The 144,179-nt window shown below is 38.6% G+C and overlaps 1 protein-coding gene across 1 annotated transcript; it reads right to left on the bottom strand.

Annotated features, from left to right (window-relative positions):
- Nucleotides 1-30,871: 30,871 nt before the first annotated feature.
- Nucleotides 30,872-133,484, bottom strand: hs2st1b (heparan sulfate 2-O-sulfotransferase 1b). Its single transcript, XM_079840790.1, has 7 exons — nt 133,051-133,484; nt 44,696-44,934; nt 39,532-39,617; nt 37,256-37,394; nt 37,040-37,137; nt 36,734-36,891; nt 30,872-32,548 (listed from the first exon to the last, which is right to left on the bottom strand). Exons 1-7 carry the CDS (start codon nt 133,172-133,174, stop codon nt 32,322-32,324), a joined length of 1,071 nt encoding a protein of 356 aa, XP_079696916.1. The 5' UTR covers nt 133,175-133,484; the 3' UTR covers nt 30,872-32,321.
- Between the last annotated feature and the right edge of the window lie 10,695 nt (nt 133,485-144,179).

The following is a 144,179-nucleotide window of genomic DNA, read 5'->3' as shown; positions in this document are numbered from 1 at the left end:
CTGACGCCTTTCTATTAGAACCAGCATTAACTTCTTGAGCAATTTGAGCTACAGTAGCTTGTCTGTTTGATCGGACCACACGGGCCAGCCTTTGCTCCCCACGTGCATCAATTAGCCTTGGCCATCCATGAAACTGTTGCCGGTTCACCACTATTCCTTCCTTGGACCACTTTTGATAGATATCGTCCACGGCAGACCAGGAACACCCCACAAGAGCTGCAGTTTTGGAGATGCTCTGACCCAGTCATCTAGCCATCACAATTAGGCCCTTGTCAAACTCGCTCAAATCCTTATGCTTGCCCATTTTTCCTGCTTCTAACACATCAATTTTGAGGACAAAATTTTCACTTGCTGCCTAATACGTCCCACCCACTAACAGGTGCTGTGATGAAGAGATGATCAGTGTTATTCACTTCACCTGTCAGTGGTCATAATGTTATGCCTGATCGGTGTATGTAAAGGTACATTTTTGAGAAGAAAAAAAGAAAAAAAGTAGAGGCATGTTATTCCTGTTTGAAATTTCTTTCCCTCCATTGAAAGCCAAAACCGTGGCATTTAAAAAAAAATCTGAAAGAGAACAAACTGGTTCTAAAGGAAGCTCAAAAGTGCTTGTGTGACATGCGAGAACAAACCTCATTGGTTCTTGCACATCAAGTACAGTTGAGCTTCCATTTGACATATTTGATGTGCTCTATGTATGTGGTTTGATCAATGTTTATATGTGAATAGAAGCCAACATTAAATCTGTCCATCATATAAAGCTAACATATCTCTTCAGAAGACATTGTGTAATCTACTCTATTCAAATGGATTGCTTTTACTATCTCTTTATTAACTTTTTGAAGCATCACATTTTGGGGTTCAATGGAATTTCAATGGAAGAAAAGATAACATTCTCAGGTTTCATTCTTTTAAAGATGTCCACAAATGCATGGGAAGAGGAGAGATTTCTCATAACATTTGCATTCTCTGTGAAGTATTTGGCAATGTCGCATGATTTAAATCAAGCTTACACCAAGGGAAAAGGACACATTATATTATAATGCTGCTATTTTTAAATAGTCCTTTTGCTAAGCATTAGCTGAATTAAAGTTGATTAAGGGTATTGTATTTCTTGTGTAAAAGAGCCAGGGTCATCTTCATTCATTTGATCTTTTCTTAGCCAATATTTAAAATATATATATAATTTATTTATTTTTTTTACAATTTTTGATAAAACACACTATCCCACATTTGACCAGTGAACATTGTTGAAGGTTGAAAAAATGACTTGTCACACAAATGTCAGATATGAAAGGCATACAATTTAGACAAGCCCCCGTACTTGCCATGGCTACCTGATTTTAAAAGAACTGAACTGGCTTGATTAGACATTGAAGTAATAGATCTGAAGTATCGGCTGGACTCATGATTAATAAAAGCGTATTGTACAAGGCAGTGACCCTCATGGCTAAAATCCTTTCTATGTTCTTCCAGGCAGAAAAGGGTTTAGACCTCGTAATAGTTTTTTTAAAGGGCATGTAATTAACGAGGTCTAATGCCATTGTCATACTGTTAAGGCTCAAAAGTTTGCACAGCAAGGAAGTTGGGTTTTAAAATAGACCGCTCAGTGAACATGGGCTCTGATTACAATTACGCGCTACACTTTGCTGATTTGAAATCAATGAGGCCAAATTTCACAGGGGCCCTGTCAAATGGTAGCAACGAGCATCCCAGATCCATTCCCCAATCAAAAGTTTTTGCTCTGTATAATTTCACGCAATCAGATTTCTCCACAGTCATCCAGTGCAATCAGGTAATCAGTGGGGCCCATTAACAAGACAAATGGGGTTTAAAAAGTGGGTGCACTCTGTTTGCAGGAACTTCCTGTGGAGAAGGCCCCCCTGCCTCTGCCATCTTTGATACGCTGCAGAATGGCTCCGTACTCGCTGCAATTTGGGTTTTGAAAAGGAACTCACGATTTCACGAGATTTCGATCATTTAACATGGTATCAGCTAATGAAGTGATAGTTAACTGGTAAAGGAATGTTTAAAATGGCTGGATACCAGATAAAGGTCTTTTCTTTATACAGTTTGAATTGTTTCATTAATGCAATGCATGTTCTCCATCACACACATTAGGAAAAGGTTCTCTCCCTAGGATATTTCCTTTAATTGCTTTCATCATGAATCTAAAAAAAAAAGGAAACTAAGAGAAGGTGTCTTTCATTTGCCCTTTTTAAACTAAGAGGATGATATTTTGGCCTAAACTGCCGTTACTCTCGGTGGACACAAACTGTCATTACCACAAATTTAAATGCCTCTGGAAATAATGAACCAAGACAATGTGCACATAACAAAGACAACAACAAAAAAATGAAAAGGAATAGGCTCTAATTTTGTCCCTTAGGGAAATGTGGAGCGATTCTAATTAAGCTCATCCTGAAATGAAACGCTCAGGTCATGCCGGTCTCTCATTTTTGTCCCTTAAGTGGTCGCTTTTGTTTGAGACGTACAGTTAATAACAATGTCCAACCTCAGAGAGCGGAAGTCATGCTCACAAAAACCCAGAGGCCATTAGGAACCTCACATGCCGTATAGATATTTGATTAGATGCGGCTTTAACTGCCAGACAGCATTCAAAGATGGCTGAATTGCACAAGTTGTCCCTCAAGTAGTCCTGATTAAACACGTGAATCAGCGAGGAGCTGTGCTGATTCTACCCAAGGTGATTTGAAGTGCTTAATTAAACATAGACTATACAGAGATAGCTCAATCTAAGAGCTGTCAAGCCTTAAACCAGGATGAATATCGCACACCTCATGCATCATATTTGCAGATAGATCTATCTCGACTGGTAATATCTGATGCGCTTACTCTTATCTACACTTTACCAGACCTCAGATTGTTGAGCTATCTTTCATTTGGTTCATTGTGTGAGGGATGGTAATTGACCGCAGATAAGCGCTCGCCCTCCCTCCTAGGCCAATCCTGAGCATTCCGAAAGCAATCTTCTTGGACATGGGTTCTATCCTGGGTCATTTGGCTGACCAGGGACGTCTAAAGCTTTTGGATGCCTGGCTTCAGATGAGTCCACTCAGCTCTGGCCTGCCACTCCCAGCCAGATGCCCCAATCTTTCAATCAACCAACCCATTTAGTGCTGCAAAGCACCACTGCCCAGCATCGCTTACTGACAGCAATGGCGCGACTATCATCTATTGCTGAAAATATCCTGTGCATTGGGCCTAATAACTCACGTTGTTCTGGACAGCCAAAAGGAGGACATAGTTCACCCAAAAATTCTGTCATCATTTACTCACCCTTATTTTTCCAAAACTGTACTAGCAATTAAAAAATACTGTTATTGCAAAAAGCCTTCAAAATGATGTATGGTTTGTTGGAATCAGGCAAAAAATGACTGAGCTACACCTGTTTTAAGTCGATAAGTCAGCAAGGTCAATTTTGAGAAAAATTTAGTAAAAGTTTTTTGAAGGTTCCAAAACAAAATCAATAGCAACCATACCTTAATATCACTGGTAATATCACCAAGTTTGGCACACACCAGGTCAAAACAAAATATCTATAGGTAAAATTAAACTTTTTTTCCATGATTTTGATTAAAAATTAATGAAACAGACAGCCTATATATTAAAACCTACTGTACCGCGCAGATCTAATAAAATGTTACACATCAAATATTTTCCCCCAACATTTAACCAAACGTTCACTTATGACATACCAGATAATGTTTGCCTGAATACTCGCCAAGACAGATATTTTGTATGTGTATATGTGTAAACCAGGATCACAGTCTGATGCTGCGTTCACACCAAATGCGAATAGAACGTCTGGAGCGAGTGATGTCAATGTTAAGTCAATGGAAAGGCGTGTTGACGTGCGTCTGGAGGTCCTGTGGCGCGATAGACGCGTTTCGCCGGGCGAAATCTTGCGTTTTTGGAGTTGTGAGATCCAGGCGATCACCGGGCACTCAGCACTCATTAACCCCGGCGAGAGCAGTTTTTCCTCGACCAGTCCTTCTGGCGTTTGCTGCTGGCTCTGATGTCCTGTAGTGGTTCGTCTTGTGTGGATCTAACGGTCGATCTTTGGTGTCATGAATCTATAATTTGTTGTCTGCCAAATCATTTTGACTGAGGGCAAAGAGAAGTTTCAAAACTTTATTTTTGAAGGATATTCAAATATACATGCAGTGAAGATAATGTAGGAGTTGCCTGGACCACATTTGTGTGGCTATTAATGTTTAATATATTTTTTCAATGAAAATGAAAAGAGGCAGAGTGGTGTTTTATGACATATTTCTCTTGGAGTGCCTTGAATGTGCATCTATTTCACTTCAAACGCTCAATTTATACGCGCAAATGTATTCAAAATGTTCAAGCGATTTTGACGCTCTATTCGCGTTTGGTGTGAACGCAGCATGAGAGGTGTCTTCGTGCGCGGGCTTCGGACCTGTCAGTTGTTTACATAACCATGAGTTTGAAAATCACATTTTCTAGGTTCAGACTGATGTCATCAAGAATTTGCTATGAATATTCACAAAGTTGGAATGCTGCGCTTTAAAACAACACTAAACGTCTGCTGCGGAATCACCATCGAGAAGCTAGCAGAGAAAAATGGCAACTTTCATGGACAAGGTAAAGGTACTCCTCTCAGAAAACGTACAAATAAAGATACTTTTAGATGTTTAATTGCTATTTGGAGCATTGGGATCACTAGACAAGGGCTTAATGAACAAATTTTTGTGAAAACCTTAAATTCGACCAAAATAGACATATGCCTGTAGCTCGTACATATTTTGAAGAATGTTGGTAACCAGACAGTTGACGGTAGCCACTGACTTCCATAATATATTTTTTTTCTACAATGAAAGTAGTGGCTACTGTCTACTACTGTCTGGTTACCAAAATTCTTCTTTTTAGCTTTTAGTTTTTAGTTAGAATTTCTTTTAGAAATTCAGGTTTGGAACAACATATGTGTGAGTAAACAATTACAGAATTTTCATTTTTAGATGAACTATTCCTTTCAGCAGGTCGATGTAAATATTCAGTTAGAAAGGATTGGGGTTATGGATGTAGGCTGAATCCAATCCATTAAACAGTCAACTGAAAATCAAATATTTTAGCTTTTTTTTCTCTGGTCGTTATATCAATGTAGTTAACCAATCAGAGCAAGATAATCAAGGTTTCCATGGCAACACTAGTTAGGAATAAAAGTGGGGAATAATTGTCAATCATTTGTCACCACCAGTCTAAATTGTTTTGATATTAGGTTGATATCTAATTTGCATTTTTAATTTCTCTGCAGATGATACGCTCCCTGGTTAATGAACAATTAATTGGTGACAAATTCAAATTAATATCAAATATGGAAAATGCCATGGCTTGACAGCGAACAAACAACACATTTTCTGGTTCTTTCCTTCACAGAATATAAAAGCTAAAACTCAATTTCAGAGGTCGACACAGAGCAGTTGCACTGACATACTGTAAGGTTTTACTTTTCCAAAACAAAGGCAGTAAGTGCAAACATCATTGTGTTGCATCATTGGACTACTTGACGTTGAGTCACTCAAAGGTGAAAAATCTGGTGAAGCATTTTGTAAGACTTACATACAGCAAATGGGCAGTTCCTGTGGCTTATAGCACCTTTAGAACACCTAATTTCAGTTGCATAATCACACGGCACAATGAACAGACTAAAATTGTAACAATTACATTTCAATCATGTGCCATGCATTTGAACTTTTTAAAAGCCTCTCAGTCATACAGTTCTTTCCTTTTGTCCCCTTTTAAAATGTCTCCTAATTTCCATGAGTTCCTTTTCCTGAGTCCAATTGGATAATGGATGTAAATAGGCCTTATACATCTAATATGACTAGGGACTGAAAAACAGAGTAAGTGCCTTTTTATAAAGGCTTATATTGAGGGAGAGCTTTTGATTGCAGGAAATGGAGATCTTATCTCTCGTTTGCCTGGCAAACGCCTGCACACTGTAATCTGGATTATTTAACTAAAAAGCCTATATGTTCCCTTTTAGACTAAATGGATTAATCTTTGCGTGTATGTGAAGTATTTCCATTTTACACTTTCAGACTCTCACATACATGTTTTGATTTGATACTGCTAGAGACTGTTCACAGTTTGCCATTGGCATTGTTTTATGTAGATAATGTAATAAAGTCACTCATTCATATCTATCTATCTATCTATCTATCTATCTATCTATCTATCTATCTATCTATCTATCTATCTATCTATCTATCTATCTATCTATCTATCTATCTATCTATCTATCTATCTATCTATCTATCTATCTATCTATCTATCCATCCATCCATCCATCCATCCATCCATCCATCCATCCATCCATCCATCCATCCATCCATCCATCCATCCATCCATCCATCCATCCATCCAAAATGTGTTTACAGTCCTCTAAGCTTTATAATCCATTACTATTCAAACAGACAGTTTTATCGCAGTGCTAGATTGCTAATGAACTCTTTCACTCTAATAAAAACACATTGGCAAAACCTGGACCTGTGAAGTCACAAAAACGCTGCACAAACATGGTCCTCCAAAATTCTCCTTCTTACTTGACCTCTCAGGTTAATGGCTACATGGAATACACCCATGTGACGTGCTGTTTAGAATTCTTGGTGTGTTACAATTGTTGGAACAGTACCCTGAACACTTTCATTCACAGGCAGTTTTATTTTTTGTTTCTGACCGTAGTGAGAAGAGAGGCCTTAGAGCAAGTCAACAGTTGATTGGGATGGTCATACGGTTGAAAATGTCATAAATGCTTTGCATTTTTTACGCTATACGTCATGGTTTTAGCAATGCAAAACTAAAAGAAATGGCCTTTAATGCTATCTGCTATCCCCCGTCTCTTGCTTCTGCTTCAGGGCACGTTTCCCCCTCACAGAGTCATCCTCTGATCACTCCTCTTTTGTCGACTTTTGGCTGTTTAGGACACAAAGAAGTCTTGTGCTGCATTTCGTGCTGACATCCTCGCTTACTTCATTTTGAATCGGCTTTGAATTCAGTGACCTTTTCATTTTGGGCTGTTTTTTGTGCGCATCCATCTCTTGGGATTATCTCTATACAGATTGTTTGTGTGCGTGTGTTTGTATGCACGTGTCGGGAGGGAGGTGGAATAGGAGAATTATTTTAGGCTGTTATCATTCTAATGGTATTGGGGGGAAGTGCCTTAGTTCAAAACAAGATCAATGTGAATTAAAGTCCCCTTGGAGATCTGAGGACAACAACAGCACGGAAATCATTTTGTCCTTTTCACATGTTTTCACTCAGAGGGAATGAAAAATGTTCTCCTTTCGTACATGGAAATGAAACACGAGACAGTAGATAATCTCATAAATATGTGTTGCATTTCATGCCCAATTCTCAGGCTCATAGAGAGCGAGTGAGAGAGGAGGAGCAGAAAAGGAGTTTGAGAGAAAAGGTCTTTGTTTCAGGCTTGGCTTGACAGGAAGTGGTGGCAGAGGGACAGTCAGGGACACTCATCCCCGGGAATAAGGAATGCTGGAAGACACGGTATCCCTTTTTGATCAGACCTCGCTGATGGATCGGTTGGAGAAAGGCAAATAGGGATAAGACAGACCCTTGATGACAGCAGACCAATTTTGATGTCCTTTTAACTCTCATTGCGGTGCGTCTTGTTTGAGCTGACGTTTTTGAGCAGCATGGGAAAATGGCCTTTAACCTGAGTGCAGAATCAGAGAAACCATGAAATAGAGAACAGGGTGGGCCGCTTTTCACTATGTAGAATATTCACACAAGTTCTCCAAGGCATTACAGCTTTCAGGGGCAAAGAGGTCCTGATCGACTCTCAGAGGCTGGTTTTTACTGGTGGTTTAACAAGATAAAGCTTTCATTAAGACCGCAGTACAGGGCAGAGGCGACTGTGTTGTTGCTGTGGTCGAAGACTGAGTTTCCTTGTTTGTCTGCAGTCGTGGCTGTGATTAATGCTCCTGCTGTCCACTTTAAGCAGGACCTTCAAGAAAAAACACAGAGAGAAACGGAGTAGGCAAAAGAGAGAGAAAAGGAAGAATTTATGTTCCTGTCAAATTTCCTTTCTACTCCTGTTTCCGAAAACACCAAAGTTCTGAAATGAGACGACAGCACGCTCTCTGTTTAGCGCAAAAAAGGACAGCGGGATTTCAGTGGAAAATGATTAATTCTAAAATGCAGAACCATGTGCAAAGTGTTACATTAGTGAAGCATCCGGTTCCATATTGAATGTAACCCTAAACTCAAAGGCCCTGAGCCGTCCTCTATGTTTATAATGCATTAGTGGAACAAACTCTTCACTGTACTCTATTTACAAATCCCAGCAGGTCATGGATTAGTTGCAGATGTGGCTATGAAATGGCCCCGACCAAATTCATACCACAGTAATAAATGTTATGTTGGTGTATGGTCTTTTTTTTCATCTTTTTGTTTGAACTAATTTCGATGGGGTGGAGGGAATGAGAGAATACAGCTCACTGTTTGGAACACGAGGTGTGGTACAACATTTACATTCCTCAGATTAGTTCTGCACTCCTCTAAATGTAAAACAAAGGTTATTAACTTACTAGGCTAAAAGCTTTAACCAACATTTATTTATCTTGGGTGAGCAGATTCAGTAATTTGTCTTTGAACGCGGCAATTATTGCTTTTTACTTTGGCTCACACCATCACGCGCTCACAGTCTCTCTTCATTTAACTGATTTGGATGAGCACTCAAGAACTCTTAGACTGAGCAACCTGAATTGATTTTCTCACCTAACACCTTGTAGTGAGGGAGACGTTGCAACAAACAAATGTACTGCTCTTGTCAGAGTCGCATCCTTGCAAACGCATCTTCATTTGCAATGATGTAAGAACAACAGCCCTGCTTACAAATGTGTAAGAATAACGGAAGTGGAATACCTAAACAAGAGCAAAGTCTGGTGGTCTATATACATGACTGGACACTGGTGTGCGTTTTAATGTCACTCTGTCCCCTCCAGCCTCTTACACATGATCAGAAAGACAAGTGGCCTGCCGTTGGCAGGTTAATGGACAAAGGAGACTGTGTCTGGGGTGCAGGAAGACCTTCTGCCGGAGCTATCAGCCGGCCCATTGTTGGGCTCTCAGGTGCATTAGGATCATCGTAGCCCTCACTTTGTGTGAGAGGAGAGAACAGTAAATGCATTTAACTTCCAACAGAACACTGGACATGTCAGTCAAGCCCCCCCACTCCACACAAACACCACTTACTTCTTGCTCCCTTTTCCAGACAAATAAATAAACTATGGCTATGCCTGAAACATGAAAAATACTGCCTTCTCAGGTGGTATAAGGAGGCACTAAGGCACATCCATTTACAACATTCAAGTTGAATCCTGTCTGCTAAGGTGCTTATATCTGGGTTTTAAAAGTACTAGATACGTATTATTCACTCCCTACAACAGGGGTTTCACACTTTTTGATACCATAGAGACCCAAATTTTAAGGCATATAATACAAATCCAGCTATATACAAAAAAACTAAATATTTATTTATTATTTGATACTATGTTTTTGTATTTTATCTGGCAAAATGTTTATATAATAATAATGATAATAAATACACACTATTTTTCATAACTCTTTACACAATTGGCAGAAGCTGACAAACGAGACAGATCACCATTTACACCTGGTAGTAACAAGTGTCACAAATACTATCTATTGTGACCTCTTAAAGGGGTACTTCAGTGCTGGGAAGATGAATGTGTATTTAAACTGGGTCATTTATGCAGTAGAAATGTGAATTCATTTTTGAATTTGGTGCCTTCTAGACTGAGAAAAGACAGAAAATTTATTTTTGTCTCATGTGGATGAAAGACAACAACTCCCAGAATGCATTTGCTTCGCTGCCCTACGAGGCCACTCCCCCACCGTCGTTTTGATCTTCATAATAATACAATAATTTCGTTCAGTTAGAGAATAAACACTACAATTAAAAACTGAACGTGTCTTTTCAATAAAGTGTGAGTCGAAAAGTCACGGGACAAACGCAGCAGGAGTCAGATTTCATTCATCACGAGAGCAAAGTACGAGCTGAGCAGAGCTGAGGTAAGCGCGGCATTCATTCTCATTGCGTGTCCAGTCTGGCGCGTTTTCAGATCGCATATGGAAGCTAAACTTTCATAGGAATTCATTGAAAAAGTTGAAACACTCACATTCCAGAAATAAAATGCATGATTCTCTCGTCTCAGGGGGATATGAGGGGGGAAAGTACCATAATTTGAATATACTACCGGGTTTCTACTGATACAAAGCTTAATGCTAAATCATGCATGTTGATAATGCACAAAGTAAAACCGTGTTCACACTGTTTTTGAACACTATTTGGCTGTCTGGGAACATTTTTGTGAATTCTAAAAGATTCCTCGGATCTTAGGCCAAAATCTAAAGTCTTTGTCCTTTAGTTTGACATGTTCTCCGACAGTCTATTAACGACCATTGTGATAAAAAATTCTGGCAGTAACAGAAGGTTTGCAAACCACCACTTTTTCCACACTTGTTGTCTTCAGGGTTCAGTTTTCTTTTCAAGAGAAGCCATGATCAAAATGAACGGTAGAGATTGATTTTGTTTGCTAGCACCATTTCTATCCTGCATGTAAATGCAGCTCATGTCACCGAACATGTCACGGATTGATGATGTAAACTCCGGACAAGTGTTCTTGTGTGTGTGTCCGTTTTTAACGCGTCTTGACTGCCATACCGTCTGACATTAATTACAACTGAGATCCTACAGTGTGACATGGCTTACAGCGGGATCATGTTCGTACAGTCTTGCAAGCAACAGTCGTAAAGGACTATTATAAATCGTACAGTGTGCACCTGCTAGTGCCAGCTAGTGAGAGCTGTGCAGGTAAACTTCCTTGAAAAATATCAAAAGGCGCACTAGCTTCCGACACTAGAGACTGCAGTATTTAGCGTTCTTGTTAGCGCGCCCATGCCAGAGATGCCGGTTCGAGTCCTGCTCAGAGTGGGGGCAAGTAGGACCAGAAGGGTTACATTGGTGCCGTGACCCGGATGGGAGCGAGGTTTAGGGGGGTGAGTGTTATGGAGGCCAACTAGTGAGAGCTGTAAACCTCACTCCACTGATTACAAAAGGCACACTAGCGTCGGATGCTAGAAACTGCAGTATTTAACATTCTCGTTAGCACACCTGCCTCCCATGCCAGAAACGCCAGTTCTAGTCCAGCTCGGAGCAGGGGTGAGTAGGACCGGAGGGGTTACATTGGTGCCATGACCAGGATGGGGGTGCAGGTAAACCTCACTCCCCTGATCTGAAGAGGTGTACTAACAACTGATGCTAGACACTGCAGTTTTTGGCTTTCTTGTTAGTGTGCCCACTTCCCATGGTCGAGACACTGCTTCGAGTCCCGCTCAGAGCAGGGCGAGTAGGACCGGAGGGGTTACATAAAATATAATATCTTATTTTAAGATATGTCAGTGCAAGTTGCTTTCAGTTAAAACAGCTCAAACTTGCATTTTAGTCTGGGAATAGCTTAAGCCTTGTGAAACTGGGGGCTTGTCACAAAGAATTTGACTACCTTCAAATGTGGTTTTAGTGATCGTAATACAAATTAGTATTAATATTTGGTACTGTTACACCTGTGATCGAATCACCCAAGTCGGATCTTATGACTTGGGGCCTATACCATGATGGTAGTTGAACAAACTCTGGGTTAATGGATTAGTTTCAAGTTGACAAAACCGAACCAATTCAATCAGGCTTTGTTTGTAACATTATCAACTTTCTCTGTCATCTCAGGCATTGATCCTGAGTTAATAGAACCCATGCACATGGATATGTGACATCAGTAGAGAACAGCTAATCACATGCCTTGAAACATAGATAAACTGCGATTCATTTCTTGCGAGAGAATCAGCAAGATTCGTGTGTCACTTTGCTCACAGCTGATTGGTTCACTTTCGGTTTTGACATATCTTACACGGAACATAACCACACTTGGATTGCATGTTACCACCAAGCAACTTTCATGGTGCCTAAAACCCAGGGTTGGGGCAAACTGAACTGAAACATACCTGGCTAGCCACCTAAACCTCCTTAATGTTATGGGCCCCAGGTGTAAACAGGGTCTGTGCATGATATTTAGGACCTTTTGACCCAAGTATTGGTGTATTACATCAACAAAGCTATATTGTTCTAAGATGAGAGTTTTCTAGTATTTATGCAACAGCCTGACTGAGTATTTCAAAATTGCAATAGTAGAAAGCCAAGACTCAAGCAAACCTGAGAGGGAAGTTTGGCTGGAAGTGCGTTGCGCCCCTAATCCCACCCTGACCCAACCTCTACCTCCTCATCCCCGTTCCTCCAGGGACCCAAACCCAGACTTGCATTCCTCTCTCTAATGCTCTACTTAATCAGTCAGTGTGCAAAATATGAAACGTACGGTATACTGGATTCAACCCAACACTGATGAGAATGTAACTCATGTTCTGTCTGACCCACACTTGAGGCAGAGGTTTACACGTATGTGTGATTTACAATGACTTCACTGTCCCGTTTCAGATAGTAGGCAAGTATGATCCTCAGACAGAGCTCGGGGGGAAATGTCAGCCCACGCTGCTAAAAACAAAGTCACATTTGAGTGTGGCTGGTTGAAGGCCCCTTGTGGTTTGTATCCACATCCTGAAGTGGAGACAGTGATTTACACAGTATGTCTATCAGTCGTTTGGGACTGGTGGTTAGTCGGCGGTGTGCTGATGACAGGCATGCTGTGTGCAACATTACGTTATAAATAGATCTTTAAAACGAAGTGGCCATGGTAGAGCTTGTATGTATCTGCCGTTTGTTACGGCCACAAAATGACCTGCCACCAAAATGAAAATACGCTCCACTTCACAAAACGGTAAGGTCAGCTTATAACCTTGTTTTCCGAAATCTGTAAGTGATTTTGAGGTCTGCTACAGATTGCCAGCTACTCTCTTCTAGCCATAATGCATTATGTACCTTACATTTGTAGGTGATTTATCTTTACGGATTTGGCCATTTGCCTCTGCATCAAATTCCTGCTGTCAAAGAGAGCAGGAGAATGCTGGGAAATAAAATGCTGTGGCATAAATAAGCCTCCAAATTTATATCGTCTGCTTCTAAGGAGCAGTCTAAGATCAAGACACAAGTGCAAAAGTCCCCTTCAACTCTCATCTTCACATTTCTTTACTCCGTTTGGAAGAAAAATCACCCAACTGGTTGGTCAGATTTCACAGCGCTTTTCAAAAGGCTCTGAAGCTGCTCTGAGCATGAACTCCTAAGAAAGAAAGCAGCTTTGATTTGAGACACCTGTCTATGCTCCGAGCTGCTCTGATTTGGTCGCTTTTCAGGTTCCAGTGAATGATACGCACAGGTTTTGATGTCTCCACCCCACCTTAATTGTTCCTGCTGCTAACATCAGTTATATTATCTTACCGGTCAAGGCGGTTTGCAGTTACAGAATACAGGGGTTGGTCCACAGACTGAACCTGACACCCAGAAGCATTGTCACTCAGGGTAAAGTCACACCTCTTTATTGTACGGGAAAGATGGGAAAAGGCTGAAAGCCTCTTAGCTTTCTCCAGCTGGACGATCGCTGCAGGCTCTTGAGAGGCACAATGACACCAGAGATGTGACTCATTGACTCGTAATGCAGTTGTTCTGACTGAGTGTGAGTGAGTGATCACCTGAGTGTTTACATCTGTTTGAGAGCAAAGGGTCATATCGATATCACTGTTGATCACAACCAAAAGCATCAAGCATCCAATTGTATTATTATTATTTTTTGCACCATTGATAATTGAGCAACACAATTATTGTTATTAAAAATAAAAGTTGGTCTAAAACACTGGCAGAAATCATCAGTTCACATGTATAAATCTGGTCACTACACATGCAGATTACTTGCACATCATTTACTTATCCTCATGTTAATCAAAATGTACAAGGCCTCTGATTTTCCTGTGGAACAAAATGTTTGTCCAAACGAAAATGCATGATGATTACTGGCTGTCAAGTTGAGTTGCTTTTTTTCTCAGATTATTTAAAAAACGAACACATTAAATATGTAATTAAAGCCATGGCAAGGGGTTTTAGACTGAGGAAATTTTAAAAGAAAAGAATGTCAATGTCAAATTTAATATCTTATAATTAGTAAATATTCTTAACACATTTTTTTCACATTGCTTTAAAATGAAAATGTTTCTTTTTCAACATCTAACATCTATATATATATGTATATATAGTGGCATTGTTTTGTCTCAAGATGCACACTAGGCACATTTGAAAAAGCAACTTAAATGTCCTAAAAATGAACTAAGGCCTAAAGATCCGTTCACACCAAGGACTATAAAGATAATGATAAAGATATAGTTCTAAGAATCATTCTCAATATTAAGGAATGGCAGAGTTCACACCACAACTATAACGATATCGTTGGAATCCCTTTCAGAACGATTTTTCAGCCAATCAGAATCCATCCTGCTGTAACAAGCTTAAGCTTTTAAAGCGGTAGACAAGCACACGCCAATAAACAGAACGATATGGTGTGGACGCTAATATAATTATCTTTATAGTTATCGTTCTAGGTGTGAATGGGCCTTAATCCTGGCTTAATCTAAGCCCAGTCTGTGAAACCAGACCATAATATTATTAATTTAAAGATTTATACTGTGCAAATTTTTTTTACCCCTTTTTGGGGAACCTTGGCATTAAAAAAACCTTAAATAGGGCTCTGTGAGCCAGGACTGTCAAAATAAATAAGTAAACAACCTACGCGCCTCTAGTGACAGCCTCAGTTTTTTAGTTCCTCTCAGTGCTATTTCATATTTTGGAGTATTTTAATGAGCAACTAGTATGGAAAAGATGGCAAGCATCTGGATATTCCAAGCTAAACTTTCATTGCGAGGCTCTTTTATGCTCAGCTGTCCTGTTTTACATATTTGACTTCTCTGACATAGGTCAAGACTTTGAAAAGAGAGAAACTAAAGTGGGTTAATTTAACTTGGCAACAGGTTAAATCAAGCTATTCAATAACAGCCAACTTCACGTTGGTGAGCAGGGCCAGCCAGCAGTGTCATGGAATGTTTTTAAGTGGCCAGCTTTGATGTCTGGTGTGCGGGAGAGACTGCGCCCTCTATGTGCCCTAACATTTGTGCTTCTAACTCCTTTCGCTCCGAGGCCTCTGTGATAGTCATCGTATGAAAGGGAGAGCGATAAATACAAAGAGAAAGGAATAGAGAGTGAGCAAGAAGGAAAGAGAAAGGACTGTAGAGCATTGTAATTAGTTGCACCTGTTTCCTTTAACGCGGCTCCGGTTTCTCTGTACAAACGCATGTAGATTAGGCATCAAAGTGCCTCTCTTCAATGCCCTCTTTGTTGGCAGTTGTCAGGGAAGCAGCCTCCAGAAATGTGTGACCCGAGCAAAGCTCTGGAACTCAAGCACAGAGAACCCGCAGCCATGTGTCCTCTCCACAGCAGGAGAGCGGGCTTCTGCTGGGTCACCGTTAGACTTCGCTCAGTTCTGTAATGACATGTGGATACAGTCCTGCTTTGTTGTGGATCTGAGTGAGCGAAATCTTAATAAGTTGTCCTGCAGGGCCCTACCTTACTAGCAAAAGTCACTTACTGGTTAATGAAGTTTATCTCGGTGTGATTTTTTATGTATTCATCACTATTTGCCTCACATTGCATATTTATACCACACAAGGCATATTGCAGCATTTGCACGATTTATAAATCTATACAGTATATGTGTGTTCATATATTTTTCTCTTTAATTGCTCTATTTACGTCTGAGTTCTAATTTATTCGGGACTTGCAGAAAGAATATTTCATTGCCAGCAATTACTGTTGTGTACTGTATTGCTGTGCATTTGATAAATAAACTTTGGATGCGTCCCAATTCATATACAGTACTATCCATCTTCTATTATTCAAGATTATAATTAGTGGGTCTCCAATTATAGTAAGTTGAAAATAGTAAGCTAAAGGTGTCCATATGGTATACTACTGGTATTTTCATTGCATCATACTTTTTAGACTAGAAGAGCAGTTTATGATGCTTTATATAGCCTATATATATATATATAAAGCCTTATTCCGGGATATCACCCGGGATATATTCTTCACCATCCACTGTTAGAGCTTTAGAGCCCTGAAAAGTGTAGGGCTCCAAACTAATTGTCATTTGGAAGGCATTTATAGAGTTATTTATGTATTTATTTAAATATGTTGATAATGATTAGACTATAAACACTTCAGTGCCCTATTAAGGCATCATTTTAGGTACTTTGGCATGCAGGGATTGTGTGTGCGAGAGGGAGAGTCTGGCGCTAAGTCATATAAGTCATATAAATGATTTCATAAATAATGCATATGTAGATTTTTATTCTACTCTTCAATCCTATAACTCAATTTTTTTTAAAAATTTGAAAAATTTGGAAACCATTGTGCAAAGTTAGCAGCAGGAGCACACCCATCACCCCCCTTCAATTTTTTTTTACAGTTCGACCTCTTACTGTACCTTCAACAAACAAGTGTAATGTTTTGCTGTAGAAATATTACACATTCAACAAGGAAGCAGTGACACCTAGCGGCTGCTAAACGTAAGTAGAGCAGCCAGTTTTTAATTTCCCAATACTTTAATCTTTCAAGCGAAAGTAGTATGAGGAATTAGAGATCCAGACCTTTGCCTTAATGTATACAGTCTACAGTTTATGTGGTAAAAACATCATACTTGGCTTATGCATGTGATGTGGTTCATGCAAGTTTCATCCCCAGCAAGCAATTTTGCATTTAAAAGACGTCTAATGGCGTCCAAACACAGTCCTGACGTCTAGGCTAAAGCAAGGTAAAATTTGGGCTGTCAGTGAAAATGTAATAGATGTCTAACCAAAGAAATTAAACCAAACACCTTGACTTTGCTTACATGATGAAATATCATACATCTCGAAAGTTATTTTGGAAATTACATGTAACCAAATTCAAGGTTATGTTGGCTAGAACTAGGTTACTTATAACCGGACTACATCGGGTCTATATAGTTAACCGAGACGTGAAATGACGGCTATTGCTTGCTGGGTGGTCTACTTTCTCATAATTTGTGTGGGTCTTAGTTTAGTTGAATGCTGATAATAAGCACACACTCTTAATTTAGTAATTGCCTTCACATAATGAATTCCATTAGATAAATTTGAATTAATTATCTGTTCTCAATGATAAATCAATATTATTTTTAATTGTGAAGGTCATCATCTAATTAGTGTGAAGTTGCAAAAGCAGAAAAATATTTAGAGGCAGGCAGGCAGCTGATATTTCCCCTCGGTCAGCATGAGGTTTTTGTGGAACTGAATAGTAGCAAAGAGGAATAATGTGAGTTATTCAAAGCAGCTAAATAAAGTGATGCAAAAGAGGGGCTCAGGGCTACTGAAACCAATTTGCATGGAGGTTATTTACCTCTAACCGAGGCAGACTGGGAAAAAATGCACTGTGTCAAGCAGAGATTGTAATGGCCGATGGCGAGTAAAATAGTGAGTGTTTGTCTGTGTTCTAAGTTCCTGTTTTCCCCCTACTACACTGGTCTGTAAATAGCTACACAGGTCAGCGATTCAATTCACTCTTTACCAAGCCATACACACAGTGAAATATGTAGGGGAGATCATCGGGTCTTTCAATAGCCTACTTTAAATAAAGTGGTTTGTGCGGCTTACCATTTCAAACCTATCCCCCAGTTTTACTGACAAGGCCTAAGCCTAGGCTATTCCCAGACTAAAATGCATGTTTGCCTTAACTGAAAGCAACTTGCACTGACATACACTATATTGCCAAAAATTTTGGGACACCTGCCTTTACATGCACATGAACTTGACATGACTTCATTCTTAATATGGATTTGACCCACCCTTTGCAGCTATAACAGCTTCAACTTTTTTTGGGAAGGCTTTCCACAAGGTTTAGGAGTGTGTTTATGGGAATATTTGACCATTCTTCTAGAAGTGCATTTGTAAGTCAGGCACTGATCGAATGTATCGAATGTAAAGAGTTTTATCTCTAAAAACAGATAGAATAGAATAAGTAAAATTAAATCGCTAGTTAATACCACTAACAAGGCTCAAAATAGCCTCACACTAACACGGTAGCATAATGAGGGTCCCTACATGCAAACCGAAGCATTGAGAACTTTGTAAGTTTACAAACAATTTAATAAGAATATACTTTATAAAGACAGTAAATTACGCGTATACAGACAGGAGCCATCTTGGAAAACAGTCTTGACAAGTCGAGCCACGGTTGAATAATCCGCCATCTTTTTAGTGAGTATCCTTTGGAAGCACTAGTCTCTGTTGGGTTCAGTTTTTTTTTTAAATTATTTTTATTTATTTATTTTCTCTGTTGCGCTCAGTGCTTTCTTCCGGAAACAACGGACCATATGAGATTCCAAGTCACAGTTCATCACTTAGCACAGCGTTCGTGGCTCAACTTGTCGAGACTGTTTTCCAAGATGGCTCCTGTCTGTATACGCGTAATGTACTGTCTTTATAAAGTATCTTCTTATTAAACTGTTTGTACACTTACAAAGTTCTCAATGCTTCGGTTTGCATGTAGGGACCCTCATTATGCTACTGTATTAGTGTGAGGCTATTTTGAGCCTTGTTAGTGGTATTAACTAGCGATTTAATTTTACTTATTCTATGCCCCATATTCTAGAGTTATAAAATAATCTGTTTTTAGAGATAAAACTGTTTACATTCGATTTTCATGAAAACGCATCCCAGAGAACGATCTGCTCTGTAACCATGTGTTAATCCCGAGGTTTACTGCAGTCAGCCGGATCCGGGCCGTATCCAGATCAGAGGGTGGACCTGCGCCCAGAGAAGACCAACACATGACCCTGAAGTGTCTGCAGAGACCGTGTCAATTAGACTCCCCTGAAATTGCATCGTCGACACGGCATCCTCAACAAACCCGTCTCCGGCGTGATATATACGTCGAATATAACAATTCAATAATTCTTAAATCGATATGTCATCCTTAATAAACCCGTCTCCAGCGTGTTTTGCGTCCGATCTTTCAAATATTGCACTTTAATAATTATTTAATCAACATATCAGCCTCAATAAACCCGTCTCTGGCGTGTTGCCTCCGATCCTTTGAATATTCCGATCTATTATGACCTCTGACCTGTAAAGTTTCCAGAATAATAATCATACACTGCTTGTTAATTAGCCAGAGGAGAACTGGCACCCCGACTGAGCCTGGTTTCTCCCAAGGTTTAATTTTCTCCATTAGGTCACCTGATGGGGTTTTGGTTTCCTTGCCACTGTTGCCTCTGGCTTGGCATACTCAGTTGGGGACACTAAATTTTTCAACTAAATATCCAAATAAATCTAATTATTAAACTAAACATATAAACTAAATTACTGATCTAATTACTGATCTAAAGCCCACACTGTCACTGTATGATAATTGAAATGAACTGATGACATAACCGTTTTCTCCAGAATGGCTAGACGGCTGAATAAAATTATCCTGCATAATTTTCCTGTTTAACACTGTAAAGCTGCTTTGAAACAATTGTTAAAAAGTTTTTGTTAAAAAATTTGTTGTTAAAATTGTTAAAAGCGCTAAATAAATCAAGTTGACTTGACTTGACTTAATTACCCCTAGGTTCATTTTTCACCAGAGTTGTCCTTTAAGAGTTCCTTTCACTGGAACTAAGGGGCCAAGCCCAACCCCTGAAAAACAACCCCAGACCATATTGCCCCCTCCACCAATATTTACACTTGGCACAATGCAGTCAGGCAAGTACCGTTCTCGTGGCAAACACCAAACCTAGACTCGTCTATCGGATTGCCAGACAGAGAAGTGTGATTTGTCACTCCAGAGAACACGTCTCCACTGCTCTAGAGTCCAGTGGTGCTTTACACCACTGCATCCAATGCTTTGCATTGCACTTAGTGATGTAAGGCTTGGATGCAGCTGCTTGGCCATGGAAATCCATTCCATGAAGCTCTCTAACCACTGTTCTTGAGCAAATCTGAAGGCCACACAAGGTTTGGAGGTCTGTAGCTATTGACTCTGCAGAAATTTGGTGACTTCTACACACTGTGCGCCTCAGCATGCGCTGACCCCACGCTGAGATTTTACGTGGCCTACCACTTTGTTATAATACCACTAACAGTTGACCGTGGAATACTTAGTAGTGAGGAAATTTCATTGCACAGACTTATTGCACAGGTGGAAACCTATCCCGGTACCACAATTGAGTTCACTGAGCTCCTGACACCCAGCCTAACACAGGTTCCACCATGCATACGAGTGTTGGCCTGGCGTCAGACGCTCTGCCATGTCTGCCCACCTGGGGTTGACGGATGAACTCAACAGGGTTAGCCATTTCTGGGGAACTCTACTGGAGCATAAGACTCACGTATCCGGCCCAGCGGGTGGGACTGGCATTGCAAGCCAACACTTTGAACGGGTCCCTCACACTACTGGCCACTCGGGGCAAGTAGATGGGAGGAGGCCTGCCTGACAGATAGGGGTTTTGAGGAACCAAACTTTGTTGTGCTCATGCATATCCGCCAGGTTCAGCCAAAGATGCCACTCCTAGACCACTAGTGTGGACGTCGCTCGACACAGGGAACGTGCAATGACTTCCGTTTCTGTACTCAGTTCCTGCATAACCTGGGTTGGAACTATCCTTGTGCAATTCCTTGAGCGCCTTGGCATGGTAGACCTACAGGAGCGCCGTGGCATGCAGGGCAGACGCGGCTTCTCTGCAAGCTGTGTAGGCCTTGCCTGCCAGAGAGGATGAGAACTTACAAGCTTGGGAGGGGACACGTCAGGAGGTAGTGATCTTGGGACACAATTGCATCGCCACCGACAGCTCCACTGGGGGGAGCTCCCCATACCCCTTAGCCATGCCACAAAAATAAAAATAAAACCTTGAAAAAAACCTTTTGTGGAACTCTTGGTTAGTAACGGGAATCAGAAGGGAAGTCAATGAGTATATATAGTAAGTTATTCTTTAAGGATTCTTGGGCCAAAAATATGTTCTGCAGGTCAGATATGGAATTCTGTACAGCCATTACATGTATAAAAAAATAAAAAAATAAACTTTCAAAAACCTTTTGTGGAACGTTTGGCATGTAATGGGAATCAGAAGGGAAGTCAATGAGTATGTATAGTAAGTTAGTGTTTAAGGACTCTAGGGCCAAAACTATGTCCAGTAGGTCAAATATGGACTTCTGTAAAGCCATAATAAAAAATATATATATAAAGCTATTGTTTATTCATTCATATTTTGTTTACTTGTCTTTTTTGTAAATGTACTTCAACAATCAAAAAAACAATACAACAAAATGACTCCAAAAAAAAAAAAAAAGCTTACTGCAGTGTGCAACAAGTGTCTTGTAGCCGCCGAGCAAACGAACAGAGTAGCATTATAACATAACTTTCAACACAAAATGTATGCAAATTTGTTACACGTCTACATAGTTTCAAGCAGTAAGTAAAACAGCTATATTACACACTGCATGAAAGGCAATATCTAAATAATAATAATAGGGGCACTTTAATATACTGTCATTTTATGAGTTTACTACTGCAGCAAGGGGAAGTCAGAAGGTGAAGAAAATGACAAATAATGACAAACAAAAAAGTAAATAAATAAATATATTTATTTTATATTTAATATTGGAGTTTAAAAATGTTTAAATTAACAGCATATATTCATTGTTAAACTCATTACACATGTATACACGGGGTCCAAATGGGATCTGTTTCGTAGAATGGCCCTTAAGAACAGAAAAGGAGATAAGAAGATACCTTTTCTAAAAAATACAATTTGAAACAGACTTTTTGAGCAAGATCTGATACAGGCCTTTAACTGGTAACCATACAGCTCTGCACAAGCTCACTGACAGCACTGACAACAATAAGGAGTCACAAAAGAAAAGAGAGCAGAGAGGTAAATAATTTACTCCATTATCTGCACTGCAAAGCTCATCAGTAAGCCTGAACAATAGGCAAGATTGAAATGCTGATTGCATCTCTCTTTGCCTGCTAGGTTCTTTACCTCCCTGGATTCTGCATTAAAGAGAAAGAGCACAGAGAAATACCGTGGAATATTGTTCAATGTCAAACGTCCATAATATACAGTATCAATCTAATTAATAGTCAAAGGTCACATCCAGTGTCAGAACTCAGGCTGTTTCTACAGTAATGGAAGGAGATGGTTATGGATAGTTTTTCTAAAGGACTATATGATTGTCTTTTCTGTGCTTGTGTAGAAATGACCTAAACTCTAAAGAGCAATTGGATAAAAACAAATGGGTTAGACCGAAGCCTTAATCATAGACGTCAAACAAATTACCCATCATGATGTTTATTGAAATTTCTCTGTGGTTTATTCCGATTTCTTTCCTAGTGAGCAATCATATTTTTCCAGTACCTGTGTCATTCGCCTTGTATAGTAAAGTCAAGACCACGTCCTACATTTTTAGCTTTTCCTAATTATCTTTCCACATCATGGGAACAACTCCCTTAATTACTATTTTTAGCTTGCATAGTCAAGGAAGCCTAAACGCCCCCAGATCGGAAATAATGTGCTAGTTTCCTTGGCTCTCCGTTGACTTTGAACTTTGTTTTATCCCCCCCCCCCACCCCACACACACCCCCACACCTTCCGATTTAGATCACCATGTTTCCATCATAGGAAGGCGTTTTCATAGCAAGCATAATAATTCCCTTTAGCCAAGTGCTCAGAGGTCCTGCCTTCTGTCCTGAAGAGTAGGGGGTCAGTGTCTCTCCTCTTCTCTGCTCTGTTTGTTTTATGGAGCACCAGTTTTACTCCACAGCTCAGCAATCTCCTCTGATCTACCTAGGAAAAAAAGAAAAGAAAAACATCCATTTTGACAAAGGTCCAGAGGGTTATGGTTGTCAAACCAAGCCAGCCTTCATTAGTTGAATGAGGTCATTATTTTGACTCCGATTTAGAGGTTATTTCAGCACAGAGACTCACAGTAGGCCTACTAGTCTAATGGTGGTGAGCTTTACTTTTCAACCTTAAGTAGGCCTGATCATATCCTTCAAACATAAAGACACATTCAACCTATTATTAAAAATACGGCCAATCATGTCACAATCATCTTTCTGTAATTTTACAAACAGGGAAGTTAAATATGCCAGTCTTTTTGGACCTGTAAATCGCTCATTTTGGTAAAAGCTTCTTCAAGACATTATGACCTAAAAGTCTTTTCAGAAATGCTAAACTTATTCTCTGGAAAGGCACATCACCAGCCCACCATCTGCACACAGTGACTTAAACCGTAGTGTGTCATTTATGCAAGTGAACAGAGAGAGAGGGGCGCAAATTGCCGGGACTAAAGTGAAGAGCTTTTTAGCTGCCACCAAAGCTGAAAGCCGGTGCTGCTCTAATAGTGCAATCTGTATTCTTAATGGTAATACCCTGTTCGTTTGGTCCATTTGGCTCAGTACAGGTGCATTAATGGGGCTTGTTGAACAGTTCCAGCTGAGCTGATTCAAGGAGAAGGATGGATCAGTGAGCACATAACTCCCTCTTGTGGAGGAAGGAAGAATTGGTAATATGTAAAAGAAAGAAAGAAAGACAGAAAGAAAGAAAGAAAGAAAGAAAGAAAGAAAGAAAGAAAGAAAGAAAGAAAGAAAGAAAGAAAGAAAGAAAGAAAGAAAGAAAGAAAGAAAGAAAGAAAGAAAGAAAGAAAGAAAGAAAGAAAGAAAGAAAGAAAGAAAGAAAGATACATATCTGGGTCATTATATAAAATGTCTTCTCCAGTTTGATATTGGCAAATATGGTGATTTCTGTAATTATGGTAAAATTGTACATATTCAATCAAACAAAAAAAGGTTGAAGTGTTAACAAAATTGCATTGTGCCATTTCAAGCTAAATGTGTATATTTGAATGTGTGCTATGCCCTCAGAAGTGTGGTAACAGGTAAAACTGCAAAGTGCTTGTTAGGAAGAACATTCCATGTTGATTTATTTTCAGTTGTTTGCTAGCCTATATAAAGTCATGAGAATAGAGTTGATATTTTTCAAGATTGTCCCCTTATGATGATGAACAATATATAACATCAATATAACAACATATAAAATGATTAGTGACAAAGACCTGTGCTTAATTACTTGATACTTTACTACTATGCTGATGAAGGATAATGTTATGACAACAATTGATTATTTAATTTTATAATTATAATAAATAAGCAAAAATATGTTGATAACATGGGTAATTTTTTGTGGTCGAGCTCTAAAAATGAATATAAAAAATAAAGACAAACTGCTAGCATTTATTTTAATAGAATCTTTTTCTTTTATTGTGTCTGGTTTTAAATTTTACTTGCAAACCCAGCAAAAGTCTGGAAACTAAAAATCCTCATGAAGTAAGAGAAATGTTAAAGCGATTTAAATAATACCATGCTATCACTAACAATAAAGCTATTCAAGTTAAAATATATAAATATATATACAAAAATGTTAAAAGTAACTGGGATTGCATTTTTATCACTATTTATATAAGTGATACAAATGCAATCAGTTACTTTGAATGACCCAGCTAGTCACATCCAAACAATACTTTTAGTTTGCCAGAATGTTACAGCCCTGTGTTTCATTATTTACCCAAACACAATCCTTCAAAAGATATATATTCTAAACAAACAATAACTCAGATAAAAATCATGTTTCATGCTATAGGAAACTCAATGACATGGAAACAAACAAATGATTGCACTACATCAACAGAACACTAATTAACCTTCTTCCTTGCAAATCAATACTTGGTACAGGCTCTTTTTAATTGAGGAGTAATTATCAGCCTGTATTCATCTGCCTAATGAAACAATGCTTTGTTTCGCCTGCAGCAAAAGAAAAAAAAAAGTTAATTGAGTTTTCTTTTGTGAAGCAGACGTTCTCTCCTTGTCGTTGTCTGTCTGTCTGTGTGGAGATGAAAGCTGTTGTTCATTGAGCACTGATTGGACACGCTCACTCTCATGACAGCCTGTCCTTGTTTAATGGTAAAACTGTAAAACTGAGCTTGAGCAACCGATAATAAGAAATGCCCCTACTTTTTATTTACTATACTACAGCTATACTATTACACTACTATTACACAATAACATCAGTTAGCCAACTGTCACAAAACTGTCATCAGTAAAGTCAATGTGCAAAGTCAAGGTGTTTATAACCCATTGTCTGTCATTTCTGATTGAAATATATTATTCTACAAGAAAATAAAATGTAGGATGGGACTTATAATTGTATAAACGATAACACTTTACAATAAGGTTTCATTAGTTAACATTTAACTACAGTTCGTGTTAACTAAATAAGTTAACATGAACCTAGAATGAACAACACTTTTACAGCATTTATAAATCTTAGTTAATGTTCATTTCAGCATTTACTAATACATAAAAAAATAAAAAGTTGTCTATGTTAACATTAGCTAATGAACTAAACAAACAATGAACTGTATTTTTTATTAACTAACATTAACAAAGATGAATAAATACTGTAAAAATGTATTGCTCATTGTTAGTTCATGTTAGTTAATACATTAATGTTAACGAATGAGACCTTATTGTTAAGTTATATCATATATACTACTACTACTATAACTAATAATAATAATAATAATAATAACTAGAATGTACATTTCCTGAAGAAAATGTGAGTGGTGCTTGCCGTGGCAAAACTCGCCACCCGGATAATGCAAAAAAGCCAAGCAACATGTCTGTAGGATGTTCTGGGGCTGAGATATAGGTCTTGGTAAACGGTTGCTAGGGTACTCTGTTTGGTTGCTATGGAGTGTTTTGGCAACATTCAATGATGATACTGCTTGTCAGTATGAATGATATAAACCAACCCCCATGTCTCTATGATGTTCTGAGGCAGAGATATAGGTCTTGTTATACGGTTGCTAGGGTACTCTGTTTGGTTGCTATGGAGTGGCTTGGCAGCATCCACTGATGATACTGCTTGTCAGTATGAATGATATAAACCAACCCCCATGTCTCTATGATGTTCTGAGGCAGAGATATAGGTCTTGGTAAACGATTGCTAAGGTATTCTGGGTGGTTGCTAGGGTGTTGCTAGGCGGTTCCGGGTGGTTGTTAGGGCGTTGCTAGGCGGTTGCTATTGTGTTCTGGGTGATTGCTATGTGTTTGGTAAGGTATTCTTGGTGGTTGCTAGGGCGTTGCTAGGCGGTTGCTAAGGTGTTCTGGGTGGTTGTTAGGGTGTTGCTAGGCTGTTGTTAAGGTATTTGGAGTGGTTGCTAGGGTGTTGCTAGGTGGTTAATAAGGTATTCTGGGTGGTTGCTATGGTGTTGCTAGGCGGTTACTAGGGTGTTCTGGGTGGTTGCTAGGGTGTTGCTAGGCGGTTGCTAGGGTGTTATGGGTGGTTGTTAGGGTGTTAATAGGCAGTTGCTAAGGTATTCAGAGTGGTTGCTAGGGTGTTGCTAGGTGGTTGCTAAGGTATTCTGGGTGGTTGCTAGGCGGTTGCTAGGGTGTTCTGGGTGGTTGCTAGGGCGTTGCTAGGCGGTTGCTAAGGTATTCGGAGTGGTTGCTAGGGTGTTGCTAGGTTGTTGCTAAGGTATTCTGGGTGGTTGCTATGGTGTTGCTAGGCGGTTGCTAAGGTATTCTGGGTGGTTGCTATGTTGTTGCTAGGCGGTTGCTAAGGTGTTCTGGGCGGTTGCTAGGCGGTTGCTAAGGTATTCTGGGTGGTTGCTAGGGCGTTGCTAGGCGATTGCTCAGGTATTCTGGGTGGTTGCTAGGGTGTTCTGGGTGGTTGCTAGGGCGTTGCTAGGCGGTTGCTAAGGTATTCGGAGTGGTTGCTAGGTGGTTGCTAAGGTATTCTGGGTGGTTGCTATGGTGTTGCTAGGCGGTTGCTAAGGTATTCTGGGTGGTTGCTAGGGCGTTGTTAGGCGATTGCTAAGGTATTCTGGGTGGTTGCTAGGGTGTTCTGGGTGGTTGCTAGGGCGTTGCTAGGCGGTTGCTAAGGTATTCGGAGTGGTTGCTAGGGTGTTGCTAAGGTATTCTGGGTGGTTGCTATGGTGTTGCTAGGCGGTTGCTAAGGTATTCTGGGTGGTTGCTAGGGTGTTGCTAGGCGGTTGCTAAGGTGTTCTGGGCGGTTGCTAGGCGGTTGCTAAGGTATTCTGGGTGGTTGCTAGGGCGTTGCTAGGCGGTTGCTGAGGTGTTCTTGGCGGTTGTTAGGCATTGCTAAGATATTGTGGGTGGTTGCTATGTTGTTGTTAGGCAGTTGTCAATTGTCACAAATGGTTACTATGGAGTTTTTATAGAGGTGTTAGCATGTTCTCAGCCTGATTTAGCTGTTAGCTAATCATTATTAGCATGTAGCTATTCACTGCTAGCATGTGTAGCATGTTGAAAGTCCAGTTTGCTAGCATGAGCCAAAAAACCCAACCCCCATGTCTCTATGATGTTCTGATGCAGAGATATAGGTATTGGTAAACGGTTGCTAGGGTACTCTGTTTGGTTGCTATGGAGTGGCTTGGCAGCATCCACTGATGATACTGCTTGTCAGTATGAATGATATAAACCAACCCCCATGTCTCTATGATGTTCTGAGGCAGAGATATAGGTCTTGCTAAACGGTTGCTAGGGTACTCTGTTTGGTTGCTATGGAGTGGCTTTTGCAGCCTCCAATGACAATAATCCAAAGGCTGCTTGTCAGTATGAACGATATAAACCAACCCCCGTGCCTCTATGACATTCAGATGTGAAGATATCCCTCTGTGGATTTGGGTTGCTAGGGTGCTTGATAATAGTTGCTAGGGCGTGGCTAGGAAGTGTTGAAGGTGATTTGGGATTGGCTGTTGATGGCCTGAGTCAAACAAACCCACCCTCATGTTTGTAGGACACTTCTATCCAAAGATATCCCTTTGATCTCTTTCAATGGAAGTCTATGGGATCAGTTGCTAGGGAGCTCTAAATGGTTGCTAGGGCGTGGCTTCATAGGTTGACAATCATCCTGAGATAGTGATTGGCTGTCTGAGTAAATTGAGCCCACCCCCTTGTCTCTGAGACACTGTGAGCCAGAGCTATGGTCAATACAAAATCCCTATGCAATTTCCCATAGTAAGAGAAACGCATGAGTTTTATGGGACGTCCCTCCCCATTATAAGTCAATGGGAAAATTTGAGGAATTTTGGGGAGCTCTAGCGCCCCAGGGGTACAACTCACACCCCATTGCGATGTGTCATCCTACAGGGCCTGCCAGCCTCTTCAAATGTGGTGACACAAGAGTTTCTACGAAATCCTCGCTTGGAGCTATGAGGGGTCAAATTTCGTCCCAATGGAAAACGCATGGGCTGCGTCCCAATTCGCCTACTTATACTACGTCCTAAAAGTATGTACTCTTTTTGTGAAGAAAAAGTACATACTTTTGAGTGTGTAGCAGAAGAGTATGCAAGCTTTGGGACATACTTCGTCATCTTTAACGGACTCTGTTACGTGCGCCCGTCACCGTTTAAACTGCCCTGTCAATCATCGTCACAGTTCAAATCCCCCACTTTCAATTTAATTTCCTACCGTATCGGAGAGAAATGTAGTCGCTCTTTGATCTGCCTTTCGTGGGTCTTTAATGCAGAGACTCCTCTCATGTGTTTGCAAAGTTAATGGCCAAACATATCATTACAAAAGTTCTCATGCTGCTGAAGGAGAAATATAATGTGGATAATATTGAATAAATATCTTTTCGTCAGGTTAAATACTGATAATTGCTCACTCAAACCACTTTATCTAATCCTCTCCACTTAACCGTCAGACTCGCGTAACCGTCATGTTTGTAGTTTTTTAACACTTTTTATCCGCGTTTGTAGTTCTAATCGAATCCTCGTCCATCTCGCAATGGGTTGTGGGCAATATCAGCCGTTAGAGTGCGCATCGATCTACACTTCGGATTCTGCCCGGAAATAGTAAACCATCCGGGAATCTTTGGAATACTTTTTTCAACATACTAAGATTTGGGACATACTAATTCTTTTTTCGAATACTATTTAGTACGGATAGTATGCGAATTGGGACGCAGCCATGGGATTTTTTGGGCTACTTTTTGGCCCCTGGGGCGAACACCGTACCCCCGATCCCTTATAAAAGTCATAGCACACCATTCCCGAATAAGCCGGTCGATTTGACACCTCATTCATGGGTGTGTGACAAACGGTGCGGGAGGAGTAGCGTGCCGATATTTCTACGGAAGAATAAGTTACTATATAAATCTATAATAAGCCCACAAAATAGTAATAGTGTGCTTCGCCTTTACAGGCAAGCACCACTAATTATTGACCAAATCAGTTTTCTAATTCATAAATAAACATACTACCATTCAAAATTCTGGGCTCAGCGTGATTTTTCCCTTCTTTTTTGAAAAGAAATTATTACTTTTGTTAAGCAGTAATACATTAATTTAATCACAAGTGAGAGGCAGGACGTTTAAACTGTTACAAAATGTTTATATTTCAAATAAATGCTTTTCTTTTGAATTTTCTATTTATCAAATAATCCTAAAAAAGTTTTCACAAAATCTTATTAAGCAACCCTTAACACACACTATATTATAAAAGTTTTGGGACGCCTGCCTTTACATGCACATTAACTCTAATGACATTTCATTCTTAATCCATAGGGTTTAATATGGAGTTGACCCACCCTTTGCAGCTATAACAGCTTCGACTGTTTGGAGTTTGGAGGTCTGTAGCTATCGACTCAGCAGAAATTTGGCGACTTCTGAGCACTGTGCGACTCAGCATGCGCTGACCCTGCTCTGTGATTTTACGTGGCCTACCACTTTGTGGCGGAGTAGAGGCCTGTTCACACCAGGACGATTTTCGCACGCGTTTATCGCCGACGTTTAACGCCTCGGGACTAAACAATGGGCGCCAATGTGAGTGTTCACACCGACGCGCAAAACGCCAGGCGTAAAAGCGTCATTTTTAAAAAAACGCCTCGGGTTCGTTTTTTTATTTTGACGCGCCGCGTAAAAAACTGTCCGACCAATGAGATCGCCGCTTTTGTTCACGTGCCTGGAGCTGCTGAAGTGACAGTAAAACACGACTTGGTGGCGCTCAAGCACAAAACGGTTTTGCCGAGCACACATTGATACGACGAAGAGGTAGTAAGAAGACAAAGAAGAAGATGAACTGCTAATGCTGCTTGCCAGTTAGCAAAAAGTGTGTGAATAGTTTTGTCCATATACATAATATGTCTATGGTTTTGGCAAGCACGTAAACATTGTCTCTCTTCTCCTTCTGTGTGACAAGCGAGTGTCAGAGGCTTAAAGTGCCGCAGCACCATCTTGTGTACCGGGAGCGCATCGACTGAATGTGCACGTTCACTCGGCGCAGCGCCAGTGAAAATCGCTTGGGTGTGAACACTCAAGAAGGCGCCGAAAAACGTCACGAAAAACGCTGGCGATAAGCGCGCGCGATATTCGTCCCGGTGTGTACAGGCCTTAACTGGTGTTCCCAATTGCTTTCACTTTGTTATAATACCAGTTGACCGTGGAATACTTAGTAGTGAGGAAATTTCACGAATGGACTTATTGCACAGGTGGCAACCTGTGGCATCACAGTGCCACGCTTGAAGAGAGCGACCTATTATTTCACAAATGTTTGTAGAAGCAGTCTGCATGCCTATGTGCTTGATTTTTTACATCTTTGGCCATGGAAGTGATTGGAACACCTGAATTCAACGATGTGGAGGGGTGTCCCAATACTTTTGGCAATATAGTGTGTATGATTAATTAATAGGATCAATATATTTGATAAATCCAGTAAAACTTGAATGATTAATATTTAATTGGCGTCTAAATTTAACACATTAACTTCGACAGTCCTAGAACAGACATTTTATATACATTTGTTTTCCTCCCAAATTTTCCACCATCCCCAGGGCATGTTTTAAAACCTCTGGAATGAATTATTAGTGTTTGTAAGAGAAACTAGCATCCTGAAAACAACATGGTCTCACAGACAGTAAAGTTTATTTGAAATGCTTTGAGACAATTTATACAAAACAAAAAAAAAGGGTAAAGGAACCAAAATATAAGGGTAGGACAAATATAAAAGGAAAGCTGGCAGCTTTGAAAGTGTAAAATACAGACATTGTTTAAATGATCCGAACAACTGCTGAAACCAGGGTGGGATAAATGATTCATGAAGGCACTATTGAGTGTAAAACTAATGATGGTTTAAACCTTTCTTTCTTTCATACCTTCTGGTAGAACACACTATAATAATTGGGACTTCTGAGAGGGTAGTGGTCTGTTGAGACCACGTTACCTTAAGCCAACACTGTGCTACAAGATGATACCAGTAGTTACGACACAAGGAACTGGTTCTGGAATAATCAGGCCTCATACAGTAGCAGGTAGAAACAGGATCATGGAGGTCATGGTCTTCAATTCAAAACAGTCTCTGTACTTGAAAGTCTTAGCGGTCAGTGTAACTTCAATTTCATTATTTTAGATTCTTCAAGAATTGTGATTGGGGGAAAAAATGAGCAATAGAAAAGAAAGCAAGCACCAATGGAATTCTCAAAAAGAAGTCTATTTCCTAAATAACTATTTTTAAACTCTACAGCTTTGAATTTCTTACAACCATTTGGTCCAATTACATAAAATATACATGTAAATACAATTTGTACAGATATGAAATCTGTTTTACGACTTTCTAACCTCTGGCTACAATACCTTTACTAAAGTCTGTAAACACTGTTCATGGCATTCTATTAAAAATCAATATACACAATGCAATAAAGTGTTAAGAATTCACAAAACCACAGTTAGTAGTAAAATAAGGAGGTGCTCCTACTGTACCAAATGTCTGGTACAAAAAGTACCCCTTTGACCCTGTTCAAAATTCATATTTCACAACAATGACTGATGGCCAAAAAGCTTCTGTCATTTTCTTTTGGAAGGCATGATGAATTATGTGAACATTTCATGTTTATGTCACAAGTGTTTTCACTGCTGTTAAAGTCCATAAAAAGATACTGGGCTCAAAGTGGCTTGATACCGAGTGTCATGGTCTCTCTCTCAAAAACAAACAAACAAACAAACAAACAAAAACAAACACACACGATCTAAAACTCTCAACCCGTCTAGTCTAGGACCTCCAGGCATTTGTGTCCACATTCTAGATGTCCTCTTCTTCTTTTCCCAGTGAAAGTGACAGAACAGTACATGAACAGGCCAAACGACACTTGGACCATGCTAATGTATACTCTAGTTTACTTTTGGATAGATTTTCTCGTAAAAGAAGTTCTGAGCCAGCAGGTAAAGCTCTCCATCTTTTTCCCTGACGCTGTGAGCACGCACAAACTGAAACTGTTCCAGCGCAAACTCGTAGAACTCGTTCTCCATCTTCCATATATTGGACTGCTGCAGCTTTGAGATGGACTCTTTAGTGGGAGGTTTCTTCTCGCTCGTTTTCCTCAAATGAGACTTCTTACCTGCAGTTGAAGTCAAAGACATAATAAAATGCAGATCACTCAGGTGCTTTAACTGGTTAGTATCATTAAAAAAAAACATTCAATGCTGAAACACATGAGGGCCCTTTTAATAGCTAATATATTGAATTTTAACTTTATATGTTAAAGGCACAATAAATAATTTTTCGCCGTTTATTTAAAATAAAGGCATGGCTTGATGACGACTTGATTTCGCAGAGCTTTTATTAAGCTACAGACAACCGATTTCTCTTCTTCCGGTCATGCGTTTGTGGGGTAACGCAGCAGTGTTTTATCATATTATATACATTTGAGTGTGTTGAAAGTTATGTTATAATGCTACTCTGTAATGCTCCTCTCGACGGCTACTATGAGACACTTGTTGCACAATGCAGTAAGCTAGATCCATCAAAAAATGCTGAAAAAATATTAAGCAGAACAACTGTTTTCAATATTAATAAATAAGAGATGTTTCTTGAGCACCAAAATCAGCATAATGATTCAGAATAAACCAAATCAGAAGAATCATTTGACACTGGAGACTGGAGTAATGATGCTGAAATTTCTGCTTTGCCATCACAGGAATAAATTACATTGGACCCACTTTATACTAGGTGGCCTTAACTACTATGTACTAACATTTAAATTAATAATTTGATACATGCACTTATTTTGTAAATCAATGTTTTTAAATTGTACTTACATTAAAATTACCTGCATGTAATTACATCTGTAATTAATTTCTGTATTTACATTTATAATTACACAGTTGACACTTCCCTTACACCTAACCCTACCCTTAAACTTACCCAGACCACCACACTTGTCCCTAACTTTACACGTATCCCACCTCAATATCAGCAAAAGTGTTTTGTAATACAATATGAACACAATAAGTGCATTGTATTATCTTTTTATGTTTTTATTTATATCTTAATATAAAGTGAGACCATTACATTTTAAAAAACAAACAGTTATTTTAAATTGCGATAATATTTCACAATATTACTATTTTTTATTAAAATAAATGCAGCCTTGGTGCACATAAGAGACTTACACCATTAAACAATATTAAATGACTTTTGAACAGTAGTGTATTTATATAATTCTTGTGCTGCTACAGAAAATAATTAGCCTGGATGCCAGCCGAACTTAGCCCCGCCCACAACATTTGAGCTCGGGCAGTTCACATTTGGGGGGTAAAATGCGTGTTATTTTGGCAGGGCTGCCTGCTAAAATTCGCATTCCTGGGTCTGTATATCACATAATTGGGGTCGCTTCAACCCGCGGACTTGGAAAACAACCCGCGGACTTGGCAACACAGTGCAGTTGAGTTCTGTTGACATTTGACAACTAACGTTATGCGTCGCTCCGTTGCTCTGATTGGTTGTAGGTCTATCCAATTGAGGTCTTTCCTAGTTCGGTTGAAACACGCCCCCATAATCACAGCCCAACGGAGCAGTATCAGACTCATATTCTGACTCGAATTGAGTATGATGACGTCAGGCTAGAAAATAATGGTGAATGTAGATGTTGCACAAGTCTGTTGCCTCATAAACCAGCAGAATGAGCTGTATTTTCTCAAAAACGTTATCACTATTCTTCAGCAATGCAAAATGTATACAACAATTATAACTTTTGAATAGAGTTGGGAATCGTGAGAAATTTTCCGGTTCCGGTTCTGGTTCCACCTAACGATTCCGGTTCCATTAAAATTATTAAACAAATAGTGGTAAAGGAAAAAGGCACAATACGCAACTCAAACAATCTATTTTGTGTTTATTACTTGCTCTAAAATTAATTTACAGGTTGGCAATGTCAAAAAAGTCCTGTACTGTACATATATTACAGTATTAATTAAGCCATTCTTGCAACAAATTTTTTTTCAAATGAACACCTCTGAAATTCTTATTACATGTTATCTCTCTGTCTCTGAATAAAACCAAGTTATAAATTATATTTATTAGTTATATTTATGAATTAGTTGTATATTAATTTAATAGTAATTAAGTTATTCAGTGAACTTGTAAATAATAAATTGCAATTCAGCATTACAAAGGTAATTGTGCCTAAACGCTTACCTAAACCATGGTGACTCAACGGTTGACAAATATATATATATATTCACTATAAATCTTGTATAAGCCCTGTGGCACTCTGTGCTGTAGCAAATGTTTTGTCAAATTGCTAGTGCAGCCTCCTTTGCATGTTATTAACTTTTCACATGTTACATTTTGCTTCATTATCATTCATTCTTTGGAAATGAATCCATACTTTCTCTTCGCCATGCTGGTGGTAAACGAGAAAATATCTGACGCAAAACCGTAAATGTGTAACGCGAGGGCTTTCAGTGCTGAACTGCGTTGCACTCCTGGAAGCGGCAGGCAACGTAATTAATATTCATGATGAGATGAGCCAGGGTTGCCAGGTTTTCACAACAAAACCCGCACAATTGCTCCTCAAACCTAGTCCAAAACAAGCCCAATCGCGTTTCAGGGGGGCTTCTCCGGTAAAATTCGCATTTCCGGGGCTTATCACATAATTGGGGTCGCTTCAACCCGCGGACATGAAACACAGCCCGCGGCAACCGTGTTTAAGTAGCCCAATTCCGCGGGAAAACCACGGACTTGGCAACACTGGCTGTCACTCGCTATTAAAGGATACGCTTCAAGCGCTTCGCACACACATTGCACCAGAACCGTTTTCAGAACCGAAAATTTCGCGCGGTTCTGGTATTTTTCAAAAATCAGTTTCGGTTCTGCATAAGAACCGGTTCTCGGTTCCCAACCCTACTTTTGAATAACACCAATTAGCTTCCAATGATTCTGTAATTGAAATGGCCTCGTAGTTTGCTTGGTTCTTTTGGTCTGGACCCAAAAAAAACCCCAAAACATTTAGTCCTGGTCCACTTAACGTTCACATTGGCATTTTAACACAGAAGATACCGAACCTAAAGGCATAGGGATATGTTCATAACCTGATTGGTCGGCTTTTATTAAGTATATTTTACAACGGAACATCCAAAAAAAATTCTGTGTACTGGGCTAAATGCACTTGTTGAATGTGCATAGACAGGGCCGGCCCATACCTTTATGGGGTCCTAAGCAGAATTTTATTTGGGGGCCCCTCTGTGCTGCCAATTCGATTGATTATTGTCAATGCTTGATTATTTGCACACTATAAATCTAACACACCCATTATAAAGTGTAGCTTACATCATACCAATGTCTGCCTGCCCTTCTACGGTTTTTAATTGTAACATTAGCAAACCCACAAGAGTGGTCAGGTGTGTATTTGCACTTTAAATGCTTAGTTCACCCAAAAATGAAAATTAGCACATGATTTACACACTCCTAAGTCATCCTAGGTGTATATGTCATTCTTCTTTCAGACGAATACAATCAGAGTTATATTAAAAAAGTCCTGGCTCTTCCAAGATTTATAATGGCAGTGAATTGTTCGTTTTTGAAGTCCATAAAAGTGCATATATCCATCATATAACTGCTCCACACGGCTCCAGGGGGTTTAATAAAGGCATTCTGAAGCTAAGAGACGTATTTGTGTAAGAAAAATATCCATATTTAAAACTGTTTAAAGTAAAATATCTAGCTTCCATCAGATTGCCTTCCGTACAGAATAAGTGTATGCCTCTCGCAGTTCAAAATGCTTGAGCTACGCCTGACGACATTGCACACCAGTTACCCTTTTATCCGATCTGGCGGAAGCTAGATATTGAATTTTCTGTCCTTTTTAGGGTCTTTTTAGATGTCTTTGGACATCATGTCCCATATTTGTTTTGTTTAAATGTCTTTGACCCATCTTGCGTACATATTTCATTCAAACATGTAGGCAGCAATACTTACAGTGTAGGCCCCTCATTCATTTCATTTTTTCACGGAACACAAAAGGAGAAATTTTAATAACATTATTTTCCAAAAGATCTGACACAGAAGAATCATTCATCCATTGTTAAGGTACTTCTCTCATGGACTTAATGTCATAAATGTGTCATGAATCTGAACTTCTGGCAGTTCTTCTCACAAAGCTATTGTATTCGCCTTTTGTGTTACACAGAAGAAAGAAAGTCAAGTTTGGAATGAAAACGTTGAGTAGATGTAGTAGAGAAGAGAGCAGAATTGTTATTTTTGGTTGACCTATTCCTGTAATCCTTAGATGAGGACCAAGTACCTGTGCGGTAGAGCTCAGATGCTCCTCTGAAAAAACGTGGCAGTGCTGCCTCGAGCATCATGATGAAATCCTCCAGCTCCTCAGTCACTCCCACGAGCAGATACTCATTTACCAAATTATACTTGGCCTGCTCGAGAGCCCACCTACTGCCAACATTCCTGCACACACAGACACACAAGATCATTTCCAGCTCCTACATAGTTTCGAGAACAAATCGGTTAAGGGTGACTTAATCAATTTATCTAATGAGAAAGAGCATTAAATGAAAAGCAGAGTAACAAGCTGCAGACTGCTCATATTACCCACCAGCACTCAGAGTAATGGCCACAGAAGAACGGGATCTGTAACCAAAGCTTCTCAGGAGTGCAATCAGAACCTCCTGACGACACACACTCATCAAACGTCTGAAACGCAGTCACATACATTGCATCTCAGCATTCATATGGTAAGAACATGAAATGTTACTTTTCATAATGGAGGCATTATCAAATATTGAAAGACAAAAGTCTTCAAATACAATACCTTTTTGTCACCTTGCTTTCTCCGTCTGAGACCTGGCCGATAATCATCTCCAAATCGGAGAAAATAATAGTAAGACACCAATCTCTCGATGGGGTCCCGTACAATGTTGATGTAAACCGGCTTCCCTTTGATACCAAACCTATTTTGGGGAAGAAAAAAAAAATTATAATTATAATTTTTTGTCTCACTTCATATTAAGTGGCTTAAACTACTATGCATGTACAAACATTTAAAGTAATAATTTGATACAATTCACTTAATGTGTACATATACATGTTTTTACATTGTACAAAATACCTGCATGTAAATACAGCTGTAATTAATTTATGTAATTGTATCTATAATTACACCGCTGACTCTTCCCTTACCCCTTAAACGACCCTTAAACCCCAAACCCACCACTAACTTTACCTGTATAACACCTCAATAGCAGAAAGTGTTTTGCAATACAATATGAACACAATAGGTACGATGTACCTATTTTAGATGTAAGTATAAGTGATAATTAAAGCCACTTAAAAGGCACAAGATTTTTAAATTAAAATATCCATTAAAATATCCAAAAACCACTAGACTTGTGTACTTACAGGGATAGTTCACCCAAAAATGAAAATTAAATGAAAAAGCCCATAATTTACTTACCCTCAAGTCATCCTAGGTGTATATGACATTCTTCTTTCAGACGAATAAAATCGGAGTTATATTACAAAAGTCCAGGCTAATCCAAGCATTATAATTGGATTAATAGTTGCTCTGTTTTTGAAGCCCATAAAAAGTGCATCTGCCCATCAAATAACTGCTCCACGCGGCTCTGGGGTGTTAATAAAGGCCTTCTGAAGCAAATCGATGCGTTTGTGTAAGAAAAATATCCATATTTAAAACTTTTTTAAACAAACTTTTGGCCGACCGCCTTCCCTGTTCAATATATGAAAAAATTGTTGAAAGTTCCCCTGCCGATCGAAAGACTAACGCGACCAGGTAGGCTCGTCATGACGTCACGTAAGCATTTTGAGTTTCACTTTCAACATTCAATACTTTTCCACGGAAGGCGGTCGTCCGAAAGTTTACTTGATAAAGTTTTAAATATGGATATTTTTCTTACACAAACGCATCGATTCGCTTCAGAAGGCCTTTATTAACACCCCGGAGCCGCGTGGAGCATGTTATTTGATGGGCAGATGCACTTTTTATGGACTTCAAAAACAGAGCCACTATAAATCCAATTCTAATGCTTGGATTAGCCTGGACTTTTGTAATATAACTCTGATTTTATTTGTGTGAAAGAAGAATGTCAAATACACCTAGGATGACTTGAGGGTGAGAAAATTTTTGGGTGAACTATCCCTTTGAATTATCCCAAATGTTTCCAAGAATGTTTAAATCCAGAAAAATAAGCAATTTTAACCAGTGTGTCCCCTATCAATGACACAGATAAACCATGGAAACACCAAATACACTTTAATTATGTGTTTTATTAGACAGTTGAGCAACTGTTTGGATACATTCATCATTATTTTATCAATAAAATAAAATATAAGAAATAATAATAAAATAAAATAATTAAATGTGGTTTCAGCAAATAAACTCCACAAATATTTGCAAAATAAAATAAAAATAATTTGAAACATGTAATGTGGGTTCAGACGTCAAATCCATAAAGATAGATCAAACTCATGTTAAAACCAGTTCCACCAGCAGAACTACTTGATACGTATTCCTTTTCCTTTCATGACAGCAGCACATAAACGCCACACATTTGTGTGAAAAATAAATATAAAATAAAGGTCACACTTTAGATTCCAATTCTCATCGATATTAACTATGAACCACAACTTCTGCTTCAATAAACTCCTAATAACTGCTTATTAATAGTTAGTAAGGTAGTTGTTAAGTTTAGGTATTGGATAGGATTATGTAGAATATGGTCATGCAGAATAAGTCATTAATGTGTGCTTATAAGTATTAATTAACAGCCATTATCCTAGAATATGCATTATAATAAGAAATTAGTTAATAGTGAGAATTGGACCGCACAAAATCAAATATTCAGTGCGGTTTGAGACTTCAAATCCGTAGAAAAGCATGTTCCAAAGTAACGGCTTGTTCCATTTTTAACCACTAGAGTGCAGACGCACCTAAATGTATCAGTCAATTATGTAGCAGGTCTGAAGGACGTCTCTTTTTCAGGAACAGACAACAATGAATTTACTATTTGATGAGGCAATTGCTCTCAGTGATTGTTGTGATGGTTTTATATTAATACAGCAAAAACTCACTTTGTGAAGTCCAAGTAGGCCACATGGCCGTGGTAGAAACCTGGTTTCATTTCTCGCCAGGACGTCACGTTCCTTACAAACCTCATCTGTAAGCACAAGATAACACATTCAATCTGTCCCTGTGCACAGTTTATAAACCTCTACATTTATTTTAATGCATGTGTGATATGCCTCCATCATTCAAGCATCAACGATATCCAAATCTCAAATAACAATCTCGCACTGACGCACTGCATCTGTCACAGGCTGCTAAACAAACCAGCCAAGTGACTACTTAATACAAACCCGACACAAACACATTTCAGCAATGTTTTCTCCAAACATCCTTCCCATAGTCCCACAGCTGAACTCTCCTGGGAGGGGAAAGGTTATACCCCCTGCACCGTCGACAGGCTTTGCTGAAAGCTAGACTGGATATTACCTTGGCAGAATTGCCCACAAATAACACCTTCCCTCCCTATGCTCCAAGGCATTTTATTTTGCGGATGGCAATGACGTGAATACAAATGCAAACGTATGCTCATGATCGCAGTCCGACACAGCCACACGCTGAGTTGAATAATGTTGACACGTGTGAGGTCAAAATGATGCGGGAATGCTTTTTGTTGAAGGCGACACCTTCAACCCTGCAAATAAAACAGCTGTATTTGTCAAAACTCGAGATTGATTTCCGTGAGCTGACAACACGTTCCTCTGTGTAACAATACAAATGATGAATAGAGAATTGTATTTCTTTGCTGCTGTCAACAAAATCTGCACTTCGTTCTCCCCCCCCCCCCTCCCCCCTTGTTCTTCTTTTTATCTCTCGGTTCAGCTTGTTCAACGCTGTTTGTCACACAAAGGCACAGCAGCAGTGTGGATATTGACAGTAGGCTATGAATAATGGAGGTGGAGCCAGAGATGAGACCGCTTGTTAGAGGCAGTGTGCGACAGAAACGCAGGGCCGCTGCGCTGACATCACCTGGCCTGTCAGAGTGAGAATTAAGCAAAAGACCATCACAATCTCATCATTACACTCGGTCCAAACTGCACAATAGGTTTCTTGTGAGTGTCAGTAAAATGTGTCTAACAGTTGGCATATTCACAGACGTTGTCTGGCTATTTAATTATTATCTTGTGTAAGCATATTTAAAAATGAATGGCATTTTTTTACAACTCTGATCACATGCGAGTATACTTAAAATATATTACAATTTTTTTTTAAATAACTAATTTTTTGTTACCTGACACAATTTAAACCTATATCTACAGTAAATGTAGGTTATAATCACTACTTCAAATGTCTTAAAGAAATTAATACTTTTATTCAGCAAGGATGCATTAAATTGATCAAAAGTCTTTTTCATTGTTTCAAAAAAAGAGAGAAGCAAATAACGCTGTTCTTTTGAACATTCTATTCATCAAAAAAAAAAAAAAAAAAAAATCAATTCACAATTTCCACACAAACTTTTTTCATGAGTTCACACTTACATCCAATTAAACAGAGTAAAGATTATGCGTATTTGGCTTGCTGTCTGGGGGAGGGCTCCAGACTCGGAATTTTGGCCCGAACCCAGAGTGTTCCCCCCTGTGATAGAGAAAGTCTAGAACTAGACTGTATTGTATTATGGATTGTGTTGACGTCCAATAAGAGTTTATTAAAATCAAAGTGAGGAGATGGAGTGGTGGAGGGATGCTAAAATAAAAACGGTCAACGAAAGAAGGTAAATCTGATGGATATATACACCTCTTATCGTTGATTAAATTGATTAGCTTAATGTGCTCCACTCGTGTTTAATCAGGTTTAATTATCTGAACATGCTCCTCCCGAAATTTGTTAATAAAACAAGAAATGTTTCTTGAGCACAAATTCAACATAGAAAGAATTCTGAAGGATCATGTGACACTATTTACACTAATGCATTTTCGTTACAGTTACGCCTGGCATCTACACTACTCCTGAGTTTTCGACCCTTGAAAACGTAGACTTTTATAAATGCTGTAGACCCTGTTTTAGTTTGAAAACTCAGGGGTTGCGTTTCACTGTAAACGAACCAAAACGGAGACTTTTGAAAATGACGGCATGGCTGTCCACATTATGCTACCGGAACACGATAATAACGGCTCTGTACAGACCAGCCTTGACGACCGTGTAAAACAATAACATGGAGATGGAGCTGCAAGTTTTGTTGTTCTTTTTAGCAGCCATTTTACAGTTAAACTCAGCATTTTATAATACTGCAGCCGCCTACATGTGCAAGAAGTAAGCTATTTTCAAAGCAATAGGAAACTGTTTACACTTGTACGCACATGCCCAGTATGCATGAATGGTCATGAGACATGGGTTTTCGGTCGTGTAGTGTGGATGGAGATAGTTTCTGAAACATAATGGAAATGCCAGTATGGGATCGTTTGCATTTTAAAACGCTATGTTAAAACGAAAACACACTAGTGTAAACAGGGCAAGAAGACTGGAATAATGGCTGCTGAAAATTCAGCTTTGACATCACAGGAATAAATAACTTATAAAAATATATTATAATAAAATGTTATTAAAGTTAATATAAAAAGTTATTATCACTGTATCCCACAAGGCAAAGCCCTGACTAGAGCTTCCATTTCCATTGTGATAAATAAACTGCAATATCTCAATGACATTTAGGGTGGTCTGGTCTCACATATAGTACATTTTAAAGGTCCCATGGCATGAAAATTTCATTTTTATGAGGTTTTTTAACATTAATATGAGTTCCCCTAGCCTGTATATGGTCCCCAAATGGCTAGAAATGTTGATGGGTGTCAACCGAGTTCTGGCTGTCTTTCTCTGCCTTTGAGAAAATGAGAGCTCAGATGAGCTGATCTGGAATTTTCCTGTTATGACGTCATACCAGGAAAGGTTACCTCCCCTTCCTCTGCAACATAATCTAACACTCATTTCAAATGCAAAGATGTCAGCCAATCACAACAGTGGGCGTTTTCACTGTCTCACGTTTCAAGTCTCACAGCAGACACGCCCCTTGAAACAGGGCATTCAGCCAGAGGGGTAATAACAGTATAGAAAAAATGCCTTTTATTTCTAAATTATGACATTTTTTTATGTAAAAATCATACTAACAATATAAGTACACCTCAGGAAACATTATAAAATAATAGAAAAATGCCATGCCATGGGACCTTTAAGTGAACTAAACCCAGTTATGGACTTAAAAAATGTGACTCAACTGAAACACAAAAGGACACTGGTTCCTTTTAGAGGGGTCCGAGTTTATTTGTGGTGTTCACGTACAGTTACATACTATATGGACAAAAAAGTATTGAGACACACCTCTTAATTATTGAATTCAGGCGTTTCAATCAGACCCATTACCACAGGTGTATACAATCAAGCACTTAGCCATGCAGGCCCGTCCACACGGAAACGCACTTAGCTGTATATGTAAAAATGTTTGTATCGTATCAGCATTTCGTCCAGACGGATCCGGCATTTTAGGAGCCTGAAACCAGTATTTTTGGAAACCGGGTCCCAGAGTGGATAAATCTGAAACCGACACCCTTGCATTTCAGTGTGTACAGTCAGCCAAACACCGTTTGTGAAATGGTGATGTCATTACACCACATCCCATGGTAAAGACTAGAAGGGATACAGCTACGGCCACTGGGAATGCACACATCAATATTGAGTCATTTAATTACTGTATTTGCATTATTGTAAGGGTAGGTTTAGGGTTGGGGTAGGTGTCGGTGTAGGCGTTCTTGAAACGTGCAATATCTGTTAGCATATATATATATATATATATATTTTTTTTTTATGTAGAGTTTTAGTTTATTTTAGATTCTTCTGTTTTTATCTTAGTGTTTGTAATACTATTTTACTACCATTAATACTACCATTGTACCCCTGCTGTTGCTAAATGCAATTTCCCCACTGCGGGACAAATAAAGGCTTACTTACTTAATAAAACACAATTTGGTAAGTAGCCAATTTATTTATTATTATTTTATCGTCGGATAAAGCCTCACTTCCGACCGTTGCTGTACCCCTTCTAGCCACAACTCTTCTTCTCTGTTTTTAGTGTATTTCTGTGGTAGAATTACAGCGCCACATACTGGTCTGGCATGTATACTACGTCATTTTGAGCCGGTGTCAGTGGTTTTGTGTGTACGCCGATATTTCTTGAGACGAGGGGGAAAAAAATTGGATAGGCAAAGCTCTGGCTTCGTGTGGATGTGGTCGCAGTCTGCATTACAAACATTTGTAGGAAAAAATGGGTTGCTCTAAAGAGCTCAGCAATTTCAAGTATGATACTATGAATGCCACATTTGCAATAAGTGAGTTTATCAAATTTCATCCCTGCTAGATATTTCACAGTCAACTTTAAATGGTATTATTGAAAAGTGGAAGCATTTAGGAACAGCAGCAACTCAGTGGAAGACCATGTAAAGTCACAGAGAGGGGAGTGCTGAGCCGCATGGTGCATAAAAGATAATGGTATGTGGCTGTTTTTCAGGGGTTGGGCTTGGCCCTTTACTTCCAGTGATGGTGAAATCTTAATGCTTCAGCATACCAAGACATTTTTGACAATGCTATGCTTCCAAATTTATGGGAAAAGTTTGGGAAAGGCCCTTTACTATTCCATCTTGACTCTGCCCCAGTGCACAAAGCAAGGTCCATAAAGACATGGTTGAATGAGTGTGGTGTGGGAGAACTTGACCGGCTCGCACAGAGCCCTAACCTCAACCCCATCAAACAGCTTTGGGATAAGAAGGCCTGGCTCACAATCTTAGTTCCAGTTCATCCAACATCAGTGCCTGACCTCACAAATGCTCTACTACATTAATGGGTAAACATTTCCACACAAACACTCCAAAATCTTGTGGTAAGCCTTCCCAGAAGAGTAGAAGCTGTTATAACTGCAAAGAGGGGACCAACTCCATAGACAATATGTTTTGCATGTGATATCATTACAGTCCCTGTTGGTTTAATGGTCGGGTGCCCCAATACATTTGACCATGGAGCATGGAGTGCTCAAACAAAATAGGTGGGAAAATATTCTTAATCTCTATGTTGACTCGTATGACTGGATTTGCAGAAAACAAGAATTTTGCACACATAATTGGATTAAAATCAAATAACCTCATAGTATTTACAGAAATGGCAATCATTTTGATGCAATGGACATGTTACCTGGTCCTGCAGGGACATGACCGGATTGTTCTTGGTGGTGTTGATGTGGAGAACATGGAAGCGGTTCTTTCCACACAGGTCATAAGCGATGTTGGTGAAGGAAGTGCTGGCAGTCTTGGGCACACGGTTATAGATGATGACCAGATCCTCAATCTCAGGCAATGCTGGAGAGTCCCGCAGGATGTCCCGCGTGTGTCTCTGCTCCACCTCTCGCACCTCGTGTCTGGCCATGGTGCGCTCTGCAGGAGAAAGAAGGATTTTATCTTTATTTTTATATCAAACAGCACCTAAACATATGAATATACTTCATTAGGGTAGACAAAACCAAAGCATTGTTCAAGTCATCCTTTTACACATTTTAAACAAGCATCTCAAATATCTCATTATGCCATGTTATGCTTGACATTTAGAAACAGATTGAGTTCATCTGACCTTAGATTGTAATGAACATGGCATTAAAGATACAGTGTGTGTTTTTTCCATTTTAAAATACTCCTATAAGCAAGATGATCTAAATTTTATTTTATGGAGAACTGACTACAATTCCAATAGTTCTGGTAATTTTAAAAGGACAACAAGCATATGCAAGAGTATGCAAATCCATTAAATACAGGTAGTTTGAAAACTTGGTAAGAGTTTTCAGAGAGAGAGAGAGAGAGAGAGAGAGAGAGAGAGAGAGAGAGAGAGAGAGAGAGAGAGAGAGAGAGAGAGAGAGAGAGAGAGAGAGAGAGAGAGAGAGAGAGAGAGAGAGAGAGAGAGAGAGAGAGAGAGAGAGAGAGAGAGAGAGAGAGAGAGAGAGAGAGAGAGAGAGAGAGAGAGAGAGAGAGAGAGAGAGAAAGAAAGAGATACAACAGCCTATAAATCTGGGGCAGCTAAAGATCTGTAAAGGTTCCCAACAGGCCCTTCAGCCACCTGTTGATTTAGGTGACAGAAAACAGCAGCAGGATGAAAAGCCTGAATAATAGAGCGAGAAGAGAAAACAAAGCAAGCAGTTTCAGAGGCAGAATGTGTTTTTCTTTATGTACACACACACTCAAGTACAATAACTTTACTGCTGGTATTAAGATGTCAGGATAATTCTGCACCATAGTCCCTCAGTTTTCAGTTACAATGTACTTTACTGGCATGACAAATAATTGTACATTTATATTGCCAAATAATTTGCAGCTCAGCTGCTTAACAAAAATGGTGTAAAGTAACATACACAAGACAAAGGTAATAAATGTTGCAATTACCCTGTATATTTTGAATAATATCAGAGCAAATCACTAATTGAGAACCACTTGTCTACACCTTCAGCTGAAAACATATAGTTTTAATAAGAAAAAAAAGTGGAATGTATAAGCTATAATGTACTTTTTCATATTTCATAGGTTTTCAGTTACATTCTGGGAGCTGCATCAATTGACGTTGAAGACGTGACGGCAGAGAATACAAAGATGATCCAAATGACATTTATAAAACCCATGATGAAGACTTTACATAGAATCTGTTTCAAAATCAGCTTCACACATAAATAAAAACATAAATAGTAATAAAAAATTAAAAAATTAATTAAAATTAAACAATATAGTTGGTTTAACTTAAAGTAAGTTACCTGGTTGCCTTAAGAGTTAATTGGAATAAAACATTTGAGTTAATACAACAAAGGAGATTGGTTTAATAAACAGATAATAGTTATCTGAATCACATTAATTATCTAAGTTGATATGACAATAGATAAAATGGTGTGATAAATCATGAAAATACATTTTTACAGTTTAATAATAAATTATGCATATTTTCTTTAGACATAAGTGCAATGTTTTTTCTTAAATAAATACATTCACACAACTATTAGACATCTGAGTTTAGCAGATGTTTTTCTAAACGTCAAAACCTGCCACAAAAGGAAGGTAAATTAAGTCCTGAAGCTCAATGCGTGTCCCGAGTGAAGGACAGTGGGTCAAGGAGATTCAAGGTTAGCCTATCAATCTGTTGCTCTCTGACCAAACTGTTAAAGGCTGTGCAGTCTGAGCTAGACACCCTCTATTGTATAAAGTGAGCACTGCTCACAATTCTTCAGTGCCCTGGAGGTACTTTCAAAAGACTCTTAAAAATAAAGGTTCCAAATAGGGGGTTTTCACAACGATGCATAATTTTTTGGTTCCAAAAAGAACCTTTCAGTGAACAGTTTTCAAAAGAACCATTTTTTTATTAGAGTGAAGAACATTTTACAAATGTAAAGAACCTTTTTCCACCATAAAGAACTTTTTGTGGAATGGAACGGTTCGAACGGTTCTTCATGGAACCAATGCCAATATAGGACCTTTTTCTTTAAGAGTGTCTCTCATGAGGGACCAACATTCAACAACAAAACAAGAATTCTCTTGTGGTTCACATGGAGCCAAGAGGGTTCAGGAGGGAAACACCAAACAGTACAGTGCCAGTGTCATTTACAATACCATTTCCTAAATAAATAAACAAATGTAAAGTAAAAATGTATTACCATCCGATGCAACACTGTACCAAGAGAACAAAGAATTTGTGGGCATTCCAGTGATTTTGTGCGTTGTAGTAGATATTCAATTAAAGTAATTCATTACATAGTGTCAAAATAGTTAAAGGGATAATGAAAATTCTGTCAACATTTACTAATGTTTTTCTCAAACCTTATTTTTCTTCTTCTGTGGAACACAGAAGACTAAAATTGTATTTTTTGTCCATAGCCAATCAGAACCAAAACTGATCATCAACATTCTTCAAAATGTCGTCTTTTACGTTCCACAGCAGGAAGTAAAAGATGACAGAATTTTCCTTTTTGGGTGGACTATCTTTTAAAATATTGAAGTATGTAGATATAGATTAAAATAGCAGATCTTCTGAAGTGTAAATAAACTAAATAACAGAGTGGAATTTTATGCTCCATGTGATGATAATGGAAATGCACAGCAATCCTGCAAAACAAAAGCCAAGCTAAAAAATAATTAAATCTTTCCCCAGTCATCGCACTGTATCAAACGCTCATTTTCCACACAGCAATTATGCAAAGCTCAGTTTGCTAATAGACTCATCAGTCTTCAACAGAGCACACCTACCAGTGCATAAAATAAGCCACTTAAAATATTGATCAAGCTCTTAACAAGCCTCTATGCATCAGCTGTACTGCTCTAAAGCATCCTCCACCGCTGCGGACCCTAACCGCACTCTAACTGACATCCCATCTACACAGCCAAACTAGGACACTCCCTTCAATCAACAGAAAATAAAGTGTTACCTGAAAAACTTTTTTTTTTTAATATATTTTGTTGTCCTTGACCATGCAATAGCATCTACCACACGAGAGAAAAGCTTATAATCATTATAATAGGATTATAAATGGCAGCACTTAGTTTTGTCATGCTGTTTGTTCTCAGCATCGAGCTCAGCTGTACAGCAGTGAAAAAGGCATCATAGATAGAAGGTTGCGGGTGTAATAGGCAAGGAGTGATGAAGCCTGAAACTTGAGCTGTGTGTTTGTCCTCTGCAGCACTAACAGAAGGCTGAATCTGCTCATAATGGAGAGGGATGGAGATGGCTCAGTCGTGTCATTGCGCATAGCGTCCATTACAGCTCCACAGCAATCCAACTCCCTTCAGCTTCTTTACATAATCACAGCAGGAATGCATTTCTCTCACTCATGCATCTTACAGTTTTCATCAATCGGATGGAGGGGGAAAGCTCAGCACTTCTCCCAGCAGAGGTACAGAGGGAGAAGGCACGGTTGCATTGCTCATCTTAATTAGTAAAACAACCTGCTCTTTCCTGACACACTTTCCAGGTGATTAAGCCTTTGATGGTGTTAACAGGACGATGCATGATTACAAGTGAAGCTGTTTGAGGTGTTTTTGCTTTTGTAATGCAACCAAGGTCTGATGGGAACTCATTAAAGTCTACGATCCCCTCTCGCTCTTTCTGGTTTCCGTTCTGCACAGTAGAGGGCAGCATCCTGCTACCTGTGTAATTGGCAGGGGTTCTGGGAGGGCTTTCTCTCATTGGGAGGCTCAGCAGGTTTCCTGAAGGTGTTTCATCCACTAATGACTGAAATAACTGTTGTCCACATCTCTATATCAGTAAAATTATCTGATGGGGAGACTGGACTTTTTATATAAAACTATGACGTACTGATCCTGCTATTAGAGTAAATTAAAATGATAGAGTACTGCAGTGATCACATTTTTTCCCCTCGACAAAAACATGATTGCTTTTTTTTTTTTTTCATTGGCTTTTGGATTATTGCAGAAAATAAGCTGTGAGAAAAAAAAGAAAAAAAGGTTTGTGCATGTTTTGTTCATCACGATAATCATCACAAAAGAACACTTTTACGACAACTTTTATGAATTGTGATTTCTAAATTCAATCGGCAGAAGTAAAAAGCTAAAAATGTAGGCTATAAAGAATTACACCTTGGCCACATGACTTCAACGTCACCATCACTAAGCTTTCGACAACTCTTAGTATTTATTTAAACATTTTTACATTAACTTTTGAATTAGAATTGTTTGCAAGAGTTATTATAAACAAAATGTTTTCAATAGTGTAACGATGTATCAAGCACTGCTCACACTTCAAACCAAGTGTTTTTCTTTGGTCAACATGATGAATATGTGCGACCAACCGGAACCTAGTGTCGCGTAGCCAGACTGAATACAGAAGGTCTGGACTTTCATAAGCCAAGGCCCGCCTACGACAATTGACTGACATGTAATGCAACCAATCACAGTTTGTTTTGTTCCACGTCATGTTTAGGTGCGTCCGTGGAAATGTAACAATGTCCCTGCAATAACAGACCGCCGTGCTTCTAATAAATTATTAATTCAAGAACGTTTTGTAAGTTTACTGCAACAATGGAGCCACAAACTTCACATACTTTTGAAAATCCAGTGTTCAGTTGATCGCCATTCTCCTTCCATGAGGGAGTTGGGCGTCACGGCATTTGTTTCCAGGCGGACCATTAAAGAACACGACACGTCAGTGTTGTAGTCAAGACCAGCTCGTTCAAGTCCGAGTCAAGGTATGTTGAGTCCGGGTCGAGACAGAGACCAGAGAAAATCCTCAAACAACTTTAGAACTCAATTTGATTAACTTTTTAGTTATGGAGTCGGAGGGCGTGCACAAAAGTGACTCCTGAAAAATTGCTGCCTTTTGAATGCAAAAGTGTGAATGTGTTGGAGGAAGAGAAGGCGGGCAGCCTTCTGTCAGACATTTTTTGGGGGAAATACTAAGTGTTGAGACTGTCATCAGTCATTGTATCTGTATTCATTTTATTATTTAATTAAACAAGATTTGGTTTTCTCTGTGACACTTTTGTCCTACTTTGTAAATATATTAAAATAACAGCTGAGACAAATAATGTAGCAATGTGACTTTCTGGAAAGCGGGATCACTACAGGTGGATGGCAGGTGGATGTAAAAAGGAAGCGAGAGCGGGCGGGCGGGTCACAGGTGTGGGAGAGAGCCTGGCAGGAGACAGCGTTAGTCTCAAGTCATGCACAGTTGCGCACAATCATCACCAATCATTGGACTTGTCAATCAAACATCAATTTAAAGAAATATTAACATACAGTCATAATCATGAAATAGTTTGAATGGGACTCGAGTGGACTTGGGAATAAGTCCAATTCCTAATATGTTCGAGTACGAGTCAATACCAAGTCCCTATGCACACGAGTCCATGACAAGACCAAGACCATTAAAATATGGTCTCGAGACCGAGTTCAAGACCGAGTCCCAGTCTCGAGTACTACAACACTGCCTCTCCTGGACATCCTGTAGAATTCAACCAACCAGACGGAAAAAAATCCTGAAGTGTTTCCATACAAGCGTGCCATCACTAACCGGAACCTGTTGCAAAATCTGCATGGGGAAACCTTTCACCCTCATTAGAAACCATTCCTATTGAAATTATTGGATTTCACCCTCGGAAATTTGCCAAACAACGGTAAATATGACCACACCTTTACACCGTATGTAATGTGTGCATACAGAATTATAGGAAGTAGTGTGTCCTAGTGGTTATGGACCTACGTTGTAGGTTCCAACCCTGCAAGCTTCAAAATACTTGAACAATTACAATGTGCTTAAAACATTTTTGGGATAGTTCACCCAAAAATAAAAATCCATCATCATTTATTCACCCTTGTGGAATTACAAACTTGTATGATTTACAAAAAGAAGATATTTTGTAGAACATTGGGAACCAAACAACATTGAAGTCCATAGAGTTGTTGTAGGCCAAAACCGGGGAACGAGTTAGCATTTTAGCACTTCCGTTTCCATTGAACTGAAGTCAGTGGGTTTTTTTTTTCCAGTGTTGTTATGCTATTATGGTTAAATGCTTGAAATAATCTGTTGTGAAAAGATCTGTTGTGAATAATTTATTCTATGATATAAAATACATCAGTAATACCCTCGTGATTTTTTTTAAAGCTTTTACATGTCTTCTAAAAGGCGGTTGTCAAAAAGTGGCTAAATGTGATTAAAGAGGTAGCATTATTTAGCAATTTAGCTTTTGACTTCTGCCGATTGTATTTACGCTTCGAAATTCATAAAAGTGATGCTCATTTATGAAGATTGTCATGATGAACAAAATGTGTAATCATAAGCTTTTGTTAGTGACAGGCCTTATTTTCTGCAATAATCCAAAACACAATGGAAAAATCCTATTGGGATTTTGTCGAGGGAACCAGGGTAATGCTAACTTCCGGGTTGGCCTACCAAAATACGTCATCACTGCAGCGCTCTATTGACCCATTGTATGGACTCTCGTTCTTGGGTGAACTATCCCTTAAAGCTCTTAAGTAGAAAGATAATCAATTTAACCTTCTATGTTGAAGACAAAAAAATAAAAAACACCACAATTTACTCAACGTTTGCATTTGGTAGAATATTCAGGCTACACCTTATCATATAATTATCTATGCCAAGTTTGAATGTGGAGATATGGCAAATTTTTCAGTAAAAATGGCTAAGACTTTAGTTTGTTTTGCCGCACAAAACTCACATACAAGTCATATTACTTTCATGGCACTTTCTTTGTCCTGCAAACAACATGCTTTTATTTTTTGGAAAAGAGCAGCTTAAACATCTTCAAAATGTCTTTGTTAGTGCTCAACAAACAAGAATCAATTGTTTTTGACAGGGGGTGAGTAAATAACAGAAAATAATGTCCACCAACCCAGCCTGAACACATCCATAAAGCTCATATTGTGTCAAGTTCATGATGACCAGCAGGTGGTGCTTATCTGGAATTAACTGGCAGTCAGAGCATACATGTGTGGGTATTCTATAGGTAAACCTAAGAATGTTCAAATAAAGCAGATTAATCCCTCCAGCAACTAAACTTCAAAAAATCGTTGCACCTAATCTTCAAGGTATGAACATGTTACGAGTTAAGAAAGGGGTCAGAACAGTCATGCTTTGTGGAGGACAGAAAGAGAGATCTGTCAACTTAATATTTTGATATCTACACTTTCTCCAATAAGTGTACACCCTTTAACTTTAATAGTGACTGAATTTATTTCCCATCTCCCCACCAGCTATACCCTATTCCTTGCCTTTATTATTATCCTAATCCAGTGCCTCTCCTCAGAAGAAAAAGCTCCAGAGGAGTTATTGGTTTATACGTCGCTAAGCTTGAAAAGCTGTCGCTATCAGGCGTTTATCTGCTGGAATTCTAGCCGTTGTTGTTATTCTCATGAGGCAGAACTGAACTACAGCATTGAAGTTCATCTCAATTGCAGGAGAAGCAGGAAGAACAGTCATGTGTGCTTGGAATAAGAGGTATGTGATCAGTAGAGCAGATCTCTCATCTCTGAGCGATGACAGCGGTCTTTAAATGTGTGCACGTCTGCACATGTGAGGATAGTTTCTGTCGGGTTTGAAGCTCATTCAAAATGACAAAAGACAGTTTCCTACTTGAAACTGGAAAACTAACCTACCATAACTTATTTTACTGTGACTAAATCAGCTCTTTTTTAATCGCCTCAATATACAATGTTATAGTTGGAGTGTGACTTAAAAATAAAGGAATCAATTCATTTATTAATAAAATCATGCAAATAAGCATGGACACATTTTAAACAGTACATTTATAGCTAACAATAAATTGTAAGATGACGTTACTACATGTACTTACTATAGTAATAACAGTAACCTAGGCATAATTACAAGTAGCTAACTAACCCTAAACTAAACCTTAACCCTAACCGTTAAGTAGTAATTAATTAACTATTAAACTAACTAATTAATAATACTCAGTACTTATTTGAGTAAGTACAATGTAACTACATCACCTTAAAATAAAGTGGTATACCGTTAAAAAGTGTAAAGGTTAATTGGCTGTTCTATTTTTTTTTAAAGCAAATGGCAAATAGATGAAAAAAGGAATTGGTAATTAGTAAATACATTTGTGAATGATTATAAAAATGAAGTCAATATTATAAATTACCAATTTAAGGTTACATTTAAGAACATAAAGAAAAAAAACCTCTGGTCCTCTTTGTTTAGGGGTCACACTTGGCTCCTTCGTGGTCAAAAGGGTTGAATATGCCTAAATATCAATTAGAAAAGTGAATTATTATAATTTTATTTTTTTAACTTTTGAATTAATAAACTGATAATTGCTTCCTTCATTTTATTTTCAGGTGCCACTCCTTAACCTCCATAATGAGAAAATACATGAAAAGTATGTTTATACAGTGTGCTCAATAAAGACATTAAAAATATAATTGTTATTTAAGAATTAATTGGATTTGCCTACTATTGTTGATTAAAGTTCATTATAAAATTTGACCAAATTATGCAGAAGTGTCGTGCATATTTTTTGTTCAAAAGCCCCATAGGCAGAAACCATACTGTTCAAAGAAAGAAAAGTCAACTGCATGATGCTAAAGTTTTATAGGAAACATGTCGCAGGTCAAACTTTCACAGGCTCATTTTTTAACCTTTTAAACAAATAACAGAGTGCCAGATGGTAACATCTCAGCCGCAATCAAGTTGATGCAATTCAAAGGCAGGCAGGAGTGTCGACATTATCGGAACATAAAACAAAGCTGAGATTAATGGCTGATAGGACTATAGGAGTGGGCAGGTGGGGAGGGGCAGGTGAGATGGATTGATCCCAATAACCTCTGCTGATTTAATTAGATACAAGCATATTTATCACCCATCTGTCATAGAGGAAGAGCATGGAGGACAGTAGCTGGGAGGCAGTACATTATCTCAGCGCACCTGGCTCTGTAAACACCCGCCTGTCTCACGGGGCAATATCATTGACAGGCGGCTCACCCTCTCCTGATTAAACCTCGGAATTTATTGTACGACACTTCACCGTCTCAGCTCCAACACACAGTCCTAATTTCTCTCTCGCTTTCTTTGTGTTCCCGGTCCACCTTCAACAGCTTTTTAGCGCATAAAAAAAAAATATGGACAAATATGGCAATTAGAGGGTTGTTATTTAAGCAGTCAGCATTCCACAGCAGGACTGAAAAAAGAAACGAATTGACGAAAAACGAAAGCGAACGCGTGCAACTGATCTCCAATTTAAAAACAGCTGTCTGCTATGGTAGTCTTGTCATAATGAAAGCAATTTTTTTTAGTTCTCTTGAAAGGAATTGTTTTATAAAGTTACAGTTAAAAACAGTTACAGACCAAATAGAAGATATATTGTGTGTGCGCAACACAGAGTATTAGATCTGTCCAAGTTTACTGAGCCTTTTTCATCATTCCAGTTATTGTAAATTAGTTTTATTCAGTTCTCCCTGCAGTGCTCTCATCCAATAGAGAGTACCAAACCATTCAGAAAAACTACAGCAAAGTAGTCATTTTAAACAAGAGCCCAGACCTTTATGTTCAGATAATGGGAACATTGGAACATCTTGGAGAAAGTTTTACCGTACTAACTGTCGTAATTGAACACGACACACTGTTTGAATGGAGACATTTGACAGCTGCTGTGGAGGGAAGGGTTTCTGTGAATTATACCGTCTATAGTAAAATAGTAAAATATTAAATTCAACTCAATGAGTTTATCATTTATGATGGTGATAAGTAAATGACTTGTATAAACATTTGAAGGCTACATAGAAGGCCTAATATATTGCTGTCAATTTCTTCAAGTTCACCCAAACTTTTATTTTGACGGGTTACCTTTGAGTTTCTGTGGGTGTATGATGTATGATATGACAATAGATTGTTCTCAAATTAAACTGTAAAATGCTCATGAAGGGACTCTCAGAGCGATTATGGAGATTAAGTTCATACATTCATGTCATCATACAGTGCACTGCAAGAGTCACACGTCCTGTGTGTGTGTGGTCAATAAAAGCACCCGTACCAGACACGTACAACATGCAGGATTCATTTTTAAATAGTCTTTTTGCGGTTAGTTAGTCTGGAGCCCTGTACTTACATAAACATGGAAGCGACTGAAAGCAGCTGCCTTTTAGTACCAAGTGTGCCACACGAGTCCTGAATAGTGAAGCCAAAGCGTCTTGATTGCCCCCAGGTGGCTGGATGCAGTATAGGTCATAAACCCCGCCCTCTCCGTGAAATGTAATGGGACGTAGACATACTAAACAATCAAATTACACTTCAAAAACATTTTTTCCAAAGTTGGTTTCTGTCAATTTAGGCTGCTTTTATCCGTTAGTTATTGGATGCTATAAAAACACGGGGGGGGGGGGGGACATTTTCAAGAACTTTGGGAGGAGATTTAACCCTCTGAACCCGATTTTTTTGCTTGATTTTTCCTAATGACAGTGTAAAACAACTTAAAATACTCCGTCATTTTTGGCCTCACAGACATGAAAGATATGTCTTTACAAAGCTTAAAGTGTCTACTTTAACACCGCATTCACACAGGGCGTCGGCGTTAACGCTTCTTATTTACTTTGAATGGGTGATGTCATGCATTGCCGAACTGAATTGTGGGTTCCGTCGCGTCGCTTCACTCGCGTTGCAAGCGGCAGAAGTTGAAGATTTCTCAACTTTTCAAGTGCCAACACAGGTCACCATATGCAAATACCCTAGAGCAGATGCTAGCCAATTGCGTTCATGCAACCCTAGAGCAGACGCGGCAAGTAATGTGATGGGCTGTTGTCGCATCAACGGCAAGCTTCAGCCACTCCCTCTGTCAAGCATTAATGCTGACACCCCGTGTGAATGCGCTGTTAGTTGTGTACACTCAAAATAAAAACTAAATGTTGTGCTTTTCGCTAAATAAAGAAAACAAACAAACCACTATTGTCCCTTATTTTTGCCTCACTTTTTGTCCTTTGTGGTGTATGTATGGATTATGTTGTGTTATAAATAAATGCAAACAATTCAAAAAGCCATTATTTTAATCTCTTCACATTATTTGTTCTAGTTCCCTCACAGTCATTCAGCTGATATAGGGCTATTAGGGGAGTGGTCTTTGTCTTTCTCAGGTGTGAAACACATCAATATTCATGACATTCATGACAAACATGTCTTACAAAATTTAAACCAGTATATTGTTTTATGTGAAAGAGTGGCCAGAGTGATTTTTACATCGTCTTGAAGCAAAAAATTCTAGCCCGTTTGTGATCCAGTTATCAAGTCTTGAGAACAAATATTCAGTATGGGTTTTATAGCCTTATAACAGTTTAAAACAGTGTACTCAGACTTTAGCCATGAAAATGTTACAAGTAACAGAAATAAGCTCAAATATCAGGACATGTCAAAACACCTCCAGGGCCCAGAAAAGAGCTCAGTGCTCAGAGGGATAAGCTTTAACTTTAATTTCTACATAACTGTTTATTTCACAAAACGTTGTTGATTAGGCAGGAGTGTGGGCGGGACCTTGATATCGCGGCTCCACTTCGCGCTCACCACTGCACAGACTCGGGCTCCAAGTTGCTGCCGCACAGACTCGAGACCCAAGATGTCAGCGCCATATTTGGACACTGACGGCTTCACTTCTTTCAAACCTTCAGAAGAAAGTGAAGGTGCGTCGTCCAACTTTTTTTACAGTCTATGGTAGGTACTGAATGTACTTGGTACTACAGAAATGCTGGTATCGTCACATTTTCAAAATTTCAGTACCGACTTGGTACCGAAGTACCAGTACTTTTGACATCCCTGACTTAGCATATTACGCATTAAACGTTCTGTGCTGCTTTTTTGGTCCTTTTCTTTTTGAGCTTGACAGTAACATCCATGGGGTAACGCACAGTATCTCGTCTTACTAATACTAAAATCCTACAAAAAAAGTCCATATTGTACCAGCATATCCCTATGCAAAACCCTACAGTGAACAGTGGAGTTATTATTGGCTCTGCATGGCAGTTTCATTTCCAACACATTCAATCAGTGTAATGACCTGAAACAATAGTTTGGCTCAAACAAATGTCCTTGTCCTCCAAGTTTCTGCCTATAATCTTGATTACGCCACACTCCCTTTCTCTTGTCCAAGGTGAGCTTTAACTTCTGTCTTTCATGGTCCTACCTGCAACTGTTACTACAGCAGAGTTTGATAGCATCATTTAATCCTGGGTCTCACTACCAGTCAAGATGTGATTGAAAACCATGACAAAATTCTTTAAAATGCCCATTACACAATAAACTGCTGTTCACGAGCACTCGCCAATCCCTCACTTTCATTAGAGCCCAATGCCTTTTAAACGATTCTCTAAGTACAGACAATAAACATTGCAGATGACACCCATAATGACAGCCACTGCCCGCACAGGACACTTTACGTCCACTGCAGATGACATAAAGAGAGAAACAAGGTAGTTATCAGAGGGAAGAGAGAGTCTGTGAAGGTCAGAGTCAGCTGAATGGTGTTAAACTGACTGGAGACCAGTTCTGACATCATGACAGCTCAGCTTAGCTGGAAAAAAACACGGTGCTTGTGGACCCTTAACCATACAACCTTTGATTCCTTGTGGCACACAAGGGCAAAATGTAGCATATTTTTGGCACAGACTCATAGCAATTAAAATATAACTTTGACCTTAAGCTTCACACAAGAACCGGGAGCTGCAGTGATCTCAAGATATGTATTTGCTATTAGGCAATTAGGGCTGCAACAACTAGGCCTATATGATCATATGGGGAAAAAAATAAATAAAACAACAAATTGTATTGATTAAATCGCATCTGCGCCCTTTGCATAGAAAATATCAGTCATGTCACTTTACTGTAGTGAATAACACATACAAAATACATCTAAAATAATTTATAAAACAAATTTAATTTTAATTTTACAAACCTTAGGTAGGTGAATTCAGTTTGATTGGGACACTTGTTCAGTCATCTCAATGGCAAAAAGTGTCCAAATCAACCTTCATTTATCCCCTACATTTTAATTTTGAAACAGAAAAATTTTGATTCAGACTGATTCAGCAAGCTCATTCAGTGAAGGCTTTGTCAGACTGAGTTTTTCTGTCTTTTTTTAAATTATTCATTAAAAGAACTAGCTCATAAAAGCATTTGTTCATGAATCAGAGTACACTGATCGTGCCGTTTATACACTCTGAAAGGAAAACTCGATAGAAATACGTGTTTACTTGCCATTGGCATGCTCACAATTTTCAGCAGCACTGAGTGGCAGGAAACACAGTCCCTTATTAATGAAACAGAACAAAACACTTACTGTAGCAAATGCGCAAGCAACAACATAGAACACCCTAGCATTTGGCAGTGAGTTTGCATGGACAAGCACACAATCATATTTTCTAAAATCGAGTTTAAGATTAGATTTAGTGTAGATTTAGTGCTTCCCTTTAAAACCATATATGACTAAGTAAAAATAGGCAAAGCTTTGTTTGAGGAGTGGGAGGTATAATGAGGTTGCATCCTCATTTCATCATTCAGTTAACAGAAGAGGATTTAACAAAGAAAAAAACAGGACATGGCGAGAAGACAGATGCCTCAAGACACCAGAAAAAGGAAACTGCTGTTGAACCCATTTAAGGTTAATGCAATTATGTATGCACGATATTATCAGCACGACATCGGAATCGGACGATAAAGGCCTCAAAATATGTCCGCTATGAAAAATGATGATAAAGTGTCGAAATGCGCCTGCAATAAATATCTCACGTGTACAAGGAGTGCTAGTGATAAGATCATGTCAGCAGTGTGGTCATTCTTACAGAGAACTTTTGCATATGGTTATTATTATACAGTATTTGGTTTTCGATTGCTGCCTTGAATTTGTGAATGCGAGTACAGAAGGATGCGTCGGTAGTGCGATACCCAATGGCCAGTCAAAAGAAGCCCAAAAATAGCCCAATGCAATTTTCTCCATTGGGCGGCCGAATTCTCCACTGAATTTGTACGCCTGAGGGGGAATGTGACTGACTTTATTTTTGTTATTTTAAGCTTATAATGTACTCTTATTATAAAAAGAACGTTAACCCTATTTATATATCTTTAACAAGTAACCTTTTGGTAAGGAGACCATAGAACTCTGAAACCAAATTGAAAAAAATTATAATTGCTCAATACTAACTGAAATGAAAAAATAAATATTCATATATAATTCATTTATCATGCATAATTCTTTATAATTCTTCATTTATAAAAAAAAGTATATTGGGATGGACATCGGCTATAGACCAAAATTTGTAATTAATATTATTATTATTAATAGCATATTGGATATTGGCAAAAATCCAATATTGTGCATCCCTAAATGCTTTACTGTCTTTATGCCAGCAGTTTATTTATTCAAGGTCGACTACTATAAAGTTATCCACAAACAGAAAAGCTTTTTTTTTCATTTCTGAGTGTTTCCCTGGCGTTTAGCAGACAAACAAATGGCAAACATCACAAAAGCAGAACTCAATCTCTGCTACCGTATGATGTGAATTTAAAGCTTCTGTCTTTCATTTTGCCTCTGGAAACAGAGTGAAGCAAAAACACACAACACTAAGAGCAGTGACTATTCACATGATGCACGTGAAATAAAAAAAAAGATAATTCATCATCTTTGACAAAAACAACATACTTTAGTAGGTTTTTCAAATAAAATGTTTCAATACCACTAACCCCTTTTAAAAATGCGTTCAAATCAAAATATATATTTTATGTTAGGTATGAGGAGTGAGGTTTTGGACCAATGAGATTGTATTATGGACAGAAATAGAAACTAAGGGATATGTAAAATGTCCCACCAAAGTGGTCAGGAAATAGTTTCTACGGGGTAGAGCTGCACAATTATGGATAAACCGTTACTTTCAAAAGGTGATTTACTCTATTTCGATCGCTCCGTAGACAATAGTGTTTATATCCGAACTATAAAGTTTTATTAAAAGTTCTTCTATGATAATATGACTATTTGTAACACAGAAATAATGAGACAACGATACATCGTTGCCATGTAAACATACCCTAAAAACATTTAGTTTTCCCATTTAGAGCAGCATTTTACCATAATGTGCCAAAAATAACTGACAAAATCTGTGATTGGCCCACAGGCATGCCTTAAAGCTGTTGTTAGCAATCTCTTCCATTATCCGACTCATCTTGCTAGAAGCTGGCTTCAGTAAATCCTCTTGTCCCAATTAAAACACACTCAGTGCTTTGATGCCACTTGATCCCACTGCCTTCTTAACCCCAGGGATTTTCAGCACTAGGGGGCGATCACTGTCTCTCCCCTTTCAAATTGGCAGACGAGACAAGCTTTGGCTAATGCTTGTTCCCAATTAGCAAGTGTTACATTTCCCAATGTATGGTGAGGGCTCACAGCTTAATGAAATTACAGCAGTCAGACGACACTATGCGGGGAGCAGAGTGAGACAGTGAAGCAGAGTGGACAAATCCTCAGCCCATTGTGCAGTGGCCTAGATTTAGATACATCCCTCAAACCATCTTTCAAAACCCCAACCATGAAACCATTCAGATTCCTGCAAATGAATTGCACCATGCATTAATGTTATCTGCCACTAACCATACTGCTTATGCAGCAAGCAAATCTCTGCAGTAAAACAACACAGAAGTAGTCTGGCAGAAAGAGACTGTCTGATCGACATTTAAAGTGACCAACTGCAGTTTTTATGTGCAGGTCTGAATAAAATATCTTAGATTATGTACAAGATAATGTACAGTCAGTCATAATTGCAACATGAACCCTGATCCTGAAGCAAAATACATTTATTTTGTATTATCCCAATTATTACACAGCAACTTAATAAACAAATTTTATTAAAAAGAAAGAAAGAAAAGTATAGCATTTATTATTATTATATTATTAGTAATAGAATGGCAAACTCTATAATACTTTAGTTTGAACCGTTGGCATTCAGCAAATATGCAATTCATATATAATATATATGGTTTGAATAGATAAATATTTAATTTCACGAACCTCACAAACTTTAGTGAATTCAGCGATTAGATTCGCGAACGGGAAAGTTATGTTGTCACTGAAAATGTACGACAAACTTTCAATCCTTGATTTTAAACTAATATTTTTCATATAGATTCATTTTCTAATTATTTTTTATTTTAAACTACTTAAATTAATATAAACCTATATCGGTCTACCATATACTGGCCGATATTGCACAGTCATTTCCGATATTTTACTTGTATTTCACCTTTGCTGAGAAAACACAAATACTTCAGCAATATCAATCTTTGATACTGTACATTATAATGTTGTTGCCAAACTTCACTTAAATAAATAGAATTTAATTTTATTTTAGAGTTTTATTTAGATAAAAATTCATATAAAAAGCACTTGTATCAACCATATAGCAACCAACCAGATTAAAGCTTGCCAGATCAAGAAAATACTGTCCAGTTTTGTGTGCAATAGGCATCAGATGGTCAGTGAATGGACTGTAGGTGTCCGCCTGAGGCTGAGACAACCAAAATATCAACTTGACCTTAACTAAGCAACAGTATTGCAGCTCTAGTAGCTTCTTTCCTTTGAGCTCACATCAGGATTGCTGCAGGGCTTCGTGCTCGGCCCGGTTTGCTTCACTGTGTCACCTTCTGCTGTCAGCGCTGGCTGTGGGCGTGTGGCTAACTCAGGAGAGGACAAAAAGTGCAGTGCCTCCATCAGCTGCCCGTTCAGTGACACTCGGTTGCTGACAGCTACTTCAGCCATGCGGACGAGCGAGCAGGAAGGGCGTATTGCTCAATCTCATTGAGCAGAGAGATGGCTGGAGCTTCAGAGGAAAAAAGAAAGTCGATACAAAAGGAGAGAAAGAGATGGTGGTAGAAGTGGAAGATAAAAGTTTTAAAAGCACAATCCAAAGTCAAAATGTGATTGCTTCGAAGTAAAAATATACACTTCAAATCCATTTCTAACTGTTTGTGTTGTTTATTATTTTCAAAAATAAAACAAAACTTTAAACGATCCATAAAAAAAAGAAGAATGAACTAGCTATGTTTGTCATGTATATTTTCTATAGCTTTTGTAAGGTGGTGATAAGGCTATACTCAAATGGTGTGTGGTTGAAAGTTAACATTGTAATCTTCAAATACCATACACTATTTTTATACATGCACTCCACTATTATTAAGTCCAATCATTCAGCTTCATTAGCATCAAGCTAATTAACAGACAAGACAAATCAGCTCTAATGGCTGAAATGGTCAGAGAACAAAGCCATTATACAGCAGACAAGATCTAAATTGTTTTGACATTTAAAAAATCATGGATGGCTTTGATTCACAGAAAATAAATGGTGACTGTTCTCTCCAATCACAGAGTAAATACAACATTATACGGACAGCTGGGGCTTTGACTGTTCTCAGTATTCAAATAGTTACAGTCAATATCTCCCAAAATACAGCATCACTGAGAAGTCAGTCAGCTTCGTTTGGGTTTAACTGCTTGTTTTATGAAATTAAAAATGTAGATAAATCAAATGTACATTTTAGAATATATATTTATTGCACAGATACAGGCTTCCCTCTCAAAAAAAAAAGGTACAGTGGAGGTACAATTTTGTTCCTTGGGGAACAAAACATTTAAAAAAGGTACACAATTGGTCCTTGGGGTACAATTATACCATAGTTTCCCTCTACTTAGGAAGTACAAAAATGTACCCTAAAAAGGAACAATTGTGAACTCTTTTTTTACAGTGTTGCTGTCAGTCACCATAGATTCTACATCTTAGAAGTATGACCAAAATAAGAACTTTCCCTGCAAAATGTAATCTGAACAAGTAACTAAAATGTCTGCCACTTTTGTTCTGACCAACTGAGAAAAAAAGCATTACAATAAATCACGCTACCAACGGTGATTGAATCTAACGATCGCTTCGCTCTTATCACATCAAACCGTGCAAATTATTATTACTGTTATACTTTGTTCTCAAATTGTTAATGTTAACAACATCAGCATTGCGTGACTACATGTATTTATTTAGTGTGTATTTGCGTTACCTGTAGATTTCAGTTTCTGTACAGTCTAATCTTTTGACTATGGGTGAATCTCCAGTTGTCAATGATGATTGTCGTTTGGACCTTTCTGGATTACAATCCGCCATCAAAATGATATATGTTTAATTATTACAGCTGCTGCGAGAAAAGGCTATAAATGATCCGCCACCTGCAGCATCCTCACATGCGATAGCCTGCTAGCCGAACTCCTCCTTTATGTATACAAATGTGATAATTTCCCGCGGAAATCCACCAGTACCACTCAAATTATAACACATTATTACAAGCTTACCGTTGTGAATCAGGCTAAGGTAAGGAGATTTTTTTAACACTGGCTGGTTACGTACTTGCTCAAAAATGTATTATTTTTTAAATGAGATACAAGTCTATACAAGTTGTCTATAATATAAACATGCCGCTACAAATGCTGTTAATAGAGATGAACTGGTATTGAACACAGAACATTTCCTGGACTCTCCAGTGTAAAGACACCTAAGCTGACAACACAAAAGAAATGACTATTAAATGTTTTCTGCATAGCAGTCAGCTCTAAGTTTTCAGGCTACGATGGAGTGGCTGCACCCCTGGCCTGCCTTACACTGCTGACTTAGGGAACCAGGGTGTCTCTATGGGCCTCCAAACTGCTGACAGCACACTGGCCTAATTCTCTGTCTCACAGTATCAGTGTGTGTGAGGGCATGAAGTATTACCCTCTTCAGAGATTATTAATTCCTTTCAAGAGCATGAGGTGGGTGAAGATTATACCGCAGCTTTTGTAGCAACACACAACAACACTTAAATAATTGAAGCTGAGGTTTTCATTACTGTATACATTTCTCTTCTTTCCTGATATATTCTAACCGTAATATATTAATTTGGGTTAAAGCTGCGTTTTGTTGTTTGATTAACATTAACGACATAGACAGCAGAAGTATTTATATAGAGTGCTGTCACTTTAAGACCTAATGCACAGATCCAATAATGATACACATCCGATTTATTTCTCACATACTTTATGGTCACTTCAGACATAACCAAGTGTGTTTAATACTTGCTGAGATGTTCGCCTCTCACAGTTCAAAACGCTTAAACCGTGTCCTAGCTACACGCAAGGTGCGATAAAATGTATCTTTTCGATGTTAATGTGAGTTTTTGTCCTAACCAGCCTAACCACGGCTGGAACAACACCACAAAACATGGCAATGATAACCTCAGGTAATGTTTATGTGCTTTATTTTATGTTAAAAGCATGTAATGTGACTTTGAATATCATTTAGTGCTTAGCTTTGTAACATAGTAGTACTAAAAGCAACAATGGATAATTCACCTCAGATCTTGAAATTAACAAATGGAAACAAGAACGTTCAAACTGTGAACAAACAAGTATATTCTATGACAGAGATTGTTTAAGTAACTCAGTATTTTTAGTAATGTTTAAATTGTGTAATTTGATTATGTACTTATCCATTTTCTTGCGAGTTCCGTCTCTGGTGCCATAGCCTACACTTGCCGCGAGAGCCCGCCCACACGCTGCTCTGATTGGCTGTGGTTTTTGATCGATTTTGTTGCATCTCGTAGTCGCGTCACGTCTGGTGAGGGCAGAAAAGTTGCTTATCGCTGGAATCTTATTGCGTGTAGTGTAGTTAGGACACGGACACGCTACGGTGTACATCATGTCGCGTCAGTTACTTTTTTTCCGTAAGTTGAATACGGATGGTGTCTGACGGAAGCTAGATATTTTAGTTTATAACGTGTTAAATATGGATATTTTTCTTACTCGAATGCATCGCTTCCGGAGCCGTGTGGAGTAGGTTTATGATGGATGGATGCAGCTTTTTGAGCTTCAAACTCATGAGCCCTGTTCACTGCCATGGAAACATCAGGATATTTATTGATATAACTTATATGCTCATCAAAAAGAAGAAAGTCATATACATATAGGATGTCTTGAGGGTGAGTAAATCATGGGGTAATTTTCATTTTAAAGTGAGGCTGGGCCCTTCTCTGTCCGTAACAGTGGACATAGGTTTGCTACATTTTGATTGGATCTTGGAGGACTAACACAAACAAAGTGTCCAACACCATCAGAAAAAGATGCTAGGACAACAGCCAGACAACTCTTAGAGGGCAAGAAGACCACCTCTGGTACCAAGACCCGGGAAGGACAGGACTTCTCATTGGTCCACATGCAGTTTCTGTCTTTCACCAATCTAGAGACTAAACCCTATGGTCTTGGTCTGTGACTGCCATAAAAATACCCTATGACCTCCAGATGCAACAGCAGTGGGTGAAACAGAGAGGCCACAATGATCCATCCAAATCCATTCATAACCATCTTTGGAAACCTTAAAACTGATTTAAACTACACACATCCATTTCCTACTTGTTCAGAGAAATAAGCATTCTTGGTGACAGCTGTTTGTAATGGGACATCTTACACAATTTCAGCTGTTAGTGTACAAATCAATGAATCTTTTCCCATCTTGTATGGACTCCATTTGTTTAGAATATTGCCAAATGTATTCTTGTGGTGGTTTGGAAAGTGAGAAATGCATTGGTAAACTTTAAAGACACTCCTTGTTCTGAGTCTGTCCTGTAAGGGGATAGACAGAAACAGATCAACCACGTTCTGAGTCCCGGCCTGCAAGGCTGAGACTGTAACAGATACAACAATGTTCTGAGCCTGCAGCCCATTACAGAGAAGGCGGCAACAGATACAAGTTCTGAGTCTCCCATCAGGTGAGACATAACAGATACACCATTCTGAGACTCTGGCTCGTCCAGAGAGACAACAACAGATTCTGTGATCTGGGTCTACAGCTTGTCAGGCAGCAACAGATACGACCATGTTCTGAGCCTCCAGTCTGTGGGGAAAGAGACATTAACGAACACCATGTTCAGAGTTTTCGTCCAGATTGTTTAGGAACTTCTGCACCTACTTCAGGGCCTCATCTGCGTGTTCCATATTTTAGGACCCTTTGGGGATCCAGGATCAGCATCCAGAGCTTTTTGTTGAAACATATTCCGGCTCCTTTCCCCACTGCATTGTCAACCAAGTGGAACGTAAATATCACTTGCTTTGTTCCTGAATGAATCAGCCGTTTGTATCAGTTGAATGAATGACTTTATGTAATAAACTCTATGTTGAATCAAAATATTTCTTTCTAAAGCTACTTTTTGTAATGTCTAGTCAATGCTTTCCTCATTTAACACAATAATGACTTTAAATGATCTTTTGGGGGGTAAATTCTAAAATTTATGTTAGATTAATTTCTGATTAATGTATCTTGTAATTAACCCTCTGGGGTTCTTCAATTATGGGTCACACTCAGGACCTTCGGGTCAAAAATTACCTGGAGGGCGGGATTAAGATAAAAAAGATTTGAGTAAAATCAATTAAATATATTTTTGTTCAATAATATTTTTTCTTTTCTTTTTTGGTGTTTTGAGAATTTTATGATTTATAATTAATATTTATGCAATAATTATGACCCATTTTTTCCCATTGAATATAATTAAAAATTATATATATATATATATATATATATATATATATATATATATATATATATATATATATATATATATATATATATATATATATATATATATATATATATATTTTTTTTTTTTTTTTTTTTTTTTTTTATTGCAGCTTTATTTATAAAGCTGTATTTAATTTTAGAGTCAAGCCTAGGCCTCATGAAAGCAATTTTTTAAATGAGATCGGTGCCATCCAGTGGACACATTGAGCATTTTTATCCCGCAACAGCACATTTTTACCACTATAGTGGATCTTGCGTTTTATAAAAAAAAAATTATAATCGTAGCTTCATCGGAATGGTCCGAACCTTGGTGACTTTATTGGTAGTTGGAATTGAACACCCAAACAAATTGGAGACAGGATTTGAAAAGTCTAAGTGGTCGTAAAAAGAAAAATCACACTCAAAAATGACCCCCATAGGAAATTAATGGGAAATTAGTTTTTTTTTGCATACAATCTACAAATCAGCCAGGATGCAGAAAAAAAATGACTCAACAATGAAGGGGTGAATCTCGAAAACATCAAGAGTGCAAAACAGACAAAAAAACTCACACACACTTTCCCATTCATTTCCTATGGGGGTCATTTTTGACCCGAAGGTCCTGAGTGTGACAATTTTTCTTACGACCACTTAGACTTTTCAAATCTTGTCCCCAATTTTTTTGGGTGTTCAATTCCAAGTACCAATAAAGTCACCAAGGTTCGGACCATTCCGATGAAGCTACGATTTTTAACATTTTTTATTTTTAAAAATTCGGGTCAGAAATGACAGAAGAGCCCCAGAGGGTTAATACGATAACAAAATTGTATTGATTGACAGCCCTACCATATACATTCCGAAATGCGACATTAAAAGGAATAGTTCACCGAAATTTTTTTTTCCGACATTTACTCTAATGGCCTTCCAAGAAAGTCAAGATTGTCATGAGGGTCAATTAAAATTGGGGATGGTCTGTACTAGAGGTATATGAAACTGAGGAAGGAGAAACTAAGTTGGGCTCAGTACATCAGCGACCTCAAGAAATCTCCAGAGATGTCCTTATAATTACCAGACAGAAGCCCAATCAATGAGAATTAATCACTTGTTCCATTAAAATCGGGTAAGGGGGATTTCCATTGGTTTCTTCCAGCTCTTTAACTTGTACCATTTCTCTAATAATTATTATCATCATCATTATAATCATCAGGTCACCAGTTTTAATACAGAGCTAACTGAAATGTTCACATGAAATAATCAAAAAGTTAATATATCTGTTCAATAGATTTTATAATATTCTTCCAAAGCATTTAAAGGTGTCATAAAAAAAAAAATTATATATAATTATATATAATTATATATATATATATATATATATATATATATATATATATATATATATATATATATATATATATATATATATATATATATATATATATATATATATATATATATATATATATATATATATACTGTTGTCTGAGGTCAAAATATGACGATTGCCTGGTTTTTACATTCAAAAACATCATAATGAATAAGTAAATGGCCATTTTCTGCCATGGTTTTGAGGCTCTCTGAAAAATGCTCGGTTTCTATGGGTGTGCCGCACTGAAGACTTGGAAGTAAATGCCCACGGCTAGGATTGGATAAGATTTGCATATTTAATGAGCTTCAGCTCCCTCAGTACATGTGGGGATTGTTTTGAAAGCGTCTGGGGAAACACTCACAGGGCTTGCAAAATGTCTTTATCAAACAAACACAATGACGCACACACGCAAGAAAGGAATGTTATTTCACTATTTAAGATAGCCCTTCGGCAGGCCGGTGATACGTTTTAGTCCAAATCTGATCACGAATGAACCAATTGTAACACTTTAGAAAAATGGTCATTAGTTAACATTAGTTAATGTAATAACTAACATGAACTAACCATGAGCAGTACATTTGTTACTGTATTTGATCATCTTTGTTAACGTTAGTTAATATAAATACAGCTGTTCATGGTTTTTTCATGTTAGTTCACAGTGCATTAACTAATGTTAACAAGATTTTAATAAAGCATTAGTAAATGTTACATTAACATTAACAAAGATTAATAAACGCTTTATAAGTGCAGTTCATTATTAGTTAATGTTAACTAATGACCATTATTCTAAAGTGTTACCCAATGCAATACTAACACATATAAAAAAACATGTTTTACTCCCATAAGTGTGTTGCACCGTTCCTGTCGGATCCAATATATAAGGCACAACATTGTGTTTTAATCTCAATATGTCTGCAAATCCAGTCTCAACCCGTATCTTGTTTACAATTGATTCTGCAGTGAAATGAAGCAAACAAACGCGCAATATCTTACGCACGTGAGCAGGAACGGCATGTTTATTGCTCGGTAGCGCGACCCGTTTAGCTCCACGAGTCGATGGGCGAGCTTGAGGCGGTGCTTCTGCATTCTATGACACCAGTGGTCGACATATTCGGAGATCTCTCGTTTTCTGGGCCTGGTGTCAATAAAAGCTTTTCTTTGACTAACAAGGACATTTTCAGCTCTGAAACTTACAGGATATTCTTATATCACGATGAACTTTTATATATTAAAGGCTCAAGAGAAAATTGATTTCTTAATTCCACACCCCTTTAAAGGTAAATAATATCTATACAACATGGTGGCAAACAAAGCCATTAGCTGAAGTTCAGTGTGGTTCTTTTATGCCCTTGAAATTTAACATACTTAACTGTGTTTCGATGAGATTTAGAGAACACTCAAGTGTCACTTATTGTCAGCTCATTATAGAGAACGCAGAAATGCTCCAAACACTCCATTAGCCTGCTGAGCGAGGATGAGCACTGGGTCATGAAATAAAGCGGGTCAGTGTGAGGGTGCTATGTGCAATATAACAGGGCTAAAGAGGGCCATCTCATGACTTCTCATCCCAGACTGGCCCTGACGCACATGATTGAGAGATCAATGAAGGGTGAAGGTGAAGTGATGCTGTCGACTGTAGAGATGGAGACATTCACCTCTTCAGGCCAGCAGGCTGCGGGGACCCCTGGGACTAATTAGGAAGGTGGCATTTAGCTCCTGTGGCTGGAGCAAACCCGACTTCCTCCCAGTTTATCGAGCCAAAGCCATCCCTTGTCCTTTTTCTCTCAGTCCCTCATTCACATCTTTCAACAGCAGTTAAACAAACAATATGAAAAGAGCAGCATCACTGTGTATATTGGTCACATTGTAACTGTTACGCTCTCATGTCGAATGCTCTTCGCGTGGGTGGCAATTTCCTAGAGCATCTGCGTCTCGAAGCCCTGATAGCTAATAGATATGAAACCACCTCATTGAATGAGTATTTCGTTAATACCAGTTTTGCATGGCCACCTCCTTTATGAGAATGCCTGAAGCTCTTCGATTACAGACCTCCGCTGAGATAACCAAACTCTTGCCCTGATTGCTAAACAGGCACATGAGATCATACATCTTCAGTTCTGCCTATTTTCCACCCTTCTTTCTTAAGATTTTTGTATTTTCTGAAGAAAATGCTGGTGGAGCTTGTCTATGCAAAATCACCACTATAATGCTAGACGGTTCTGGGTGCTTGCCAGAGCTTCACAATGGTCTTGCTCGGGTGTTTTGGTCAGGCTGGTTAGGTTAGTGGTTATACTTACTAGCCAGAAGAGCCTACCCCAGGTCTTCATGATATTCTCGGACCTAGGAGATTTTAGCCCACCAGATGCAAACCACAAGTCTGATAGCATAGAAATTGAATAGCACACCTTTCCTCAATAAACATCATGATTTCTAGTATCAATTGTGTCTGTAACTAGAGATGCACCGATTGCAATTTTCTTGGCCAATTAGGTTTTTTTTTGGTAAGTGACCTGCCGATACCAATTTTTGCTGATTCCGATTGCAGATTTTCTTTGAAAGAACTGTAATTGATAACAAATACAAACAAAAATCTACTTTTCTGCAATGCAAAATGTTAATTTCATTAAAAAAAACAAAGACAATAATAAAATAGGAACAAATAAACAAAATTTCAAACAACAGAACAAATAAATGCAATAGAATAAAGAGAGATATGAAATAAACACATTAATTTGTTTACAATAATAGGGCCCTATGAAATGTTTTTTTTTTTTACACAAATTCTGTGTTGTGTATTTTTGATTTTCTGGTAATCAAATTACATTTAAATAAACCCTTCCATTTTTTGGCAAACAAAGTAGTGCACAACAGAGGTTTACTGTTAAAATTAATACACAGAAGAAAAATTGTGATTATTCCATTAAAAATAAAGTTATAATAATTATTGTATTGTTGTTCGTATTATTATTATTATTATTATTATTATTATTATTATTATTTTTAGTAGTAGTAGTAGTAGTAGTATTACATTTAGACAAGCATTATATTGTATCATAGTAATACAATAGTACTTCATACTATATACAATAGTAATATATTTCTGTCACAAGTTAAACAAAACTTTTAGAGACTCTCAGGCCCTGTCCCAAATGGCACCCTAAAGTCTCACGGTCTTCCTCTGAGTCCGCACTTTCACGACGTAATGCCGCTTTGACTGCCGGGAAGAAGTCCGCTGCGTAGCTCGCACCAGTGCGGGCTCGCCGTAAGTGCACATCGAGGGCACATATCGACCTCAAAGGGGGCGCTCGCGAGCACCCTTCTGAGCCCTAAAATGACAAATGGGACACCCTGCGGTCTCGTGGACTTAACAGACACGCAACGCCCATTGTAAGTCCACAAGACCGAAAGTGCACATGAAGTGTGCCATTTGGGACAGGGCCTCAGAGCGGCTTTGGAGATGAAGTTCAACTGTTCATGTCTTCATTTCATGTCGACACCGCGGATGTCACGCATGCTTTGTGTGTGTAACAGAGCAAACAGGTCTGTGGATGATGCAGTCAACATGGGACTGCATTATATCCTGCAACATCTCGACAGACCTGGGACTTATGCAAGGATCTTATTTGTGGACTTCAGTTTGGCCTTCAATACCATCATGCCATATCTTCTCTCAGCTAAACTGACCCAGCTCTCCATGCCATCCTCAATCTGTCAGTGGATCTCCAGCTTCCTGACAGACCGGCAGCAGCTCTTGAGACTGGGGAAACTCACATCCAGGACTCTCACTACCAGCACTGGCACCCCCCAGGGGTGTGATCTCTCCCCACTGCTCTTCTCCCTGTACACCAATGACTGCACTTCTAAAGACCCCTCTGGGAAGCTCCTGAAATTTGCACACGACACCACTGTCATCAGCCTCATCCAAAACGGTGACAAGTCTGCTTACAGACTGGAGGTTAAAAAGCTGGCTGACTGGTGCAGTTATAAAAACCTTGAGCTCAACACGCTCAAAACGGTGGAGATGATAGTGGACTTCAGGAGGAACAGCCCAGCTCTCCCCCCACTCACCATCATGAACAGCACTGTGGAAGCAGTGGAGTCATTCAGGTTCCTGGGCACCACCATCTCTCAGGACCTGAAGTGGGACAATCACATTGACTCTATTGTGAAAAAAGCCCAGCAGAGACAGCTTCCTTCGTCAGCTGAGGAAGTTCAACCTCCCACAGGAGCTGCTGATTCAGTTCTACTCGGCTGTCATCGAGTCTGTCTTATGCACTTCCATCACTGTCTGGTTTGTAGGGGTGACCCGGTTCACAAAACCCACGGTTCGGTTCGTATCACGGTTTTAGGGTCACGGTTTTTGGTTCTGTATGGTTCTTGTTAGGGCTGTACGATTAATCGAAAAATAACCGAAACCGACATTCAGAACCTCTAACCGACTTATTTTTCCCATGTCGGTTATTTCGGTTTTCACGTGACTCCGCCCAGTCAGTCACATCAAGTGCAGTTTGCAGGCACACAGAGAGATGCAGGAGCAGTTATCTGTGTTTATAGATGCCCAGAATCACTATAGTAACTGCATGTTTTACACAGTTTATACAGGTCAGTTAATTGCTGTTCTTACAGCCTACGCGCTGACATACACACACACACAGACGGCGCGCGCAAGCCCCGAAGCCAGACCGCTTTCACTTTCGTGCTCATAAAGTTTGTCAAGTACATGCGTTTAAAGGCTTGCCAATTTCAACATTTAAAGCGATTGTGCACTATTCAAAAACAACAATCCGGACAATGTATCCGTTCAGGGCTCAGCTTTTTTCTGTGACACAGAGAGCCGAGCCGTGTCGCGTCTCTGAAAAACACGCGCGCCCTGAAGGCAGACCTCTTTCACCTGCGTCCTCACAAAGCTTGTCATTTGTATGTGGTTTAAGCCCTACCAGTTTTCGACCATCAGATGTGTATTATGTTGAACTAATGTCTGATATATTGTGACAAACGAGCACTCAGACAGAAGCGCGCAGAGAGTAGCGCAGAAACTCAACCGTTATAGGCATATATTTTAATACCTTTGAAGTAAGTAGCCAACAAACCACAGCTTCATAATGAATGGAGACGGTATGAGTAATTCACACACAATCACTCTCTCATTAATGCATTCAAATAAATGTAATGTAGGCCTACTGTGTTAATTTATCTGTATATGATGTACAACAAACAGAAATCTGCCCATGGACAATAACTGCTGAAAGTGAACCGTTTCCTTCAAGTGTTTTAAAATCACAAAGAAATGCAATTTTTCATTAGAAAAAAAAATTCCACCTTTAATAGTAGAAAATATTTACAGTAAAAACCTTATCAATGAACTTACTCAAAAACCTTAATATGAGGAAGAAAAAAATAATCGTTCATTAATCGTAATGTTCAATTAATCAAGGTTTTTGTTTTTGGTCAAATCGTTACAGCCCTAGTTCTTGTTGTTGTTGTTTTTTAATCGTTAACACTCCAGAAATTTACTTCAGCATATGATATAGCTTAATCATCCACAATTGTTATATCATGCAGAAGTTGTTTCCTAACTGGCTGTCTACCGAGTCCGACACATTGGCGTAATATTTTTCATGTTAATCATGTCAATTTTGATCAGAACAATTCACTGTGGCTTTAATTCAGCTGACCTGATTAACAAATTTCACCATGAAGTGTTCCGTGTGTTTCACAATCACCATATGACATCCAGCGCTGTGAAAAGAAAAAAAAAAATACACGAAAACACAACACTGCCAGAAGTTTTCGCCCAAACTTCAAAGACATGTTTAAATTATTAAAACTAGAAGTATATCTTAACTTTTAAATGTTACATTTATCATGTGAACTACTTATATTCAACATGTTATATGCATGTGTGTATGAGACAGAGGGGAACACGGTCGCATTTGCAGCAGATATAGGTATGCTGCCCATCATAAATCAAAGCATGAGACAGACAGAGGTCGGAGGAGAACACCGGAAAATGTGACAGAATGGACAATATTTGTCTGTATTTGCAATACACGAGCCGCTCTCCATACGCACTGCATCTGCCCTGCTTGCTATATGTCGCTGGCGCATCCTCCAACTCCGGGCAGCCTTCCTTATCTCTCCCACTTGCATTTCTACAAGTAACGTGACCTGCAGCACTCCACTTTTACTTTATTCTACTGTATGTCCACACACACACACACACACACACACACACCTCTTATTTCGCGCGAAAAGGAAACCCACTGTCTGAGGTAACATACGGGCACGAGGATACATTGCGCATGCGTCAAAACCGAGACAAGCGAACCGAACGGTTCGTTTTTTTTTCCATGTACCTTGCCACCCCTACTGGTTTGGTTCAGCTACCAAATCTGACATCAATAGACTACAACGCACAATCCGGACTGCGGAGAGGATTATTGGTGCTCCCCTGCCAACCCTCCAGGACCTGTACTCTTCCAGAGTGAGGAAGAGAGCACGGAAAATCATCACAGACTCCGCTCACCCTGGACACCTCCTATTTGAACTGTTACCATCAGGACAGCGACTCCGATCACTGGCCACTAGAACATCTAGGCACAGGAACAGTTTCTTCCCACAGGCCATTTCCCTCTTGAACAGTTAAATACCCCTAAAAAAAGGTTATAAACGTATTCGCGCGTCTGCACCATTCAATCACACAGAGACACGCAGAACATGCAGGATTCATATTCAAATAGTCTTCTTGCGGTTTAATATTCACAGATACTAGTCGATAATCGCAATGTTTTAATGACTGGATTTCGTCCGTGTTTTCTGCATCGCGGAAATCATGGAGCCATTGCTTATGTGCACTGCACTTATAGATCAGTGGTGTGTGCGTTTTTGGAGTGAGATAGAAACCTGCGGGAATGAGTAAAATTATGCGTAATACAAGCACTATTTAAGCAGAGCGAATGAGACGAGTGAGTGAGAGGTTGCGGGTGGGTGGGTGTATGAGTGTGTGTCCCTTCACCAATGGAGAGAAGAGCGAGAACGTGCCGCTGGCAACAAGAATTGGTAAGATGTGAGACTGACCGGTCACCCATCCAGGCCGATCATTTGGAAAATCGGCCGATTCCGATCCCTGGCCGGTCGATCGGTGCATCTATCTGTAACCCAAATGTGCGATATGGGTTTTGTGCCAAAATGTAATACTTGGGTTATGGATACTGTCGCGAACTCACACTGTAGGTAAACTGGAGATATTTTGGAGAAATCAATGCAGTAGTCATTAAGTACACTGTCATTAAGAAAACAAATATGTATTAGTGGGTTAATGACATGACGCTATATATATATATATTTGAAACAAAACCAGGAATTTACATCAAAGGAAGGAACCCTATATCAATAGGTCTCATAGATTATCAGTTAATGTGATCTTTTCATGACAAGATGAGGTTAGTTCAGGATGTAAAATGTTTATGAATTATTATTATATAATTAGCAAAAATTATTAACATGCACAGTGACATATTCAAGGTGTAACAAAAAAGTGCTATACTTTTTATGGTTACACCACAAGCCATTTTCAGACCCTTTTTAAAATAACAATGTTGTGTACAGATGGGAAAGTTACTAACTTAAGTCCTACTTCTACTTAAACAGAAGACTGGATAGATAATATGGTTACGTTGTACAAGAAATGCCCTTTCAGAACATGCCGTAGGTCTTTTACTATATGCATTAAGCAACTGGAGATGTTTTACAGCATTTAAAGGCCAGTGTGATTTCTAAACCACCAGCATAGGCAATTCCAGACCTCTCAACGAACTAATTAAAAAGGCCAGTCTGTTATCAGACTCACACAGGACTCACTGGAGGCAGTGGCAGAAAGAGGATTGGAGTTCATCAATCCTGCACATCCTTTCACTCTACCAATGTCCTAAACTCTTCACCGCCTAACAAACCACGTCCTTCTCCAACCATGCATGTTTCAGGACAGTCTGGTGTAAAAACACTGCATTTAGTTTTTTTGATGCTGAGCAACCAATTACCAGCCAGTGCACTTATTCTTGTCCAATTTATGTTGTCTATTGTATCTGTACTGTGTGTGTGTGTGTGTGTGTGTGTGTAGCATTTATAGAAAGATCATCTTTGTATTTAAGTTTGAATGGAAAAACTTGTAATTTTCAATAAATGTTTTAATGTAATGACTGACTCTTAATACAATACAACATTATGCCCAAATTTTTTTTTAATTATGTCCCCCCGCCCCCTCCTAGTTGACCCATAGTCCATTTGTTAACATCACATTTGTTGCTGCTCTCCTTTTGCTTTTCCATTTAAGAATAGCTGAAATATCCATCCATCATAATGCAGCATTTGAGCCCTTAGACCACAAATGATCCATACTACACCTACAACTTAACATTTAATCTATGGGAGTAGTTTGTAGACTTGGAGGAACCAACTCTGGGAATGAGCTGGCCCGAGAGTAGTAGAAAGACGAGGCAAAGCGACTACAGACATTTGATGGTGCCATCAGGTTGGACAGCTCCTTCTTCCTGAGTGTTCTCATCTTTTATTAAATGCAGGAAACTCCATTTGAACTCACTGAAGACTCTCAGAGAACAGGGCCTTACAATAACAAATGATGGTCCTTTGAGGTCATGAGGCACCATATTATATATTATATATGCATTATATATACACACACACACAACGTGTATATTTTAAATGTAGCTTTAGATTATATAACTGATGACTCAAGAGTTTTGCCTTTACCATAACTGTGACTATAAAATGTGACAGATGTATGTCTGCATTTATATAGGCAGCATTATATCTCACACTCTTATCACAGGGGTGGATCCTGGCACAGGCAATAAGAAAACAAGCTTTTCATAAGCATAATCAACCTTAGGCATATTAACAGGAACAATGTTCACACCATGACAGTAATTCTCATGAAACTGTTGATGACAGTGAATGTGCTGCACAAACGCTTAAAAGAGGATGAATTTAGACATGCAACTTCCCAGTGAGATTACCATGCTGACAGAACGCTAAAGTACAGCCAAAATCCTTTCTGAGAAGTGTCTCAGAATTCATCCCCTTTAAGCTAATGATGCTTAAAATATTTGTATATATTAAAAAGAAACTAATTCACTAATTGTCCATTGACAATCAACTCATCCATCTCTACTCCTGATTTATGACCCAGTATGCATTTCCCTCTTCTCTAATTCATCTAGCTTCTGTTTCTGTCTGCCCATGAAAGCGTGCTAGTTGTGCCAAAAGTGTGTTGGAGGGATGGATTTTATGTTAATAGCATTGCACAGTATAGGTCAAGTTAATCAAGTCAGAGAAATCACAAATTACAAAGCAACCAACTGCATCCTCACTAAAATTATTATTATGTTTTATTTTGCAATACAATATATTATTCAGACAGGATCTGAACCCAGGATGTAATTTATAATGTTTACAAAGATTACTATTTAAAATGACATGATGTTCTTCTAATGCGTTCTATTCAAAGAATACTGAAAACAAATGTTAGAATGCTTTTTGAAGGATCATGTGACACGTAATGGATTTTTGTTTGTGTTTGTTTGTTTTTTTTTGACAGAGAAAGGACAGCCACTGTGTATAAAAGATTAATACCTCAATGGAACATAACATTGTTGACTGGTTACTAATACTTTCTTAAATAAAATGCTCCCTTAAGGTCTATCAACTGGGCTGTGGATGTTCAATCCAAATTGCAACCCTCTCTTTTCCCAACATTACTCAGCCGTAGGCCTCTTTTTTAGGCCACCTCAACCAATCCTAAGTCACGTACTAGTGTCAGTCCACATAGCTCAAATCAAAATTACCCAGGACATCAGCTGATTGGATACAAGACCACTGTGCTTCTGTCTAGACAGCAACTCCCCAAATCAATCCGACAGTAAACAGCCCAAATCAAACAGCTTCACCTCAGCATTAACCCCCAGCGAAACACAAACGGTGCTTCAAACCCAGCCAAACTGGCAAAGACCCAGTCTGGATCTTTGGAGCACAGCCCCCCTGTCTGACTAGGGCAGCACTGGCTAATTGGCCTATTGATTTCTTGACAGGCAACGAGTTTCCTGCCACTGCTGCTGGCTCATGCATCATCCGAAGTGAACAGAAAAAGTCGTGGAGGGACACTACAGCAGGAATCTTCAGCCCAACAAAAAAAAACATTTCCCTGGCCAGTTTTGTTTCTTCCATGAAACACGGAAAAAAAAGAAATGTAAAATAATATGATAGATATGCTTTTTTCCCCATTGAATAGGGACTGGAGATTTTAAGCTTAAAAAAGAACATAAAAGCATCATGAAAGTTATCCAATCGACTTGTGTGTTGAGCTTGAGAAGCACATTTTATCAATTTATGAATAAAACATTTAGACTGGTTTTGTGAACGTGATCAACCAATTCACTAAATCATCAGTGGGTGCCTTGGGCTGAGACTTCTACTACAGCACCACAACATTTTGTGGATAGTCTCGTCATGTGAACGCACGCACATACACCAGTCAGTTGCACACACAGTGTATTCTCTAACTTTTTGAAGCATTATCGAAAGCAAATGCATTTGATACATTTTTCGATACAACTCTATAAAGCCTAATATATCATATTTGATACATACATTTCTAAGGCCTCTAAAAGACCAACATGATCAAAACATTAATGGAAAACTGCTCGGGTTATGTATATAACCCTTGTTCCCTGAGAAGGGGAACGAGCACTGCATCGGGACGACGCTTTGGGGTGCTCCCTTAGCATCAGCGAATCTGAAACCAGAATGCCAACTAGGCCAATCCGATTGGCGTGCGTGATGACGTCATTGTGACGGCATACCCGGAAGTATAAAAGGGGAGCTGGAACGTAATGGCGGTAGTAATTGCTCTGAAGCATGCGCTCCAGGCGCGCCGAGGTGTGGCGTCGGGATGCAGTGCTCGTTCCCCTTCTCAGGGAACAAGGGTTATATACATAACCCGAGCAGTTCCCTTTCGAGGGAACTCGCACTGCATCGGGACGACGCTTTGGGGAACGAGTACCCACTAGGCCACACCAAAGGGTAGCGCCTGCCCTAGTGTGAAGCCGGAAACCGGGCACAGCTAGGACTGGAGCACCCTAGCACCAGGCGTCGTAGGGAGATCCAGGCTATAAAACCTGATAAAAGTGTGTGGGGTAGCCCACCCGGCCGCCTCGCAGATATCCTGCAAGGGGACCCCAGAAAGAAGGGCCACCGAAGAGGCCATGCCTCTGGTGGAATGAGCCCTCACGGCCACAGGTGAAGGCAAACTGCGCACCTGATAGGCCATGGTAATCGCCTGGACAATCCAATTACTGATTGTCTGAGTAGACGCAGGCAATCCCTTCTTAGGTGAGCCAAAACACACCAACAGTTGTTGTGATCTCCTCCACTGTGCAGACTTCGCCAAATAAACTCTGAGCGCCCTAACCGGGCAGAGTAGGTGAAGTCTCCCCTCTTCCGCCGTCACATGAGGCGGAGGATGAAATGCCTGCAGGACCAATGACCTGACCACCCTTGATGGCACCTTAGGCACGTAGCCCGGCCTAGGGTGTAAGATGGCTTTTACTCCTCCCGGGGCAAACTCCAGGCAGGTCGGCGTTACCGCCAAGGCCTGGAGATCTCCCACTCTCCTGAGAGAGGTAATGGCAAGGAGAAAAGCCACCTTAAGGGTCAGATCCTTCGGTCCAGCCGACTCCAATGGTTCGAAGGGGGCCTCAGCCAATCCTTCGAGAACCACTGCCAGGTCCCAGGTTGGAACTCTGGACCGAGCCGCAGGCCTCATCCTCCGAGCCCCACGGAGGAATTGTACAACCAGCTGGTGCCTACCCAGAGGCCCATCACCCAAAGGAGTGTGGAAAGCCGCAATGGCAGCCACGTACACCTTGAGTGTGGACGGGGTAAGCCCTGCAGAGAAACGATCTTGGAGGAACTCCAGCACTGAAGCCACTGGGCAGTTAACTGGGTTCACCTCACGTTCTCTGCACCAAGTGGAAAATACATTCCACTTGAAGCTGTACAGTCTCCTCGTAGACGGAGCCCTGGAGCTGAGTAAGGTCTCTATCACGTCTGCCGATAGGCCAGCCTCTATGAACCTGGTCCCCTCAGGGGCCAGACCCACAGGTTCCAAATCTCCGGGCGGGGGTAAAATATCATACCCGCCGCCTGAGATAGGAGATCCCTCCTCAGAGGAATCTCCCACGGCTGACCTGCTAGCAGAGCTATGATATCCGAGAACCAAACTCGAGTCGGCCAACGGGGTGCTACCAGAAGTAGACTGACCCCCTGTCGACGGACCCTTTCCAGGACTCCCGGGAGCAGAGCAATCGGGGGAAATGCGTACAGACGCAGCCTCGGCCACGTCTGCACCATGGCATCCAGCCCCAGCGGAGCTGGATGCGTGAGGGAAAACCACAGTGGACAGTGGGACGTCTCTCGAGACGCAAACAGATCCACTTCCACTGGGCCGAACCTCTTGCATATGGCCTCCACCACCTCTGGGTGGAGTCGCCACTCCCCGGGCCTCAGCCCCTGCCTCGACAGGATGTCTGCTCCCTGATTTTGGACCCCCGGGACATACATTGCCCTGATGGACAACAGTTTCCCTTGGGTCCACAGGAGGACTCGGCGTGCTATCCTGTACAGAAAGCGCGACCTCAGTCCCCCCTGGCGGTTGATGTACGCTACGACAGACGTATTGTCTGTCCGTACCAGGACATGCTGGCCGCGGAGGTGCGGGAGAAAGCTCCTGAGAGCTTTGTAGACCGCCATCATCTCCAGGCAATTTATGTGCCAGGAGGAATGACGGCCCTCCCATGGGCCCCTCGCAAAGCGGCCGTCCATGACCGCGCCCCAGCCAGTGAGGGAGGCGTCTGTTGAAACGGATTCCCGGCAACAGGACGCTCCCAACACTGGCCCTTGGGACAGAAACCAAGGTTTCTTCCATATGACTAGGGAACGAAGGCCACTGCGCGTTACCCTGATCATACAGAATGGATTTCCCCTCAAGGAAAGCCACCTGGTTTACTTCCATATCAGGACATGGTGGCTGCGGAGGTCCGGGAAAAAGCTCCTCAGAGCTTTGTAGACCGCCAGCATTTCCAGGCAGTAGATGTGCCAGGAGAAATGCCTGGTCTCCCACAGACCTCTCGCAAAGCGGCCGCCATGACCACGTCCCAGCCAGTGAGGGAGGCGTCTGTTGAAACGGATTCCCGGCAACAGAACGCTCCCAACACTGGCCCTTGGGACAGAAACCAAGGTTTCTTCCATATGACTAGGGAACGAAGGCCACTGCGCGTTACCCTGATCATACAGAATGGATTTCCCCTCAAGGAAAGCCACCTGGTTTACTTCCCATAACCACGTCCCAGCCAGTGAGGGAGGCGTCTGTTGAAACGGATTCCCGGCAACAGAACGCTCCCAACACTGGCCCCTGGGACAGAAACCAAGGTTTCTTCCATATGACTAGGGAACGAAGGCATCTGCGCGTTACCCTGATCATACAGAATGGTTTTCCCCCAGAGGAAAACCCCTTGATTCCCAGCTACCACTGTAAGGGTCTCATGCAGCAGGCCAAGAGATATTCTGTTGGACGCAGCCGCAATGAGCCCCAGCAGACCTTAAACTGCTTCACAGTGATGCTGTGGCCTAGCTTCATTTTAGAGACCAGGCCGCCTGGAAGAACCCGATATTGGTACGCTTTGCCCCAAAAAGCGAACCTCAGGAACTTCCTGTGACACAGAAGGATGGATACAGGGAAGTATGCGTCCTTTTCAGACCCATCGTGACAGACCAGTCCTCAGACTGGATCTGAATCACAATGGAGGAAATGCTAAGCATCTTGAATCTGAATCTCCTCAGAGAACGATTCAAGTACCTCCGGTCTAAAGTTGGATGCAACTCGCCATCCCTCTTAGGAACTATGAAGTACTGGCTGTAGAACCCGGACTCCCTGTCTGGCGGAGGAGCACATTCTGTGGCCTCCTTACCAACAGGGAGTGAACTTCCTGTTCCATTACCCGAACCTGCCCAGGGACCACTGCCGTCCAGACCACCCCACTGAACTTCAGGGGAAGGTAACCGGACTGCAGTCTGTATGCCCCTTCCTACAGTCGCAGGCCCCAAGCTGATATATTCGGAGGCATAACCATGCGCCGAGATAATCTGCTAAGGGAACCAGCCTCTCGAGGCCGGTCTTGGGTGTCAACCGAGCCTCCTCCCCGACCCCCTGAAGCGGCTTACCGGCAGGGCGAAATCGAGGAAGATTTTCGGTGTGCGTACGCGTTTGCTGGACCACCGCAAGTCTTGCTAGAGGCGGCTGGTGCAGCACGCGTGCACGGGGAAACGATGTGGCCCGAAGCGTACTAGACGGCGGGAACACAGCGTCGATTCCCGAAAACTCCACAGGGGAGGCGACCTCGATCGCTCCTACCCGGGAGAGGGGGCTGGCCAGCAGGGGGCCTCATCTAAGGGAGCAGCTCAACAGGGCCACAACCCTAGAGCGGACACTGCGATTAGCAATTGCCTGAAACTGATGTGTCCCGCAGGCCACAAGGCGGCGAGAACGACATCAACTTCAGGAGGGCTCCATCTTAGATGAATATCCAGTTCACAAGTTAAACACGCTTGGGTGACAGAATTTAAAGTATCCAACTTATCAAAGTCGGATAACATGACACTCAATTCCTCGGAATTAAATGCCATCATAATCACCAAACCCGTGCAACCTGATCTGAATAACAGGCTGAATAAAAAATATATCTAACTCCTCAAAGTCAGATAATATTTTAATTTAATTCCTCAGAATTAAATGCAGCCACAATAAGGTGAAACATAGTCTGAATGATAGGCTGAATATCTAACTCCTCAAAGTTAGATTATATTTAATTTTAATTTCTTAAAATTAAATGTAGCCGTAATTAATCAGACGACACTGTTTTATTTGTATTTATACGGACTCATAGACCCCGCGTTGCCTCAGCAACGTGGTTCAAGCCGTCATAATACAATTGGCTTTCATCCCTCGAGAAAAAAAGCCAAACAGTGTCACACAATACAGTGAAACATGGTCTGAAATGACTGAATATCTAACTCCTCAGAGTCAGATAATATCTCATTTAAATCCTCAGACTTAAATGCAGCCATATCAGACAAATACTGATTTATTTTACTATACGGACTCGTCCGTTAAGCCAACCAGTATCTCATGCACACCGATCGCGTGTGTTCACATTAATTGCAGACCCATAACCTGCGCGCTGCCTTTTTTTTCTTTTTTCCCAGCAATCGCGTGGATGGAATCTTGCATATTTAAGAAGTGCTTATGACTTTGACTGCCTCGATGCTGAGTACGTCTAATTCCTCAGAATCAGACCTCTCACACATCGCGTCCTCCGCCCCGGGGGAAGAAGCCGCAGCGCGGGCTTCCACACGGGGAAGGAGAACATCTGAACTGTCAGATAAAGACTGGGAAAATGCCTCAGCAGTCCCAGTCCCGCTGACAGTCCATCCGTGAGCCCCATGACCAGCCTCGCCGCACCGCCTCGGCGGATGCGGGACCGATCCACGGGGCTCACGCCGAGAGCGGAGCACTCTGAGCGTCAGCTTTCATAATGCTCACAAGCGGCTCCCTCGAGAGCCGCTCGAGCATGCTGAACGCCCAGGCAGTGCACACACAGCAGGTGTGTATCCGAGCCCGACATGTAGCGAGGGCAAGGATGCACACACTGCTTGAACTCTCTCACTTTTTCACACTTCATTTCAATCACACACTTTCACTGACATACAACAGTAAATAGACAGACAGTTTGACAGATAGCGCTTGCTGAAGAGCAATAACTACCGCCATTACGTTCCAGCTCCCCTTTTATACTTCCGGGTATGCCGTCACAATGACGTCATCACGCACGCCAATCGGATTGGCCTAGTTGGCATTCTGGTTTCAGATTCGCTGATGCTAAGGGAGCACCCCAAAGACACAAATACACACATACACATTCTTCTACTACTATGCCTTCTGGTGACTGATTGATAGTTTATATTTTTTAGTAGTAAAAGGCCTTTAGTATAATTCTAAAATTGTGGACCCGGCGTGACGCAAGTGTTTTTTGCTAGTTTCAGCCAGACAGAGTTATCATTTTCACGTCCTGCGCCACGTTGTTTAAACAGCAAATGCATTTGCGCCCATGGGCTTGCTGGTCTGAAAACGAGGTGCGTTCAGGCCCGTTGTTGGTGCATTACTATTTTTAAGTAACTGAAATAGACTGTGCCATTACCAACTAAAACCTGGTCTAAAGTCAATGGTGCAATATTTTTTTGTGTTATTTAAAGGGGCGCGTTAGTAATATGCGCCCATAGGCGGGTCCACAACGCGACTAGACTCATTACACATACAGGGAAGTGCAGCAGCACACACACAAAAGAAAAGAAAAATTAAAGGATTAAAAATGTTAAAGATTTGTAAATAGCGAATCTACCATGGTGCAAGCGCAACTGGCTTTTAAAGGGAATGGGAGATGAGACTGATTGGTTTGTTGCACGTTAGGCCCAAAACACACCCCATTACTTATCAAGGGACAACCCTTTTAGACCATGCGCATGGGGTGTAATTAAACTAGCAAAAGTGGATTTCGGACACGCCCCAAGTGCACTTGCGCCATGCGCTTTAGACCATGCGCTTGGATCTTAAAAATAGGGCCCAAAGGCTTATTTGATTTTCCATGCATTATTTTTAGAAGCTCTTTTTAGCAGCAGCAGCAAATTGCATATTGTTTCTCCTTTTGGACTTCAGAATAAAATCGAGGGGTCTTTCTCTCTCAAAAGATGTTGTGCTGTTTGTGGAAGTGTACAGTCTGACATCAGTCTATACCAGGTGTGAGTGTCAGGTCAAAAGCAAATAGAACCTATTATAACTGATGCTGTCAACACTGGATACAGCCTACAGATGCCCATTTAATTTCTGATATACTCCAAGTGCTTGAGTGACTCCTGAGAACAGGACAAATGGAAGACTAACAGAACATTCACTTTGACGTGTCCTATTTAAACAGTTTGTTTGTGTCTCTGTACAGACTTCAAAAAGATCTCAGCATAAGGAACAAGAGGATGGTTTATTTTTTTAATGGTGTCCCGGATTGCATCTGAGGATTATATGTTTATATGGAGCATTTGACTGCAGAGTGTTTTGTTAATTAGGCACAGTATAATGAAGAGTTCACAAAAGAAACGTTTGTAAAAAAGATAAAGCAGCCAACTGTATTGGATCTGACAGCAGTTTAAATAGCAAACTGTAAATAAACAAATGTCATAATGCTTTGTCTTTAAATGACAGATTTATATGAATGTTTTCAAAACACTTTTTTCGTCTGCAATAGCGATGGGGAGTTTATAAATTTTTCTATGCAATGACGTTAGCCAATCATAACAGTGGCTGTTTACTGACAAGCCTTAAAAGAACCGCCCCTTAAAAATGGATCATTCAGATCAGAGGGTGAGAATGAGGGTTAAAGTGCCCCCATTATGCTATTTTTTAAAGGCTCCTAATTTTGTTTTGGTGGTCTCCTTCAACAGGTTTACATGCATCAAAGGTCAAACATTCATTTCCTCATAATGTCCTTTGCACATCATCACATTGTTCAATGATTCTCAAGTGACTCGACGGACGAAGTAGTCTCTCTAAACCGAGAGCTTACTCTGCTCTGATTGGCCAGATGGCCCAGTCTGTTACGATTGATCTACCGCTTGCAGCGTGTCAGAAGTAGGCTGTCACTAACAAATATTTTGGTAATCGAGTAATCTGAGGATTATTTTGACAATTAAAACGACTAATCTGATATTTTTTGTGGTAATAAAAACAGACCTAAGCAAACAATAGCCTTTAAAATTACTTAAAATACATATATAATAGGGGTGTAACGGTACACAAAACTGATGGTTCGGTACGTACCTCGGTTTTGAAGTCACGGTTCGGTACAGCAGTTTAACAAAATTGCTTTTTATTTATTTTTATTAAAAAGTGGTTTACTGAAATAAAAAGTGATTGTCCTTAAATGAATTCAATTATAACTACAAGTTTCTTGAAGACATTGTTGTAAAATATATAGGGAGCCCTTACTTGCACATTAATATTAAAGTTTAACAACAGAGCCCAAACTATTAGCCTAAATTCAGTTGCTATTTATTTTTAGGTATAATAATCAACACTCTAATAACACATTGTGTGCAAACATGTAAACTTTACATAAGGCAGTTTTTGCAATAATTTCTAAATCTAATTATAAAATAGTAAAAAAAAATATATATATATATATATATATATATATATATATATATATATATATAAAATCATTTATACACAGTGGCTGTCATTTTTATGACCGGTTTATTTAAAAATACAAGAAATAATCAAGACATCACAAACAGGTAGGGTGACCACCCGTCCCGCTTTGCGTTGTACTGCACAGCATTTTCACCCCTTGTCCCGCATGTCGCATATTGAGAAAATGTCCCGCATTTTCATCAGTCTGTTGGTTTTTAATGATCATATTGAGAAAACATGCATGTTTAACAGCGCTTCGTCAGAAGTAACATCCCGCCTTACACAAATAAAACAGCCGTTTTTTAAATCCTATCCAATGGTTGAAAGGAAAGGAGTAAACACGGTCACTAGTAGGTTGTGACGGCTGTCAATCAAAATGTGGAGCAGTGATTCGTTCCATGTGTTCCCTGTCAGAAAACGAATGGATAATTCTGTAGGCTATATAAATTAATACATTTTAAATTCATGTTGTTTTATGTTTTATTTTTTCATTATTTATTTAGTTGGATTTTAGTTGCACTTGGGCAGAACTGTTTCAAAAATAGTTATCTGCATGATGCCTGCTGCCTTTGGGCTCAGTGATGTTGAATTTAAGATTATACAACAGTTTCAGGTTATGCTTTAGTGTTGGTAACATGTCCCACATTGTCCCACACAAACTTAGTAATCGTCCCACATTTGGTTTGTTTGATGGTGGTCACCCTACTAACAGGTTAAGTAGAATATAATGAATATATAGGCTAATATAGTGCATATATTTAGTTAAAGAGTTGATTTCTCCAGTGAATAAAATTCTGTGGACACTGAATGACTGCCTGAGGTAAATGTGATGCTACATGACATTGTTTAGTTTACAAGCAGTTATATTGAGGTCTTTTCGCCGTTGAAACACTGATTGAGCGATTACACCTGATACGTGACAGTAAGTTGTAATGTATCCTCAACATACCTTCATATGTTCATTCATGTTTATTCCTTAGGAAGAGATGATCGATGGCGTTCACAGATGATCGCGTCGCACAGGCGCTTGAACTGACGCGCCTATCAGTCACGCCACATTAAAGAGCGTCAAAACGGCATTTATCGCTTGAATTTCGTGATAAAATGGACTGCATTAATATGTTCGTGTTGGAAATAGGATTGAAGTGTGTTCTGCGCTTAAAATAAGCCTACTGTTAACTGTTAAAGATTGCATTCGGAAACCATTCGGTACACGCGTGCACCGAACCGAAAGCCCTGTACCAACGGCTCGGTACAAATACGTGTAGCCTACGTTACACCCCTAATATATATTAACAATGAGGCAATAATAATTGTTTCAAATAAAGTATCAAAATCAACTAATCATATTATAGTTATATAGAAAAACACTGTTAAAATGCATAATATAATATACATAATATAGAGTCAACTTATGTCCATTACGTATTATAACAAATGTCTGCAGAGGGCGCCAACGGCCTGGTGTTGTTACACTTTACAGTAGATCAAATCCTGCTTTAATATTGGCAAAGGATATTTAATTCAATGTTAACTGATTTTTTCTTTTTATATTTGGCAAACTAATTTACAATAGAAATGCTGCAGCCACTGTAATTTCTTGAATAAGAACATCAAAACATGCAAAGTCAGAGCGAGCGTTTAGACTTAGGCCCTATTTTGAAATTGCGATGAACAGTTGCATATTTAGAAACATTGATGTATTCTCCTGTGTTGGCATAGGTTTATACATTATTTACATTATTTGCGTTCCCAGATGAACGTTATAAACAACCCAAACTCACAGCATATGCTCAGATGAAGTTTGAGATGCTCCACACAAGTAAATAACAGTTCATGTGGAGCAGCATCTGTGAACGGAGCTGCTCTGAGATGCACAAAATCTACAAGTATGTAAATAATTAAAGCGCTCAATAGCATTACCTTTGCTGTTGTATGTTTTTAAATTGTTTTAATACATTGTGCAGCCTTAGAAAATGGTCTAATAATGGGGTTCATGGATTCTTGTCAGTGGAATACGCCACTTCCGGTGTTTTGTCGGTTACTTGACACGGGTAAAATTGCAATCAAGGATTTTTAAAAATAGAGTACTCTAATTTAATCGAGGAATCATGACAGTCCTAGTCGGAAGCTAACGCCCATTACCATAACAACTTCAGCTTGTTGGTCGGAGGCTTCCCAAATATCAGTGATTGTACACACAACACTGCACTAACGTGAATGCCTGATGTAACAAACATTTGTAAAACAAATCTTGCTCCATCCTTTATCTTTACTAAGAACGTCAGACAATCTGCATTAATAGACACAGTTTTAGGTAATAGTGGCCCACAGCTGATTAGCAGAAGTATTTTAAATAAGACAGTAATAACTTGCACAATAAAACACAAAATTACATATTTTGTGCACCCGGTAGAAAATATACACATCAACAACTAATCATACTTACAGGTTGTGATTCTGAGGAGCACACTGGTCCAAATAAACTGGGTACTGACCCATCTTTCAGGGGGGCTTTATGCAAATGTTCTTTCTAGTGACGTAGAACTGTCATGCAGTGGGATTCGAAACACAAACGACTTGTATATGCCAGTCAGAGTCGATTCTTTCCTTTTGAGGCAGTAACTTTATTTATTGTGCACTTTCAACTTAATAACTTTGAAGAACATTTACATTCACAAACAGCTATATTACACACTGCATGAGGAAGACTATTCGAAAAACCATAATAGGGGCACTTAAAAAAAAAAAATTCCAAAAGGAACTCGTAAAAAAAATCCATATCATGATCCCTTTGAAGTGGAAGTGGCTGTTTACTGACAAGCCTTAAAAGAACTGCTCCTTAAAAAACGGATCACTTTAGAGGGTGAGAACGAGGGTTGAAAATAATAATTTTCCAAAAAAAATGAGTGTGTGTGTGTGTGTGTGTGTGTGTGTGTGTGTGTGTGTAGGCCTGTCGCAATAATCAATATATCGATATATCACACAATATTTATGTACATGACCTCAATAATTGTTTGTGATGCAATATATCGCCCATTATGTTTACATGATAATGAATGTCACCAACATTTTTTACACGACTGTGCTGTCATCTTGTATGTTTTCTGTGACGGAGGCGAAAGTGGTTCTCGGGCAGGTCCTTCATACACAGAGCGGTTATCAACAGGTTAAAAAAGGCGCCATTTGAGGCGTTTATATGTTTTCCTGACAACTACTGACAGTATGGAAGAATAAGCCCAAATGGACTCGATTTCAAAGCCGCAATCCCCTGTTCCGGTGCACATATAAATGTCAACGCAAAATGACGAGTGTTAAAGCCATTTCACAAGGGAAAATGTTTATTTACTATTCATTCAATTTTTTTATTTTTTTATTTAGGATAATAGTATATTTTTTACCCTTAATTTCCATGATCTAAAGAATTAAAAGGTTGTCATTTGAAAGTGTGTAGGTCTACTTGCATTATTATGCTGTTCTATTAGGATAAAATAGTCTTAAAATGACAATAATATCGTTTATCGCAATTATTTCTGGGACGATATATCGCAAAACAAAAAGTAGTTATCGTGACAGGCCTATGTGTGTGCAAAAAATATACTATAAGTGAACCTCAAGAAACTCATTAAAATAATCCATATATAATGATCCCTTTGAAGTGGAAGAGAGAAAAGGGGAGGGAAAAAGCTTACAAGAGTCTACTCCGTACTGAAATAACCATCAAGATACTCTAGACGTGGCATGATGTCACCCAAAATGGAGCGCGACGTATGCGTTTAAAGAACTTGAGCCTCAGAAAAGTGAGAATTCACACAGTGTGGATATCTCAATCAGACAGAATTACAGAAGGCTGCGGTCAGCCGTAGTTTTGATAGGCTCTGTGAAACACTCTCGCCCCCAGAGTTACTGCGCACTCCTGCAAATTAAGCACATGAAAGGTCTGTCCAAAGCACTAAATTTACATAAGAAAACTACGACGACTTCATGAATTTTTTTAATCCGCGGCACATAACACAAACCCCTCTCAACAAAGATTATTACATCAACCTTGCATAATTATGTTCAGCTTCAATAAAACACATTTCAGTGTCTGCAGTCAATTTTACTTTCTCATAAATCATGCATGAGGGTCGATTTTAATGTGCTGAACATCATCCAACTCTATTTCTGTGGAAATTGCAGTTCCAAGCATCAAAAGTTTTGGCACTTCATTGTGGGCTCTTGCATGCAATAAATGATAAATATTGAGGCAAATCCAACTGACACCTAAGATTAATCTCACCATGACTGGAGAGAAAATGTATGTGCCTCTGCCATTTCTTTCGGACTGTCCATCATGCACCATTCCCAACACACCCAGCCACTCACTCGCTCTCTTTCCCATCTCTTTCCCTTCCCTTAAGGAATTCTGTAAGCCAATAGTTCTTTTCCTTCATCTTTTTCATTCTCACTCTCTTTTACTGCGACCAATGTGCAGCTTTGAGAATCAAATCGAATGCTATGTTGTTAAAAGGTTCTCTGCTTTGTCATGTTTCAGTATCTATCTGTGGTTTATCTGACAACTTCCCTGTGACTGCAAAGGGAAAACTGACACATTATGTCTTTAACATTCGTCATTATGACCTACAAATCTAAAGCTTGAGTGTATCAAATCAGTTCCGGCATGTGAAGAATCACAGCATTAGATGGATGCTCTACAGAGACATCACTGCATCATAGGCTATTTTCAGCTCTCTGTCAATCTTACTTCCTCTATTCACCTTGTCACTTCCTGCCTTGAGATGCCATGTTAGAGATGCCGCAGGCAGTGCAAACCAGGTCATCTATGATCACATTTGGAAATATAAATCAAAGCAGATCTGCCCAACTATTTGAATCGTATTGATCAAAGGTCTCTGACAGGAAAGTAAGGCTATCCCTCATGCAAATCTATCTATATTTATGGCTTCAGAAGTCTTGGAAAATAGTGCCCGAGTCAGAAGAACTTTTTTGGGGAGCCCCTGGTCCCATTCACCCAGCCCCTGGTATCGAAGAGAGCAGCACAGACAAACAGATGACACAGTATGATAGAAATATATTACTGTTACCTACTGTTAGTAAATTGTACTTATAAAAGTAATAATAATAATAAGAAGCATAAATAGTATTATTATTATTATTATTATTGGAATATCATTTCCATCATTTAATCCATGTTTTAATTTATACAGTATACAAGTTCTGTTGTACAGCACCTTATTTGACAAAAAAATATCACCCAGCCCGTGTCATACTTGTACAACAAGAATACAGAATAATGTACTAAAACAGGACAAGTACCCCTAGGGTTCACATTAGATGAATCAGGTACCACACAAACCATTAGTGTAAAAGGGTCTTTAGGACAGCTCCCATTACACAGAAACACAAACATAGTGAAAGCTGACTAGCTTCCTTCTAGGGCTTTGTGTGTGTGTGTGTGTGTGTGTGTGTGTGTGTGTGTGTGTGTGTGTGTGTGTGTGTGTGTGTGTGTGTGTGTGTGTGTGTGTGTGTGTGTGTGTGTGTGTGTGTGTGTGTGTGTGTGTGTGTGTGTGTGTGTGTGTGTGTGTGTGTGTGGACTGGTAATCCCTACGTTATGGGGACAAAATGTCCCCACAAAGATGGCAATATCCGAAATCCTCGTCCTTGTGGGGACATTTTTAGGTCCCCATGAGGAAAACAAAGAAGTGATGTTTTTTGAAAATGTAAAAATGCAGAATGTCTCCTGTGATGGGTAGGTTTAGGGGCAGGGGCAGTGTAGGGGGATAGAATATTCGGTATGTACAGTATAAAAACCATTACGCCTATGGAAAGTCCCCATAAAACATGAAAACCCAACGTGTGTGTGTGTGTGTGTGTGTGTGTGTGTGTGTGTGTGTGTGTGTGTGTGTGTGTGTGTGTTTTGCATCATTCAAGGCAAAACACACAGACGAATGTGTCTGTCTGCATTCCATTTAGACATAACCTATATAACACAGAGGACCACAGAGGCAAGCAACATCTGTATAGCAACTGAGACAAAGAATTGAACTTCTGTTTTCACATAGGCACTCTCAATACCCTGTGACAATTCAACAAAATTACTCAGCTTCAGTGTTACAGAGAGCCATTCATGACTAATTCATTAACATCCCAAAAATACATTCCAAGAGTCACTAATGACATTTGAAAGGTCTTTTTATTTCTAACCCCTGTGAGAAAAACAATGTGCACTGATGCACATAAGATAGGATAAATATACTTCTCCAAGAGAGAAAGCTACGAATGAAAGCTTTGCTTGTATTCATGTATTTATTTATTTGTGTTATGCAAAAGGTGCTGAAGGCAACTTTAAAAGGAATGACATTAAGAAAATACCCCTATTACCTGACAGATCTCACTGAATTAGGTGTGCTGAAATATCACACCTGTCTTTATAACAGCCCAAGGCTTCGTAAATCCCCCCCCCAAAAAAACAGTGATATTCTTTGTTTAGCAAATCCGAAGACTATCAATCATTTTGCATATCTCTATTTGCCCAAATCGGTCCTTCTGAGCAAATTAACATTTCAGCATTCGTTCCGATTCAGTTCTTCTAAGACGCTTCAAGTACAATTATAGCAAATTATAGTTTTGCTAAGGATTATATTGTGGCTTTATATATAATCAAACACGTGTCATTATATAATTTTTTTTTTTCAAAATCAAACTCAAATGGCGTTACAAGGTTTTTGACCAGCGAATTTCTGAGAATTTCAGACAACCATTTAGTCGATCATTAAAACAGCATCTGAGGCAGTAGGTGCATCACATTAGTTTTCATCAACTTAAAGGTTAATCATTTTACTATAGCTATGTGGACACTTTTTGTTCTGTGATTTGGCCAAAATCTAATTTTATTAAAAATCAAGTGCCTATTTAAAGACAGGCTATGACTCGAAGACAGATGCTAGACTAAAACACCCTTCTAAATGAAGATATCAAACAACCAGTTATTTTGACCCTTGCTTTGCAAACAAGCAGAGATGGTCCAAACTGTGTGTGGCACTTCATTCATTATAGAGGAAGGGAGGAGTTATGAGGTTTGACCAACAGTTTGAGGATCCAATGGAGTTACAAGGTTTAGTCACAAGCTTTTATAATACTTTTCATTGGATAATTATTTGCAAAACCCAGACGTAAAAGGTGACCAATAGTAAGGATTTATTTAAAAAAAGACAAAATATGGAAATACAAGGATTACGTCAGACAGTGACGATATGTTAAAGGGATTATCCACCCAAAATGAGCACAAGAGAACAAAAAGAAGATATTTGAAAATTTGAGATTTGAAGCTCACTGACTTCCATTGTATGGGGAAAAAATGTAAAATATCTTCTTCTAAGTTAGAGGAAAGTAAGTCATACGGGATTGTAAAAAACGTGAGGGTGAGTAAATGGCAATTTTTATTTTTGGGTGAACTATCCATTTAACAGGGTCTTTACAGTTGAACATAGGAAAAAAAGAGGAATAAAGGCAAATAAGAGAAAGAAAAAGGAGGAAGAGAGAGAACACCAGTACACAATGAAGTGAAGACAAGCATTAAAGTGCAGAGTCATGAAGCCTGACAAAGTGACTGAATGTATATTATGAAAAGTATATTAAATGAAAAAAAGTTTCAATTGAAAAATTCACTGATTGTTTCTTCTTTAATACAATATTGTATTAAAGAAGAAACAAATCAGTGAATTTTTCAATTGAAACTTTTTTTTTCATATATATACAGGGAGTGCAGAATTATTAGGCACGTTGATTTTCTGATCATATTTTTTTTTCCAGGCACATTTGACCAATTCCAAACCACAGTAATCCTAATAACTACTATTGATTTAGTATTTAATAATGTATAAGTGATATATAATTGTTCATGAAGGCTGGAAATGAAAATCACCTTATATTCAGGTGTGCAGAATTATTAGGCATGTTTTCTTTTACAGATAAATTGAGCCAAAAAAGAGATTTAACTCAGACTGAAAAGTCAAAAAGTATTAAATGCCCATGAGAAGGATGCAATACTAATGCAATACTAGACATTGCAGTTAAGGCATGACCATTGGACAGTGAAATGCTCGTTGGGTCAGCAGGGTCAGACAAAAACATGTGGCGGAGAAAAGACACCTGTTAACCGCAAAAGAATGAAGAATTAAGGTGAAGAATTAAGGGTGAAACCATCAGGAACCCTTTAGTCTCCAGCGCCACCATTTTCCAAAGCTGTAACCTACCTGGTGTCTCCAGAAGTGCAAGGTGTCAGGATCTCAGAGACTTCAGTTAGGTAAAGAATCCTAAAAAATGACCCCCACTAGATAAGAATCATAAGCTGAAGTGTTGTAAAATACATGAAGAAGGTTTTTTTATAGGCTTTATGGACAGATAGGTTGAGAGTGACTCTTGAAGGACCAGCACCACATCCTCTAGTACCACTGTTTGAAGAATTCATCTTCCAGAATCTGGCAGTACGTTTTGGGAGTTCATTTTTAGTCCATCTCTGCAAAACGGACTTCAGGATGGACTAAAATGAACTCCCAAAACGTACTGCCAGATTCTGGAAGATTAACTCAAATAAGCTTGTGATTCTTATCTAGTGGGGGTCATTTTTTAGGATTCTTTACCTAACTGAAGTCTCTGAGATCCTGACACCTTGCACTTCTGGAGACTCCAGGTAGGTTGCAGCTCTGGAAAATGGTGGCGCTGGAGACTAAAGGGTTCCTGATGGTTTCACCCTTAATTCTTCACCTTAATTCTTAATTCTTTTGCAGTTAACAGGTGTCTTTTCTTCACCACCTGTTTTTGTCTGACCCTGCTGACCCAACGAGCATTTCACTGTCCAATGGTCATGCCTTAACTGCAATGTCAAGTATTGCATTAGTATTGCATCCTTCTCATGGGCATTAACATTTTTTTGACTTTTCAGTTTGAGTTAAATCTCTTTTTTTGGCTCAATTTATCTGTAAAAGAAAACATGCCTAATAATTCTGCACACCTGAATATAAGGTGTTTTTCATTTCCAGCCTTCATGAACAATTATATATCACTTATACAATATTAAATACTAAATCAATAGTAGTTATTAGGATTACTGTGGTTTGGAATTGATCAAATGTGCCTGGAAAAAAAATATGATCAGAAAATCAACGTGCCTAATAATTCTGCACTCCCTGTATATATATAAATATATATAAGAATACTGGGGTCCAAACAATATGGGACCCCACTGACTTTGATTGTATGGACGCAGGCATGATTTTTCCCTATCCCTTGAAATGTGCTGTTGTGTAGAGACATCATCATCACAAAAAAAGGGTCAGAAACAGACAAGGAAATGTTTGAATCAGAGATCGAAGAGACATGTGATAATCTTGTGGGCAAAGATGCCAAATAAAGAGGTTCACATACAGTACAACCCCTGTATCGCTAACAGTAGACTATTCAGTCACAATCATGAGCTCCGTTCAATTAGGCTGTGCATCATCAAGCAACAATCCACTCCTGGACCACAGCAGTCAAATGAACACAGAATCCAGAAAGAGTCTAGAACAAGTAAAAAAAAACATATAAAATGGGGAGAAATTATTACTTGAACTTCTATACCAATTTAATAAACAGAAAAGGGACATTTTAGAGTGGCCTAAGTAGCTTCAGCACAACCATCAATGGACAAACTCCAAATATACTTAAAACCTTTCTATGCCCAATTTACATTTCACAAGACAATGGAATTAAACTATTGACCATTAAATGACCCTGATGTTCAGAACATGTACTACAACTACAACCTCATTTATATTTATAACTTCCACAACAGTTAGTTTTAGTCCATTATTCTGACTGACCTAGTGGCATTCCAAGAGTTCTAATACCTGGTTTAACAGCACTGGGTCTTTCACTGTTTGTATCAGTCAGCTTGTCTGTGTTTGCAGCTCTCCTTAGTACATGAGTCATTAAACCATTCAGTACCAATTAATTCAAAAACAGTGATCCAATTCAGAATGAAACAAGTGACTGACTTTAGGAGTGAGTCATTGTATCACTCAGTCAACTGGTTTTTTTTCATAAACAGTGATTCACTTAGGAATGAAATGCCACTGTGCTGCTCGAGACGTGTAACAGTTGGTTCTGCCTTTTCTATTCCCGCTGCTGCAATTTATGAGATTATTACTATGTTTTTGCTCAAACCCCACTTTAAACCATCATCAAGTGCTTGTAATAACTTCCGAATGCGATCTAAAGTGGATTTTTTTAAAATAATGGGCATATATTATTTGTAGTGTTTTATAATAAACTCACTGCCACACCTGCTTAGCATTTCTCATGAAAAACATTTCTCATTCTTTATTGTTATAAAAATACCCGAGCCGTATGAAATCATGTATTTAAATACATAATCATGTCATTATTTGGCTTCATGTTTCATCTGCAGAAATGTTTACGCCCGGAACCGTGTGGCACTCAGAAGGAATTAACACAATGTCGTCATTCAGAAGGGCAGGAGTAATGATCATATAATATGATTGACAGCTCTAGAGCGAATGAGCTCTCTGACCCATAACAAACATAAGCGCTCAAGCTCTTCTTTCAAGCTCTTCAGATCACATAATTTAGTGTAAAATGAATTAAAAGATATATTCTGAATTGACAAAACAAATCTCACTTTGTCACGCCGCGATTGATCGCGCCTGGTTTGAATATATCCACAGGGATCTATTTTTTCAATTCAAGAACGTCATCGCACATACATTTATGTCGCTTAAGAGGCCAATGTTCCTCTATACAAACCACATCGTCTGTAGACATTTTTTACCTATAATGCATAACTCAAGGAGCTGCACTGGAGAATGTGTCCTGATGAATAACAACATAAAACTAAAGCTACTGGCAGTTCCCGTGCAGCAGGATGGACTACTGGCACATGGGAGACTGCAGCAATGAGTGCAGACTTCAAAGAGTACAGTACGTACCCTAGGTCCCACTGTTCCTACAAAGCACAGCTACCTGGATCAAAGACAGATCAAATTACCTCATGAAAGAACACAATCTACTCCACAGGATAAAATATTTCTTTAAATATTTAACATTTCCTTAAAATTAATTTACTTAATTCTCTACAAAATATGAAACAAACACTAATTGCGAGGTAATCATCCAGCAACTGCAGCAAGGCTGTCAGTTTCATCCTACATGCCAAGGGGAAAATAAATGAAGAAAATACATTTCAGGGAATTATTTATGCCTAAAGCCTGAAGGAAAAGGTACTGTTGAGACAGGCCAAGTGACACTGTAGACGCTTAATAAATCCTGCCAGCCATGCAGATTTTCCAGCTCATGTCCTTTCTTGCTCTGTGAACGACTTTACAACCTCTAGCTCATGAACAACTACACCCTCACTCTAAGGCAGCTGAGAATTAAGGGCCACCACAGTAGACTAAATTTTGATTACTCGCATTAGTCATTTAAAAAGAGTAAAATGACAATAGACAATTGCATGATGGGCATTCCCCATTAATATCGGGGATTAAATGAAATATGAATTAAATGAAATGTATAACAACGTGTATATGTGTGGGTACCTACTTAACCATATTTTGGGAACAAATTTGTACCCAGAAGTGAGCAAAACCTGACAAAAATCTCCAAAAACCTCCCTTTGGGGATGTCTTCATTTGTAAAACTGGTATAAAAAATAAAGCAATGTAAAAAAAATTTAAATATGTAAAAAAGTTTTTCTATGATGGGCAGGTTTAGGGTGTGGGTTAGGTTATAAAATTATTTTAAAAAAATGATCTGTATATAAAAACAAGTCTGTGCAATGTCCCCATTTAGATAGCCAAGAAAACAGGTGTATGTAGAAACTATATATAGTAATCTGTGTTTCGGAAACAACAGCTCCCAAAGATATTTTGTGCCATCAATATGAAGCTTTAATGTTTCTTTTGTGTTGAAAAAATAAATATATAATATTTGTTCTATTTTGTTCAGAAGATGAATCCAGGCACTGGAGACAAACCTATTACCCTGTATCACATGCATGCCAAAATCAATAATGTAACAAATGATTTGTCCTAATTACAAATGATGGCAGTTGAGAAACAGAGGAGCTAGAACACATTTCAGTACTTCTAAGTAAACATGTCTTAAGCCGGGTGCACACTGTGCGATTTTGGCCACGATTTGGCCGTCTGAGACAAATTTTGAAATCCTAAAAGATTTCTCTGATCCTAGGCTAAAATCTGAAGTCTTTGATCCTTAGTTTGACATGTGCACCGACAACCGATTAATGACCGTTGCGATCAAATTTTACCTCTGACAAAATTCTGGCAGTGTCAGAAGATTTGAGGCGCAATCCTGCAGTGTGACTTCTCCTAGGACGACCGTCAAATCAAGAACTAATAGGAGCGCAGGATCTGATGACGCATTTCGTGCATCAAACATCAAATCACAACAGGGAACATGTCGAAAAGAGTCAGGTGAATGAAAAATGCCACCGCTTGATTTTGTTGTTTGCTGAACGCTGTGAACATTGTGTCTGTGAATGCGGCTCACCGTTACCGAACGTGTCACGGATTGATGACGTAAAACTCAGTCCGTACGAGTCTCTTGCTTGCGTCCGATTTTCGCGTCTGACTGTTGTACAGTCTGACATAATGACAACTGAGATCCTACAGTGTGACATGTATTACATCGGGGATCATGTTCGTACAGTCTGACAAGCAAAATTCGCAGAGGATTTTGAAAAATCGCACAGTGTGCACTCAGGACCCTTTAGAAGAAATTGTGTGGAGATGCACGTAACACTGCTTTAACATTCCTTTCCTCACATCTGCATGCGGCCCATCTGCCCTCTCTTACCTTGCGAGAAACCGAGCAGTATTTATGCTATTATTTTACCTCTTAACAGAGGAACGCGATCATCTCTGAGCTCCGCCATTACTTCCGGAGAGTGAGGTCAAATTAGATCGTGGTTATAGATATATCAATAGTAGATGCCTCATTCTACTGATCCGTGCAGTCGCTAATGAGGCATCTACATATACATCTATGACCATGTTCAAATTTAACCTCAATCTCCGGAAGTAATGGCGGAGCTCAGAGACGATCGCGTTCCTCTGTTAAGAGGTAAAATAATAGCATAAATACTGCTCGGTTTCTGGCAGAAACTGATCGTTTCGCTAGATAAGACCCTTATTCATCGTCTGGTATCGTTTAAAGCCCTTTGAAGCTGCACTGAAACTGTCATTTGGACCTTGAACCGTTTGGGTCCCACTGAAGTCCATTACATGGAGAAAAATCCTGGACTGTTTTCATCCAAAACCTTAATTTTTTTTCGACTGCAGAAAGAAAGACATGGACATCTTGGATGACATGGGGGTGAGTAAATTATCAGCAAAAGTTTATTTAAAAGTGAACTAATCCTTTAAGCAAGGCAGGCGGAAAGACAAAGAGGTCACAAAAGATTTTCAGAACCCATACATCGTCAAGCAGTCATTCTATTTCACAATTCTGATTTGATTACTATACTTACCGGCTCTAAAGATCCTAACTGGGTCTTCAAATCTACCTACATTGCACTGTAGTCTCTCAATGAGCTTTCAAAAGGCTCAAATCTGTGGACTCAGCTCGGGTCAAGAATTGGTGGCTAAAAAAGTTTAGAACACTTAAACTAAAGACTGTTGGCATGGAAACCACTTAAAGCTCACTTTATTGATGAAACAACTCAGCTCTTGAGTCAAGGTATGAAAAACATAACAGTTCTTAGCAATTATAGCTTCTTCCAAACTTAACAGTTTTTCAAGGCAGCACTTTTGTTATATCCCTCATTCGGGTTAGGGTTTTTTTATTAACACTTTTAACGGAATAGTTCACCCAAAAATGAAAAATGTGTCATTAAGTACACACCCTCGTGTCATTTCAAATCTAAGAATTTTGTCAGTCTTTGAAACACAAATTTCCCTCCATTCAACCAAACTTTCATGAAAAGAAAGAGTAAAATAAATCCATATTAAATGGAGCTGTTTAATCCAAGTCTTTTGGAGAGATACAATCATTTTCATCAACAGATGTAATTTAGGCACTTCAATTTCAATTTCTCTTTTATTGTCACATATCATGTACAAAAGTGTACTGGCAGTGAAATGCTTAGGTGCAAGTCTCTTTTACATGGCAGTACATAGATTAACAATATACATAATAACAATACAAAACAAACAAAAAACTGCCAGGTAGAATCGGAGCTCGCAACACGGCAGCCATACTCGGCGCCATTTGCAGCCAATGAAACGCTTATATCGTGATACAGTGAACCAATGAGGTTTGTTCTCGTCCATCATACACATGTGATTGAGTCTTTGCCACAACATAACAGAAAGTAACTGATGACAGATGTTTCATTTTTGAGGGAAGTATAGTACTAGACCTCTAAGGCCTGTTGCACCTGCTGGACGTAAAAAAAAAAAAAAGGTTGAAAGTGTAAAAAGGTTGGGTGTAAGCTCTACACCAGGCTTAGCTACATCCAACCTTCCAATAAATATTTACACCTGTCGCACCAACTAAAACTATGACCAGTGCCTAGTGTAGACAACGCACGCCCATGCTGACATATTTTAAAGCAGCCGGCTATCAACTTTACATTCTACCACAGTTATATTAAAGACCCCATTCACGATTGTTACAAACTTTGCAAATAATAAAGAACTGAATTGCTCAAGACATCATAATAAGTGAAGACACCACACTATCAGATGTGTAAATGTTTCCTAACGAGTCAGTGTTTGTATGCAAACGTCCTAAATGAGCATTTATTTTAAGTTTGGAAATGTCTCTGCTTATTAAAAGTGTTACATATAGCCCACTGCAAATGTCATGGACACTAAATATGTTTCATGGTAAAACAAACATTTTTGCTAACAATCCCAGATACATGTTCATATGTAATTTTTCCAACAAAATTACATAAAAGACATTCTGTGTTAGGTCAGTTACCTGCATAAGCAGGGCCGTAGCTGGAGTATCTGCCATTTTGAGCGGCGTTATGTAGATTCTGAAACCTGATTGGCCATTGAGTTCTATCAGCGGGTACTGGTACTGCAGAACTGGTCAATACAGGAAAAATCCTGAATAGTAGTGGAATATACTGCAAATAACTGCATGACATAGCTAGTCCTCATTACCAGTAGCAGCAGGAGTCAGATTTTATTCATCACGAGAGTGTGGAGCTGACTGACAATATGATGGCGGAAGATTTGGTTTCAAAGCTAAATGTAAAAGCGCCTATTTAAGTGAGCTTGTCATTGCTTGAATGGTGTGTTCAATAAAACACAACAAAACACAATTTGCTTATTCTAAAGCTAAAGCTAATATGTGCACGGCCGCACTGGCATTCATATCAGTGCACATTCACTGGCGCGAAAAGAGCAGAAGAAAGCGAGCGTTTTCAGTTCATGGAAGCTCAAATTCCTTAGGAATCAATTGAAAACACTCGCTCTGCTCCACACCGCTATGAATGCCCGTTTCAGTTTAGAATAAGCGATTTAAAAGCCCCCGCCGGTGATACCGGTATTGTCACACGTCGATTAACCTGTGTAAAAAAAATGTCCTCACCGTCACATCCATAATTCATAGTCACAGATCATTCATATTACAGCAAAACGGCAGAAGTGACATTTGCCCTTTATTTAAAAAGAGAGTGAGAAATAGTACAAGAAGAGAGTGGGGGGAGAGTGGGGGAGTAGGATCAAGAAAAGCTGGACTCGTACTCTTATTACCAGCATGAGCATCTGTTGAAGCTCTGGCACGTCACATGCTTGGTTATTTCAAATGAATACAATTATAAGACTTCAGTGTATCAACAAAACACTAGAGCAAAAGTATAAGGGTCCTTCAACCTCCATTCACTAAGTGGCTGAAAGACCCTCATACTAATGCTCTACTCTCTTGTTGAAAACAGAAACTTGTAGATTGAAGAGATGAACAATACAAACAAACGATGCAGTGGATTATTTGGAGGAACAGCATGACCTGAACTGGTTATTATTTCTGACTGTTACCAGGCTGTGACACAGACGTGTGAGTGAGAATACCCTGCTAAAGGATGCTGTGCGGTGTGACACTTTGACAGTGTTGCAGACCTCAAAGGGATTGTGTGAAGAATTAATTGCACAAGTCTCTCATGCAGGAAGATTGCAGGGTTTGGATATTGCAGGAACACTTTCCAAAACCAGTGAAACTACTCATTACTTCCGACTTGGGTAAAAATATGTAATGTGACAAATTTTAACTATAAACAATGAGAAAATGTGTGTCCTTAAAGGATTAGTTCACTTTAAAATGAAAATTATCCCAGGATTTACTCACCCTCAAGCCATCCTAGGTGTATATGACTTTGATGAACACAATCGGAGTTATAGTAATACATATCTTGACACTTCCAAGCTTTATAATGGCAGTGAAAGGGGTCCACAAGTTTAAAGCTCAAAAAAACTCCTCCATCCATCATAAACGTACTCCACGCGGCTCCAGGGGGGTTAATAAAGGCCTTCTGAAGCGAAGCGATGCGTTTGCGTAAGAAAAATATCCATATTTAACACGTAATGAAGCAAAATATATAGCTTCCAAACTTACGAAAATAGTGTAACTGACGTGATGTATGACTAGAAAGTTTTGAACTGCGAGAGGCGTTACACTTTATTCGTAAGTTGAATACGGAAGGCGGTCTGGCGGAAGCTAGATATTTTACTTTATGATGTGTTAAATATGGATAAATATTATTTTTCATTATTTATTATTTTTATTGCATTTCATACATCTAATTGGAAAATGACCAACTTTAGATTGGGTGGGCCACAATTCATAGTGGGTGGGACCATGCCCATCTGGGCTCACCCGTAGCTTTGCCACTGCTTCACAGTCAGAGAAGGTTTGCTTGCAGATCTAGTAGCAGCAAATCTCACACCCAGCCTTGTGAAATAACACAGACTGGCTGTATGACACTTTTTTTTGAGCAGAATTTAACAGTGAACATAGCTAATCTCCAATATACATGTTTGTCGATATTGTCAGATCATCAGCACTTTTTAGCAGCGCAGAGAGAGCGTCTGTGCATGGTTGCCATTGAGAAGATGAAGTAAAACACTAGGAAAATGTATCATTTAAGAGAAAAGCTCCGTTCGGGGAATTTATTCTCCGGACATCTGGCAACTTCAAGCAGGAAATATAGTGGAGGCTTGTTACCAATGCAGAATAATTGAAATTACTTTAAAAAAAAAATTCAAGACAAATAATCAGTGGGGAATATCGCCACAATTATTTTTTATTAATCGAGAGAAGCAGAAATCGTTATCACGATTAAAATACGATTAATCGCGCAGCCCTACTGGAAATATAAAATTAAAGTTAAAATTTATAAAATATGGAAACTATGCCTTTAAGTTTATGTAAAAATGCATACATGCTTTACATACAATCATACTATACTAGTGAGTATGGTGTTTCAACCAAAATACACAACCAATGAGCCACTGTGACTACCCCATGATAATAATTGTTTCTCAAATCTCACCTTTAATTCGTAAGAGAAGAAGGTTTACTCAAAATTAAACAAAAAAACAATTATCTGCATGACTTGTGGCAGAAAAAGCGGTTGTGACTAGCTGGATAAAAATATATTCTTGAAGCTACATACTGTATATATGATTCATGCATTTGAGCTATATTTGTGATCTTTTATCCTCATTGTTTCCAATCAACGGTTATTTTCTGGCATTGGGTGGCCCGGCAGTCAATCCTGGTTGACAAGAGTCACCTTTACCCAATATGTGGCCTCAATATTAAGCAGAAGAGTGAAAATATGGATTAAAAAGTGTTATTCATAAGGCAGAGTTTAAGATCAAGAGCATGTAGCTCTAACTTTGATCTCAGCAGGTAGATGAAGCTGTCCACATAGGCTCGAAGAGACGAAAGTCACATTAAAGTCATAAGAATCGTCATCATCAGGTTTCTCTAACGTAATCCTTCAGAATATGAGCCTTTACTATTGATAGATCAAAAAAAGAGCTGTCAAAAAGCCATCAATAGTTTACTTGGATTACAAAAACACTTGAGAAGAGTGAAGATAGTGCCCAGCCTTCCCATTCTGCGCCAAGGCGGCAGTCAGGTGTGAGAGTCTGATGAATAATTTATGACGATCCTTCTGCCGTAATGATTCAGCACAACAACTTTCACCTTCTCGCTGTGTCTGGAAGCTACAGCGAGCTGCACCAGCCAAAGTGAGAAATTCTTCACAAACTGGCTCTGGGAAAGGGTTTGTTATCTATAGGATCTATGCTCCGTCTTTATCTTTGAGATCATCTCTCTCACCACCAGATCAATACCTTCACAGCATGCACAACACCTCTCACAACCGACTGTTGTTACACAGTGGCTGTCATATTGGCTTTTCTGTGGGATTGTGAATATGATATGTGTGAGTATGAAAATGGGTGAACCTTAGTGCCGTCACGTTTCCTAGATTCAATTTGAGTACTTGATTTTTAAAAACCCTTGACTGCAACAGATGGTGTTGAGTAACCAGCAAATTACCTGGAAATGGCGCATTCCACGGACAAGAATCCATGAACCGCATTATTAGACCATTTTCTAAGGCTGCACTATTAAAAACTATTTAAAAACCATACTATAGCATAGGGCTATTGTGAATTCACAAAGGCGGCGATTCAATTGAATAAATATATGCCCCCTGCAGCTTTAATATATGTATACAGTTGTGCTCAAAATTATTCATACCCTTGGTAAATATGTTAAAAGAAGGCTGTGAAAATAAATCTGCGTTGTTAATCCTTTTAAAATTTACAAAAATAGAATCTTTCATTGGAGAATACAGATTTTAAATGGGGGGTTCATTATGGAATAAATAAAAAAAATTCTCCAATACACATTGCTCACAATTAATCATACCCTTTTATTCAATACTTTTTGCAACCTCCTTTTCCCAAGATAACAAGTCTTGTTCTATGCCTGATGAGTTGAGTTTGGAGAACACCTGACAAGACGAGATCTCGGAGACCATTCCTTCATACCGAATCTCTCCAGATCCTTCAGATTCCCAGCTCCATGTTGGTGCTTCTTTTCTTCAGTTCACCCACTCATTTTAAAGTGTCCAGGTCAGGGAACTGGGATGGCCATGGCAGAAGCTTCATTTTGTGCTCAGTGACCATTTTTTGTGTTGATTTGATTTGTGTTTTTTGTATCGTCCTGTTGGAAGATCCAACTTTGGCCCATAATAAGATTTCTTGCAGAGGCGGTCAGGTTGATTTTTTTTTTATCTTTTGCTGTTTGGATAGAATCCAGACTGATCTCATGAAACGGCGTATGTATGACACGCCAATTCGTATGCCATTTTGGCGTACTATCAAGACGCATAATCGCTTTTTAGCGTGTTTATCAACGCCGTTTCATTCTATCCCCCTACACTGGCCCAACCCCTAAACCTACCCATCACACACACACACACACACACACACACACACACACACTGCCCCTGCCCCTAAACCTACCCATCACAAGAAACATTCTGCATTTTTTTATAAAAAAAAAAACAATTTAGTATGTTTATAAATCCATTTACATTCACACAGAATCACACGACGTAGACATACACGCAGAATCACTTAGCGTAGACATACACGCGGAATCACATGGCGTAGACATACACGCGGAATCACACGGCGTAGACATACACGCGGAATCACACGGCGTAGACATACACGCGGAGATGATGGTTCGTTTCGGCGTGCACATACACGCGGAATCACATGGCATAGACATACACGCGGATAGCTCAAAATGCGTTCAGATAACACGCCATTTGGCTTTAGAAAAAGTGGCGTGTATGTTTACGCAAAGTCATGATGTCATGATGTCACAAGATGTCCGGGGCCCACAACATTAAAGATAAAGCGGTATATCTCACTTTACACATGGGGTACTTTTTTATCCCTGTGTGCACCAAACCATATTGAGTGTTTGCTAACTAAAAGCTCTTCTTCTTTTTTTTCATCGGACCATAGAATGTTTGAAAAGTAACTGACACTATACTGGAACTTCAGACGGGACCTGGTTCTGTGGTCAGATGGAGAAAAAAAAAAGGAGCTTTTTGACAGCAAACTCTCAAGATGGGTTTGGTGCACACAGGGATAAAAAAGTACCCCATGTCCACTGTTAAATATACCGCTGGATCTTTAATGTTGTGGGCCTATTTTTCTACCAGAAATCTTGTTCAGATACATGGCATCACGGATTCTATTAAATACCAACAGATAAAAAATTCAAACCTGACTGTCCCAGCTAGAAATCATTTAATGGGCCATGGTTGGGACTTCCAACAGGACAGTGATCCAAAGAAAACATCAAAATCATAACAAAAATGAGTCACGGCGTACAAAACCAAGCTTCTGCCATGGCCATCCCAGTTCCCTGCCTGAACACTATATAAAATGAGTAGGGTGAACTGAAGAGGAGAAGCACCAACATGGAGCTGGGAATCTGAAGGATCTGGAGAGATTCTGTATCAAGGAATGGTCTCTGATCTCGTCAGGTGTTCTCCAACTCATCAGGCATTATAAAAACCTCCTCAGAGCTGTTATCTTGGCAAAATGAGGTTGCAAAAAGTATTGAGTATTAATTGTGAGCAATGTGTATTAGAGAAAAATCTTTATTTCATAATGAGACCCCCCCCCCCATTTAAAATTATTATTCTCCAATGAAAGACTAGATTTTTATACATTTTTAAAACAAAAGATCAAAAGGATTAACAATGCAGATTTATTTTCACAGCCTTCTTTGTTCATATTTATCCAAGGGTATGGATTTTGAGCGCAACTGTATATGAGCTTTAATTATTTACATGCGTGTAGGTTACATGCGTCTCAGAGCAGCTCCGTTCACAGTACATGCTGCTCCACATGAACTGTTAACATTTATGATTTACACGCAAGGTCCCCAATTTCATCAGATTTGTAAGGTAAATCGCTTATAAACCTACGCCATCAAAGGATAATAAATCACTAGGTTTCTAAATATGCAAACTGTTCATCGCAATTTCAAAATAAAAGTTTAAACCCTGATATTTGATAACTCTGGTGACCCACCATATTTTTGCATCAAACAAATTATTTAAAAAATGTACACCCAGAAAGGAAAAAAACGGCGCACACCACAGCTCCATATATAGAAAAAAATATTTAAATGCATGCTTATTTCGAGCCATATGGCAATGAAATCATTGACACGTAGGCCCTTATATACACGAGTATTAGGAGTGTAACGGTACACATATTCGTACCGAACCGTTTCGGTACAGGGCTTTCGGTTCAGTGCACGTGCCGAATGCAATCTTTAACATTTAACAGTAGGCTTGTTTTAAGCAAGCATATTAAGTATTCAGTCCATTTTATCGAAATTCAAACGATAAATGCCGTTTTGACGCTATTTAATGTGGCGTGACTGATCACTGTATATAGTGCCGTCAGTTATAGCGGCCGCGCAACGTGTGCATGCGTGAACGCGATCATCTGTGAATGCGATCAATCATCTCTTCCTAAAGAATAAACATGAATTAACATCTGAAGGTATGTTGAGGATACATTACAACTTACTGTCACGTATCATGTGGTGTAATCGCTCAATCAGTTTCAACGGCGGAAAGACCTAAATATAACTGCTTGTAAACAATGTCATGTAGCATCACATTTACCTCAGGCAGTCATTCAGTGTCCACAGAATTGTATTCACTAGAGAAATCAACTCTTTCACTAAATATATGCACTATATTAGCCTATATATTCATTATATTAATTCTACTTAACCTGTTAGTGATGTCTTGATTATTTCATGTATAAAAAAAACCTGACATGACAACAACAGACACTGTGTATAAATTATTATATTTCAACAACGAATCGGAGAAAAAACTATTTTATAATTAGATTTAGAAGTTATTGCAAAAACTGCCTTATGTGAAGTTTACATGTTTGCGTACTGTTATTTGAGTGTTGATTATTATACCTAAAAATAAATAGCAACTGAATATAGGCTAATAGTTTGGGCTCTGTTGTTAACCTTAAATATTAATGTGCAAGTAAGGGCTCCCTATATAGTTTACAGCAATATCTTCAATAAACTTTTAGTTATAATTTAAATCATTTAAGGACAGGCAATTTTTCATTTTTTCAGTAAACCACTGTTTAATAAAAATCAATAAAAATAAATTTTGTAAAACTGCTGTACCGAACCGTGACTTCAAAACCGAGGTACGTACCGAACAGTCTGTTTTGTTTACCGTTACACCCCTAACGAGTATAAATCACATGATAGACCACGACTACATCACATGAAGAAAAAAAGGAGATGAAATACTCTGATGTATATAAGGGCCTTGTTGTAAATGGTTTAATTGTCTGATCAAGAGCCATATGGCTGGAAACATCTCTTTTGGTGAGAACATGAAATAAATAATTTTTCTATTTATGGAGCTGTGGTCTGCCAACTTTTTCCTTTTTGTGACTGGTGTGAGCAGCCCTTAAACATGCAAATTCATCTGTCACTTCACAAGCCAATTCCATTCAAGTTTAATTTACATGAAAAATCAAATAAATCCCCATTTGTTCATGACTTCTTGGAAAACTGTCACAGTGAAAATGGAAGGTGCAGCCACTGGCAAAGCAACTGTAGCTCTTTTATTAATGTAATAAATGACTTGTGGTTTAGAGCGCGCAAACAAAATGCTCTGATGAACTTAATTTTTGCAAGCGATCGGTGGCAGATGCCTTCTGTCTAGAAGCAACAACATCTGAGAGTTCTAAAAGGTAATAACAGCCAATCATCTGAGCTAATTATGCAGTCACATCATCTAATTTATGTGATTCATAGGTTATGCATACGAAATATACTATTTTTTTGTATCCGGCGTGAAGACCTCTACTGTAAAAATATACTATGGAAGACACTGGGGATATTTGGTTACCCACATTCTTCAAAATAACTTTTATTTTCAACAGAATGTTAAATCTGATTCCTGAAGCAAAACTGGTTTCATAGTTGCTACTAAAAACCTCCAATTGTCCAATATTACCAGTGTGTATTCTACACTTGCTCTCCTCCAACAAAATTACTGTGATCATTGGAGCGTGTGTGAGGCTGCAGACGTGAGAGGCCGTCTGGAGTGGAGGCTGGGGTGATGTGTGGGTAGTGATGGAGAAGTGAATGTTTGCAAGAACATACTCACACATTAGAAAAGCCTATGGCGTGGGGCTCTAGGACGGCTGAGAGAGATGAGAATGGAAACGAATGATCTCAGACGAGTGCTATTCTTAGGTCAGCACTGGTGCTATTAATATTCTGCTATTCTCATTTAGCGATATTAAGGATAATTAATTTCAGCCCTGAAAGACTCAGCAGTCAGAATTTCCTTATGGGAGCAACTGATAAGAGGACTGCAGCTGTGAAAAGGTTTTAAAGACTGTATTAATGAAATTGTGTGCAGGGGAAAAACATACGCCATGCAAGAATATGAAAATCTTTAGGTTGCAGGTGAAATCCCTTGTGTTGTGGAGCAGTGGTCTGGTGAGCTATGATTCAACATCCAGGCAGGCTGGATCATTTGTCACTTGATTAATCTAAAAGCAAGAATTCGAGGGAAAGATTAATAGAGAAACACAGGGAGAGGGACAATTAAATACAGGCTGGCAAAGGCACAAAGGGAGTGAATACTTTCAGTCCAACTCATTAGGAAAACAATACTTTCAGGCAATGTTTTGTATTTGTATTCATTTTTTTTTTTCATACATTTATCATTTTAGGCCCTATTTTGTATATCCATTCAACCACTTATTCTCTATAGGGCATTAATGTGTTCTATTAAAGTTCTATTAAAAAGGGGGTACCTAATATATAAGCACCCCATCAAAAGTAATGTCAGTACTCTTAGTTGCACAGGGATAGTATATGACATGCCAATACTAATATTACCGTGATATTAAACAATTATTCACTTTCACATTTTTGAAAATATTTTTATTGGTTCAAATATAAAAATTTTAGAAAACTGGCAAAAACGATACACATTCAAAAAAGAAAAAAAAAGTGGTAAATTACAATGGACCAGACAAGTTTTTCCTGAGAGCTGCTTTCTTTGTGATAAGGCTAAGGGGAAGTCTCTGTAGAACAATAGACTAGAGTGCACAGTAAAATGAGAGGCAGCTGTCAATCATTCCCTTTTTCCCTCACTAGCCTCAGTAAACACAGCTTTGCCAAGGAGACCCGCATGTTGAGCAGGGAATCCACTACAGAACAAGAGGCATTCCAATTTTCGGATAAAGGGGAGGAGCACGGATGGAAGCGAGTTGGAAAATCTATTCAGCTGTTCCCACACTGGGCTCTATGGGTTGTCTGCTTTCAGATTTGGTCTCCAAGTGGCTACAACCCACTTCTTTCAAAAGGGATTTCTATTCAAAAAAGGGAGGGAGGGAGGGAGGGGTGGTTAGGTTCAGCCACATCTTGGGAGACAGCAAAATACGCAAATTAGAAAAGTGACCTTTTATTCCACAAGTTCCACCCATGTCAAAATGTATATTCATTCTATATGCGATCTTACTCTTAAAAGGCCTCAAAAGACACTAAAGACTTTTTATTAATAGCCTGCGACCACTGTTTTACAAACGGAGGACACTTAAAGGGTCACAGATATGTACCAGTTGCACATCAATGAAACAACAATAGCAAAAAATGATGTATATGCATTAATCCGGCTAGCGATTATTTAGGTAATCAAGTAATCAGTTGATTATTTTTAAGATTAATTGGATTTATTTGGGTGTGGTAATAAAAATAAACCAAACAATAGCCTTTAAAATGACTTAAAATGCATCGTATAATAATATTTTGTTCAAATAAAGTATCAAAATCAAGTAGCTAATCATATGGTTTTATAGAACAACACTGTTAAAATACAAACGATCAATTTATGTACATTATATTACAACTAGACATGTGCCGGTAAACAGTAATACAATAAACCGCAATAATGAACATGCACAATATTGTTACCGTGGGCACTTCAAAATACCATTAATAATTATTTATTACAAATTATTCCGATTTTTTTAATTAATTTTAAAGAATACTTTACCCATCAACCGTTTAAAATGAACAACACCTCAAAGAGGAACGTGCACTGATGTAAATAGACCGTGCATGAGCCGAGCACATGGCAGAACAAGTGAAGGAGACACGCTGAAGTGCACATTCACTCTTTTACAGCAGAGGGCGCTGACGGAACAGCAGAAATGCAGCCGTTTCCCCGCTCATCACAGAACCTAATACTTAATACTTAAAGACTTAAGGCTATTCATTTTCAACCTTGAACATTTTAAATGTATATATATTAAACCCGCAGAGTATATAAATGTATTTATTTAATTCACAATGGCACTATGCTATAGTGTATGTATGTATGTATGTATGTATGTATGTATGTATGTATGTATGTGTATATATATATATATTTATTATAGATATATTATAATATATACATATATATATATACATACATACATACACACACAAAATAAATCAATGAACAGCTGGATTTGTTAACTAACATTAACAAAGATGCATGCGGCCTTAGAAAACAGTGTAATTAATGCTGGGCGGTATGACCAAAAATGTATAAATAACAATTTTTTTTTATTATAATACCGGTTTCGCGGTATATGACAGTATTTTTTTCACCCCATGCATGACAGGCCAGGGTGTTGACCACATTTTCTACTGATTGAGAGAGGAAATGCGGCAGTAGATTGAATGCCCTATTTTACTGTCATGATGATTTAATATTGTAGAAAAATTGCACACTAGAATTAATACAGGTTTGAAAAGCCCCACAAAATGATGCTGTGGGGAGAAAACAACCAATAAAACAGAGACCTGCAACACACAATACAGACACATGAATATTAACAAAAACGAGGGAGAAACCCAGAAGAACATTTAAAAGGTCTAAGGATATTTTCATGTCCATAAAAAGACTTAAACGCACTCGCTCCGGTCTGTATCTGATCTATATGATCCATGTGGTGAGCGTTGTTAATCTCATCGTGACACTCTGCGCAGAAACCGCTCTCTTGAGCGCGCCGCATAGTTTTTTTAATTCTCGGCTGTAATACGATCTCAGCTGTGCCCTCACTACAGTGCAACAGTGAAAAGGAACCCCTCTCAAACAGTGTCATGCTGCGCCACGTTCCGAACATTGTTTAAGCGACATATACCGGTATTGCAGTATAATCAAAATCATCATAACAAATGAACACCGGATATTCGCTATGAACCGGTATACTGCCCAGCACTAAGTGTAATAATTCTAGATTTTTGTCTGTGGAATATGGCGTCAGAAAGGTTATACACTACCGGTATTTTGCCGGTTACTCAACATGGGTAAATTGCAATCAAGGATTTTTTAAAACCCGGGTACTGTAATTTAATCGAAGAATCGTGACAGTACTAATGGACATATTTCCCATACTCTCCTGGTCCAAACATTAACCAGCACTGTGTATTCCACATATTTCGTCATGTCTTCTTCAATTAAATATTTATGTGCAAATAAGGACACTGATACAGCAGTGATGTAGACAATGATGTAGAGCAACGACGCTAAAAGATATTTTCTTCTAAAGAAATTGCTTTTTAAGGACTACAACAAAAGGCCGGTAGGGACTACAACGAGCGTAGGTTAGTGACATCACTAACCCTAAAGGAACACACAACAAAGCCATGTTGAGAATGTAGTAGTGTTGTAGCCATGCCGCCGAAACGCTGTCATTTTCACCCCTATGGACGCTGAACAAAGGGAACAATGGTTCCAATTTATTTTTAACTCAGTTCCTGAATCCAAATATAGCTCTCTGTGCTGTACATTTTACGTAGGACAGCTTCCTCAATCATAAATATATCAAAAATGTATTATTAGTAGTAATATCAGGGTTTTTCCTACATTGAAAATGTTTTGGCGGCCGGCAAAACAAATTTTTGTCCCGCCAAAGCTTTATTTGATCAGTTATTGTGATTTATGAGTGATGTAGAATAGATGCTGCGCTTGCGTTAACTGAGTGACAGAGAGAACGATCAGAGCTCCTCCCCCGCTCGCACGCTCTCTGTCTTCATAATAATAAGCATTCTTAGCTTTCTAATATTTCACATATTACGTTAATCAAAATCAAAAGGTCGGAAGACCAAATCCATGTTGCACGTGGCGCTATCAGACAATGTTTTCCTTTAATTACCGCTGGGTGTGAAATGCGCTCAAAAAACATTGACTGATTCTCTGACCAGCTGACATAAACCATACTTTCAAAAAATGGGAAACAAATCCTATCCGGTTATGAAGTGTTTTCTGTGTGTTGACAAATCTTTTGCGATGTTCTAACAGACGGGATTCCCACACAACGCGTCTCCTAATGTCCGATTCGCCACCTACTGACTCCTTTGAACCAAATCATTTTAACGACTGGTTAGAACAACTGATCTGTCCAACACTGAACTCACAAATCAGTTTAATCATTTACTCAGAACACCTGAAATGAGAACACAAGTGTGCTCACCCACTTTAGCAAGAGTGGGTGTAAGAGTTAGTTTGAATTATCCCCAGTCTTTCAGCTTATTTATGTGGACAATGTGTAGTAAAATAAATAGCCTAAAATCATTTAGTTTAGTCTGGAGTGAGGTAAACCCAGAACAAAGTTGTTGTTAGTTAGCTAATCATTTTATGCAATTGTATATGGCAGACAATTAGGCTATTTGTTAATTTTTTAATACTACTTTTTAATATTGATATGATAATATACCAAAACAATTATCAGTAAATAGTGTAAAAATGAGGAACAAAAACAAACAATCCCACATGAAAAAAATACTATAGTATATTATAGTAGAATTAATTAGTAAATACTATAGTGTTTTTGAACCATACTATAAGTAAGTACTACAGTATATTGTAGTATTTACTACACTTTGTTAATTTACTGTAGTATATTTACTATAGTACGGTTCAAAACACTATAGTATTTACTAGAGTAATTTTACTATACTATAATATACTATAGTACTTTTTCATGTGGGATCAAAATAAGATAAGCAAAAGTTACAAACTTTCTTTGAATTTATTTAAAATGTATTTTCAGTATTGCGCTTGCAGATCACGTGGGTAGGGGACTTTTTTACTGTGCGTGCGTGGGCGTGCGTGTGTGTGTATGGATGACCATGTCTGTCAGCCACCACCGAAGACCATTTTTGACCCAGGAAAAACCCTGAATATGCATTGCTAAGAACTTCATTTGGACAACTTTAAAGGCAATTTTGTCAATATTCATATTTTTTTGCACCCTCAGATTCCAGATTTTCAAATAGTTGCATGTTGGCCAAATATTATCCTAACAAACCATACATCAATGGAAAGCTTATTTATTCAGCTTTCAGATGATGTATAAATCTCAATTAAAAACATTTAAAAAAACCCTGACTGCATTGGTCTGACTGTGGTCCAGGGTCACATATGCTTGGCATATTCTGCTAGTTGAGACCTTTTCAACAATTTCTATCCATCTGTTAATGTATGATGACTTTACAGATAACATTTTCATGTAAAGCAGTTATTTTTTTCCATGCTATGAAAATTGAGCACTTCTAATGTCAGCCAAATTAAAAGCACTTGTTAACCATCTGGTGCTCTTCGTTTAGGGGTTGCATTGGTTGTCTTCCCAGTCATAAGTGACCGGACACCTAAAAATTAAACTTCCTCGACCCCAGTAAAACCAATGCAATTTATTTTTCTTCAATAATACTTTTTCTTTTTAATTTTGTATTTTGAGATTTCACAATTTTTTTTTTGTAATTTTTTTAATTATTGCAGTATTTCAGGTTAAAATAGAGACAAGGTCTTCTAAATAATTTTTTTTGGAGACAGATTAGCGCCCTCTGTTGGAATTATTTAAGAAATCATGCAACCATGGGTGTAACCACTAGAGGTCTCTATGGAGACGCTTGAGAATTCACTAGTTCTCTTTTGAACACATTTAAAGCTACACTGTGTAACTTTTTTTGTTTATTCTTAGCTAAAAACACTTGGTTCTTTCAAAAATATATGTGCTCATTAATGTATATTTACTTCTTTCAAGTAATAAAGTATTCTCGAAAGTTTATAATATGCCATTGAAAATACATACGGGTGAGGGGTTCAAATGCGGGTCGCCATGTTGCCCCTCCATCTTGAAAGTACATTAGCCAAAGAGGGACATACCCGTAAATTCAAGCTTCGCCTTTTGCGTTTTAACACTCGATGGCACCGTGTCGAATGTGGACGAGGTCGAACTGGAAGCCATGTTAATCTTGGACTAAATCGGCCTTGGACTAAAAGTGGGAGTATTTTTTTTACAACCACTTAGCATGCTCGAATCATGACCCCAATTTTTTTGTGAGTTTACATACCTAATGCTAGAAAAGTCACCAAGTTTCATATCATTCCGATGAAGCTGTGATTTTTAACATTTCAAAACAGAAAATTTTCAGGTCAGAAATGACCGAAGAGCAGAGGGTTAAGTGATGGTCATATTCCCTTTATTCACTGTAAGCCAAGCTTTTAAGCTTTAAAACGACACCTATGTTATGTTGGTTAAGCAAGTGGTTATCAAGTAACATGATAATTTAACGGCCTCCTCTTTGGATTAAAGAGGTTAAGGTTAACGATTAATAGATTTCACGAGTTCGCACTTACATATAATTTATAGAGAGTAATTCAATGCGTATTTGGCGTGCTGTCCGGGGGGAGGCCTTCGAGCTCGGAATTAGGCCCGAACCCAGAATACCCCCGTATATGTAAGTGGTTTTAGAGTTAAAAGGGGTGGTGGAAGGGTTGCTGATAACTCAACAAACGGAGGTAGGACTGCAGCGTGTATATATACCTCTATTGTTGATTAGCTGAGTGCTCTCCACCTGTGTCAATTATCTGAACATGCTTCTCCCAAACCTTGTTTATAAAACATCATTAATTGATCCTTAATTTAAACAACGATCGATTATGGGAAGTAAATTCAATTGATATCCCTAGTTCCTCCTACCTTACACAATACATGTTAACATACATTGTTCATGTAACATTTTGATGCCTAATTTTACTTAGCATGTAGCATGTAAAATATTAGATGGGATAGTGTGAATCAAATTTGTCATATCAGAACATTTCCATAGCTTGGCTTATATTATTTGCATCTAAAGCCCAAAAATAAGCCCATTTTATGAAGACTTTAACTCAGCACAGCTTGTTCAACAAAGAAATGTTCAGAGGGAACAGAAAGTAGGTCATAACAGATGGCAGAATCAATAAACTAAAATTTGTTCAGTTCATGTCTCTAAAAACACAAAACTGTTGTTCAACCACAAACACATTTTTCCGTTTCAAGTTTTAGGGCCAGAGGAACATTAATAAAATAAAGTTTACAAACTTGCAACTTTGCCACTATCATAGTCACATTAGCACACATACTGTCCAGTTTCTACATAATAACCTCTGAGAATGACAACACCGGACTGTAAGACAGGACAAATAAGCTTTTCAATGCTGGTTCACACCAAGAACTATATCTATAATAAAGATAACTAAAATGATAACTTTGAATATTGGCTTCCACATAAATGGACGATAACATTCCATGTATTATAGCTGCATGCTGCAGTGTTCTGTTGCTTTAAATGCTCAAGCTCTTCAGAATTGGGGAGATTCTGATTGGCTGTCAACTTTATCAGTTATCAGTTGTAGTTATGGTGTGGACTGACATTATTTTAGAATTCAGAATAGGTTAATACTTTATACTGTGTAATTGCAAAGTAAATGGCAACATTAGTATTGAGATGATAAACAATTCTAATAGGGTTTAATTGCAAAAATATATTTCCATTTTGGCCAAGTCAAATACACTATGCTTTTTTGTTTGTGTGGGTCGTTTACAATTACAGACAAACTGTATCCTTACTGGGGAATAAATTGAGAAACTAATGTGACAAACAGATTATCACTGACTATCACTGCCGGTATCTCAATTTCATTATAAGTGATATCAAGTTCAGGTAGGCATTTACAGAAATGCAATTGCTTGTGAGAAGGTGAACAAAGTGCAGGTATCTTCTCAACCAATTTAACAGTTCCCATGCCAATGGAGTGCCAGGGGGTTGCAGGATAATCTCTAGGAAATGGAGTTGACCCCTGTATGTATTATATTTCCTGGGAGATGCCTGTGAGCAATATGTGAAATAAAAGCTGCATTTCCTGTGCTTTAGAGCACACACAAACCTTACATCAAGATTGTTGTAGAGATCCTGCCATTGTGGGTAATTGGAAATCATGAAAGGAGAAAGGGAACTTTCAAGTATACCTAAAGGCCCTTTCACACAAAACACGTGTGGAGCCAGGGGAAAAAAGCCAACAAGTTGTCTACCCACAGCAAGAGCAAAATGAACATGCAACAGACTATGGGAAAAGCAAATAAAAGCCCATACAATAGAGGGCGCAACATGCAATGCACCTTTTATTTGCTCTGCCATTATGGATAGCAGTAAAAAACAGAATGCAGGAGAATTGCAGCAATTATTATTATTTATTTTTTTTATTTTTTTATTGCAACAATAAATGAAAAAAAAACAACAACTCTTAATTACTGTTGCAACATAGTAACATAAAGATAGAGATTAAATCCATAAAGTGTATTTGTATTAAAGGGGTGGTTGATAATGATTTCACTTTTTAAACTTTAGTCAGTGTGTATGTTGCTGTTTGAGCATAAGTTATGACACTCAAAGTTCAAAGAAAATGGAGATATTTTCTTTTAAAAGGTAACTAAACCCTAAACCAACTTTTTTTAGTTAATGATCTGTAATACTGGGGCTTTATTAATGCTGTTCATTGATTCAAGTAAATGTTTTGACATTTGAGTATAAAGTGTTTTAATTCTATAAAATATGGTGTAAAACCGCCAAAGTGCTGCCCTCTTAAAGTTGAACGGTGGCTACTGCAGTGGAATTTTCCTATTGGACGTTGTGGTTCATCGTGACGTAGGATGGTACTTCCAACGGCTCACTATCCGCGCCCCTGGCACGAGCTCACCACGCCCTCAGAAATGTTTCCCCCAATCACACGATGAGAATGGCTTCACTCCAGAATTAACTGTCATGTTACACGAAGTAGAAACATTATGAATGAAACTCACTTGACACTTGCTTTAACATTGTAATGAAGAAAATACGGTTAAATAATGCAGTTGTCAGTACACGTCAGGCTTTTCTTGCGATATTATTGCCGCCCGTCATGTGTACAGATCATTTTCATACATGAGACGCGCCCTCGGTTGACCGATTTCAAAACAATGCATCATGAAGCTTCGAAGCGTTATGAATCAGCGAGTCGAATCATGATTCGGATCGCGTGTCAAACTGCTGAAATACGTGACTTTGGCGATCCAAACCGCTGAATCGACTCACTGATTCATAACGCTTCGAAGCTTCATGATGCATTGTTTGATCACTATATAAGTCGTTATTTAGGTTTTTTTTGCGCACAAAAACTATTCTCGCCGCTTTATAAAGTTATTGTAGAACCTGCACTGTAGTGAGATGGATTGTAATGACGTCTTTAGTACCTTTTATAGGTCTTGAGAGTGTAAAGTGCATTGTGCCAATGGAGGCCTTTCCGAGCCATCGGATTTCAGCTAAAATATCTTCATTTGTGTTCCGGAGATGTGTCTTACGGGTGTCGAACGACATGAGGGTAAGAAATTAATTTTTGGGTGAACTAACCCTTTAATGTTTCATAAAGACATTAGTATCAGTGATACTGGCCTTCATTCATAAAAACATGACAATACAACACATATTTAAAATATGCTGTCAATAAATTGTTTCTACATTAATTTGGAGAGTAACTGAAATTATTACAATATCAAAACATTAAAAACGTATTAATCGTGATTTATTACAGAAAAAAAAAAAGTGATTAATTAGTTAATTTTTTTTAATCTATTTTTTTTTTGTCTGATCCATGGAGGCACCACCTCACAACTTACAGGACTTGAAGCATCTGCTGCTAACATCTTGGTGCCAGATACCACAGCACACCTTCAGGGGTCTAGTGGAGCGGCAGTGGCTCAGTGGTTCATGTAGGTTGTCTACAAACCGGAAGGTTGGTGGTTCAATCCCCGGTTCCACCTGACCAAGTGTCGAGGTGTCCATGAGAAAGACACCGAACTCCAGCTGCTCCAGACGAGCTGGATGGCGCCTTGCATGGCTGACACCGCCATCGGTGTATGAATGGGTGAATGTGAGGCAAGATGTAAAGCGCTTTGGATGGCCATGGGTCTGTTAAAAGCGCTATATAAATGCAGTCCATTTACCATTAGTGGAGTCCATGCCTTGAGGGGTCAGGGCTGTTTTGATTTATTGCTGTTTATATATACACTATATTGCCAAAATTATTGGGACACCCCACCAAATCATTGAATTCAGGTGTTCCAATCACTTCCATGACCAAAGGTGTATAAAAATCAAGCACCTAGGCATGCAGACTGCTTCTACAAACATTTGTGAAAGAATGGGTGGGAACCCAACTTTGTGGGAACAGTTTGGGGATGGCCCCTTCCTGTTCCAACATGACTGCGCACCAGTGCACAAAGCAAGGTCCATAAAGACATGAATGAGCGAGTTTGGAGTGGAGGAACTTGGCTGGCCTGCACAGAGTCCTGACCTCAACACAATAGAACACCTTTGGGATGAATTAGAGCGGAGACTGTGAGCCAGGCCTTCTCGTCCAACATCAGTGCCTGACCTCACAAATGTGCTTCTATGGTCAAAAATTCCCATAAACACACTCCTAAACTTTGTGGAAAGCCTTCCCAAAAGAATTGAAGCTATTATAGCTGCAAAGTGTGGGACAACTCTATATTAAACCCTATGGATTAAGAATAGGATGTCATTAAAGTTCATGCATCCCAAAACCTTTGGCAATATAGTATATATGCATGTATATGTATATAAATATATATATATAAATATATAATATATCAGTGGGGATGGCCCCACTGATAGAGATTATATATATATATATATATATATATATATATATATATATATATATATATATATATATATATATATATATATATATATATATATATATATATATATATATATATATATATATATATATATATATATATATGATGACAAACAGATTAATTCACTCTATTTAAAAGTCACCAGAGCAAGGTCTCCAATTTAAAGAGCTCTGCTATCAGCCACTCACCACATGGACAGCAAGCTTGTCCCCCAGTCCTGAGAGATTTCAGTGGCTGACATAGGAATAAATCACCTGTTAACAAGGACATCCATGTCTTTATGTCTGTTAACAGTTAACTACCATCACTGCAGAAAGAGACTTTTCAAATGTTTAATGATAAAAATGCTTGTTGTTATAAGTGGAAAGGACTATATTTAGTAGTACTATAGTTAAAGTGGCTTTATCAAAGGAATGAGTGAAAATATTCTTATATGGTCAAGTGAGCATATTCTGTGCCACCAGTGCCACAAAACATAAAATGCTAAAATAATGATAATTGATTTAAAAATTACACATTATAAATCATTGTAATATATAAACAGTAGTGCTGCTTAATATTTTTATTATTAGAACCATGTTTATTTAAAAAATATCTATATTTTGTAAGATTAATTGTCTTTACTGTATTTTTAATACACAAATGCAACATGCCTGCTATGTCGTGCCTCCAAATGCATTTCTAACAACCCAGTGAACTATTTGCACAGCATATCCGAGCGATTATGCTGCATATCATTGGCATCAAATTGATTTCAGAAATTCAGTCTTTCGGCGCTTTCATCTCTTTGCCAATAGGACAACATTAGGAGAATTTTACGACGTGCAACGTGGGCTCTTTAAAGCGGAGCTATTCCTGTAACACTGCATGCAGACTTCTGCTTATTTCTCTTTGTGAACTGCATAGCTGGTAGTGAAATGAGAATAAACTGATGTTGTATAATCTATGGCGTAAGAAAAACCCCAATAAGAGGCCTGTTGGCAGTGGCTGAACACCAGATTTATAGCTTGACAGTGATGCTTGTAACTTAGTGGAGTGGGAGGCAATGCTAAGGGTTTTCCATATTCTAATGAACCATGTCATGTGAGACAACCTAATAAGCATAGTGCAGAGTCTATAAATTCAAAGCCTGCACAGGGCAAATCAGATTTCACTCCTCTGTCAGTCCTGGCATCCTAAACCTCAACAAACGTCCATCACAGGGTTAGAATGGCAGCATTGCTTTCAATTTAATTAACTCCCCACTTCATGGACTTATGATTAATATTTCCTCATCCATAATGCAAAAACTGGGCTCAATGCAAAAGAGGTCAGCATCATTTAGACTGGTAACGGAGAGTGGCATGCTTATTCATTTATTTTAAAGGTGCTACTAAATGTAAATGCCGCCAGTCATGCTATTTGTTTGATGGGATTCCATTAGGCATATTCGTATGTTATGTATTTTAAGCACAAATGATTTGATTATTCCATAATAAAAGCAAGCATGCAGGTGTTCGCAGAACCTAGAATTATTATACAGTCAAACCGAAATGTATTCAGACAGCTTAAAAATGTTCTCACATTATCAGAGTTTATTCGCAATAGCTTAGAAAATGGTAATACAATATGACAAGAACTCAGAGTTAAACTATGTTAGAACAAATTAATCTTGATAAATGTCGGATCACTTTGATAGAAAGGTATTTAGCTAATTGATCAAGTCACCTTCATTTATATAGCGCTTTTCACAACACAGATTGCTTCAAAGCAGCTTTACAGTGATAATAGGAAATTAATTTTGTATTAGATGAAATGCTAAAGTAAGTTTTTTTAATCAATCAAGCAATCAGCTGTAAAATTTAGCCTATGTATATAGATATATGCATGTATGTATGTATGTACAGGGCTCCAGAGTGCGACTAAATGGTCGCATTTTGCGACTAAAATTTGAGTGTGTGCGACTGAATTTTACATCCAGTCGCACATGTGCGACCAGTAAATTTGCCTGCTGTCGGTACTGGAGAAATTAAGAAAATACACTTACTAATTATAATTGATAGACGTTATGTCTGGCAAATTCTATCTTTGCCAGCCATTTCTATATGAGATAATATTAAACCATTTGTCCGTGATGCATTTTTGCCATTCGCAATCCAGAAGAGAGAGAGAGCGAGAAAGCGAATGAGCTACAGCAAACACAACACCACAGTCAGCTTAATGAGTGACGATGGCCAAGAGAACTACACAAAAGTTTAGTCTGCTTAAACTTTAGGGATGTGCTGTGATATTAATCTAATTTTATTTTCGATTTTTGCTTCGAATTATAAAAAGATGGTATGAGGTAAAACTCCTATAGCCGTGTTCCGTCGAGCTCATCCTTCCCTTCGCAGCTGCGCTGTCATTTCTCCATAAACCTAAACTAAACGTCAGAATCAGTGATTGTTGTAAACTGCATTCTCTACTGTTGCTAAACTGCGGGATGTGTTTGATAATAAAGAGCTATTAAATGCTCAATAATCCGCGCAAGAGACGCTGTTTCCAACTTCAAGGCGGCTTATGTTTGTGTGCTGCGAAATGGACCGACTTGCACTTAATATTTTAGGCTTCGTGTGCGCGTCTAAACCATCAAATAAACAACAAATAGCCGGTGTCAAAATGACCGGATTGGAGAGTAGTTATTTTAACAGTTTATATATTAAATGGGCGTAAATAGTTCGGAGAAATAGGAGAATATGATATTATTAGTTCTACATTGATCGGTCTTAAAGGGGCAGCGTCTAATAAACCTGCTGACGATTGAGCCATTAATTCGAATCGAACAAAAGGCAAATAGAAAATATTCACATCTCTTGAATTAATAACTTAAGCTTTTATAAGCATTAATCTATCAATGTATACAGTGAAAACTATGCAGTGTTATTTTACATTTCATTACTTTATTAGATTTCTTTGTAGGTTTGTTCTTTACTGTAATATTAATGTTAGCAGACCTTCTGAATGCCTGCACACTGGTCCATTTATAAATTGATGTTTTATATTTTTGTTCAAACTTTGCGGTTTCTTTTGCTATAGATATTTTACTTTTCAGATTATAAAGCCATGTTAATTATGTTCTTAATTGTGTTTAATTTTTTTATTAAAAAAAATATATATTTAAAGTATAATAAAAAGAACCGGTAAGAATACTGTTAAAGTACCGGATCGATAAGCAGTATCGGTAAGAGTAGTAATACCATTAAAACCTTAACGATACCAATCCCTATTAGTAATACAGTGGAAATTAGTAGATTTGGTTAGCATGTTGATTTACGGTGTGCGCCCCTAAAATTTCTGGTTGTGCCCCTAAAATTTTCAGTTGGGGGCCACTGTGCTCCTAGTGAAAAAAGTTAGTCTGGAGCCCTGATGTATGTATGTATGTATGTATGTATGTATGTATGTATGTATGTATGTATGTATGTACAGTGAGGAAAATAAGTATTTGAACACCCTGCTCTCTTGCAAGTTCTCCCACTTAGAAATCATGGAGGGGTCTGAAATTGTCATCATAGGTGCCAAGGTTATTATAGTTTTGCATTTTTAAATTAGTTTTTATTTTATTATCGTTTTCAATTTTGCTTTAAATTTCAGTTTAGTTTTAGTTAGTTTTATAAATTGTTTTGCTAGTTTTAGTTTAGTTTTTATTTTGTAAACACATTTCTATTTAGTTTTTATATATTTCGTTTCAGTTTTAGAAATTATAGTTTAGCAGAGTTACCAGAACGCAGTGTAGAGACCAAATCAAGATTTTTAATTTCAGCAAAGTTTAATGTTTGGACAGATTAGAGTTCTTATGCAGACATCTTAATAATAAAAATAAAATGGAATACAGATTGTTTTATTTAATGCCATGTCAGCATCTAAGGCTATATTCATGGCAAAAGTTAAATTACAAAAATACAAATATCATTTATATATTCAATAAAACCAAACAAACAAGTCATATTATACAAGATTTTTCAAAATCAAAAGGTTTTGGATTTTTTTTTATCATACACTCTATATGGTAATCATACACACTATATGGCACCAAAAATGGTTCTTGGCTTGTAATCATAGGGGAAACTTTTTTAGTGCTATATAGCACCAATTTTGGTGCTTCAGTGGTTCTACAGCGGTTCTTCAGCGGTGCTATATAGCACCTTAGTCAAAGAACTGGTGAAGAACCTCTGAAGAACCACTGAAGAACCGCTGAAGCACCAAAATTGGTGCTATATAGCACTAAAAAAGGTTCCCCTATGATTACGAGCTAAGAACCATTTTTGGTGCATATAGTATGTATGATTACCATATAGAGTGTATGATTTAAAAAAATCCAAAACCTTTTAATTTTTAATCTTACTAAATAAGTCCTTAAGTGAAATAACTTGATAAAAGAGCATTCTTGTTTTAACCCAGGACAGTCCAACAAAATATGTTTAACGGAGAGGGGAATCTTACAAAACATGCATACATTTGGGTCTTTACCTTTAAGCAAAAAAGTTTGAGTCAAACTATGACCTATACGACAAACAATGGCCTGAGATTGAACAAAGAACCAAATAAATGCAATGTAAAAATATAAAAGTAAAAACGATAAATTCCAGACAATCTCATTAAAGATTAAATACTATTAAACAATTATAAGCTTATTTTAATTTCTTCAGTAGTACAATGTAGGCCAGCAGTGTGACCACTAAAGTTATCTGACTACAGCCAACACACACTGTCGTGAAGACAGTGTGACAGTGTGATTAAATAATGGTGTGTGTGTGTCCTGGAATTCCCTACGTTGTAGGGAAATGTCTCCACACGGATAATAATATTATTAGTAGTAAATGATTTGTAAAAACAATGATAATACCTTTGAGCCTGTCAATATTACACAAACATGAAATCTCAAACACATAGTAGTACTCGTCGCGTATGTAACGGCACTCTAAAAGCAGTGAACTCAAGTTAAACGTGCGTCTCATTACCTTGTGTCTAATTTCTTGTTAGACACAAATTTCTCTAAAAAACCAAATTTCTCTGCCACGATCGCATTCTTTGTGAACAGCCGTTGAACAGGACTAGCGATGTGCGTTCACTGCACGCGTCGCGTCTCAGGACAGCGGTTAATCTCCTCAACTCACGCGCAGTAGCGCCATATGCAGACATTCCCTCACCCGCCACAAGTCAGATTTTTCGCAATCCATATTTAATATTTAACTAATATTTATTTTTGCTAATTATTATTTTATTTTTATTATTTTATTCAGTAAGAGTTGTTAGTTGTTTAGTTTTCGTTTTTCATTTATTATGGTTTTTTAATTTTATTTCAGTTGACGAAAATGTTTTTTGACCAATAGTTTTAGTCTTAGTTTCAGTTTTCGTTTACGAAAATAACCTTGGTAGGTGCATGTCCACTGTGAGAGACATAATCTATAAAAAAAAATCCAGAAATCACAATGTATGATTTTTTAACTATTTATTTGTATGATACAGCTGCAAAGAAGTATTTGAACACCTGTCTATCAGCTAGAATTCTGACCCTCAAAGACCTGTTAGTCTGCCTTTAAAATGTCCACCTCCACTCCATTTATTTTCCTAAATTAGATGCACCTGTTTGAGGTCATTAGCTGCATAAAGACACCTGTCCACACCATACAAGCAGTATGAATCAAACTACTAACATGGCCAAGACCAAAGAGCTGTCCAAAGACACTAGAGACAAAATTGTACACCTCCACAAGGCTGGAAAGGGCTACGGGGAAATTGCCAAGCAGTTTGGTGAAAAAAGGTCCACTGTTGGAGCAATCATTAGAAGAAATCAGCCCAGAACTACACGGGAGGAGCTGGTCAATGACCTGAAAAGAGCTGGGACCACCGTTTCCAAGGTTACTGTTGGTAATACACTAAGACGTCATGGTTTGAAATCATGCATGGCACGGAAGGTTCCCCTGATTAAACCAGCACATGTCCAGGCCCGTCTTAAGTTTGCCAATGACCATTTGGATGATCCAGAGGAGTCATGGGAGAAAGTCATGTGGTCAGATGAGACCAAAATATAACTTTTTGGTCATAATTCCACTAAACGTGTTTGGAGGAAGAAGAATGATGAGTACCATCTAGACATGTGCCGGTAAACGGTAATACGATATACCGCAATAATGAACATGCACAATATTGTTATCGTGGGCACTTCAAAATACCGTGAATAATTATTTATTACGAATTATTCCGATTTTTAGAATGAATTTTAAGAATACTTTACCCATCAACCGTTTAAAATGAAAAACACATCAAAGAGGAACGCGCACTGATGTAAATAGACCGTGCATGAGCCGAGCACATGGCGGAATGAGGAGATGTGCTGAAGTGCACATTCATTCTTCGACAGCAGAGGGCGCTGACGGAACAGCAGAAATGCAGCCGTTTCCCCAGTAATCACATAACCTAATACATAATACTTAAAGACTTAAGGCTATTCATTTTCAAACTTGCATTTTATATTTTAATCTGGACTAAATTACATGCCCTAGATATTGTTTGAATATGTTCTGACTGTTGTTCAATCACACACTTTACAAGGCTCCAGAATTTAACATTAGTTCCTTCATTAACAAACTGACAATGAAAAATACTTCTAAAGCATGTATTAATCTTAGTTAAATGTACATTTCAGCATACCTATTGTTCTTTATAATTCTTTTGCACTTTAATCTGTTTTAAATATTTGTTTACTTTATACATTTTTGTGTATTGCTTTATTGTATTTAAATGTTTGGTTCTTTTGTTATAAGAAAGTGATTTAACCTGTTATAGTATGACAACACTTTTTTTGCAACTTATTTCAATATCGTGATAATACCGTATACCGTGATAAAAGCTTCAGCAATTAATCGCATCATGAAAATTTGATACCGGCACATGCCTAGTACCATCCCAAGAACACCATCCCTACTGTGAAGCATGGGGGTGGTAGCATCATGCTTTGGGGGTGTTTTTCTGCACATGGGACAGGGCGACTGCACTGTATTAAGGAGAGGATGACCGGGGCCATGTATTGCGAGATTTTGGGGAACAACCTCCTTCCCTCAGTTAGAGCATTGAAGATGGGTCGAGGCTGGTTCTTCCAACATGACAATGACCCGAAGCACACAGCCAGGATAACCAAGGAGTGGCTCTGTAAGAAGCATATCAAGGTTCTGGCGTGGCCTAGCCAGTCTCCAGACCTAAACCCAATAGAGAATCTTTGGAGGGAGCTCAAACTCCGTGTTTCTCAGCGACAGGCCAGAAACCTGACTGATCTAGAGAAGATCTGTGTGGAGGAGTGGGCCAAAATCCCTCCTGCAGTGTGTGCAAACCTGGTGAAAAACTACAGGAAACGTTTGACCTCTGTAATTGCAAACAAAGGCTACTGTACCAAATATTAACATTGATTTTCTCAGGTGTTCAAATACTTATTTGCAGCTGTATCATCCAAATAAATAGTAAAAAAAATCATACATTGTGATTTCTGGATATTTTATTTTAGATTAGGTCTCTCACAGTGGACATGCACCTACGATGACAATGTCAGACCCCTCCATGATTTCTAAGTGGGAGAACTTGCAAAATAGCAGGGTGTTCAAATACTTATTTTCCTCACTGTATGTATGCATGCATGCATTAAACACGCCAGCTTCATGCCTTCAATAGGAACATCATGAGTAGGTAAGTGGCTCACAGATGCATTATCACTCCAATTAAGATACAAACAGAAAGCTCTGGATATTAAAATGCTCAGACAAAAGCAATGTATTCAAGAAATCGAGTTCAACTTCTGATCAACATATAATAAACATTTAGGATATATCAACGCATGATTTCTAACAGTCAAACCACAAGGATGACAAATGTAGGACATACCAGGTGCCAACTAAAGACATTTGCTTTGCAAACATATTGCATATGGCTGACAGAACTCTGTCTGACTGAACGCTGACATGACTGCATGATCATGACGCAAAGCATGTTCACTCCATATTGAGCTGTTCAAAAAATTCAGTCTGTAATCAGGATCAAAGAGGCGATCTTTAGAAAGCTATAACATCCATAAACACGAAAAGAAAGGGCAAAACAAAGCCTGCTGAAGTATCAATCAAGATCCACAGATTACACTTCAGTTGAAGTATCGCACTAAAACTTCACATTGAGCACTATTGATGAGTATAAATGTGTAAGCCATTCATAAACAAAGGCAGATTGGTGAGTAAAATTGGATCAGATTAAGAGTTTGATGAAATGTACAACAAAATACCCCTTTGCTGAGTTACTGTATGTCTCTGTGCCAGTCAAATAATATTGCTATGGTTTATGTTTAAAGAGATGGTTCACCCAACAAAAAAAAATTCGGTCAGAATTTAAAAGGTGCCCACAAGACTCCTTTATTCCAAGTCTTATGAAGTCATATGACAATGATTAAGTGAGGAACAGAACGAAATTTCAATTGTTATTCACTGACAATCTTGTCATCCGTCTTTGCTCCTCTTCAGCGAGAAGTTTTGTGGACGATTTGTGGACGAAACAATTCACCTAGTCAATCTAGGCGCGGTCATAAGCTACTTAATGTTATATGTATATGTATATGTCACTTTTTCCACATTTTGTTATGGATCAGCCTTATTCCAAAATGGATTAAATTCTCTTTTTTCCCCTATTCTACAAACAATACCCCATAATAACAATGTGATTTTATTTTTTTAATCTTAAATAAATAAATAAATCACATGTACATAAGTATTCACAGCCTTTGCTCAATACTTTGTTGAAGCACCTTTGGCACCAATTACAGACTCAAGTCTTTTTGAGTATGATGCTACAAGCTTGGCACATACATTTTTGGGCAGTTTCTCCCATTCTTCTTTGCAGGACCTCTCAAGCAACATCAGGTTGGATGGGGAGCGTCGGTGCACAGCCATTTTCAATTGAGTTCAAGTCTGGGCAACTCAAGGACATTCACAGAGTTGTCTCATAGCCACTCCTTTGTTACCTTGGCTGTGTGCTTAGGTTCATCTTCCAACAGGACAATGAACCTTCGCCCCAGTTTGAGGTCCAGAGCGCTCTGGATGCTGCTGCATTCATATTTCTCTCGATCCTGACTAGTCTCCCAGTTCCTGCCACTGAAAAACATCCCCACAGCATGATGTTGCCACAACCAAGCTTCACTGTAGGGATGGTATTGGCCAGGTGATAAGCGGCGCCTGGCTTCCTCCAGACATGACGCTTGCCATTCAGGTCAAAGAGTTAAAAAAAATTTCATTAGACCAGAGAATTTTGTTTCTCATGGTCTGGGAGTCCTTCGGGTGCCTTTTGGCAAACTTCAGGCGGGCTGTCATGTGCTGTCTGGCCACGCTACCATACAGGCCTGATTGGTGGAGTGCTGCAGAGATGGTTGTTCTTCTGGAAGGTTCTCCTCTCTCCACAGAGAAATGCTGGAGCTCTGTCAGAGTGACCATCGGGTTCTTGGTCACCTCCCTGACTAAGGCCCTTCTCCCCCGATCGCTCAGTTTGGCTGGGCGGCCAGCTCTAGGAAGAGTCCTGGTGGTTACAAACTTCTTCCATTTATGGATGATGGAGACCACTGTGCACACTGGGACCATCAATGCTGCAGAATGCTTTTTCTGTACCCTTCTCCAGATCTGTGCCTCGATACAATCCTGGAGGTCTACAGACAATTCCTTGGACTTCATGGCTTGGTTTGTGCCCTGCACTGTTAAAGGGTTAGTTCACCCAAAAATGAAAATTCTGTCATTAATTACTCACCCTTATGTCGTTCGAGACCCGTAAGACCTCCGTTCATATTCGGAACACAAATGAAGATATTTTTGTTGAAAGCTGATGCTGAGAAAGGCTTCAGTTAGGCCTCCATTGGCATTCAGTACACTTATACTCCCAAGACCGATAAAAGGCACTTAAAATGTCATTACAAAGTCCATCTCACCACAGTGACTCTACAATAATCTTACGATGCGACGACAATAGTTTTTGTGCGCAAAAAAAAATCAAAATAACACTTTTATCCAGCTTGTTATTGCCTTCCGCGTGTGCCTCCACGACGCATGCGCGAGAATATGACGTAGCGCCGGGGTTCGGGAATCCATGAAATGCACGCTCTAACCCCATTTTGAGCACTACGCCGAGACCTAAAGCACGATCAATGTAGAATCCAACAGCTGAGATACGCGCGTCTTCCTCTGATTGTAAACAAATCACTTCTGGGTCATCTGTCCGAACGCCGGATCTGCGTCATATTCTCGCGCATGCGTCGTGGAGGCACACACGGAAGGCAGTAACAAGTTGGAAAAAGGTGTTATTTTGATTTTTTTTGGGCACAAAAACTATTGTCGTCGCATCGTAAGATTATTGTAGAGTCACTGTGGTGAGATGGACTTTGTAACGATGTTTTGAGTGCCTTTTATCCGTCTTGGGAGTATAAGTGTACTGAATGCCAATGGAGGCCTTTCTCAGCCATCAGCTTTCAACAAAAAAATCTTCATTTGTGTTCCGAATATGAACGGAGGTCTTACGGGTCTCGAACGACGTGAGGGTGAGTAATTAATGACAGAATTTTCATTTTTGGGTGAACTAACCCTTTAACTGTGGGACCTTATATAGACAGGCATGTGACTTTCCAAATCATGTCCAATCAACTGAATTTACCACAGTTGGACTCCAATCAAGTTGTAGAAACATCTCAAGGATGATCAGTGGAAACAGGACGCACCTGAGCTCAATTTCGAGTGTCATGACAAAGGCTGTGAATACTTATGTAATTTTTTTTTTATATATATATATATATATATATATATATATATATATATATATATATATATATTATATTATATTATATTATATATATATATATATATATATATATATATATATATATATATAAATTTGCAAAGATTTCAAACAAACTTCTTTGACATTGTCATTAAGGGGTATTGTTTGCAGAATTGAGGAAAAAAAATTATGAATTTAATTAATTTTGGAATAAGGCTGTAACATAACAAAATGTGGAAAAAGTGAAGCGCTGTGAATACTTTCTGGATGCACTGTATACATGTATTGCATGCATGTATGGCATAAAATGAACAATCGCCATGTGCCAAATGAGAGTAAAAAAATCAGGGTTGGCAAGTATATGAAACTATATCGCTAGTAGGCTGATAACATTTTTATGAATTACAATGCAAAAATTGTGAGAATGTGAACAAACATTGCTTGCCAATTTTGTCTCTGCTCACCAATGCTGCATCGTCATGAAAGTTTAAGGCTTTATAACAGTATATTTAACAGTAGGCTATATTGGATCCGTGCATTAGCATTAGCACATGCATTAATCAAACAACCAAAGACAAAAAAAACAATCACTCACTGCTATTGACTGAATAACTTTTGTAACTTTAATAAGGATTAATCTATGCGTCATCATAGTAAAAATATTGGATTTTTAGAAAACAATTTTAAATTTTGATAATGTTTCACAAAATTACTTTGTTTTTATTGTATTTTTGTTTAAATAATGCAGCCTTGGTTGAGATACTTCTTTTAAAACCACAACAAAAAAAAGTAATGTACCAACTTTTGACAGGTACTGTAAATAACCAATATTTAAATCAAGATTGTGTTATTAATCCATATCTTACTTAATGGCCATGCATATTTTTAAATAAAGTGTACACAATCAAAAAATTTAAAAGCAATAATTTTTTATCAACTCATATTTTAAATTGTCATTCACAATGCTTGATGGGATTGTTGTTCTTTCCCTACAATAAAGCCGTTTAGGACACAGCCTTGAACCTTGTCCAATTAGATTTTTTTTTTTTTCGTTCAAATAAAAGTTTGGTAAAAAATGCTTTCAGGATCAAAAATGCTGAAAAAGTGGGCGGGCACAGTTGCACACTTATTATAGCTTACTGTAAGTAAAGATTATGAATAAAATATCAGTCTGTCCCTTACACAAATCTATCATACAGCTTTAAAAGACATTAAGAATAGCGAAGGAGGAGCAACTTCATTGGTGATATTGTATCCTTTTGAGGTTTGACATCTTTGTCACTGCATTGCAATGACATTCTTCAAAATCTCTGCTTTTTTGTGCTTCACAGATGAAACAAATAAGAAGTTACAAGTCTGGAACAACAGACAGGGTAGAGTATCGAATCGAATTTTCATTTATGAGTGAACTGTTACTTGAAATAAGTGCAATGCAAATTCGGTTGTCTTAATGCACTCTCTACAATCCTGCCGAAATGTCTTGCAGTGGTGTGTTTGTTGCAAAGGAGACAACAGCAGCAGGCTGCCTCCAACCCTACGAGCTGTCTACATGAACCACATTTTTGGACATCAAGTGCGCGTCCTAATCTATTCTATAAAGAATCATATCATGTCCATATCATGCTGGCTATATAGGGAGCTCACTAAGGTTTAAGACAAAACCGCAGTCTTACCCAGCTTTGCCCGAGACTCTTCCAGCTTCTGAATCTGGTTCTCAATAAAAAGCATCGCCACTCCAAACGCCATAACAGCCAGCAGCTGGAACTTGGGTGGCATCATGATCCTCAGGAGCCCCATCAAAGTATCGGATGATTATCTACATGTCATGCCGTAAAATGTGAATGAGAAGCGGGGATCAATCCGTTACTGGAGCAGTAATATCGACTCCGGGCAGATGATCTCGATTATTCGCAGAGAAGACAGTAAAGTTGTGGATGTGGTAACCGAATACATCAGTGCAAACAATGGCATATCAGACAGTCATCTGTTAGCAGAGTGTGGTACTCTGTTGAACCCCTGGACTCCCCCTGAGTCTCGGCTCGGTCTTAGTTGCTGCACATCAGCGCAGCTCTCCAACCGTCCACTGCTCTCCTGCGTCACTCAACACAGGGATTTTATTCCTCCGCAGACTGAAATGATGCGAGTGGAACGAATGGAGTTTATAGCGCCATCTATCGAGTTGGAGATTGACAGAAACAACGCTGGACCGTTTCTGGACCTCCTACCCAAAGGCCCTTTCAGGTTATGAACGAACTTTTTACGCCTAACGTTTCATGAGCTAAATACTGGCCAAAAGTGTCTGTCCCAATAAATCTCTCGTTGAAAGTTTATTTTATTATTTTAAATAGTTAATATTTAGTAACTTGGCCTTTAACATTATGCGACCAAGCCAAATGTGTTAAGTTTTTTGCACCGTATCATATTCGCTGTAGCATTATTTTAAACTTTTGATGCTTTCACACAGAGAAAAAAAATGTGGATAATTTATACCTTTAGGGGCCTACAACAGCTTGTCATTTAGGAAGGACCCTTAAAATTACATCTTTCTATCGTTTTACTCCTAAAAGGTGCATATAAATAAGAGTAATACCTTAAAGGGTTAGTTCACCCAAAAATGAAAATTAGCCCATGATTTAATCTCGTCATCCTAGGTGTAGCCTATATCACATTCTTCTTTACCAGACGAACACAATCGGAGTCCTGGCTTTTCCGAGCTTTATAATGGCAGTCCATAAAAGTGCATCTATAACTGGCCAAAAGGTTCCGGGGGGTTAATAAAGGCCTTCTGAAGTAAAGTAATGCGTTTGTGAAAAATATCCATATTATCCATAACTTTATAGACTAAAATAACTAACTTCCGGCGGACCGCCGTACCCTTAAACCCTTTGAACCCTTGACGCATGCGTATTGATGAACCCTTGGCGAACGCAGAAGCAAAGAGGATAGAGCAAGACAAAACACCGGTCATGAATTAGAAGTCTAAATAAAACAAGAATTTTTAAAGCGAAATGGCGGAGGATTTCGATATAAGAGAAGTGGGGCTTGAGTTTGTTGCCCAGCCCTATCCGCGAGCTTGCGATACATCTTGTCAGGGGTTGACTTGCGTACCGCTGACCGCTAGAAGCTATTTTAGTCTGTAAAGTTTTAAATATGGATATTTTTCTTACTCAAACACCCTACTTCGCTTCAGAAGGCCTTTATTAACCCCCCTGAGCCGTGTGGAGCAGTTATATGATGGATGTATGCTTTTATGGACATCAAAAACGAAACAACCATTCACTGCCATTATAAAGCATATATAACTCTGAACGTCTGAAGAAGAATGTTGTATACACCTAGGATGACTTGAGGGTGAGTAAATCATGGGCTAACTTTCATTTTTTTGGTTTAAGGCAGGGGTTATATGGATAGTCCCCTTTATCTTGCTCACTGGTTGTAAGGCTGTATTCTTAACACACTTCGTAAGCTGCTTACATACATTTAACGTGAAAGTTGCTTATAGAATCATTTTTAATTGAAATGTTCTTCTTCAGGTTTATACATCCAACATTAAGTATAGCCAATTTTAGGTTGGAAACAATATGTTGTATTTATAATGTCACACTTACTATTTATCTAACAGTTTAAACATTATTTCCCATACATCAAAATATGTATGGATTTTAGGAAGGGGATCCCTCATAAAAGTTTCATCATATTTGGGGGTCCTTGGCATCATAAAGTTTGAAAACCCCTGCCTTAAGGTACTACTATGAACCTTTTTGTGGTTAAAAAGAAGGTACATCCTTTTAAGGGTATTGCCCCGATGACAAGCTATTGTACCCCAAAATGTACAAAAAGTGATTTACAATTTTTACCTGCATGGACTCTTCTCACCCTATTGGCCAGTACACCACCAACAACAACAACAATAATAATAATAATAATAATAACACATACATACATACATACATACATACATACATACATACATACATACAATGATAAATTAATCAATCAATCAAACAACCATCCATCCCGAAATCCCATATCACCCATGGAACACAAGCAAGCAATCAGAACATGCATAGCAAAGCAACACAGAACATTTTAAAATCAACTTCAATATTGTTAATACAATGCTGACAACCCATTTTTTATTTTAATTATATTTCTATGTTCTTCTACATTTTACAAAAACATCCTAAAACTGCCTGCTCTGTAAGTAGATATACTGAATATCTGATACAGGAGTAAGTATGGAGACTTTATTCGATTCAATTCAAAACATTAATACTAAAAACATTAGTAGGAAATATGAAGAACGCAAAATGCACCTGCTAAATAAAACAGAGAAAGTGAGAAGGCCGTTTCTGGAGATCTCTCCAAGTATTTTAAGCATGCATCTGACTCATATTTCCAAATGTAATCGCCATGTCCACCATGGGAATTATGTGTTGACGTATATAAGGCTAACTGTATTTTGTCTCTGCTGTGCCAAGTGTTGCCAACACACAGCCCAACCTGTAGAGCAATGGGGGAATCCAACTGTGCATGAAATTGCCACTGATCAAATCATCTAGATTTGGCTTCTGCTTAAAATAACTCCTCTTACCGTCTGTCACACAGCAGGTTCAGCGCTGTATCATCATGTTTGACTCTCATCTTATGTGGCCATGGAAATATATAAAGCCAAATGTTTCCTCACGAACAGACTGCAGTATAGCATGTTTGAGCAACCAATAGCTTATTGTGACCTGTTTTAGAAAGAAAAAAAGAAGGAACCACTGCTGATAACTCATCAGTTCTGTGTAAACGTATATAATCAAATATCTGATTCTCAAAAGTAACTACGGTTGAACATAGTTGAGTGAATCTGTCAAGTTCATTGGACCATGCCTTTCATAAACTGAAGGCGAATTCAATGCATCATTCAAGTGCTTGGCATCCTTTGTGTTTTAGATCAATTTAGCAGATAACAAAGAGAGCCAGTATGTCTCAAACAGCCTGACCAAAAGACACAAAGGAAATGTTTGTCACAGCTTCTCTATCGCCAGAATTTCCAGTGACGCAAACAGTGAGGAATATAGATTTTTTTTTCCCATGTCGCTTCTTTTAGGGGTGAATGATCAGTATCTGTTTTTTGAGAATTACTTATTTACTATGTGAAATTACGAAACGCGTGAAGCTATTTGAAACTCTCTTTAAACCACCACCACACCTGTTGTTTCCAAAAAATCAATACTGCTATCCTCAGTGATCAGCGCTAACTGCTTCTGAAATTATTGAAATTAAGTTATTTAATCCATTTTGGCATTTTACATTCCTTTTCATTTACACAAACGAAAGTCAAATGTATTTTCTTTTTTTATATATAAAACACCTCTCCCAAGGTAGCATGGCTTTATTTGTATTACATTTTTCTCTTTCATTAAAATGTACTTATAAGAAGGTTCAAAGCTTTTCCTGCTTACAGTATAACAGGTCAAGTTAGTGATGACAGCAGAACAGAAAAAAAACACTATTTTATTTGTTGCACTTTATTTATTTATTTTTTTAATATAGATTGAACTAAACACTGGCAACATTTATAAGTGTAATTTCCCAATTAATGTCTTGTTGAAAGTGTATTGTATTCTTTTTAAGAAAAGTTAATTATTCAATAATTTGGCCTTTTACATTATGTGGTTAAGTCAAAGGTGTTATGTTTGTTTTGTGCCTCTTTATGTTGTTTTATTTTATAAGAACTTATGGTAACACTTGATTTCACCTTTAGTCAATATAACTAGTAACTACTAACTATAAGCAACTACCAGTCATTAGAGTATTAGTAGACTGTCTGCTTAATATCTGATAACACTTTATTTGATGGTCCCCCAAAAGACATTTACGTATCTGACTAGAAGTAACTTTGCAAGTATATGTCAATTTATTCTACTAACCCTAACCGGACCCACTTTATATTAACCCATTTTTTTCTGAATGGTTTCATGCATATAGTCATGTTAATAGTGTCCCATATGAACATGTTCTGCATTTATTTTTCCCAGGGTTTTTTTCTTGAATATTGTATTTGAATGTGCGGCAACTATAGTTGCAGGTGGGCAAATATGTTGTATGCACCCCTTCAATGTCAAATTTGAATAGGAGAAGAACATTTGGCATCTAACTCAAAATAACTGCTTTCAACAGATCAATCTTTATTCATAAACAAATGTATAATGTATAATAATGTATGGGCTTAAATGGGTTAAGTGACCTTAACTACTATGTACTAACATTTTAATGAATTAGTTGATACAATGCACTTATTGTGTACATACATGTTTTTACATTTGACTTACATTTTTAAAATTACCTTTATGTACTTACATCTGTAATTAATTTCTTACATTTATAATTACACAGTTGACACTTCCCTTACACCTAACCCTACCCTTACACTTACCCAGACCACCACACCTTTCCCTAACTTTACCCGTACCCCACCTCAATATCAATAAAAGTGTTTTGCATTACAATATGAACTCAATAAGTACATTACTTATTTTTTTTATGTACGTACATAGTAGTTAGCCCCTTAACCTAACAGTCTACTAAAAGTCTAAATGTCTAAAGACCATCGAAAGAAAGTGTAACCAAAGAATAAGAATAAAATAAACACTCAACAAAATGTTATCTGGGCCAGACTCTTTTTGCTGTTATTTAACTCGGTCTATATTGGTAAAATAAAAAATAAAAATCAATGGATATAAAACAAGGTTCACTTAATTTTTTTTTTTTTTTTTTTTTTTTTTTTTACTTTTTTAAATTAACCAATATATACTTCTGTCAGATGTGTTTAAAATATAATTTTAGTAGGCCTAAATGTTCCATTATAAAGAATTACTTCTACAGCAGTGGAGAAAAATCCAATTTAAAGGTTTAATTAACTTCACAACACAGCAGCACAACATAACTAGTGGAGGAAGAAACCCCCTTTAAGGTAAACTACAGTCTAATTAAAGTAAATAAATAGAAAAAAAATCATATAAACTATGCTTATATGAATTTGTGGATTAATTAGATTTTGATAAAGAAGACTGCACTCTGAGTGTGAAGTAAAAATCTGTACAATCAATAGTCACAGTTACACCCTTTTTCTAAGTGGATGTATCAGTACAATACAAGGTCAATACATTTTCATGAGATTATTTGAGATCCACACGCAGCCATGTTTCTTGTTGTATTGTTAAGACACTATAATGTGACTTGACAAAAAGTAAGATCTGGAGCTATTTTTTTTGTAAATTATTATTTATTCTCTTATGAGTTGAATTATAATGTCCCTCATTCACTATGGAACACATGAAATTACATGACTGCAGCAAAATTAGAAGATGAGAAGCATCACTCATGGAGAAAGGAGTAAAACTATAAGGCATAAGGGAGGCAACCTTAAAAGGATTAAAACACTAATCGGCAGTAAGGAATCTGTTAAGGCAGTGAAAATATTAGTAGCTAATTAACAATGCATTAATCATGCCCAGACATCTATTATTAACCTCAAAACTAGTAATTAATAATACATGCTTTGACCTAAATGCTAATTTATTAATAGCAGTGCTGAAAGAGAGATTTTAAGTGCACTGTGGCTTTTTCCTATTAAAAGTGTTTTACATAACTTAGAGAGCCTGTGGGAAATATGGAGCTTCTTTTATATTAATTCCATAAGTGAAGGTTGGTCTACATGACAATACCTAGACTTCTAGGCAGTGTTCCTCAACCCTGTTCCAGGCAGACCAACACTACACATTAGGAACTCTTCCTAATCAAACACACCTGATTCAACTCATCAGCTTATTAGTAGAAACTCAAAAAAACAAAAAAAAAACACACACAAAGTCAGTTTGAAGAAGAGTCCATGGGGGAGTCTAAAGAGAGAAGGGAGTAGGTGACAGAGGGAGGCACCTTGGAGTGACCCAGAGCAGAGCCAAGATGAAGGCCCATGGCAGAGTCGATGGAGGGAGGATCCAGGATGGAGCTAGGAATCTGCCCAACTGAGGTGGAGCCTGGAGAGGAGGAGACCCACACTCAAAAAAAAAATTATCTTCCCTTCAGTGATTCTGCTCATTATTATCAGGTGTTCATCATTAATGCTCAATCATCACTCAATTATCTAATTCACTTTAACAATGCTTCAATTGTACTTTAACCCAGTAGTTAGCACACACATGAACACTAGGAAGTGTTAATTTAACATGGGCGTTTTTCTGTGTGCTTTTACATAAATCTTACCTGTTACATTTATATATGACTTACATATATGAATCACATTAAGTTTATTAATTTGTTTATGTTAAAATTATGTAATCCAAATGCATGGAAAATTTATATGCAATTCAAATACATAAATTTATGTTAAGGCATATACTTTTTTTTTGAGTGCAGGCAGAGCCGAGGAGATTCAAAGACTGGCCAACATTGGAGGGACATGGCACAGCCGAAGGCCCAGAAGTCCATGGCGAAGGCAAAGTGATGACTGACCAAGGCATAGCCGGAAGGACGAGGGAGTCCAGAGGAGCTATTACGGCTGTCCCAGGAGAAGCCGAGGGAGGTGGAGCCAACTGGTCGATGGGCTGAGGAGCAGCCACAGGCGCAGCCAGTAGATCCATTAGCCAAGACGGAGCTGAAGGTGGATCTGCACAGAAAAGTGGAGTAAACAGAGGAGGAGCTGAGGAACCAGGGACAGATTGACAATCTGTGCGTTCTGGAAAAGTCCAGAACGGCCGTCCAACCGAGGGCCGTCACCCGGCCGTCGGCAAAAAAAAAAAAAGAGAAAGAAAAGAGTCTAATAACGCAACATGAACAGCCAACAGCAGGGGCACTAATACAATCACTTATATGCTGCTTTGCGCAAAAAAAAACCTGAGAAAGAAGAGTCGGCCTACTAGTAGCCAGTTTGTGATTGGTCCCCGGATTTCCAGAATTGGCACGGGCGTCACGGCTCGGTGCATGAATTTACACGGAGAATACACAATATAAAAATAAATAAAACTTGCGCGAAAATTAATGTAATGCGGAGAACTACTGTTAGAGAGAGACGTGATGTGTGTGTGTGAGTGAGTGAGTGAGTGAGAGAGAGAGAGGGAGAGAGGGAGAGAGAGAGAGAGAGAGAGAGAGAGAGAGAGAGAGAGAGAGAGAGAGAGAGAGAGAGAGAGAGAGAGAGAGAGGATGAGGCCCGGACGCGATGCCGCGATCGAACAGTGGAAACATAAAAACAATACATACTCCGTCATTTTGTTCATACAGGACATCATTCAAACTGCAAAGTGTTTGCTTATATTTGTGTACACTCGCAATAAAACAAAACATTGTGCTTTTGTCAAACTCTAACCTACAACTGTGATCTAACCAAAATATCTCTCTCTTTCTCTCTCTCTCTCTCTCTCTCTCACACACACACACACACACACACACACACACACACACACACACACACACACACACACACACACACACTCTCTCTCTCACACACACACAGTTTAAAAGCAAAAAATATGTATCCAAACTCATTTAAAAACAGTCTGTGGGTGTCATCTTTTGGACATTCATCATCGTATTGCATTGGTTTTCATTTATTTCATTCACGTTGTTGTATATGAGAGGTTGTAGTGAGCTCACATTTTCTGGTGGAATGAAGACTAAGGTATTGAATTAAATGGGAAAACATCAGGCATGCATTGCTACCACTCTAAACGTGCTAACATACAAGGAAGGGGGGTAAATAATTGACTACGTTTTTGTTTAACCAAAAAATCCTAGCTTGCACTTTCTGTCTTCCATCAGAGTGCAGTTTTTCCTTGTCTTTCATATTTGTGTTTATTATTGTGGAATTGGCAAAGACATGGTGGTTGTTTGTGAAAGCTTCACAGACAAAATTAATAGGGCCTAGCCATAGGTTCTGAGATGTCACTTGTTGTGAATACCTTGTCTGATAGTCTGACAGTATTGTGGCATTGTACATCCTTGATTGTTTCTGTTGCGCACGGCTAGGGGCGAATGGCCGGATGATGGGCCTATTTGGGAGAAAGTCCAGGGCTGTTTTTTAGCCCCAGTCCGTCCCTGTGAGGAACTGAAGGGTACCAGTGGAGGTGGGGCTGGAGGACTGGATTGTTTGAGGAGGTGTAGAGGGAAGCTGGGTGGGGTGGGATCACTGGAGACGCAGGAGACTTGGAGGAGATATTATACTTAATATTCATTCACAGAGGCCAGGTACAGCTCACCCTCAGCGGCCGGAGTGTAGGCGGGGATTTTCTCCATGCCCTCATACTCCACAGGCACACACTGGGATGGACGATGTTGCCAGCTCTCACACCTGATGTGCTCAGGCGTTGGTTCTGGTGTAGGCATTGCGGCAGGCTCAGGCTCTTGCCTGTGGTGGCTCAGGCATTTAATCCGTAGCAGGCTTCAAGGTTGTTGAAGGTTAAAGGTTGTTGCTGTTGCTCCAGGACTCCAGGTGACTGATCTCGAAGAACTTCTTCACTACATTTTTCTGTAAAAAACAACTGATTTTTTTATGTTTTATATATATTTTTTTATAGAGAGCATTCATACATTTGGACTTAAAACCTAGTTATATAACTAGTAACTTATATAGGAGAGTGCGGGGCACAACCTAACGCGGGGTTAGTTGTAACACAAATGGTTGAACAATTTTCACACATGCCAGGATGACCAAACTTAGTGTATTTACTAGTTGCCATAACACCATTATTTTAGAGAAAGAATTGTGCCAAAATTAAAAAATCTTTGGAAGATATCACTGAACATTTATTTAACCATAGCAAAAGTACTTACGTTTATTTTTCATCTCTGTCTTTTGTGTTTATTTAATATAAGACAAATCTGATATTATATTAATCTTATATATGTTTTTTAACAGTTGAGATAGTTCTTTAATGCTGATTTAACTAGCAGAAGATACGAGCCATGGTTTAAATCCTCTTTGCACAGATTGGGTATGTTGTAACACTGCGTTACAATGAGCCCCTGTTAACTACGCTATTATATTCTATACTTTTATTAATTCTTTTAAGAATTATTTTTGAACTATGCTGTATGACTGTATTTAGCAATGTGTTTGTTGTCAAACTCTAAAATGCCATTATTTTATTTTAAAAAGTTAATAATTGTATTTTATTGACAAAATATTTTAGTTTGTCTTGGATATTTACTTTTATTAGATCAGGTAACATTTTAAGCTGTCATTTGGTCATGTTACAATGTGCCCCTCACATGTTACAATGTGCCCCACCTATGGGGCATGTTGTCACATTTCACTTCCATTCTTTTGGGGTAAATCAAGAAAAAAGCATACACTGTATTAATGAAACAAAACCACATAATTGTACTAGAAGTGTAAAATTATTGTGGGAAAAAATAAATACTCTGAACCCCAAGTGGATTTACACAAACTGAAACAGCCAAAAAACATTAGGTTGTGCCCCGCTCTCCCTATAGCCCTTTGTCAACTTCCCCATGTAACAACTACCCTCATTCTTCCCTGTATGTATGTTCCCCCTTATATGTGACTCATTGGTCATACTTAAAAATAAAATCCCAATATGATGGATTGTTGTGAAAAGGAGGTAGTCCTCCAGACAGCGAGACTACTGTGTGAGAACAGAGCTGCAAGTCAAGCACCTCATTAAACAGACAGTGAAGGATGAACTTGCTCAGAAGAGGCCAAAGCAGTCAGGCAGAGAGCAAGATTTGAACATCCCTGAAAGAGAATCTGTTAAAATGCACAGAAAGGATCAGGTTATCAAGCTAAACTGATTTAGAAGACTATATATATAATACGCAGATAACAATATATAAAGCAATATTTTCCTTTGTCCATTTATTCACATTCATGAATTATTTAGCTTTTTGTTTTACACACACTCATGAATGTTTTATTCACATTCATTAATTGTTTTGCATTTATTGTTTAATAACCATTCAATTGATTACATTGCAGTTTAAATATACCAATTGATTCTATATTTTGGGAAAGCATGTTATGATTTGCAATTGTAAACTGTGATGATTGTCATTTGTACTTTTAATAAAGTTTTTGTTGTTGTTGCAATATATTTGTGTATATTTTATACCATATGTATTCGCATATAGGCTACATATGGTTGGCACAATTCTTAGACAGTTACTGATGGACGGGTACACATTTTGAAAATAGCCTACTCTCTTTCTCCACCAATATTATTAAAATAAAAAGTATTTAAATACCTTAGCTGTATGTTGTAGCCATTATGTTAAAATGTAGAAACACAATTATTCTTCATATGTTATGTTAACTCTCTTTCCATTAGCAGGAAACGTGTCACCATCCAAGACGTGTACAAATTTGTGGCGCCATCTTGTGTTCATTTGACTTGTTGTATGGCAGTTTCTGTATCGTTTCTAAAAAGTCATATTTCTAAGTTAAATAAAGTAACAGCATTTAAGATTATCTTAAAGTATCGAAAGATAAACTTGATTGTTATATTGTTTACTTGAATACAAATAAACAATATAATACACAAGTAGATCAACTAAAAATGTAAACTAAAAACTAAACTACCTTTTCTCTCTGTTTGAGGCTACTTGTGTAATCATATATAATATTGTTTTTTTTATTCAAGTAAACAATATAAACATAGTTTAGTACACTGAATAAACAAAAATAAGACAAATAGGCTACATAAATAAAAAACTGTGACAAACTTAAAAGGAAAATAAAAATATAAAAATGTTTACAATATGGAAACACATTCCTTTCTTATTTTTTAAACATAACATT

This window comes from Gobio gobio, assembly GCF_949357685.1.
Source record: "Gobio gobio genome assembly, chromosome: 17".
NCBI lineage: Eukaryota > Metazoa > Chordata > Actinopteri > Cypriniformes > Gobionidae > Gobio > Gobio gobio.
Note: the sequence above shows the minus strand (reverse complement) of the source record. Positions and strands in the feature narration are given on the sequence as shown.

Coding starts and splice junctions, on each gene's coding strand:
- hs2st1b (XM_079840790.1), bottom strand. CDS start 133,174: ATGGGGCTCCTGAGGATCATGATGCCACCCAAGTTCCAGCTGCTGGCT. Junction 39,618..44,695: donor TCATGTCCCTGCAGGACCAG/GTAACATGTCCA, acceptor TTGTGCTTACAG/ATGAGGTTTGTAAGGAACGT. Junction 32,549..36,733: donor ATCTGAGCTCTACCGCACAG/GTACTTGGTCCT, acceptor CTTCAACTGCAG/GTAAGAAGTCTCATTTGAGG.